Genomic DNA, 143,395 nt, shown 5'->3' with positions numbered 1-143,395 from the left:
GCCCAGGTGCACGCGTGCATTATTGATTTCGTGTGCACGGGGCTCTGCTTGGCCAGACCTGGCTCAGCTTCTTTGTTCAACTGCGAAGGGGTCCAAAGCGCGATCTGCGAGTCCGTTGGACGAATCGCCATGCATTCCTACAGTTCCGCGGGGTTTAGTTTCGCGCATCCTGACTGTCTCGACCTGTTCCATGTGCAACTAGGCTCGCTGGGGCCGGAGGTCACGGATGGCGCCACGGCCACGTCCACGGCGCCCCGCAGGCATAGCGGTACTGGAGACTTGTTCGCCTCATGTCCAAAGATGGGCATTGTTGCTATACAAGTTTAGGTTGATCTACCAGCCAGGGACATTGCTCACACTGATGCGTTGATGCCAGCTGATACAGTTACTGCACTGAGGCCACTTCAAGTCTTCATGCTTGAAGGGGTGTACCCACGCGTCTCTTAATAAGTCTTATCAGTTATTAGCTAAAGTCAGAGACTGCTGCAGAGACTGCCAAGGAACCCGTTCTTTCAAGAGTTGGTGAAGTGCTGTGCTGGGCCGCTCATGGTCTGGTGCTGGACTGCAGTGGAAGCCGTTTTATACAAGGTTAACGCAGATGAGTATCCAAGAGAACTGTGTCTTATGGGGATCTACGGTTGTAGTTCCTCCATCATTAAACCTGAAGTCCTTGGCTTATTGCATGAAGGTCATCCGGGAATTGTCAAAATGAAGGCTGTAACAAGAAGTTGTGTGGCTGAAACACGGCAAGTACTGGCTGAAGCTGGTGAGCTCCCGTTTGAGGTTCTCCGTGAACGTGAAACGGCTCGGCACTCCCTCCGTTTGCGTGCTCACTGCTGTGTTTGTGTGCTATGCCTGTCTGTTGTGTCGTCTTTTGACTTGTTCCCCGGCACGGGGGTTTTATCGCTTTTAAAGTAAAGCGTGCTCACATTCCCCGCCACCCGCTCCTCAGGAAAATTTGATACCGCCCTGAAAGCGACTTCTATCGAGTAGCGCAGAGGACACGCCAGACTCTCACTGGCTTCATAACTAAGGACACTTGCCCCCTGGTCTCTTCCGGTACCGCACACTTTTGTACGCCTTCCAAACCTTCTGGAAAGTGGAGATCAGGTCCCCCCTCAAGTCCTCCGAGCCCATTTTCATGCTCTGGTAGACGAGAAGTTTTCTACGTTTACGGCAGCATATACCGATGGCGCATCCCAAAACAACAAGTCCGCCTCATCATTCTTCATACCATCCGAAGGCGTAGTGCACGGAAGACGCCTTTCACATCCAACTTCCTCCACAGCTGTGTAACTCTATGCCATCCTTTTCTTTCTACAACCCATCGCTTATTTTACACCGCGGGAATGGGCAGTCCTCACAGACTCCAAATCTGCACTTCAAGCAATTGAAAATTCCGGCATACGAGGCCCATCAGCACCCGTCGTCACAGATGTGTGAATGGCTTACCACACTATCTACGCAGCAGGCCACAGGCTAGTTCTCCAGTTGGTTCCAGCCCATTATGGTGATGTGATCAGAGTGATCAGAGCAGCATCGGGGAGTGATCCTATATTCTTTGTCACATGACCATGAATTGGGAAATGATGAGGGCACCGTCGGGGGACGATCTTGTGTTCTGTTGCACTCTACCTCGGCCGTTCCCACTAGGCTGAGAACTCGTGGGGCACTATCGCCCTTTCAGAAGCCGAAGCCCCCTTTGCGTTCCTATTCTTTCCCCGACTGCCTCCACCTGCTAAGTGTTTCAACACCTGTGATATCTGTATGCATTACGAATTGCCACGTGTCGTTACACAAGTTGTTAACATGACTTACCCTCAACGCGTGTTTTCTCCACTCTCGCATTGTCTTGCTGTTCAGTAGTAAGTATTGACCGCCAGTTGTGCACAAAAGGGCCCCCGTGCAGACCACACATTTAAAGGAGCTCCGAAAGCACTTCAGTCACTACCATATTTTCAAGCCGATCTGTTCACCTGCCTATTAAAATGTGCTGTGCGAAGTGATACTTTCAACAGATGTATAAATATTGCAGAGTTTGATGTTAAAAATTGTTATTGTGCACAACAGTGGCAGTGCTTGGAATAAGCTGATTAGCCGCTCACATAATTTTGATGTCACTATGGTACAGTCCACTGGTTGGTTTGGAGAAATCTCATCTGCTATTTTTCACTCAGAACAGTGCCATAAGCCACAGCACTGCAGGAAGTGTTTCTTTCCAATTTGTCTTTGATTTATCAGATAGAGTAAATAAACATTGGTCTACAGACACCATTCAAGGTGAGGCTGTGAGGTTGTGGAGGCCACCCTCATTGAAACAACGTTAGTAAAAAATCGGTCATCCTGTCCCCGCTTGAGCTCATGAGCGTATCCCCGAGCATCCCTACTTGAGCTCCAAGGCGGTTGCAGAAAGTCACACCGGGTGGCCACCCTAGTTGTACAGCTTCACACCATGTGGGAGTATCCTCATCATCATAGCGGCTTTGATGGAAGGCAGAAAAAAGATAGTGGCGGGCATACACAAACAAGAATTGCAACGATACGACATAATGGACAATTTTCAAAAATACAGTTCTTGTCGCAACAAGGTAATCGTGAACATGTGCGGGCACGCATGGACTAGAATTACAACAAGGTTATCACAACAAGCTAAATTCACTTTTTATTATGAACATGCACTGCTCATCGTGGGCATGGTAAGAGTAACACACACAAAGACAATCACATACAAGACAACACGAACAGAGCAGAAAAAAGCCCAACTCTCTGATATTGAAGTATTACTGCACACATACTTCACCACCACCACCACCACCATCCAATCCGTGCCATCAGTCCACTCACCAACAGTCGGGAGGAGCAGCGCACTACACGTCCACACTCAGCGAGAGGCAAACAGGTAACTGAATCCTTGAGCACCCCTTGCTGTGTATACATAAGCGTTTGCAGCGCCACATGCGACGCCTGGAGGAAATGTTTCTGTTTCATTCTGGTGTCCTGGCGCTATCGTTACCTCACTCGTCGTGCGCATGTGCTTTGTAGCAGGCACGTTCGCAGCGACTGGCATGGCGCCAGGAGAAGACGTCTCAGCTTCGTTCTCTCGTCAGTTTCTTGGCATTTTATTCGGAAGTGCTCTATAAAGGTAGGCCACGTTAAATAAAAGCACACTTTCAGGAGTTTTAGCAGATCGGCAGCACTCTACGGAGATGACACAATAAAGGAAGCTGTGAAATCAAAGATCAAGAACATGATTTCAGCCACTTCAAAGGAATCAGGCGATTGACTTTTTTTTTCGAAGCATTATCGTCAAGACCTTCCGATCTGCTAAAACTCCCCCAAGAACACACTGTCATCCCAGGGCTATCCTAAGGTTGTCACATGCGGGCAGGTATGGCATCCCTAGGATGTCAAAATCTGATCCTCAGAATGTCATAATACTGCCACTTCGGCATATGAGATGACGTCCCCGAGGCTGTCCCTGCCCATCCTGAGGGATCAATTTAGGACAGTTTAAGTACACATGGAGGACAATGCTTTCCCTCAATTCCCTTTGGTTGTTTTATTTTGCTACTTCTGGCACGCACATCCGCCAAGTGCCTACAGAAGTTACATCAAATTGCAATGACACCAAAGTTATGGCAGCATTTTTATTGTACCAGTGAGAAACAGAATCTTGTCAAGGACACTAAGTCTGAGAAATCCTCGTATTGCCAACTGTAGGGCGGGACAAGCTTAAGCGTGCCCACTCCGAAAGGCACTAGAATTCTCTTCTGAAGTCAAAACAGATACCATTTGTTGCTTATAATGCGACCCTCCGTAAATTCGAGAGGCCTGCTCTCCTGCTACGCAAAACGAAGTGTGAGCCGTCCGTCTTTCTGTCGATTACTCACAGAAAAAATACTCAAAGCAAGGAATTGATTGAAGTATTAGCTCTGCTTCATTTCAAAGTCTATGTTTCTTAATCCTTTTGGTTTGAGACATTCAGGTAGGACCTTTGAAAGTCAAAAGCAGTGCGACAGAATCGTGCAATTCTGTTCTTTCCACAAGAAATCATTAATGTATCATAGACAGTCATTCCTTTTCGCGGCAGGGAATTTTACGCTGGGCCACCCTTTATTTAAGAAAAATGTCAGTCAGGTCCCAGGATCGGCCCAAAAACAAAACAAATGTGTGTAGGGAGTCTGAGCAGGTAAACTAAACCAAATAATATTTCTCGTCCACCTAGCTACCCACAGGGACGGGCACAGGACGTACCTGAATGAGGCTTCACGGACAGTCCGCGAGTGTTATCCTCAGGACGTTCTGGGGATACACCTCGAAAGACGAAGACACGATGACACTGTGGGGACATCCTGAGGACCATGTGTGTTCTTGGGGTCACTATTTATTCCTATGATCATGAACCTGAACATATGCGTGTCACTGAATACGATCATTCCGACGATTCCTCTTCGTCTACGTGGTCTTCAATGCTGGCCCTGCAGAGAATGGGTTTGTGAATGCTGTAATAGGAAATGTAGTCGATGCAGCACGTACTATAAAGCTCGGTTCACACTATCGCATTTTATTTCATGCGGACATATGCATGCGTATACATATGACATAAGCAATCCACTTGACTGTTCACATGCGTGCGGGCACCGGAAGTGTCAGCCAATGTGCGCCATTCACGAAGCATTGTGGCGGAACGTTTGAAGTCCATGTTTGACTTTGGCATAATGCAAACTGCAGCTAGCTTGTGTGTAGTTCAAATGTCCAAGCGTAATGGATCCTGCATCGTTATTTCTTGCCACCTCCATGCACTCTATGTTTGCTGCGGCTATGTTGAAATTCATATGATACAGAGAAAGAGAAGCGCTTGAACACGCAAGCATAGAAGGCGGCAATTGGTTCCCGCTTGTGGCTTGACGCATGCATTGGAGAAAGTTCAGCCAGGGTGAACTATTTGCATTCTGCTGGAGAATGCCTGGCACGCATCCATCGCCACGGTAACTAATGTTTGCCCATGTCCGCACGCAATGAAACGCAGTAGTGTGAACCTTGCTTAACACTTCTCATGGACAAACAGTCTACCATTGTCATTGGGAATGGTCGGCATATTCACATCACCCACAGTGTCCAAATTGAACCTCTCCTACTCTCCTGTGCCACTCAGCGCTCACACTAGGTTTTTGCGCACCAACGGTTACATTCGACTTGGACCAATGTGCATATGAAGGTGTTCGGCAGCACAAATAGGCGTTTAACGAATGGTTATATCGTACTATTTTAGTGTGGTTTAGTATTGGGGTGATTCCATTTCAACTCAGGCAAGGTGGTTGGAGCACCATCAGCGATTTTTTCTGAAAAAATATATGTGATAGCCTGACCCAGGCTGAGCATAGAACAGCAAGTATTTTTTCTCTAGCCTCCATGGTTCCAGAGGAAAAAATGCGGAGAGAAGTTGGTAGCTTCGACGAACTTTCTGACGTTGCGATTTTGACATCCAATATCTCCCCAGCGAACGCTGTCAAGGCTGCGATTTTTTGTCGCATTGTCAACCTTCCTGGCTTCTACCCTGTGTGTTAAGTTTTGACGGGTGTTCTGACATTTCGCAGGTAAAAATGTGCAAAGTTGGTGTAGACGGCGAAAATTACTCATATTCTCGCGCTTATTTCTGGGCTTCTATACAGGCTAGGAGAAAGGGAAAGGTATCGGCGTGTTGGACAGGCTTAGCTCTACAAGTCGGTACTAGATTTACCTGTCTAGACAAGTTTGCTGCGACGCATGGAGGCTTCTTCTACATGTAACATGTCAAAAAAGGCGTTTTTCGAGCACGCTTTTCTCAAAAACCCCACCCCGAATTTTCTTGAAATTCAGCAGGCAGATGCGCCCGTACGTGATGTCATAGTCCACAAAAAATTGAGGGTTCTTTCTTGCGAGAGTGAAAGTTACAGTGCGCCGAAGTTTCTGTGTCGGTGTATGCGGTGACCCCCATCGGAAATCCCGCGGTGACCCACAACTAAAGTGTTGAGCAAGAAGAAAGTGAAATAACAGAGTTTTTCCTTGGTTCGCTGGTTCAGTTACAACAAAGAATATGACAGTTTGATTCCAAGCAACAACGTGGTCAAGATTGGAAAATGACATCTGACATCTATGTTCACCTCCTCTGTAATGCAGCATGGACAATTTCCCCTCAAATAAACTCGATGCCTCCACGGTAGGTCTCGATAGTCTGCTTCAGCTTTCGGTTCCCAATAAAGTCGGCCTGATTTTCTAAATATCGGATACGAAAACCAAGATGAGGTTTCCTTTGAGGAAACAATCGAAACCAAGAGGTCCTTTCTTATCACCTCCGATCTGGAAAGAGATTTAGGGAAAGCCCTTTCGGAATTTAGCATTTCTTTCGCGTACAATAGATCACGATACGTCTTCGTTTTACCCAAAGATGTGAAAACCCGGGAGTTAGACCCTTGGTTCGCAGAGGTGCTCGGCAGTTTTCGCTTGCATTGCGCGAGGCAATGCGGTGAACAGAAAAAATAAGGGCCCTCCCAAAATCAGCAAACGCGAAGCCATCTCCGTTTTTTCAGAGCACACTATGCCCACTTCTTTCGGTGGCATTTCTTTGACTTCGGGAACCACATCCCTACGTAACACGCTCAACAAGTATTTCGAGTCACGTAAGCTTGAAGCCTCGCTGTTCCTTGTGGACCACGTCTACACTCTGAAAGCCAGGGTAAACAATACTGCAATAGCCACGGTCAACTGACAAAAAAGTAATTTCGGTAATATACTGTTTCTGTTTCCGTTACCATTACCGTTACCCTTCCCTGCTGAAAACACCGAAAGAGTTGCACATTCCAGTGCCCTCTTTATAGATGCTACTTTTACGGCCGTCGATGGACAGGAACGAAATCCCTCCTCTCGTTTCTTGTCAATTTTCTTGCGCGGTCAAGTCGAAAAATCCCTCGTTCTGCTCAAGTACGCGTACCTCCCGGCTATTGTGCTCCCCAATCACTGCTCGGTGTGATAAACGAGTGCGTGGGCCAACGCGTCCGCTTCAGCTTCAACCAAGCAGAGCACAAATGTAAAATTTGGCTCTCGGACACCACCAATTTAGGGTGGAATCACTCGCTCCATCAGCTCCTCCCGACGGATGGCGTTGCGAGCAAAGTGCCACGTGATATGAAATGAGAAGTTGCGTCACCCTTTCTTCTGTCTCTTTCATCTCTCTCTTTCCCCTTGCTTGGTGCACCAAGGCGCCGACTCAGAGAAGGCTAGTGGCACCTTCCTGAACTGTCATCCCTCCCCTTCCACTACTAAGTAGGTGACGCCCTCTTCCCTCCGCTGCCTGTGTTTTCCTCGCTTCGTCCTCTTGTCTTCCACAGATGAATACGTACGTAAATCGTAATACGCATGCTATTGGATGGAAAATGCGGGGCTGTCACATGTTGGCTGCCCTGTACGCTGTGGACAAAGGGTGCTGCACTAATCATGTAAGAAAATTGTAGTTTGTAAAGCAAAGTGTAATTCTGTGAATTTCTTATTTTGGATCGTAACAGCCAATAAAATATTCTCAAAACAATATTGTAATAAAAAAGCTGGATAAGAATTGGCGTGTGATGTGATCAACTGTGCTTTTCTCGGTATCTTTTTGTCCGCGAAGAACATACGCGGTCCCCAGGATATCCTCAAAGTGTCATCACGTCCTCGTCCGTGATGGGATGAACGGAGGAGGTCCACAGACTGTCATCATAGGAGCATCCAGTGATTGTCATTTGCGTACATCCTCCGGTCGTCAATCGAAGGACAAGCACAGGAGAAGAAAATTATTTTAATACCACGTTGTGAATTTTAATACCTGCTAACAATAATCAAGTTCCCGGATTATTTCTCATTCCCAAATGCAACCAAAGAAGGAGTGCTCATGCATAAATTGCAAAACAATTACAAACAAAAAATATAAAACGAATACAGATAAGGGGTGCAAATACAGACTGTCGGATTTTAAAGGAATCCGTCCATGTACTGGGTTTGAGGTGCAGTAAAATATGGTTTGCTAGACCTTTCACTGCGGTCTAGTTGCAGGAGCGTCCGCGAAGGACCCCTGGCGGGACGTTGCACGGAGCATGTTATTTCCGAAGACACAAAAAATGATAATGTTTCACTGCTCAAGCTTCAGTTACGATGCATGCCCCAAACCAAAGCAGTATTAAACACGGAGATGACCTTGATAGCGATTTAATACTCCACGGAATTTCTCACTTCGTTGTTGGTTATGTGCGAAATCAAGTTAAACTTAGTTACCTCACCCTTCATTTTGCCTGTGATGCAAAGAGGACTCCCGAGTTTGCGGAAGTTTGGAAGAGAAGCAATAAGTTGTATCTGTTCTGTCTTGGAAAGGAAATGCTGCTGCAGCATATGCCTTTCTAAGTGGACTCGCTGGTCTTAGTGGCCGAAGGGCCTTTTATATATAATCTATTTTTTTCCTTTTAAACTGTGGTACTGATTGTTCGTGATGAGAAATACGCTGAGCGAATAAAGATAAGAAACCACAAATAAGAAGCTGGTGACCGAGGTTGTAAATATATATATTAAAAAAACACACACACGCTGACTGGGTGCTGCAAATGTGCCCTCACTTCTCAAAATAAATGATTCTCTAAGGTATTCAGTTGTGCTCCTGAAACCATACTAGCAGTGTCCTTGGGGGATTTGCTGGGGAAGTTCTGAGAATGATACGTGGAGTGTCATTCTAACACTTTTCTGACAAATTGAGGACCAATTCGGGGACGTCCTAGGGATACCATTCTTATCCCTGAGTGACATCCCTGGGATAGCCTGGGGAGGTCAGTGTGTTCTTGGGAGCGCGTCATTTCAAACGATTTTCCGGAATAACGAATATAGCGCTACCTGTAAAGCCAATTAATGTTATAAAATGTCAAAATGCAGTTCAGTCATTCTAAGACTTTCAGGGCCCCGATTCCCTGTGAACTTCCCTCGTTTTATGAATGATTTTCCTAGGAACGCATGCCGTTCATAAATCGAAGGTTGGCCGATGACTGCATGCAGAAAATAGGTGAAGGAGGGTCTGTTTGATGTAAAACCAGGAGCTCTCTCCCTTCGTGTCCGTCTCTGCGCCCGGTGTCCAGTTACGCCTAGTCACCTACATGGTAGCTCTCTTCGGGGCAGGTATACCAAACTACGGACTGAAGACCGTTTTGTGGAGCAGTTACTCTAAGCAAAGAAGTTCTGTGCGAAATGACACCACGAAATTTGCTGTGTCACAACTGCGCGGTCACTGAAGCCTCTTCCGAAGGTCGCTCCCGCGCCCAAATTCGACTGCACGTCTGCACAACATTTTCCAGTAAACAAGATGACAACTTTAAAGTGACGGTAGACATATTTCAAGGAACTTTCGAAATGAGTATCCGTTTTGCATTGGTGAAATCAAGGTAATCGAAAGTAAGTTCTGGACCTAATAATAATAATTCTTTTTTGATGCGGTGTCCATAAACAACGCGAAGGTCTGGGAGAAGTGAACTGATGCACATTATTTATTTATTCAAAATGCCCCAGAGGTCAAAGACAGAGGCGTAACCCAAACACCTCTTTCAAAGAAGAAAAGGAAGAGAAAGGCGTCAAATGTCTGTGTTTGTGAACCTGGAGCGTGAAGCTAAGATCACGGTACCCTAATATTACTGTTCCACAAGAAACTGCCAACGAGCCCTTCTTGTCACAATTTAGTGCAAGTCCCCAAATAGTTTACCATGGCAAAACAGTTAACAAGGCCCTGAGTTGAATGGACAGGATGGGCATAGATATGGCGCAGCAAATTCGACTAGGAACAAACAGGGGAGGGCAGAACACAGCGACTGCAAACTCACAACCGAAGATTTATTGACAGAAAATGGCGCCGGAGGCAGGACGAACGAGGTGAAAGTACACCACTGCCTCGCATGCGCGCTTCCTCTCCCACACCCCTCGAAGAAACGGAAACTGGTCGCGGTGGTAGCACCGTGCAGTACCTGCTGGTAGCCGACAAATTGAATCATTATGTCAAGATTATCACAATAGCCCGACTGGGTACACTAAAATAATTGCTTGAATTAGGATCCTAACAAGGCACCCCACGACTTTGCAGCATTTTCAAGCTGGGCATTCGCCACGGAAGTGCTTTGGTGGGCCTTTTTGCGTTCTCACAATAGGACTCCATGTATTACTGCCCAGAGAAACAAATATTTCTATAAATTCAACCAAACGGCGCAGGGAATTAAAAATGGTGTCATTTCGTGTGTGATATCTCATTGTATTACCTGGCTGCAGTTTAGCTCCATGCATGGAGCCGCTTGAGGTATAACTTCGAAAAACCGAGCCCCATAGGGGATGCATTGCTTTTGGGCTTCGAATCGCGCGCCGTGTTTATGGAGGATGCCACAAGCTCCGTCGAGGTGGGTCTGGAACGCCCTTCACACAACATAATCGTCTACACGGATATCGTGGAACTCACCTACGTGGGGAGTGAAAAAAAAAAAAAAAAAACGACATTAAAGATCTACCCTTGTAGTACGACAAAAAAACCACGTCGCCTCTTACACCGTTAGATAACATTCAGTATTTTAACCTCTGACAGGTTAGACGTGGATCACCAGATGCAATACCAGAGTTTTGAAGGGACCATGACCCCGTGTAGGGTCGTAGAATCGTTGAATTACGAGGGCACGTCGTAGAGAACCACCCATCCGTAACGGAGAGACGGTTACTCCTTTTTTTTGTGACAGATGAGGCATTCGAGGGGATGGCTACTAGGTACACGCTTCAGTGTTCCCCGCGCGACGACAACGTCGACGATTTGGTACTCTTTGGATCTTTCGAGCATATAGCTCCAGTATTCACGCGCGTTCTTGAAGCTTACCCCATGCCTTTCAAATTGTGTCTATGCTCGAAGGCGCTCATGGTTAAGGACGGGTTGTCTTCTCATCTCCTTCACGTGAACCTGCACATGAGAGTGGCCCATAACCACCACGAAATCGAAGACGCGATAAATGGTGCCATCGCAGAGTCGTCGCAACGCATAGAAAGTTATATCAGAGAAGGGTCCGGTTTCACCTCAAGCGACGTTCAACGTGTCAACTTAAAACTAACGCGATTGAAACGGAAGGGGACTGGGTGCACGATCGAGCTTCCCGAACGGTTAAGAAGAAAAACAAAGACTCTCAGAAACATCAACCTACCGCCGAATCACGAAAACGGGTGTTTCAAGTATTGCGTGCTGGCACTCTGGCATCCGTTGAGGAACAAACCAAATGATTATGTCAGATACCGCAAATACATGAATCCTTCGAATCCGGATATGCGCATAACATACTGGCCACCCTGCTTTCCAGTCACTTACGAAGACATTACCCTGTGGGAGAGAAAAAACAATCTCCGTGTACACTCTAAATCTTTTCACACCTTTAAAGGTGTAATAGCGTGCATGGCGCACGCCTTTTTAGATGTAATTTTGGTAACATCATAATGGAGCACGGTTTCGCACAAATTTTCTTTACTCGAGTGTTGTCTGTCCTCCAAAAATTCAGTCTTGCAACATCTCAACATTGTTCAACAGTATTGTAGACACTTGCGCGTGCTCGATTATCGATAGCGATGCATATATGAATTAGCTCGTACCTACGATATCCAAGACATAATGAAAGCAAGATTTGCACTGACACTTGATCTTTAGTAATGCTTTCCAAATTTTGTAAAATATCATCCTGGAGATGCAATGTTAGGCAACCAGGTTGAAGGTGCATAGCGCACACCTTTAAAGGTGTGAAAAAGTGTACAGTGTACATCTACGTGTTTGACGAGCAGACGAGTTCGACATCTACCCGACGGGTTCCCCGCACGCTCTATCCGGATAAAGTCCATCTGCTCGAGGTTAGGGGTAATTTCTATGGGATCAGAAAATTTAGCACTTTCATGAGACATAGCGACTATTTTTATTGCGAGAAATGCACGATCGGCTATGGGATGAGAGGTGCTTTGGAGGGACACAAACGCCTGCGTCGAGACATGAAGGAAGTGATTCTCGAAATGACAAAAGCGGGGGAAGGCGCATCCTTCACCAAGATACAGTACATGCATCCCTACCCCTTTTTGCAGTATTGGACATGGAGAGCGTTTTGGAAAGGGGTGCGCTCGTTAAGGATGCCGTGAGTGTATACCAGAGAGTCGAACCGAACCCGAACCTGAACCGAAAACCGTTATTAACCTTTATTTTTGGCCGAACCAGAACTGAATCGAATCGAAACAGTCGACGCCATCTTGGAGCTGAACCGGAACTGAACCGCTAAAAAATACCGGTAACCGGTTCAAATAACGGTTCATGCGGAACTAAGGGCGAAACTTTGTATTTTGTGCATGAACATAATTTTTTCTTCTTTTATTATCTTCGAAGTCTTCCTCTTGCTTGCTGAAAAAGTCATGCACTGCAGCAGTGCTCTGGATTTTCTCGGGTCGGGAAATAACAACAGCAACAACTTTTTATTACTATGATGAATGGGGAATTATGAAGGGGAATGAACGGGAAGCTATGACTAAAAACTGTTATGGCTACTAATGTTTAAGACATACACAAGAATATATATAAGAATTAGGGATCAACGACAGTTTTGGGTAGTATTCAGGTTGTGACATATATTATAATAATATACTAATCAACCTGAACTATACAGGGCGTCCACCCTAACTGCAGAAATGATCGCTGACACATACCGCTGTCCAAGAAAAAGTGACTGCTCTCCTATGACGTTTGTGTTTAAAACAGGTGCCGCATTGTAAGGTCAGCCCGTTTGTAACACAAATGTCATAGGAGAGCTGTCAGTTTTCTTTGACATCACTATGTGTTAGAGATAATTTCTACGGTTATCGTGGACATCCTGTTTTTAAATGCGAGTAGGCGGACCACACGATCGATACGTTGTCGGCTGTGGGACATTCGGTCTATCAAAGTTTCTCTTCTTCTCTTCTTTTTTGTGCAGTGCATTGCGAAAGCAGACTATCTGAAATCAAATACAGCATTCGTCCGTGTATACGACGCTGCCAGATAAACTGCCAACATGCGTGTGTGAACTTACAGACGAACGTACCAAGCTGGTTTTCTTTGTGCATTTGAAATCAAAAAGTAGGAACAACCATACTGACATCGTATATTAAAAATTGTGAATCGGTCGAAAATGAACCCGACTCTGTTTGAACTTGCCCTTGCGCGTGCTCTGTCTTTTTTTCACAGGCACTTCACTCTAACGGCGACATGGTAGCACGGCGGCGGTCAGTCATAAACGATAACACGCCTTTTACATAAAGGTCGCGGGCTCAGAATCGCACCATTCAAATCCAACTACCACGAAGCGTAGTTTGCTGATTAAGGTGTATTCGCGTCTCCTGACTGGTAATCAATATATCAATATCAATACGAATGACTTAGGCCAATGGTAGCAGACTTGATTGACTGTTATATTCCTACCGAGATTCTGTGAACCCGGTGGGTAAGTTAACCACCGCGACATGAGCGACGTGCTGGGGCAGTCAACCCAAAACCAGTAATTCGTGTTTATGGTGCTGTCGTAACCACTACTAATCTTGTCTTTCATATCGCACAAAATCTTTAAAAATCGTGAACGGCCGTTGACGTCTTCCTGTCCACTGTACCACACAAACGGAAGCGTGGTTTAACCTGCCCATTTTGCTTCATTCCCACCCGTGGCCCCTGAACCGGTTCGTGAACCGAACCGTTTGGAAAACACCGGTTCGAACCATTATAGTTGCCTTCCGGAGCTGAACCGGAACTGAACCCTTAACGTCGAACCTAAACCCGAACCGAACCGATAAACGTTTCGGTTCGACTCTCTGGTGTATACAGGATGAGCTCATACAGCATTGTTCTAGTGAGAAGATGCGACGGGAAAATAATGGGCGTAGAAGGCTATTTGGGACCCCACACAACAGAAAAATGCTTGCTCGTGCTCAAGGGTTTTACCAATCGAATTGACGTTAAGCCGTCCCTCACCGTTGGTCATGAGTGTGGAAGACCACATTCGTCACCAGTGCGCGACGCACTGCAAATTTTGCGGGGTCGAATTTAACGAGCGCACGCAGAAGGTGTCGCATCACGACCACACCCGAGCCCAGTTCCTCAAATATTGGCGCGACGCTGTGTGATACGTGTAATCATATGTGTCGTAACACCAAAGAACTAATCGTGTGCGTGCACAACCTGCAATACAATTTGAGCTCCCTTCTCCACCACATGCACATTCTAAATCTGGGTGAACCGTGGATCTTAGCTTCGAGTTCGGAAAAGTACGCCCAAGCTTACGACAAAGAAACCGGGCTCCGATAAGCTAGTTCGTCGACTGCCAGCATTTTCACATTCTCAGTGACATACTTGTACGAGATGCAAAACAAACAGGAGGGTAAGATGCACGCATCCCCTTTACGTGGGCTTTGCCATTTTAGAGATGACCAAAGTGTGCGTGTACAGCTTCTTTTACAAGTCGGTCTTCTTTCGCTTTGCCTGTCCAGTGCAGTTAATCTATAGCGACCGCTAGCGCATTTTCCTTTACTGTTTTTACTTTTTTGCCGCTTCACTTTTCTTTCCTTGCTCGCTGTTCCCGGCCGCTTTTTCTTCGTCATTTGCTGCATCGTTTTCGTAGGGCAGGTTTTCCTTCTTTGCGATGATGACGCCTAAGAAGATGAGTGGTGAGGACGAATCCCCCTCGCCAGTGGCAGAGGATTGACCTGCTGGGTGAATTACACTATCACCCGCCGCCTGGACCCGACCAAACTCTGGAGCCTAGTTCTGCTTGGGGCAAACCCAGACCGGCAGATACCTCGCAGCAAGCACTCAGTTGTACACCTTAAGTGAGTAGCGGATTACCTGCAGGCTCTCCTCTTCATGCCCTGCACCCTATAAACAAAGGAACCGGCCGAGACCCGCAGAGGAAACCTTCAGCGCACAACATGCCGGTTACGGGTGTCACGAAACGCCGGCAAACCGGCGCGACATTCAGCTGCAAGGAGGAACTTCGCAGAGGAACGATAGCAACAACGTCAACAGTCTTCCTCGTTGTTATGGTTCCTGATAACGCGGACATCTACGCCGAGACTGTCCGAACTGCAATCCTTCCAAACTATCCCCACAGGTAAACCCAGGATGTGCCATCATACTAGCGTAATGGACTGGAGTAATGATCCTAGGCCGCTACTTCATTATCCACACCGGAATGTTGCTGGATCTACGTCGCGGGGATAGCATCATGAACGCAGTGAGACCCTACATCCTTTCATAGAATGGATAATTCAGGAAATGGCCCCGAGCCCGACACCAGAACAAACCCCTTCCGTTCACTCAAGGCGACACAAGGAACCAGTTGGTATAACAACGATGACCCGACGTTGCAAACCGTCGAAATATCTTACGGTAGGGGAGAGGCGGGAGGTATGGGACGGTTGGAGGAGTGGGACGGTAAAAATATTTTTAAAAATTACGCTATGCAATTGAAGATACTCTCCACTGATGGCACCACGGCGGCCGCACTTGTGAATTTTAATGGCTGACTGGTTCGTCGTTTTTTACATCTTCTTAGTCTTTCCAGTCCCAAAAAGTGTACCGACCTCCTGTTTTACGAAATGTGCACTTGCGAATGTGCAAATCGCGAAATGTGCACTTAGAGAGTGCTTTGCCTCTACCGTACTTTTAGGGCTATCCGGGGCAGTTTGACGTGAAAAGAAGCTTTACTGTTTGCGGCGCGCTTTGGGAGGAATGGGACAGCGCCATGACGGTAGGTACGGAACACTGCCCCGTTCCCTGATTTTCATAGTTTGTGATAACGGATCTGCCTTACATTTAGAGAACAACAGCACAGTTCTATGTTGCAAATAAAAGAAGAAAAAATTCAAATGTGAAAACTGTCCCGTTCCACCCGCCTCTCCCCTACTGGACAAACCTGCCCGTTGAAGAGTATTGTGGAGCAGAACATCAGACAGTTATGGTTGCAACTGCTGCCGTGGACGAGGGCGTAAGCCGTTCGAGCTCGTCGTTCCCATATTGGTCTCGGTACCATCACTGTGCCTGCCTCGACCCGCTTCCGGTTTTTCGACGACGTTCTCAACCCGGTAAGAAGACCGCTGTACCACTCACGCCATATCACGAAGCACGACCCATCGGCACGCAGGCGACATTCACGGGCCACATCTACCCCGTAACATGGCGCTCCTCTCCTGCCGGCCGCGACATCAAAGTCTCGCGCTCACCTACCGGTTCCGGTACGTAGCGGCAGCCGACACCACGGCACAATTTCACCAGCAGGCGTCTCGGCACTCATCACGGCTGACGCAGCCTCGCTCTCCCTAGGACTCTCCGAGCTTTCGCCCCCCACTCCTCCCACTCGCTTCCGGGTCGCAGCACCCCCCACACGTCTTCGACAGCGCCTCCGCATTTTCGTTCGCATCACGTTCACGCACTGTTCTGCCACACCACTGATCCGCCGCTTTCCTGTGCCTCGATGTCGCCAACAACTGCTGTATCATTTACGCCTCCTGTAACTCATGTCGTCCTCCCCCAACCTCCGTAGTTGTCTTCGATCTCATCGCCGCTCCATGTCTGAGGGGTCGGGGGGTGGCCCTAGCGTAAGGCTTGTACCCGCATGCGGAGAATGTGCGCGGAAACGCGACCGCACGACTTCTAGCTGCATGCCGCGCATCCTCGACCAATCAGGAGGTGAACGGAAGTTGCGTCACGTTCTCGTTTCCCGCATGGAGAACACTGACAACGGCGTTGACAGGAAGGTATGTCGCAGCGAGGCTCACGTTTTTGAACCGGCGAACTTACGAAGGACGTAAAATGTAATCGCTGCCTACATTATAAAGCGTACGTTGTTGACATGCAAGGATACCGCATTGTTTGGTCGCAAAACTTGATGGCAAAGCTACATCGTAAACGCAAGGTGTTGAACGGTCCTACGATATCAATTCCATATCTGCCTCCATGGTCCAGCAGGAAAAAGAACTGGCTGAAGTGGGGGCTGAGTGGCCAGCACTCGACTTGTCTGTACTCTGACAGAGGAGACAGCCACACACGTGATCCTCAACCTGCTTGTCAAGTCTGGGCCACTAGCAGTGATTTCTCCAGACCCCCCCCCCCCCCAATTTTTGGAGACACCCCCATGTTTGCGATTCTCGATAAACTACTGGCCACCAGTACCTGAGCCAAGTACGGACTATTCCAGGATACGATTCGTGGGCATCTGCACTTGGGAAAGGTAGCTTTACTGCATAGCACGCTCGTGGCCAACCACGACTGATGAACATCGTTCTCTTTTCTAACGGGATCCGAATGCCCTTTCTGCAACATATTACGTATGGGAAGCCTTACAAAGGTGCTTAACGCCCATCGTCCTCGGCAATCAAGAGACAAGTTGAAATCATTCTGAATGCTGGATGACATTGGGCGTGTTTATAGCGCTACTTTCTGTTTTTATAACATTGTGCAGATCCGCGGTTATCGGATATCCACGCATTATGCGCATCAGCCCACCTGCAGTTCCACGTAATTTTGACAGTTCTTGAAGTAGAAATTCCCTATGGTCGACAAATCTCACAGCCCACCTGCAGTTCCACGTAATTTTGACTGTTCTTGAAGTGGAAATTCCCCATGATCGACAAATCTCACATCCCACCTGCAGTTCCACGTAATTTTGGCTGTTCTTGAAATGGAAATTCCCCATGATCGACAAATCTCACAGCCCACCTGCAGTTCCACGTAATTTTGACTGCTCTTGAAGTGGAAATTCCCCATGATCGACAAATCTCACAGCCCACGCCCAGTTCCACGTAATTTTGACTGTTCTTGATGTGGAAATTCCCCATGATCGACAAATCTCACAGCCCACCTGCAGTTCCACGTAATTTTGACTGTTCTTGAAATAGAAATTCCCCATGATAGACAAATCTCACAGCACACCTACAGTTCCACGTAATTTTGACTGCTCTTGAAGTGGAAATTCCCCATAATCGACGAATCTCACAGCCCACGCCCAGTTCCACGTAATTTTGACTGTTCTTGATGTGGAAATTCCCCATGATCGACAAATCTCACAGCCCACCTGCAGTTCCACGTAATTTTGACTGTTCTTGATATAGAAATTCCCCATGATAGACAAATCTCACATCCCACCTGCAGTTCCACGTAATTTTGACTGTTCTTGAAATGGAGCTTCCCCATGATCGACAAATCTCACAGCTTACTGCAGTTCCACGTAATTTTGACTGTTCTTGAAATAGAAATTCCCCATGATAGACAAATCTCACAGCCTACTGCAGTTCTACGTAATTTTGACTGTTCTTGATGTGGAAATTCCCCATGATCGACAAATCTCACATCCCACCTGCAGTTCCACGTAATTTTGACTGTTCTTGAAATGGAACTTCCCCATGATCGACAAATCTCACAGCTTACTGCAGTTCCACGTAATTTGGACTGTTCTTGAAATAGAAATTCCCCATGATAGACAAATCTCATAGCCCACCTGCAGTTCCACGTAATTTTGACTGCTCTTGAAATGGAAATTCCCCATGATCGACAAATCTCACAGCCCACGCCCAGTTCCACGTACTTTTGACTGTTCTTGATGTGGAAATTCCCCGTGATAGACAAATCTCACAGCCCACCTGCAGCTCCACGTAATTTTGACTGTTCTTGAAATGGAAATTTCCCATGATCGACAAATCTCATAGCCCATCTGCAGTTCCACGTAATTTTGACTGTTCTTGAGATGGAAATTCCCCATGATCGACAAATCTCACAGCCCACCTGCAGTTCCACGTAATTTTGACTGTTCTTGAATTGGAAATTCCCCATGATCGACAAATCTCACAGTCCACCTGCAGTTCCACGTAATTTTGACTGTTCTTGAAGTAGAAATTCCCTATGATCGACAAATCTCACAGCCCACCTGCAGTTCCACGTAATTTTGACTGTTCTTGAAGTGGAAATTCCCCATGATCGACAAATCTCACATCCCACCTGCAGTTCCACGTAATTTTGACTGTTCTTGAAATGGAAATTCCCCATGATAGACAAATCTCACAGCCCACCTGCAGTTCCACGTAATTTTGACTGCTCTTGAAGTGGAAATTCCCCATGATCGACAAATCTCACAGCCCACGCCCAGTTCCACGTACTTTTGACTGTTCTTGATGTGGAAATTCCCCGTGATAGACAAATCTCACAGCCCACCTGCAGCTCCACGTAATTTTGACTGTTCTTGAAATGGAAATTTCCCATGATCGACAAATCTCATAGCCCATCTGCAGTTCCACGTAATTTTGACTGTTCTTGAGATGGAAATTCCCCATGATCGACAAATCTCACAGCCCACCTGCAGTTCCACGTAATTTTGACTGTTCTTGAATTGGAAATTCCCCATGATCGACAAATCTCACAGTCCACCTGCAGTTCCACGTAATTTTGACTGTTCTTGAAGTAGAAATTCCCTATGATCGACAAATCTCACAGCCCACCTGCAGTTCCACGTAATTTTGACTGTTCTTGAAGTGGAAATTCCCCATGATCGACAAATCTCACATCCCACCTGCAGTTCCACGTAATTTTGACTGTTCTTGAAATGGAAATTCCCCATGATAGACAAATCTCACAGCCCACCTGCAGTTCCACGTAATTTTGACTGCTCTTGAAGTGGAAATTCCCCATGATCGACAAATCTCACAGCCCACGCCCAGTTCCACGTACTTTTGACTGTTCTTGATGTGGAAATTCCCCGTGATAGACAAATCTCACAGCCCACCTGCAGCTCCACGTAATTTTGACTGTTCTTGAAATGGAAATTTCCCATGATCGACAAATCTCATAGCCCATCTGCAGTTCCACGTAATTTTGACTGTTCTTGAGATGGAAATTCCCCATGATCGACAAATCTCACAGCCCACCTGCAGTTCCACGTAATTTTGACTGTTCTTGAATTGGAAATTCCCCATGATCGACAAATCTCACAGTCCACCTGCAGTTCCACGTAATTTTGACTGTTCTTGAAGTAGAAATTCCCTATGATCGACAAATCTCACAGCCCACCTGCAGTTCCACGTAATTTTGACTGTTCTTGAAGTGGAAATTCCCCATGATCGACAAATCTCACATCCCACCTGCAGTTCCACGTAATTTTGACTGTTCTTGAAATGGAAATTCCCCATGATAGACAAATCTCACAGCCCACCTGCAGTTCCACGTAATTTTGACTGCTCTTGAAGTGGAAATTCCCCATGATCGACAAATCTCACAGCCCACGCCCAGTTCCACGTAATTTTGACTGTTCTTGATGTGGATATTCCCCATGATCGACAAATCTCACAGCCCACCTGCAGTTCCACGTAATTTTGACTGTTCTTGAAATAGAAATTCCCCATGATAGACAAATCTCACATCCCACCTGCAGTTCCACGTAATTTTGACTGTTCTTGAAATGGAAATTCCCCATGATCGACAAATCTCACAGCCTACTGCAGTTCTACGTAATTTTGACTGTTCTTGATGTGGAAATTCCCCATGATCGACAAATCTCACATCCCACCTGCAGTTCCACGTAATTTTGACTGTTCTTGAAATAGGAATTCCCCATGATAGACAAATCACACATCCCACCTGCAGTTCCACGTAATTTCGACTGTTCTTGAAATGGAACTTCCCCATGATCGACAAATCTCACAGCTTACTGCAGTTCCACGTAATTTCGACTGTTCTTGAAATAGAAATTCCCCATGATAGACAAATCTCACAGCGCACCTGCAGTTCCACGTAATTTTGACTGCTCTTGAAATGGAAATTCCCCATGATCGACAAATCTCACAGCCCACGCCCAGTTCCACGTAATTTTGACTGTTCTTGATTTGGAAATTCCCCATGATCGACAAATCTCACAGCCCACCTGCAGTTCCACGTAATTTTGACTGTTCTTGAAATAGAAATTCCCTATGATAGACAAATCTCACATCCCACCTGCAGTTCCACGTAATTTTGACTGTTCTTGAAACTGAGCTTCCCCATGATCGACAAATCTCACAGCTTACTGCAGTTCCACGTAATTTTGACTGTTCTTGAGATGGAAATTCCCCATGATCGACAAATCTCACAGCCCACCTGCAGTTCCACGTAATTTTGACTGTTCTTGAAGTGGAAATTCCCCATGATCGACAAATCTCACATCCCACCTGCAGTTCCACGTAATTTTGACTGTTCTTGAAATGGAACTTCCCCATGATCGACAAATCTCACAGCTTACTGCAGTTCCACGTAATTTGGACTGTTCTTGAAATAGAAATTCCCCATGATAGACAAATCTCATAGCCCACCTGCAGTTCCACGTAATTTTGACTGCTCTTGAAATGGAAATTCCCCATGATCGACAAATCTCACAGCCCACGCCCAGTTCCACGTAATTTTGACTGTTCTTGATGTGGAAATTCCCCGTGATAGACAAATCTCACAGCCCACCTGCAGCTCCACGTAATTTTGACTGTTCTTGAAATGGAAATTTCCCATGATCGACAAATCTCATAGCCCATCTGCAGTTCCACGTAATTTTGACTGTTCTTGAGATGGAAATTCCCCATGATCGACAAATCTCACAGCCCACCTGCAGTTCCACGTAATTTTGACTGTTCTTGAATTGGAAATTCCCCATGATCGACAAATCTCACAGTCCACCTGCAGTTCCACGTAATTTTGACTGTTCTTGAAGTAGAAATTCCCTATGATCGACAAATCTCACAGCCCACCTGCAGTTCCACGTAATTTTGACTGTTCTTGAAGTGGAAATTCCCCATGATCGACAAATCTCACATCCCACCTGCAGTTCCACGTAATTTAGACTGTTCTTGAAATGGAAATTCCCCATGATAGACAAATCTCACAGCCCACCTGCAGTTCCACGTAATTTTGACTGCTCTTGAAGTGGAAATTCCCCATGATCGACAAATCTCACAGCCCACGCCCAGTTCCACGTAATTTTGACTGTTCTTGATGTGGATATTCCCCATGATCGACAAATCTCACAGCCCACCTGCAGTTCCACGTAATTTTGACTGTTCTTGAAATAGAAATTCCCCATGATAGACAAATCTCACATCCCACCTGCAGTTCCACGTAATTTTGACTGTTCTTGAAATGGAAATTCCCCATGATCGACAAATCTCACAGCCTACTGCAGTTCTACGTAATTTTGACTGTTCTTGATGTGGAAATTCCCCATGATCGACAAATCTCACATCCCACCTGCAGTTCCACGTAATTTTGACTGTTCTTGAAATAGGAATTCCCCATGATAGACAAATCACACATCCCACCTGCAGTTCCACGTAATTTCGACTGTTCTTGAAATGGAACTTCCCCATGATCGACAAATCTCACAGCTTACTGCAGTTCCACGTAATTTCGACTGTTCTTGAAATAGAAATTCCCCATGATAGACAAATCTCACAGCGCACCTGCAGTTCCACGTAATTTTGACTGCTCTTGAAATGGAAATTCCCTATGATAGACAAATCTCACATCCCACCTGCAGTTCCACGTAATTTTGACTGTTCTTGAAACTGAGCTTCCCCATGATCGACAAATCTCACAGCTTACTGCAGTTCCACGTAATTTTGACTGTTCTTGAGATGGAAATTCCCCATGATCGACAAATCTCACAGCCCACCTGCAGTTCCACGTAATTTTGACTGTTCTTGAAGTGGAAATTCCCCATGATCGACAAATCTCACAGTCCACCTGCAGTTCCACGTAATTTTGACTGTTCTTGAAGTGGAAATTCCCCATGATCGACAAATCTCACAGCCCACCTGCAGTTCCACGTAATTTTGATTGTTCTTGAGATGGAAATTCCCCATGATCGACAAATCTCACAGCCCACCTGCAGTTCCACGTAATTTTGACTGTTCTTGAAGTGGAAATTCCCCATGATCGACAAATCTCACAGCCTACTGCTGTTCCACTAATTTTGACTGTTCTTGAAATAGAAATTCCCCATGATAGACAAATCTCACAGCCCACCTGCAGTTCCACGTAATTTTGACTGCTCTTGAAGTGGAAATTCCCCATGATCGACAAATCTCACATCCAACGCCCAGTTCCACGTAATTTTGACTGTTCTTGATGTGAAAATTCCCTATGATCGACAAATCTCACAGCCCACCTGCAGTTCCACGTAATTTTGACTGCTCTGGAAGTGGAAATTCCCCATGATCGACAAATCTCACAGCCCACGCACGGTTCCACGTAATTTTGACTGTTCTTGATGTGAAAATTCCGCATTGAAATTCCTCATGATCATCAAGTAACCAATCGTTATGGACTCGTCATTGCTGTTGGTGGTACTCCCAAATGTCTTGCAATGAAAGAAAAAGCCAGAAGCCGGCAGATATGGGTTTCAGAAACTAATCCTCGCCTCCCGCCCTGATGAAACTCTTGGGTAAATACCTACAATTCTTTCATCGATAGCTGTCCATACCGCATGAAGCGAATTTCGCGGGTATCATTCTAACCCGACGTGTGTCTCGGAGGTGGAGCCACCAGCACAGCAGCGAGCCTGATCGTCTAACATGTTGCTCCACTTCCATACCGACGAACAGAGTTAAAAGAAAAACGTGGATTTCGATGCGGCGCCGGCCACGCGGTCGCCCAATACCAGGGGACGACCGACAGGGATGATGCTACTCCCGCTAACTCTGCTCTTCTTGTTCTTCTTCTCTCTGGTAATCAATGGGGAGCCCCCGTTACAAGGTGAGTAAGCTCAGTGCAAACAAACAAACAAATCTCTCCACCAACTGGCTTTTGAGTGAAAAAAGTGTCGCGACATTTTCAAAATGCCGAACATTTCATATTTGGATGTGAAACTCGGAACAAAAAGAACTTCCATAATGCTCCCAAAGCTCTCCCATCTCCCCCTTCTTAACTCTTTTGCAGGCTGCTGTTTGCGCCGCGACCCTCTCTTTCTGGCGTGCAGTCAATAGTTATTCGGTTTTGCTACTGGCAGAGTCACAACGTCGACCTTTGTTTTCATTGGCACGTTTAAGAAGAGAATGCGTCGAGAGACTTTATTTGATTGCGACGTAGTCCAATCTTGAAAGCAGAGGAGAACTGACTTTGTTTTCTTTCGTGTCAACATTGCGTAGAGATAAATCTGTATGTTTCAGTGCGACTGCCCTCCTTGTGCTTCAGGTGTACCGACGACTTTTGAACGTTCCTCCTGGATAACTTTTACTCGCGCCCAACTTCATTTCAATGCGAAATGCATGGAGACCGCACTAAGTCGGTGTGGTATAGTCTGGGTGCGGATGCCGATACCATTGCCTTGGGGTCGTCTATCGAGGTCGTTACGAGTACGAAGTAAAGATGAGAAAATCCGACAGATATTAATGTATTAACCGGTACAAAAATTGGATTTTAAAGCCGCTACAAAGCAAGGCAGGAGAACTTATTCGAGTCCATCAAGTTAAAATTCGCCTTTGGATGTTACATTACGTCATAGCAAGTATAGCTTTCCTACCGTTAAATGCAGAGCTATCGTCATCGTCATAATTACACGACGAAGCAACGTCGCGGAGGCTCAAGATATTGCCCGTCTGCCTTGCCTCTTGCCTTGCCTCTTTCTCCTTAGGGGTGTAGTTTCTTGAGCCGTCTGCCTTGCCTCTTTCTCCTTAGGGGTGTAGTTTCTTGAGCTTGCTTATAGATTTTACAAACTATAGTGGTGCGTTTAAAAGTGAAAGAATTCGTGGAAGTGGGAGGATATATTATACCGAGTCTAACAAAATCAGAATTATAAAATTGTGTGCTCTAGAACCCTTTTCTATATGCATTTGAATAACACCACACGATAAGCACTCCTAGCACAGCAGGAGACACACGGCCTTGTTAAGCTTATCAAATTTGGAGGGCGCCATCTTGTCAAAGGTAGAGAAGCGTTGGATTATATTGTACTTGGTATACAGTAGGTTGGGATAGTGTACCTGAGTGAAGTTAGTTCAGGATAGATTAGCACATATATTATGGGGGTCCGATACCCTCCCCTGCTTTGCGACGTTTCTTAGAGATTTAGAAACAGCCGGCGGCTGGAAGAAACATAATATTCTGATCATTTCTTTCTGCAGTACCACGAAAATAAAATAAGAACTTTACAATGCTGTCCTCATGTGTGTACAGTGAACAGCGAATCTATTCCACGACAGTTTTAAAGCAGTTAATGTTCGACACTTCAACCAAAACTAACGTGTTGGATGTTTCATCCTCGATTGGGGTACCCATGTTACACATGTTAGAAGTCGGCCCAGGACGCACATTCCCCCAGAGCGTCAGTCGTGACGTTGCCCACATCTGTCAGGCCGATAACGGCGAGCTTTTTCACATTCACCACAACCACCACCACCATGTTACGCATTTAATTAGCGTACATTACGGCGAGCATCGTCACCACCACCACCACCAGCGTACGTTATTCATTATTCATCATTTCTTCTGTTGATGACACTCGTTCAATTGGGACTGGGGAAAGGACACACAATACACGAGTGTGTATTCGTGTATTGTGTGTCCTTCCCTAGTCTTAGGGTTCGTTACGAAGATCAATTATCACCAGCTCGCCTGCTTTCTCGCCGCTCTTTAAGTTCACGTTGTTTCTTTTAGACCGTTGTACTTTGCTATGCAGCTACCATTGTTTTTGAGTAGCTATACCGTCCTTTGTCTGCTTACGCAAATATCTACAATGTCTGCAGTGTTCTTCGAATGATGTTCAATATACTTTGTACAATGCAGCCACACAAACGCGTACAAACGGAGCGGGTAGCATGAACTATCCGTTATACAGGTGCTCATCGGTTAGAACTTATATGCGTCCAGAAGTCATTGTACATGTCAGGATTCTTTATCGCCTGTCCGCCATTGGCGATGTTGTTTCATTCTGCCGAGTTTATCAGGTATGGTATATAGAAGTCACAGCGAAGTAAATGAAATCAAAAGCATTCCAGGCATTCCAAGCTCTCCATATTTTTCTTTCTTTTCCAATCCAATCCAATCAAAAGCATTCTTTTTTAACCCGCAGGTTTGTATTTCGCACATGTGACCTTGTATTCAAAGCTTCACAGCAAAGTTATACGTACACGTGTCGAAAATCGTCAGCGCGAAAACCGAAACTCGTCCGACGGAGACGTGACGGCGAGCAGCTCCGCCAATGAGGGGCCGCGGGTAAGAGGTCACGTGCTCACGAGAACCAATAGGTAGGTGGAGGCCCTTCCTGCTCTGACGTCAGAGCTCGCCGCGGGACTGTATTCAAAAGCTTGTACCCCGCGAACTGCGGTACAAAGAATTATTATTATTATTTTTTCCTGATAGCCTGCCGTAGTATATAATGAGTGCATGATGCACTGGACCATACCTGTCCTCGCAGCCCATTTAAGTGTAGCGTTTTGCTTGGACATGTCCGAATGTGTGTATTCCGTTACAGTGTCGAGTTTGTTTAACCGTATCTATGATGAACCTCACCGAAGGGTATGCACCTGCCTATTTCGCTCGTGATACCTTCTATCTGATGTGGAACTAATCTCAAGCAACATTGCTCCATTGAGACCTTGTTAGATTAGAGAACCTAACCTAAACCCTTCCCCCAAACTGATGGTGGGAGCACGGCTCCTACAGACGTGTATGTACAGTTGTTTAGGTATATTGTTGAAAATCTTATAATTTAAATCAATCAATCGTTCTTTTCCTTCGCATGCGGAAGAAAAAGCGAAAAGCGAGTAAGATTTGAAAAAGGCACTCCTCCCACTTTCACTGTGTAGCCGCAATCTGATACAGTTTACAAATAATCGGAAATCAAGTCATAAACATTTACATGTCAATGTTATGTTAAACATTATGTTTTATGTACATAATCAATGCTAGTGAACAGTAATAATACAACCTAACGAACTACTACAGCTATCTAATGAACTGTTATGACTGAATCATTAAAACGCACGCTCAAGAAAACATGATCGGGTTCGCTTCTTGTGATGTTTAGTTCGATGTACTGATCAAAAATTATTCATTTATTAGTACGAAGGTCTATAAAGTGAGTAGCATCTTCACATGTATGATATTGGTAATTCTAATCTCCCATATAAGGTAATCGAATCTCCTCTCTAATAAGTCCTCTCTAGACAGGTAATTCTAATCTCCCATGGTGGAAGGTAGAAATGAGTGATGGTAAAGTACTGTCCTGCATATATAAGACGTCCTATCTTGTACCGATGGTTAAATGCGTGAAGATGTGTATACAGCGGGTGGTAGGAGTGAGGAAGCTTAATCTGGGGGTTAGTGTGATATATTTTATGGAGGAGGCATAGGCGTGATATCTTACGACGAAGTGAGATGTCGGGCAAGGATAGGAAAGCCTTATGTTGCTCATGCTAGAGAAACGAGAGTATTGTAATGAAGCACGGTTGACTGCACGACTGCATGACTGCACGGTTCAGGAAGGATTCTAAAGCTCTAATGAGGGCGACTTAATGGGGATCCCATACGCTTGCTGTGTATTCTAAGGAAGGCCGCTGTAGTGTTGTGCATGGCGTCTTGTTATGGTTAGTGGGTGTTTGTCTGTAGTTCTTTCTGATGTAGCCAAGTTTACGGCTTGCGGAGCGGAGTACGCCGTTGATCTGGTCAGTCCAACTTCATATTGACGCTGTAGCAAATTTTAATGGCTGCTTTCCATAATTTATTCTGCGTAAAGGTAGGTACCGCCCCCCTTTCGGACGGGGTAACTGCAGACTCGCTTTTTTGTTTTGTTTTGTTTTGATAATTGTAGCGTTCCAGGCTGGAACGCTACGAGCCCCACCAAAAAGACGAAATGACTACTTCTAAAATGATTTCGAGAACAATTGTATTGTTATTTCGAAAACTAATCGAAAACGTTAAAGTTACCCTGTATTTGTACGACTTCGCTATGGGAAAGGCTTTATAATATTCGAACAGGTCTGCGCAATGTGAAAACGACCGAGACCAGCGACCACTCTTAACTCTCCACATTAAATTCATCTGCATTAAATTCTGCATTATCAATATACCCGGTGGTGTATTCTTCGCTAAACTAAGAAGCGATTATTATACATTAAAAAGAAAATAAAAATAAGGAGCTGTATTAATGCAGCCTCTTCCAGGCAAAAAATTGCGATACCTGCTCCAAATTTCTGGTTTCCCCTTTGAAAAAGCGTTTTAGCCTCCGCGTATAGAATCTTGGCTTCTTCTTCTGTGTCAGCACCTGTCAGCAGGTCATCTACGTAGATAGAATCTTTGATCTTCGCACATATCTTTGGATACTCTGCTGCCATAACTTTGAAGTGATGCTGTAACGTGGCAGCAGGTAAAAATGTGCTCGGTTTCGTGCCAAAGGTCACTCGTGTCATCCTCCAAGTTTCCATGCCTGTCTCGCAGTTGTCGCGTCTGGGTATATTCTTGAACCATAGAAACCTGAGTGCGTCGCGATCGTCCGGGGCTATTCGAATTTGCAGAAAGGCCTTTTCAATATCCGCGGTCATAGCGATTTCGTTACAACGAAACTGAAGCAGCAGGGTAAGTATGTCGGGGTCTAGATTCGGGCAAGCATGAAGGGCGTCGTTTAGACTTTTGCTTCCGCGTCCATGCGACGACGCGTCAAATACTATGCGACACTTGGTTGTAACTCTATCTTCGCGAATCACGGCATGATGCGGTAAAAACGACAGGTAAAATACTGTCGTTCGCTTGTCTCCCGTTGACACTTCAGGAACCTTCTCTGCTGAGCCATCACGCAAGTACTGCCTTATTGCATTGTCGTACATCTCAAGCTTGTGTTGATCTTGTTGGAGATGTTGCACAAGCCGCTTCAATCTACTCATTGCATTCCTCTTGTTATCATCCAGTTTCCGTGGCAGCCGAACTTAATAGTGACCGTCTATAAGCTTGATTCCTCTCTGAAATTCATCCAGAACCGACGTCTCGTCAGCTTGCTTGGCCTCGGTATGTTCCAATCCTGAATTCTCGATCTCCCAGAACTTTCGCATGAGTTATTCAGCTGCGCACTCCTGGACAGACGTTCGCAAAACTGACACATGGGAAGTGATAGCGTCCTCATGGGAAGCGACAGCGCCCTCAACATTGGATCCTGCGTGTCCACTCACCACCCAACCCAGCTTTGTGTTCACTGCGGCAAAGCGCGAGCTTAACCGATGTATTGTGCCGTCACTTAGCAAGCCTCCCCCAGGATGGCTAACATTCCCTACCCCTTAATCAAACAAACAAACAAACAAACAAACATAGCTCCCAGTAGTGATCGGCTCCTACCAAAACTCCCACTGTTTCGTCGCCGTCGTCAATATCGTCATCGGTGGCCGATACGAGGTCTTCGCACTATTTTCCGGAGCTCGCTCTTGGGCATTGCTGGGATGCGCTGCTGGCAAATCTGCTCTGTCTCTAACGCTTCGATAGCTTGGCGTTGGCCGTTGAGGAGACGAAGCCACACTGGAACCTTCTTGAACGACCTTGACGTTGGGTGACCACCGAAACCGGTCACTGTTAAGTCTTCATAGCCCAGGTGGTCCATTCCAACAGACCAGACAGCTTGACTGTGATGAAACTACGCTGGCTGCCGGTGTCGAATAAAACTCTCTCTCTTCGACACCGCTGTTTCCCTTCAACCGTGGCCATAATTGTCTGTAGCAATACCAGCTTCCTGTCATTCACGACGCTAGTTCCATTGGTGCCCATTGTCATGGTCGCTTCTGAATTGATATGAACGCTATCGGAAACGTCCATATTCATAGTCAATCCTGTAACCCCGTGTGATGCTGGCGCATGTTTGTCGTTGGTTGGAAGCCGATCTGGATCACATAGCGTGGTCGCGTGCCGTCGTGAACACGTCTTGCAGACTAATCTCGATCTGCAGCGACTTGAGATGTGGTTTCTCTTTGTACACCGAAGACATCGATGTGCGGACATTAACTTGCTCCGCTTCTCTTGCAATGTCATGCTCCCATCGCAGTCAATCGCGTCATGCTGCTCTGATTCACAGAACACACAGGGCTCCTTTATCGGCGGGCCATACTGGCGCGCATCCGGACGGTCGGTGCTCGTGGTCAATGCAGTGGCTGTTGATCCAGAAGCCGTATATGCTTTTCTTCCAGATGTGGACGATTCATCGACGGATTTTAGGGTACCTTGAGCAAGCTCTTGTGACTCCGCTCTAAGGCGGATTAAAGTCATCAAGTCCTCCAGTGCCTGTCTATAGTCGGTTACAGAAAGGGAAGGATCAGCCGTGGTGCCGGCGCCAGTGGAAGACTGCTGTGCAGTGGTCCCGCTGCTATTTCTTTTGCTCTTCAGCATTTTCTTGTGATAAGTAGTAACGAGTTCGGCAGGAAGCTTCCGGAGAATTATAGGACACAAAAATGCACAGTACGAATCGACGGTCAGTCCAATTGCGTTGAGGCTTCGGATGCTCGTCGGAATTTTGTTATGCATTCGCCTCAAGCTTCCATAGTCATGTTGCGTCTTCACCAACGGCATGTCGGTCAGCCTGTTAATATGGTGCGGTATCATCCTCTCTTTGGAGCCAAACTCACTGCGAAGTAACAATTTGCATCGGAGTAGCAGTCCTCTTGCAGGTTGAGGCCCTTAACGAGTGCTGCAGCATTCCCGGTCAGAAGTGAGGAAAGGTAGCAGAATTTCTCCTTCGTGGTCAGTGAGCTGTTATCGTGCACTGCTACCTCATACGCGGTCCAAAATGGAAGCCACTTGTCCAAGGAGCCGTCGAACTTTGGTAGCTCGAGCTTTGGCACCCTTGGTTGTCGATCGGACGCTGAGCGAGGTGCAGCTAACGTTGTCCTGTTGTCTGCTACGCCTGTATTACTAGCTTGGCCATCGTTGATTCTGTAGTCGAGTCGCGCAACAGCATCCGTAATTTCCGAGTCGTACTGTATCATCGTTTCGATTTCCCTGTCAAACTCTTCGTCGGCCAGCAATGGCTTTATCTGATTGTCGATTTCGCGTAGACGTACTTGTATATCTTGTAGCTGCCGATGAAGGCTGACAAGACGCTCGTGACTCGGCGGCGTTTGCTGCATCTCATGGTCAGCTTCATTCCGTGTTTTAGTGGCTGCTGTTCGATACTGCTTTCTCTCCTTCAGACGTTCCATATAGACGTTGTTGCTACGCTGCGTCCAATCTGCTCTTACCCGATGTCTTCAACTTCCGCAGGAAGTATGTTGGAGTCGTTGGGGGCAGCGTTCAGTGTATCCTGGTCACGGCACCATATAAACACTAGTACGCAGACTTGGACAAAGTATAGCCAGGTATTTACACCTGGCTATTTATTTATATATTTCTAGAGGTGTCGACATCTACATCGTCATCATCACTGTGATAGCGATGTAGATGTCGACACCTCTAGAAATATTCAACAGGGACATTTCCTTGAGCATGAGGAACGCACAAACAACACGCGCCACAAGGCTCCTGTGTCGTCCAGTTGTTTCCGTGTGTTGTCTGTGTGATCCTCAGGCTCAAGGAAGTGTTGGCCCTTTCTATCAAGTCACATATTCCGAAAATATTATTTTTATTGTTGGTCCTTCATCATGGCAAATTTGAACGTGGTTTGTTTCTAGGGCGATATAACACTTATTTTGTTTTTGAAACACTAAGATTTAGTGAGTTACACACAGTTAGTGAGTAGGCGCTTTGCAAATTTGCTTTCCGAGAAGCGCCATCTGGAGGAGTGCAACTGAAGCTTCTCAGAGCCGCCATTGTTGATGACTCTTATCTCCCCTGAGTCTTAGCTCCCACAGTGTTGCCGACCACATTTTGCAACTGGCCTATACGTTCAGAGGTTATAGTCGCCTAGAGCATTGTTCGCGACCGCTTCTATTTATTTTAAAGGGACACTAAACAGCTCGATGAACATTCTCCAATTATGTAAGAAAAAAATCAGCCGGAGCTCGTTGGATGCCCGCATAACGTATGTAAGTGCTCGAGCACCAGTACTGGCATGGCGCCCTTTGAGCACTTACAAACATTCTCCAATTATTGTGCTCCATGAAAGAACGTGGCTCACGATATCCAAATATGTAATTAACTTACTTCTAGTGAGCGTATTTGCCACGACACAGTGCCATTCAAAGAACCTAATCCGCGTGAGTCTCTCCTTCATCCTCGGAACGGAGTGACGTCACAACGTTCCAACGTATAGCAACGCCGCATTCCACGCGCTGGAGATGGGAGAGATTTCGCTGTCCTAGCCAATGACGGGCCCCCGTTGAGACAAGCTATGGGAACCGGTTGCGGGAACATCGCGGTGAACTCGCAGAGCAATACGGCAATGAAAACATAGTGCGCACATGAAATGGAACACTGCGCGCTTTTGGTACGGTTTGAACTGGCTATCTTGGGGTTGACAAGTGGAAAGCCGTTTAGGATTTGCGTCACTTCTCGATACTACAACAAAATCAGTGTATAAGCGTCCCGCATTTTGAATGGTTGATGGTGCGCCACGTCAAAATGACGCATGACTGTTGTCGTCAGAGCATCGCAGAGTGGGGCATGAGCGTGAAAGAGTGCAGTGAATATTCGGTCGGTTTGGAGCCATTATCTACTTTTCTTGCGATAACAATTGAGCCTCTGTATGCAATAAGGGGATAAGTCGAAAAATTCCAAACCGAGAAAACTGCAAGTGAACATTTGGTAAGGTAATTGCAGATGAGTTTCCTCGAATAACGCAAATACAAAATGTGTAACATATATGCATGTGTCTACTCTACATGCATGTCCATTAGCATCGTTTCTGGGTGTGTGACTTAACAGAAATTGAACAAAATCCAGGAGCATGACATATCCCCCTTTTCTATATAATACCTCACCCATAGGGTTTTCGTGCAGGGAAAACGGTTTTCACGAGTCGGACTTTCATGGTGACGGGAGGATGGCTGAAGTTACTTTTGTGCACTGCAGCAGCCTAGATCGTGATTATCGTGCTGCTAAACGAGCACAATCTTGAAAATAATGTTCTGTATGGCCAGCAAAATATGACTTATTAACATAGTGCACACGTTTTCCCGATTACAACGCTCAGTAGCACTGCTGACACGGTCATGGGAAGTAGGAAGAACATGTTTTTCGAGCGGAAGTCGAAGTTGATTTCTGCATCGTAGGAAAATTTAAGCTGCGCCATTTGTATGCATGTATAGAAAAGGGGCATGATCTGGCTGTCCATCCCCTTGACACGCATGCATTTTCCGTTTTTTACCCTCCTATATAGCTCGTCAATAAATTGCGATACTGTCCTAAATTTTATTTGGCAGGTACATACTGGTATGTAGATGTCATTGCAATAAAAATACTAAAAAGGGGATAATTCGACTTATCCCCTTATTGCATATAGAGGTAAAATTTTTGGAAAACGTTAACTGACGGCAACGTACCAAAATGCATTGAAACAGAATCCACCTTGTATATTTGTTTATTGCCCCTTTAATCACTATCCAGAGAAAAAGGGAGTGGTATCATCAACATCACTTGACGTCCTTTTTTCATGTTCCCGTGCCGTTCCGCGACGCCCCCCGGAATCTCTTACGACCCTACTAGGGGTCGCGACCCACAGTTCGGAAAACACTACCATATAGAGCTTCGAAAGCCAGATTTTCCTTCAAGATTAAGCAACCGGAGGTCCTGTTGCTTGCCTGATTTTGACACTTCATTGATTGTTTTGTAAGCGGAATCTTGGTGTCGTCCTTGGTCACAGTGATTTATCCAGGTTTTCGTCCTTTGGGGGGAGAGGGGGGGGGCTCCGCAAGGGGGGTGTATTTACATGCTTTTGACGAAATATTGCACAATCTCAAAATTCTAGGGGGTCTCCTCCAGATTTCGGGAGGGGGGGGGGTTAGGGTGGTTTAGGAGGAGTCTGGATAAATCACTGCTTGGTCCTTTGTGAAATAAACCGATGGGCGCTATACGTGACGAACGCGAACAAATCTAAGCCTCTTATTTGAGGACAGCCTAAAAGAGTCTCGTCGGTTTTTCAATAAAACAAGTGTCGCTTATTAAAAAGCAATGGATGGCATGTTTTGATGTAGAGACAAAGTGTCAATGAGACGCACGGATAAAACATTAGAGTCACTATAGTCAGAGGCAGTTTAGGCGTGTTGTCTCTGTTTTATCTCTGCCACGGAATCCCACCCTCGAAACTGTCCCCAAATCAGGAACCGAAATAAGTAATTACCCCTCTAATAATTACTCTAACTAATTACTCCCAACACCGGTCATGACGCGCACTCCTTACTCGGTAAGGAGTGGAACGTGTGATCAGAGTTCGAGGTATATAACTCGTTACAAGTAACTCGTTACTGTAACTAAGTTCCTTTTTTTGGTAACGTGTAACTTAACTGGGTACTTTTGCGCAGTGGTAACTTTCAGAGGAACTCGTTCCTCTTTCAGGCAACTTTGCCAAAGTAAGTAAAGTTAAGTTCCAAGTTACTTTTAACTCACTTTTTACTCACGTCCACATATTTTCTTGCTTCCTCTCCGGTTCCTTCATGGCATTTTCTGCCATAAAACCTGACATTCAATCAATGACAGTATTTTATTCAGGAAGTAAGAACCGCTGCCATTGAAATGAAGAACCATTGTGCGCCCACAGGGCGTAAGATGCAAAGCGTTCGAATAGACCTCTATACCAGAAAAGCGTCATCATGACATTGGTAGACAGAATGAAACCGAAACAAATCGGAAGGAGAGGGCTGGGTTCCACGAACGGGCACTTGTTCGCTGCCTCCCATTGAAAGAAAAGTAGGACCGATGGTCGCGTCCCTTTAAGGGACCATATCGTAATCCCCTCAAGACCGTGGCTTTCGGGCGCGACCTTGTTCACCTCTAGCTTCGAGCGCAGTTCAATTCTACCAAATTTTGGCGCTGTGGTACACTATGACGTCATTTGTTTACAAACAGGAAGAGGTCTATTATTGAACATAAATGAAAACGATCTAAGCGTGTTGCACCCGTCCGCAGGCAACTCAAGGCCTAACTCAACTGCTGCACCTGCGTAACGCTATTTTTTGTCCGAAGTAACTTGGAAGTAACTCGTTCTTTTTTTAAGTAGCTCAGTAACTGCGAGTTACATTTCAGGCTGAAGAACTTCGTGATTAACTTAGTTACATTTTACACGAGTTCTTTTTGACGGGCAACTTCTCAATCTATGCGTGTGATCGCTAATGCCGCAACTTTTCTCATGATAACACAGTCAAAAAATAGCCTGCTACACACAAGAGGCATCTATTAAAAAAAAAAAGCTCCTCTATTTGGCGACTGGGTCATTTCCCCGTTGTTCCTCATGCAGACTGAAATACGCATACAGACGACGAAGCCGCCACCAACAGGCTTTCATTTGAGGTGTTTTTCGCGTCTTGCAACTTCATTATCTTAATCTCCCGCCCCATCACCGCTGTCTTTCGAAGCATAACGGCTGTCATTAAAATACTGATATCAAGATGGAGAATGACATTATTATGCTGATTCCGGGTGGGTCGTATGGGACACAAGCTGGGAGAAGAGGAAGCAACATGACCGCTTTTTCTTTTCTTTTTTTTGCATTGACTGCGTAATGGATATATTAAGCAAGAAGGAATAGGACTATAAGAATAATGAACAGGGAACAATAAACGAAAGACAGCACGAGGCTTCAGTGCCTCTAAGTTTATATTCTTCTATGATGTCTCGCCTCGTTGGCTGAGTGCCATATCTTCAAGAAACGAAATACGAGAGTCCGATGAAGTCTGCCCAAGGCACACGATTTATCCCGAGCAGTATTCAAGTAGGCGATGACGTAATGTCGTTGATCAGCAAGATATGCAGTTCCACGATGCTCCTAAGAGCAATATCACATCACGCGGAGTGGTTTCTTTCAATTTCGCATTTCACCGTGAGGGGCCGAAGTAATTGAAGTGCGCTCTTTCCACCAATCGGACGTTTATTGAGAACTTGACGTCAAGACCAGCCTAGACGCATTTCTTCTCACATGGTCGGTTTCTCTAAATCGTACTCATGTGTTAACCGCATGAAGTATATTTGTCACTCGAGGGGAGTTTCTTCAACCGTACTGGGGCTAAGCGAGCGGAGCAAAAAAAAAAAAAAAAATCAGCTAGCATGGACGGTTCATTGCACTGCGGCTTCGATCCAGACGCATTTGTTTACAGCTTAACTAAATACGTTGTTTTGTGAACATAGTAGCGGAAACGCAAGACGAATTGCGTAAGCGTCAATAGGGGATCATTCAATTGAGAAGAAGGACGAAGAACAGACAACCGAGTCGGAAGCGGACGTGCTGAAGACTGGACTTTGGTTCTTCCGAATAAGTCACGTGGTGGCTTGACACAGTAAATCGGATGAATGACACTAAAAAATGCACCTTCTCCCATGAACACTTTGGGCACCATAGGATTTGGGAGTTACTCTAAAACAACGCGAGTCGATTGGTATTACTCGTGAATTCACCACACGACACCACATGATGTGCGGTGAATTCACCACACGCGTGAATGGAATAAGTCAACTCTTTGCGTCAAAAAACACTTGCGCAGAAGGTGAGCGATTCTTATCGCTTGTAATTTTTTTTTCTTAGACCGGCATACGCATACAAAGGGCCGTACACACGTACACCGATGTTTGTTTTGTAAGCGCGCGGGACGTCACGATATCGTGCGACCAATAGCCCGTGATGTGGTCACGGCGACCTGTAGTACTCTGTGCTGGCAAGGGCCGTCTCGAAACGCTTTCCCGGTGTGAGAACCAACAATTTGATCTTCTGGGGATTCAACTTGTTGTCAGTTTGTTGGAATTTGGCATCTTGAATAAGTACAACAACAACAACAGCAGCTACGAGGGGCGGAAGTATACACAAACGTCCGTAACTCCCAAACGAAAGAGAGATTCGAGTGAAACAAAAGAAGGATGAAAGTATATTTTGTTGTCTACGAGTCTACATTTAGGTTTCGACGTAGTCCACGTTCACAGCTATATATTCCTCCCAATCGTGAAGCGGTTTTCTTGTCCCGTCAGTGAAGAATTATTGCGGTTTTTCCTTCATCCACGACCGGACTTTATCATCCACGACCGGACTTTATCATTCACGTCATCGTCCTTGGAGAGAGGAATGCTAAAAAAGGGACGATTACCTCTCACCACATCGATTCAGAAACTACGATGCTATTTTATTCCTCGTTAATGACTGGTCATGGTGCCAAAAATCCCATGCGCACAGTTACGCAAGCGTATAACAAGCGCATAGCAGCAGTTTTTGATTTGATGAAATGCACTGCAAGAGCAGACGAAAGATGTTGAGAGTATGACGCCAATCCCCCTTTTTTTTAGTGGGGGGGGGGGTGCATTTCACTGCACATAAGTGGCGCCAACAAGAGCCGTGTCTGGCGCCAACACAAAGAACAAGACCAGATTGAAAAGTTACCCGTCAAAAAGAACTCGTTACTCGTTAAGTCACCGTGTGCAAAATGTAACTAAGTTAATAACGAAGTTCTTCAGCCTGAAACGTAACTCGCAGTTACTGAGTTACTTAAAAAAAGAACGAGTTACTTCCAAGTTACTTCAGACACAAAATAGCATTACGCAGGTGCAGCGCGCATGAGCAGTTGAGTTAGACCTTGAGTTGCCTGCGGAGGAGTGCAACACGCTTAGATCGTTGTCGTTTATGTCCAACAATAGACCTCTCCCTGTTTGTAAACAAATGACGTCATAGTGCTCGACAGCGTCACAAATTTGGTAGAATTGAACTACGCTCGAAGCTAGAAGTGAACAAGGTCGCGCCCGAAAGCCACGGTCTTGAGGGGATTACGATATGTTCCCTTAAAGGGACGCGACCCTTGGTCCTGCTCTTCCTTCAATGAGAGGCAGAGAACAAGTGCCCATTCGTGGAACCCAGCCCTCTCCTTCCGATTTGTTTCGGTTTCATTCTGTCTACCAATGTCATGATGACGTTTCTCTGGTAGAGGTCTATTCGAATGCTTTGCATCTTACTCCCTGTGGGTGCACAATGGTTCAGCTTCATTTCAATGGCAGCGGTTCTTACTTTCTGAATAAAATACTGTCATTGATTGAATATCACGTTTTATGGCAAAAAATGCCATGAAGGAACCGGAGAGAAAGCAATAAATTATGTGGATGTGATTGAAAAGCGAGTAAAAAGTTACTAGGAACTTAACTTAAGTTACTTAGACAAAGTTACCTGAAAAAGGAACGAGTTCCACTGAAAGTTACCACGGCGCAAAAGTACCGAGTTAAGTTACAAGTTACCAAAAACGGAACTTAGTTACAGTAACGAGTTACTTGTAACGAGTTACCTCGAACTCTGAACAAGACAGGACCAAGATGATTGGTGTATAACGTCAGAATGCGCATGTCACATCGTTGTAGGCAGCGCCGCCTGTGTGAAATGATGTGAATGTGAAGCAGACACACACACACACAAAAAAAAGGGGCAGTGTTTGTGTGGGATAGGCCATTGAGAATGCATGGGGCGAGATTTTGCTTTGTTTTAAAAAAAATCTAAGAAAACTTCAGACAAATGGCTATCATTCTGCAAAGTTTGGGGTGAGCCAAACCCCTTCTCTTTTTACAATGCGACCGAAATGTGTAACGCGTGCTAGAATAACCCTGTACATCACTTTTCGGGAGATCAAATTGATCAGATAGACTGTCGAACAATGTGAAACGTTGTGTTTCGTACACACGCTTCCGGGAGCGACTGTCAGTAAGGTCCCTATTTAGAAGTGAAAATCGCAGGACGCCAAATCCGGTGAGTATGGACGGTGTGGAATAGTTTTGAACCTCAACTTCACAAGAGCCTCAGACTCACTTTTTTGGTCGTTAACAATTCGATCACTGCGCGTTGTTTTAAAGGAGTGCAGAGGGCCATCCAAGATATCTTTATTTCATTGTCTCGCCGGAGATTTCCTGTGTGCAATGCTTCTTCAGAACCCTGAACATCTGCCTAGCAGACATTTCTCTTTGCTCCTTGTGACATTGGTTGTTTTATGGCGCTCCCTTAAGTCTTTGTTATCATTGAAGGGGAACCGCTTCACGGGCTTGCCCTGCGGTTCCGATTTCTATGTTTCACTATTTCTTAACTTTCAATAAAGAAAAGTTGAAGTTGAAGTTGAACCAATCAGCGAGCGCGCACGGTATGTCGTCAGCGCAAGGTCACAGGCTCGTACTGCTCTCCACCACCGTTGCTCACGGTCGCGTTCTGTGGCGTACTTTAAATTCAATTTCTGCGATAATTTGGCTGTGTGGGGTGAATTACTTTTCATGGTACATTTTACTGGCCTACTTAACAGTTGTGCAGAACGAAAAACAGGGTGTTAAAAATGACTTCTGTGCTACATTAAGCGCATTGACATAGAAGGGACGCTCGACTCCATGAGGATGCTGTTGACAAATACGAGTGAACGGAATTCAACAATTCTTAGCGTGTTTGTACTGGGCGGGGGTACAGGATGGGAGCAAGTGAGGTTTCTTTCTGTACGGCGTTTTGTTCTCACGTTACATGGAACTGTTCGTTATTTCTCAGCCTCTCCTCGTGCTCGGTTACTTTGTGGCAGGAGATCGCTTCGGGCCTACCGTCCATACCGTACGGTCACCGTAGGTCACGCCGTACCGTTCATAGCTGCTGCTTCAACACATTTTTTCTAAACTTGATTGCGCGGTGCCAAAACACCGTGCAGCGAAAATGTGGTGCATGGTGGCTTCCGATAGACTGTGTGATGAATGAAGTATGTGGTTTCGAGCACTGCGAAACGTCATTTGCATGCTGCTCTAATAGTTGCGAAATATTGTCTCTGTGTTCCGCGCACAACGAAGGGGTTCGGCATGGTCAGCATTTGCGCTGTTTTCGCACAGTTTTCTCCTCTTCACGATTAATTAATTTATTGATATACACTTAAAGGAGCTATGAACTCTACCAAGCTAGTCCTCCGACTGTGTCGGCTCCAAACGGCGATTTCATCTTGTTGGCTGTGACACCTTTTGTATAGATGAATCCGACAGGTTCGTATCTTCACCACATGTAGCACCCTTCTAGCCAACCATCAACCCGAATGACAACGTTCTCGCCCATGATTTGTTGATAACTAGAGGCGGAGACTATTATGTAACATTATGTACGGCTACAAAATGGGCTCCGCCTCCCGTTCTCAACAAATCAGGGACAAGAACGTTGTCATTCGGGATGGTGGTTGGCTAGGAGCGTCCTATGCGGTGAAGTTCATTTTTAAGAGTGTAGTGCAGAACGTTATGTCCCCCCCCCCCCCCGTTGGAGTCTGATTGGGTGCTACAATTGTTCAAATGACGTAACAATGGATAGAATGGATGATCCTTTGATGATCCAGTATTGTTCTGCGGGAGTGGTACCTGAACACTCACGAATTTACCAATGATACGCGACCTCCGCACGCTCTTTTCCTCTCCTCTCCTTCCATTGGAGCTATACTGCATGTCATTCCTCCTCTCTGAAGATACACTAACGCGGTCCGCCGCCGGGCGGGCCGTGTCTTGGAATGCGCGACCCGTAAAACGGTCGTCTGGGCAGCATCGCTTGCGGCAGAGGCGGAGAGTTTTAATTTTCCCGGGGGGGGGGGGGATATGTTTATTAAGAAAAAAAAGAAAGGAAAGGTAAGCCAGATGGACGCCGGCTTGTTATTAAAAAAAGAAGTGAAAGGGGGAAGACAAAAAAGGCAAAGAAAAGAAGAACGCAAAAGAAAACAAAAAGAAGGAAAGAAAAGGAAAAGAAAAATGAAGAACACAAACCTAAAGCTGAATAATCGCACACTCTGGCGGGATCCTATGATGTATGCAGAACTGGTACAGAAATAAGAGGAAGAAAGAACAGAAAAAAACATAAAAAACAGAGCGAACGTAAACAGTGAACATGTGCACAACTGAAGGCATTACGCCTTTGAAAACTGAGTGCAAAAGGAACAAAATGCATTGAAGCCTAGGTGTTTGACCCGAAATGCGCGCAATATAATGAATATGGTCAATGAAATGGAGATTTTTCCTAAAATCTTACACACACACACACACACCCTCTCGTGAACACATGACATTCACGTTATCCTAGGCAAGTACTAAAGACTTGTTCACGCATGCATTTCTTAATGCGGCGCCGCGTCGTCCCAGACGCAAAGCGACGGTTGGGCGGCGTTCCCAGCCACTCTTCGACAGCCGCTCCCTGCTGCCGCCATCGAGCACGGATCCGGAAGCCCTCTTCATCCAGCCAATAGTAGCAGTCGCGGAGAGGCGGAAGAGGCGTACTTCCTTTGGCGCCGGCGGACTTCCGAACACAACGGGCAATATCGCGCAGGAATCTTTTGTCATGCTTTTTAAGCGATCGTCTAAGTGAATTCATTTACTGTCACGTAAAGTTTTTTTCTTTTTTGTCATTGTCTCTGCTGTCAACGACGACCTTGGAGTCCATGTGAAGCACACACAGAATCAACGAAAATAAATACGACTTCAGTTTGGCTAAAGTGAACCGGAACTAGAACTAGTGAGCTTGAATATCCTAGTGGGTTCACCCACCAATGTTGCTCAAGGAGTGCCAGGAAGCTGATGACGTGAACTGCCACGGTGAGTGAGTGAGTGAAAAAGAAAAAGATGGAGAAAATTGGCAGCACCAACATGGAAGTCGGCTACGCCATACCGCGTAAACAACTCTGGACCCATGAACGTACAATAGACACTGGGAGAGCAAACTGTCAGATACGATGGGTCACACAAAGTCACAGCAGTCAAAAAGAAAAAAAAGAAAAGAAAAAAGAAACGGAAACAGAGGCACGAAAGTCAAAACTTATCGTCGGCACCAATTTCATACAGGAACGTGACCAAGGCACGCAGCGCAAAGAGACTTTCATGCGGGGATCGGGCACCCAAAACCGTAGATAACCCAGGTCGACTGTTTAGGGCCGCGAGTGAGCGCTCAAGTGCATAGCTGGGCGGCCTCACTCAAGAGGACGCTTCACCCTCACCTCACGACGATGAGGTGATGGTGAGTGAGGCCAGACCACGCTGAATGTTCCTCATGAGGACAGTCGTGAGGTATTGTCCCTCCTGAGGCCCACCGTGAGGACCCTCATGAGGCCAGTCGTCGTGAGGCCATCAATACGTGAGGGTACAACGTATTCCGGGAGGAACCTCACAGATGAGGCCGTGAGGCCCCTTGTGAGGAGCCTCACCGATGAGGGCGTGAGGCCCTTTGTGAGGAACCTCACGGTTGAGGCCGTGAGGCCCATTGTGAGGAACCTCACGGATGAGGCCGTGAGGGCTTTCGTGAGGAACCTCACGGATGAGGTCATGGGTCCATTCGTGAAGAGCCTTACGGATGAAGAGGGAGCCACCGTATCTTCTCGCTTGGGGAAGGTGTGCGGCAGATGACATCACTCTGCGCGAAGGGCCAATAGAAATTCGAAGATCTTCGAGGATCGCCATGTTCCGTTCTTAGGTTTCATTCCTCCATATACAGGGTGGTCCACCAATCATGATAGAAATTCATAGTAAAAAACGTAGGCCCCGGAGAGACATGTGGTCAAGGAATTTTTTCTTCTGCCAATAACTTTTGCTATTTGTAACATGTAATTTGCCATCGGTAACATTTTTACTGACCGAAAGTTAATTTCTTGAATTGAACTCCCAAATTTTCCAAGGCAACCCTAATTTCCTTTGCGGAAATGGGTTCTACGTGGTCATGTTACTCAGTATAGCACATAATCACACTCGTAATGCAATGGCAATTGCCGAAATATATTCGTCGAAAATCCGCGGAGATGAGCCCTTGGCTCCGCCTCCTTTTTGACGGCTCTAAGTTTGAGCGCAAAGCTGCGAAGAAAGGAGGTTACACTGACACGCGACACGAAGGGGAAAAGGGTTACAAGCCTTATCCATGGAACAAACACGCGCGGTGAGTGCGGGAATCAGAGCTATCTTATCAAAAATGAGGTCACCCGACGTGTTGACAGGTAGGGAAGGAAATACATTTTTGGAGCGTTTTGCACTCCGGTCACAGTGAGTTCAGTGAACAAGTAAACGGCAGCGATGGCAAGCACGATGTATTCCAACCAAGAAAAAACAAGGATGATCATTGCTCTAGGGGTTGCAGGTATGGACTATGACAGAGCAGTCCTCAAATACAGTGAAATGCTTCCAGGAACTAGGGTGGTGAGCTCTTGAAGCATAAGGCGTGTATTTTTGAGACTGTCCACAACAGGAAGTTTCCATTCCGCTACCCAGAGCCGGTCACACCCAATCACTGCCAGTGAGTCGAGACAAACAGACAAGGTCCTGAAAGAAGTAGGAGATGATCTCCACGTAAGGTCTGTGCACCCTGGCAAAGTGAGTAAAGACATCAAAGTCAAGTGTGCTGAGGATACTACACAAGCACAAACTCCACTCGTACCACGTGAGCCTTCATCAACATTTCCAACCGGGCGACAACGAGAAAAGGCTGGATTTCTGTAACTGGATCCTATGTCAGACCGAGGAAAGCAGAAACTTTGTGAACAGGGTCATTTGGGCTGATGAGGCCCACCTCTGCCATAGCGCTCAAGTGAGTCGCCACAACTTGCATTATTGGAGCCAAGCAAACCCACACTGGCTACGGGACTGCAAGCGTCAGCACAAATGGGGATTCAATGTATGGGCCGGGATTTATAACGGAGCCATTATTGGGCCAATCTTTTTCACGGGATCCTTAAATGCCAAACGCCACTGTAGCGAAATTTTAGATGTCGTGTTCAGCTTTTTTGATGACCTGCCTCTTGCCGAACGGACCCGCGTGTGGTTCCAGCACGATGGGGCTCCACTTCACAGCGCGCGGCGTGCAGTACAGCTGCTCCGTCACATATTCCGGTAGAAGTGGGCCTGCCGATTGGGTCCAGTGTCTAGGCCCGCCTGGTCTCCTGACTTAACGCCGATGGACTTTAACCTCTGGGGTCGCATTAAAGACGAAGTACACAAAAGCGAACCACGATCGCCGGCTGACCAGCAGGGGAAAATCACTGCTTTCTGCTCGCCGCTTTCCAGATCCGAAATAAAAAGGGCCGTGGAAGATACAATTCGGACAACCCACCTGTGCATTGCAGCAGATGGCGAACACTTCGAACACTTTTACCCATACCTGGTGCATGGTGATATTTTGCTTTCACGCCTTTCGTTTAGCTTTCAATTTTCGTTTTTTTTTCTTTTTTAAGTTGGTTTGTCTTCTGTTGTTCAGGGAAACGTATCCTGTTCTGCATTGAAGGTGTCACTAATGATAACCTAATAAAAGTACATAGGAAGTGCGTAGAATGTGAAGAAATCCGTAGCATGTTGAAACAAACGAATTGAAAAACGAAGAGAGCTGACAAGCGTTCGTGCATCATGGAGTTGTGAGAATTTTCAAAATCTTTCTTTGTCTCCTCAAAACGAAGCAAGGAAAACTGGAATCCCCGTGATTGTAGCGAGCCTTTGAAATGTAAAAGAAGGAGAAGAAAGAACAACAATAAAGAGGCACGACCTGATTGCAGGTGCGATTAGTACCATCGTTGTGCCCAAACACTTCAGCTGTGAGTGTATCCTCAGATTCAGGCAGCAGCGTCATACGGTTCTGAGAATCAAGTACAGGATCTCTTCAAGCACTATTCCCCGCCACCACCTGATCATTTCCGTAACGGTACATCTGCACTGTAGTATTTCGGGCTCTACTAACCAGACACTAACGTTAAACCTCACTGTGACAGTAACGACTGTCACCACATTTATGGAAGCACAGCACGAAACCCTATAAACAGTTTAATGCCGCGCTGTACCATTAGTAGTTCAACGGCGACGTCTCATGTGAACATGACGGAAAGTTCTTTTGAGGCTCACGTGCCTCCTAGTGACTTGAAGACACATGAGGCCATGAGGGCCCTCATGAGGTGAAGGCACGTGAAGATGCGGACACGTGAGGCCATGTGGGTCCTCATTAGACGAAAATACGTGAGGCGCCGTGAGGACATGAGGGTCCTCAAGAGGTGAGGGCACATGAGGACGAGGACTCCTGAGGCCATGAGAGCCCTCATGAGGTGAGGACAAGTGAGGATGAGGGACCCTCATGAGGTGAAGATACGTGAGGCCATGAGAGTCGTGAATAGCCTCATGAGGTGAAGGCATGTGAGGATGAGGATGGTGAGGCCTTTCGAGATCCCGATGCCCTGAAGTGAGGTTTGTGAGGGCAAAATTTGAAATGGAATGTGAGGGTGAGGGCGACTGAGGTTAAGTTACTGGTGAGGAAAATTTGGTGAGGGTGAGTGAGTCCCATAAAGTCCGTGCCCCGTGAGGTGAGGATGAGTGAGGCCGCAGGAAAATGCCCACCTATGCTCAAATGTAGATCGGGCATTAGAGTATCGCATGCACAACACAGGTATATGCTCTGAATCCTCGAGGACACCGCAGTCAGGGCAGTTGGGCGAGTCCGCCTTCCCTATCTTGTGAAGTAGCCGAGCAATATAGGGAACATTCAGCCGGAGACGGTGGATAAGACACTCCATGGAACGCGGAAGAGATTGAAGAGCGCGGAAACTTAACTCAGGGTCGATGGTGAACAGCAGACAGGACCGCGCACTGCCAGAAAACCACAGGCCCCTATTTAGCCGCTGTCGAACGGAACGTAGCATTCATTTCGCGTCCGATCGCAAAAAGAGCACCTTCCGCGTGGAAGCGTGCTGGTGTGCCCGACACGCTGCAGCGTCAGCTCTGTCCTTTCCTTTCTGCCACGGTGGCAGAGGTGGGAAAAAATTACTTATATTTTGTAATGCATCACCGTACTCATTACTTTACTTTTTCACAAGTAATGTTTTACGTTACTCGTTACCTTTCTTGAGGTTAGTAATGCATTACTAATCTCATTACCTTTATCAAGTAATATCATTACTCTCTCATTATGTTCTCCCAGAAGTCTCTAATAAGGCCTTGCACTATATGTATCAGTCACCTGAATATCCCTCAAATCGTTGCAAGTGAATTTGTGCATTCTATATGCATAAAGTATATGTATAAAATTTATTGCAGCGCATTGTTGGTGCTCGGTACAAGACAAAAACAGCCCATCGTTTGTCACTTGTTACAGGTGCAGATACTTTTTCTCGTTGATTCTCCTTTGACCGAAATGTGTTAGATTGGGTGGGGGGGGGATATGTTTATTAAGAAAAAGAAAGGAAAGGTCAGCCAGACGGAGGTCGGCTTGCTATTCAAAAAAAGAAAAAAAAAGAAAAGGAAAATGGGGTAGACTGGGTTGGGGTGGGTTCGAATCCTGCGGCCGACAATACTGTCTGAAGTTTTCCCTAGGTTTTCCGGCCAGACGCGTACTAAGCCCCTGTCTCCGCTTTCTTCATGTTGTCCTGTCTCCACATCTGTACGCTGCTCATACCAACAGTTGTTATTCATTTAGTTATGCTGCGAGGCGCTAACGCCGAATAAAAAAGATGCGTCGCCGCACGGGACACGTCATAACGCGGATAGGTGCGGTCCCAGTTATTTTGTTCTACTAGGGCAACCGCCAACAACTAAAGATACAACATACCAGAATTACACTTTAGTTCCAATATTGTACTTTATTTTTCGGATCACAGCCGGACAGCCCTGTGGTCCGCTCTTGGACACACGATACCGAAACAAAATTATGAGTCGTCCACATAAATATCGGGCACATGGCGCCGATGCTCTTCTCGATGGTAAGTCAAAATAGGATCTCACAGACCAGTATCTCTTCCGCATAAACGGACCGTTGTGTTGCTTCGCGCGACCGCATAAAATTGCCATGCACGCTGTTATGTGTTGTCAAAATTTACAAGAAAGGCCCGCATAAATCATTTCCGTATTAGTAATAAATGCAGTTCGCGCAGGCGTATTTCGTCCGTTTTCACTGTGCCCCTCTCTCAAGTACGCAAAGGGTAATGCAGTGGCTATTTTATTCTTTAAATTCTTTATGCGCGCTAGAATGGCGAAACAGATATAAATGAGACTAAGGCGCCATAGTTGTGACTGACCTCCGCACTTTATGAGTAGCGGGAGGAATTTCGAGAAGCTTCGTGTCCGCTGACATTTCGCATGCTGCGCAACAAGGATGACGTTTTATTTATGCGTACTTACAAACAAAAAGCCTGATCTGAGCGTACAGGCATTTGCGTTGTACCAGTGCGTAAAACAGCACAGCAACAGGATCACGTCTTCTTTAGGCTTCCGGGGATGTCCTAATTGATGTCATGCTGCATGCTGCATTTTTCTCCGAAATGAACGGGGATTGTATAACCGGCGACCCAGACGTGACCGGTGTTTTCCACGAAACGGGAGGCGTTTTGTAAGATAAAGACAAAAGAAGAAGAAAACAAAACAAAAGAAAACACCTCCCTGTGTTTTATCACCCATCAACCCTCAGCGCATTGTCCGGGTCTCCATACGCCCTCAGCGTCTCTGACTGACTGACCAGCAAATGCAGTTCGAAAAGATAGATGCACAACTCTCGAATCAACTCATTACTAGTGAGGTCACATGAACCAGGTGGTTCAGCCTTGTATTTCGTGAGGGCAGGAGAAGATCATGCCGTCATTCCCAGTAAACCATCTACATCCCAGCGACGTCCATGTAACATCCTAAGCGTGACATTCGGATATCCCAGGGAGGTTCGCACAGAGCCTATAGACGTCTTTTGTACGTCCACTAGATGGCCATTTGTCCCGCCTTTTCCACATCCACTGGATGTCCCACTAACTCAGCTAATGGATATTCGGACATTCAGAGGCTATTGGCGCCACCAATTGCGATCCGTGCGCACGAACACATATATTGAAAATTTTTGCGAGAGTTTTGGTGGTGGTGGTGGTGGTGGTGGGGTGTCGGCACCATTAACGGACCCGTAACTATAGGGAGTGGCCCCCACATAACTATTGCGTTCCCTGTTTACCCTCTGTGCCTGTTTCTGGTATTTCCCATAATGAGAAGAACAGAGATGATAATGGAGTTCAACATGTGGTTCAAAAGTTTTGACCAAGTGAGCGTAAAATGTCGGAATCGCTGACGACACACACATCACACATTAGCAAATCTGGTTGGTTGGTTTTAAGGAAAAAATAAAATGGAGATTTTGGCCTCACTAATGTGAGGCCCGCAACTCCACATCACTTGCACCAGTTACTTTGGTGGAAAACTCCTGGAATGATGATGCCAATGAAGGTGAGCAGGAGGATGGCGATGATGATGCTGATGATGATGATTAGTGGTGGTGGTGAGTCCGACAGAAAGAAAGTACACACACACACTGAGATGTCACAGAACGCGCACACACGCAAACAGTCGAACAGCAAAACCCACAAAACACACCTAGGCTCAAAACTTGTTGTCTGCATCAGTGTCCCGGAAAAATTTCACTATGGCGGAGAAGGCCCGGTGCCTGACACCGTGATTCCAGGGCCCAAGCACTTTTGAAACGTTGAGCGGACGGCCGTCCACTGCTGCCAGCTCCGACTGTAGAAGGCGACGAGCTTCAGTATACCGTACGCAGTAGATCAAAATGTGCTCTATATCTTCCACAACACCGCACCTGGAGCAGTTTGGGGAGGCTGCTTTTCCGATCATGTGTAGAAAGCTACGGCTGTATGGGACCTTCAGACGAAACTCGTGGATTAGGGTCTCCATGGACCGAGGAAGGAAGGCTGGGACCACGAACGAAAAGTCTGGGTCTATAAGCAAATCTAATAGCACCGTTCTCGTACATTCATGTGAAGCCGCCTGAAAGAAATCATAAAGCGAACGGCTTTTTTGGAATTGCACTGTGGACACAAGTTGCTTAACGCGGAATACTTCAGTGACGGCCAGGTGGACCGGTGGACTGCTCACGCTGTAGACCTGGTGGTGGTGGGTTCGAATCTTACGGCTGTACTGTATGTGATTTTCCCTGGGTTTTCCGGCACACTTTCTACGCAGTCGCCGCTGAAGTCGGCCCAGGATGCACACTAGCCCGTGTCCCCAACTCCTTCCTGCTGTCTGTCCATGTCTGTACACTGCTCCTAGCCACAGCTGCTTCGTGGCGCTAACATGCAATAAAAAAAATCGTGACGTTTGCAAAAACGTACACGCAAACTAACAACTAAGCATACAAGGTAATTTACTGTGACAACTTTGTCCGCTTTAACGGATGGCGTTCACACCTGCTGCCGAGTTTAGCTGGCGAAACGTGAATTGCTCAAGTTCTCCGTATTACAGAAGTCATACAAACGTTATGAAGGATGTAACACAAATTTCTGTTTCCACCAATCGCTAAGGCTTCCCCCTTTCATGTAGCCGCAAAATGAATCATTCGACTCGGCCCTGTGGGTGTTGAACAACACAACAACAATAAATGAAGAAGTGATGATGACATGGGATGTTTCCCCGTGGTAGCCACAGGACACTACCCCATTGAACAACACGGACTATGCGATACAATGCGTTCCCAGCAAAGCACAGTCGGTCAGTCCGTTCAAAGGCGTCCTCTAATCGGACCGAGTAAATTCAACAGGACATTTCTGGGAACCTGCGCGATGGATAAGGTCGGTCGGTCGGTTAGCTTCGTGATGGAACGGTAGGGGACCGGTCGGAGCCAGGCCAGAAAGCGCTTGCGGGAACCGGACAAAGAGACCGCTACGATACGTGTGGCGCTACCTGTTGTCAAAAACAGAATGAGAGAAAACAGTCAGTCTTCCGAAGCAACGTTAAAGATTAAGTATTCTTCCTCTCTCTTTTCAATTTTTTACGACGATGCGTCACATATAGCTACCGTAGGGTTTCTTTCTCCGGCTCCCGAAAGCGCTTTTTGGCATGGCTCCGACCGGTTCCTTGCCGCTTCACCAAGCAGCGACGGATCGATCGATCGACCGTCTGCAGCTCGCCGATTCCGGGAAACTCCCTATTGCGGTGTCCATGAAACCGGCTGAGCACTTTGACCTACGTTGCATAGCACTTTGAAGCCTCGGAAAAGCTTGATAAGCATCGTACAGTGAACAGAAGCTAATACCTTGCTAACCGCTATGCTATCAGATGGTAATACTACACCTGTCCAACATGTTTCTGTACGCTTAAAGAAGTTAATTTGAAATTCGGGAAGCATAAGTTCCTCCGTATAGAGGTTCGAATCTTGTTTTGCACTTCCGAACAATATAGAGAGAGTTCTCGCGATATCTTGAGGTCGTACGAGCACATGCCAGATTGGCCATCCGCTAGCAATGCATATGTTGAGTTTTTGAGAGCGTTCCGTGTGTGACACACGCAACGGTCACAAGGTGCATATAATTGTCCAAGCACAATATAGCTGACAAAAGGAGAAGAAAAAAAAATCCAAAACGGCAATATGAAAGTAACATGCAACACTTGCAAAACGCACACTGCGTAAAAGGGTTCTGAAGTCCGCAATCTCGGTTGCTTACCTAAATGGGTCGCCTGGCACTAGCACGTCTACGTTAGCGGCCTGCGCGCTGTAAGGCGCTGCTGGTATTTGGAAAGCCCTGGATCAGAGACAGAGTTCACCTCAAGTTGCTCTAGCTCAAGCGTCCTCTATCAAGGCCATTACTCCGTACTACCATCTGTTACCGATTTCTCTAGTGGAGGGGCCTGAAACTCGAATCGAGTTGCGGGCCGCATGACCTTAGACCACGTCATTGAGGGGCACATAGAAACTAAGGTAACATACTCTGATATACCATATATTATATGAGAATAGTATAAGTATATGAAAATATACTTATAAATATGCTTAAAAATACTTAGTTATACTTATAAAATATACTTATAGGTAACTAACAGGCGAAAAATGGGAGAAGACCAACACTCGCAAGTGAATAAGATAAGTATTTAAAGAGATTGAAACATTTATTTTACTGAAAAACAAACTTTCGGACGGAGTCCGTCCTTCATCAAGTAGTATAAGAAAAAAAAAAAAAAGAGAGAGAAAAACGACACACACACACACGCACAAAGAAAAGTGCAGGAACGGCGAAGGAATCGTGAAGCCGGACGGTGTGTGCAGAATTCATATCTGAAAACCTGCACTTGACACACCAAGAGAAAGAAATAAGCTGCTTTTCCAAATTGGGTACCGAAAATATGAAACACGATTAAAGAAAAAGGTAGTTCTTCACAAAGGAGGCAGTGTTATTAGGAGCGCGGAAATTATCTCTTATTTACACACTGTATGGCTGCCTTTGCACACAATTCAATTTGGAAAAAGAAATAGAAATATCAGAGAGAAACAGCTAGCTGACATTATTGACAATGTAGATGGCTCCGAATTTGCTGTACCTTAATATGACCCATAAAAAATTTAAATACAGTGGCCTTTGTACATAACTGTTTCGTCTCTATTATTTTAGTGCGTCACTATTTAACTTAGTGTGAGAAGTAAGATGATCCCATCTTAATCCTCGCATTAGGTACAATGATAGATCACCAATCTGCACGCGAATACCACGCATCGGTAGCTTGTAGAGACTCATCATGAGCTACAGGATGTCCTCACATGCATGTGATCCGGCTAACACAAAAAAGGGCAGCGCAACGTCGGGAAAGGGCAAAAACAATGTCTTCCTTCTGTTTGGTAAGCAAGGGTCCTCGGGCCACAGAACAGGTCATTGCGGACCCATTGCGTGTTGGAGACCCCTGGTATAATGCATAGCTGGTAAACGCGAGAACGTGAATACACTCGGATAGGAACGGAACGGAACGGAACAAGTCGCTCCGTTCCTGTCCGAGTGTGTCCTTGTTGTCGCGTTTACCATTTATGTACCAACCGGCTCCACATACAGGGTGTCCCAGAAAACGTGTCACTGAATTATAAAACTACATATAGAAAAACTACACCACCTAGAATCATGCGGTCAACGGCATTTGTTCTTACTAGTTTTTGCCACCTCCTGATGTGAATGTCATGTAACATAAGTTTAATTATGTACATTTTTGCGAACTGAACTCGGAAAGTTGCCAAGTAAAGGTCACTTTTTTACCCCACCAATGTGAAGAGCGTGCTGAATTTACTCAAATTCATGATACTTGACAGGGGTATTGAGGAGCTATCCTATCAGAAAAAATAGCCGAACATCATGCTTTACACGCTTAAAAATGAACTTCACCGCATAGCACGCTCCTAGCCAACCGTCATCTCGAATGATATCGTTATATGCCCTGATTTGTTGAAAGCGGGAGGCGTACGCCTTTTCTGTGACACTTATGCTGTTCATAATTGTCACAGAAAAGGCGTACGCCTCCCGTTTTCAACAAATCGGGGCAGATAACGATATCATTCGAGATTATGGTTGGCTAGGAGCGTGCTATGAGGTGAAGTTCATTTTTAAGAGCAGCCAGAAGAATAAGACGGGACGCTGGTGCGGTGAGGCTAACGTTCCTTGGGCCGAAACCTCCTAAGCGCGTCAGCTTTCACCTCCTGACCATGCAAGTTCGTGAGTACCTACCGCGTACGGTTCAGTGCAACAACTGCCTTCGCTACGGTCATGTAGCTGCATGCTGTAGCCGACGGAAAATATGCCCTAACTGCGGGTCCTCCCACGAGAGCCCGATGTGCCCTGAATCTGAACCCACCTGCATAAACTGCAAAGGACGTCATGTCGCCACATCAAGGGACTGCCCATCCCTAAAGTTGCAACGACACATCGCCAGGGAACGCTCTCGCTCCAATAGCAGCTACCGAGAGGCGAAGGCTAAACTCCGGCTCACAAAGCGTCGCCACCAACCTAAGGCAATGGGTACACGAAAGTCTCAGGAGAAGCTTTCACACAGGGGTGTACAACCCGCTCCCAAAAGCCTCCAGGCGTCGCAACAACAGATCGTTTGGGCGGAAACTGATTTCCCCCCTCTAGGCCCTGTCGACCATCCAGAGGATAAGGATGCCTCCCCGGCACAACCCCATGGAAAGAAAAGCGGCCCCCCGCTCCCACTCCATTCCCAGCCAGCCTACCGTAAGGTGTTAGACCGTCCAGAAGGCGCAGACCTGCCCATGGTCATCATCCAGCTTCTCTTTGCTGCACTGAAGGCTATCGTCTCGGCAGTCCCTGAATGTACTGCTCTAGCAGAAATCCAATCGGTCCTCCAACTCGAAGCTGTGATAGCACCCCTGCTCCTCCCCGGCAGCAGGCGTTAACAACACCAGCTTTCGCACATCGATCGGCGGACAATTTATGACCGAACATAGAAACAAGAAAGCGTTCCTTCCCCGCATCCTGCAATGGAAAGGCAGAAGCTTGATTCATAAACAGGCCGACCTCAAACTCCTTTTACGGAAGATGGACTTTGATGTGTTAGCGATACAAGAGAGCCTTACCCAACCATCATTCAAGATCCCGCCGTTTGTCTCCTACAGCGCCAAAGGCCACCATGCGGACGGCCTCCCGCGGGCATCGCTATTTGTGAAACGGTCCATTGCCCAGGCTGAAATTGACCTATCCCACCTTTGCTCTTCAACTGAAGAATATGTAGGGTGTCTACTGAGGGCCGGCTCCAAGTCAGTCACAGTCATATCTGTATACCAGTGGGGTCATGCTCCGCCCAACGTCGAGTCTCTCAAGGCTCTGCGGCTCGTTTGTCCAGGTCCCCTAATTGTGTGCGGAGATTTCAATGCGAGCCACAGTCTCTGGGGTGGTCGACGAAACTGCAGACGTGGTAATTCCATTGTCAATTACCTCTCCTCCAGCGACCTCGTGGTGCTCAACACCGGCTCTCCTACATTTATGCGTTCGCCGCGCTACCTAAATGCCATCGATTTGACTCTGGTCTCTCCTGACGTCACCCTAAAGTGTGAAGCCGAGCCTGACACATGGGGTTCAGATCATTTCCCCATCCTGCTTTCGCCTCCGAGTCGCAGCAACGGCCCCAGGAAAACGAAGACTATTACCAACTGGGTGAAGTTCAGGGAGGGACTGGTCGGCTCCACGGCAGATACCTTGCTCGACTCTGTAAAGGCGTCATTGGCTAATAGCTCAAAAACAGTATCCTACCTGGCCAGTATGCCTGCCCCTGACCTCCGATACCTCAACCTCCGTGCTGCGCGACGACGAGCACAGCGACGAGCTCTGAGAACCGGCCTTCAGGGCGACTGGGTCGCTTACAGGCGTGTCTGTGCTGCCCATAGAAGGTATACCTTGAAATTAAGGCGGACCCAATGGAGACAGTTCAGCGAGTCCCTCAATGCCCACACTCCAACAACGAAGGTTTGGCATACCCTGCGAGCGATCGAAAGCCTCCCCGAGCCTGTCGACCCGCTTGTCACTTTATCGGTAGCCTCAAACAGGGAGCCCAAGAACATAGCCGAAGACTATGCCAGTGAGCTAGCTCGCGTCGCAAGTTGCAGTGCCCAACGCCTTTTTCCTAGCCACACAGGAGCAAATGGTTCCCCGGCGGACGACGACCTCACGATGTCCGAGCTGAAGTCCGCCATCCAAGGCTTAAAGCGGCGCAGTGCAGCTGGCCCGGACGGGATCCCTAACCAGGCGCTCAAGAACCTAGGCGACGACCAACTCGACGCTCTGCTCCAACTATATAACAACGTCTGGACCTCTGGATGCATCCCATCTGATTGGAAACATGCTCGAGTAATACCCGTCCTAAAGCCTGGGAGGCCACCGAGCCAACTGTCCTCCTACCGTCCCATTGCCCTAACCTCGTGCGTTGGCAAATTATTGGAGCGTATAATTCACAAAAGGCTGGCTTGGGTCTTGGAGCGAGGCGATTGCTTCCCAGATCACATTACGGCATTCCGGAAGGGCTGGAGCGCGTCTGACGCAATCGCCGAAGTGGCTACTAGCCTGAAGCAAGCGAGAGAGTCCAATGAGTTTGCTCTCGCTTTCTTCATTGACGTGAAGAAGGCATACGACTCGGTAACGCACTCGGCATGTTTCGCTGCGCTCGAAGCAGCTCGAGTCACTGGCCGCCTTCTAGGATACCTATGCGACTTTCTGTCCAACAGAACGTTTGACGTCTCCGTCCGCGGGTGTATCAGCTCTGTGAAGAAGTTTGAGCGAGGAGTCCCACAAGGCAGTGTTCTATCACCTATACTATTCAACCTAATCATGGCAGGGATTCACCGAGGAATTCGCCCTACACCGTACGCCCTTCATCTCACCATCTACGCGGACGACATCTGCCTCCGCATTGTGGGAACGGACAAGGAGAAAGTTCGTGACACAGCTGATATTGCCTTGAACGGGCTCAATGCAGCGCTGCTTGCGAGAGGGCTGGAAGCATCACCAGAGAAGTCAAAATGCATGGTCTGCATTCCCCGTGGAAAGTACGTGGGCAAAGACTTCCCCAGCCTCAGCATTAACAACACTCCCATCCCAAGATGCGCGTCATTTAAATATCTTGGTGTCACCATCGATAGCACACTACGCTTGTCTAAGCAAGTAAACGAGACTATCTGCAAGGGGAAGAAAACGCTCAACCTGCTACGCAGAATCAGCGGTAAATCATGGGGCTGCAATGCGCGGTCATTGCTCACCCTTCACAAAGCCCTGATCTTGTCACGCATTCTCTACGTGGCGCCATACGTAGACCTCGCGCCTACACAATGGCAGGCCCTTGAGCGCCTTCATCGCGCTGGCATAAGAACTGCGCTTGGTCTCCCAACGTTCTCTAGCGTCACCCAAACGTACCTGGAAGCTAAGGAAAAGCCTGTTAGTGTCCACTCTGAGCTCAAAGGACTCCAGTTTCTGGATGATGCATCAACATCCATCAGCAAGCATTCCCTCTTCACCGACCTCGAACAGAGGACACACACATCCCTAGGACGCCTGGCTAGTGCCACCAGCTCTCTAGCCAACAGGGGCGCTCTTCCTCGGCTCCCAGCTAGTCCACCTACGCCGCCGTGGCGGGAGTTCGTGCCCGCAACAACGCTTCACATCCCGGGTCTACGGAAGAAGAGCGAGTCCAGCCCCCTAGTGGCCAGGATGGCGGCTGAGAACCTGATCAGCGACGTTTATCACACACATACTCTGGTGTTCACGGATGGCTCCATTGACCACCGTTCCCAAAGTGCTACCAGTGCGTACTACATCCCGTCAATAAACAAGGCCTGGCAAGGGAAATCAGTTCGCTACCCAATCTCATCTACGACGGCCGAACTCCTGGCCTTGCTACACGCAGCTGCTGCGGTTCAAGTCACCGGAATACCTAAGGCCGTCTTGCTTACGGACTCCAGAAGTGCCCTCAACAACGTGATAAACCCCATGTGTGGTAGCATTCTGGCCCGATGTATAAGGAGATCGTGTGCCCAGCATAGGCTAACCGGAGGTGAGCTTACGCTCCAATGGATCCCATCTCATGTCGGCATCAGAGGCAACGAACGAGCGGACCAGCTAGCTTCCTCAGCACACAACAGCTGCAGCCCATCCTTAGCAGTCCCGGCCGACACTGACAGGCTCATGGTCGTCAAACAGCTAGTTGAGGTGCGTCACCCTGGCATACAGGACATCATGCAGAATCACCGACCCTCTCTTCCCACGAAAGATCTCCCCCGTGGTATGCAGACAATGCTCCATCGATTACGCACAGGATCTGCGTTCACGAACTCGCAACTGTGCAAGATCGGCTCCAGGGAGGACTCCAGTTGCGGACACTGTAATCATCCGGAGACAATTGCGCATATGCTGACAGAATGCCGTGCATACCATGCCATGCGGGAAACCCATCTTCCCCACGCCAGGCCTGGTATACTGACGGACGTCCTCTTCCCCGAAGGTTCTTGTGCGGAACGACTTTCAAAAACTCGCGGCCTCGTGCGCTTTCTCCAAGCAACGGGCCTAGCGGAGAGACCACTCTAGTGCACCTCTCACCTACAGTGTGCTTCTGTACCATCAGTACCGGTCATCCTGCTTGTACATCACTTTGAAGTCCTCAACTCCCCTTTCTCCCACCTTCTTTTCCTTTTTTTTGGCTATAGTCGTGACGATGCCCATTTGAGTGCGGCCAACAACGGCAAGCTACCTCGACCCCCCCCCCCCCTCATTTTTAAGAGTGTACGGAGCACCAGGAGCGTAGCGCGTGACGAATTTTTCAGCGCAATCGTTGTCAGCCCGACGAAAGGAGGTTGGAAACCCGGCCCACACATAGTAGAAACGCCCGGGATAGTAGAAAAAGATAACACAGGAATGGCTTATCGTATCTGGCTTCCGCTGAGATTATGCCATCTCTATCCCAATTTCAGGGACTGTCACTTTTTCTATCTACTATCACTCTGTGGGCTGGGTTTCCAACCTCCTTTCGTCGGAGTGACAGCGACTGCGGTCAAAAAGTCTGTGCGCGCTATGCTCGGGGTGCTCAGAAGAGCATGATGTTCGGCTATTTTTTTCGATGGGATAACTTCCCAATATTCCTGTCAATCATCATTAACTTGAGTAAATTCGGCACGCTCTTCACATTAGTGAGGTAAAAAAGTGTCATTTACTTGGCAAATTTCCGAGTTCAGTTGGCAAAAATTTACGTAATTAAACTTATGTTAGATGACATTCACATCAGGAGGTGGCAAAAACCTAGTAAGAACAAATGCCGTTGACCGCATGACAGTAGTTGGCATAGTTTTTTTTTTTAATTTATTGTAATTCAATGACACGTTTTTTTGGGACACCCAGTATATTTCTTTCGTCTAGCGCAACAACTAAAACAACTTTATTTGATGATGATGATGATGATGATGATTAGGGAGTTTCATCGCCAGGGGCGATACCCTACCCCATTGCTGGTGGTGTAGTGCATGGTCAGAAAGGTCCCACCAGAACTGGCCACCAACGAAGCCGAGGAGACGTTCGTTGATGGAGCGGTCTAGCATGTCGAGAACAAAGGCGTGCCTGGACAAAAATACCTGCAAGGAGTAAAAAGAGCAGAAGCGTGAAAGTGGCTTCGTCGAGCACTGCAATGTTCGTGCATCGCATTATATGGTTCCAAGCACTCCGCGGGGTATTTTCCGTATATGTGAAACTGCATAAAACCAGTGCAGTTACGGAACGAGTTCTAACCTAAACGGGTTTCGTAGCCATGTTGTTTCATATTCTGTTCTCGAGTAAATGAATGGCGTTTTGCACGTTTATAGTGTCAACATGTGCCTTACGCGGAAGAAAACTGAAAAACAACGAACGACACTCCGTGTTGGTTAATATAGAAATACTATGGCGGGCAATCTATATAGATTACCATAGAAATACCTCCGAAGCTAATTTATATGCAGCTGCAACAAACAATTATATTTTTTGTCTTACAAACAAACAAACAATTATCTAGGAGACTCAGACACACACTCAGTTACTCTCAACTATATGTGAATAATTCATGTTACTTTGAAAGTAAGCAAAAATTGTTATGACAGCGATATTAAAAAATAGATCTGTCCTGTGCCGATGACAAAGCGTCTGTGTGACAACTTCCCCTGAGTGAAGCAGGAGCAATCTTATGCACAATGAACCTGTCCAGCGGAGCAAGGCTCCAGACATTTTTTTATTTATTTTTATTTTTTTTATTCCGTGTTAGCGCCGCGTAGCAAATGTGTGAAGCAATGAGCGGCGTACAGATGTGGACAGATGGAGAGAGGACAGCAGGAACGAGGAGGAGGCAGGTTGCTTAGTATGCGTCCTGGACCGACTTCAGGGGGAACTGTGCCGACATTCGTCTGGAAAGTCTTCGGAAAAACCAGGGAAAACCTCAGACAGCACAGTCGGTGGTAGGGGCTCGACACAGGACACACGTACGATCTCCGTTTCGTGACGTCTCGTGCTATTAGTGGAGCAATCCTGGCTCAACGTGTTGTTAACGTCAAATACGCGACGGACGACACAGTAGGGACAAGCTGGCTTCTCGGACAGCCCACAGTTTTCTGCGCGAACTCTCTGAGGAAGTGGTCGGCCTCGTTCTCCAGGAATCAAGGTTTGCTTGCACGAACGTTGCGGAAATTTCTCGGCGTCGGTTGGCAGTATAGCCTTGCCAACGCCCTACGAACGAGCATCGCTGAGGACAGCCGCAGGACAGAAGGGACCCTTCATGTAAATCGTTGCGTCGTTGTGCATCTTCCACATGTTGTGCTCTGTGTTCTCTGTGTTCTCTCTCACTGTGTTCTATGCAGCGAGCCATTAATCAATATCGGAAAAGATGTTGCCACAAAACAGAGGGGGATCCACCTGAAGCGGCGCCGGAACAGGACTCCGTTTCGACGTCGTCCCCCCCCCCCTCCCAACGCACACACACTCTTAAACCCAGATGTTTATTTATTTCATGGTGCCCCGATGGTCCTACCGCACACTACATGGGGATGGCAGTACAGTTAACACAATGTACTCATTAATTAAGGAAACTTGCAACACAGACATAGTTATTATACGGTATCCCTGTTGGACAGTATATGCAGTAATGTACAATACACAATACACTACAATGGAATGAAGAAACAATACAGTAACGAACAAATATTACATACGTTGATGTGAGTGGTGATCATTATATAAGAGTAAGTACTTGTTTCCGGAAGGCATCGTTGACGTCAATGAGTGCGAGGGTTCTGGGGAGGTCATTCCAATCGACGGCGGGGGTACAAAATAATGAGTTAGATAACGAGCTAATGTTGCAGTTGAAACATTTAATTTCGTTGGGATGGTCATGGCATAGGCAAATAACTTCGGAACGAGGAATCGGACATTGATATGATGAAAATGTGTACAAAAAAATCGATGAACGAGGGGCAGTTGGGCTGTGCTGCGCCGATGTTCAAGAAGAGTGAGACCCAAGTTGTGTTTCAGTGTTGTTTGCTGCAGGGTGTCGAACCGAAACGTTTTTCGTTCCGGTTATATCATAAACGATCCGGTACCGGTTCTCCTCCGGAGCAAAGAAATAATGATTCATACCGGTTTTAACCGGTTCCGCTTCTACTGGGAATATTCATCCTTATGCGCAAAGGGAGCCTAATACTCATCATCAGAAAAAAAAAAAAAAATCTATGTCACAAAATGTAAATCTGTTTATTCCGCATACATGGTATTTAATATTAATAGACAGCTGTGAAATTGGTAGCTGCTGGTTCCTGTAGGTTACTGTCTTGTCTATTGTGCTTTCTCCTTTCTTGAAGCGCATGCTGCACACGGACCTGTTTGTCGTGATGTCATCCATAAAGTACTTTCTTGCTGGGTTGGTGCGATCGTGTCCCATCCCAATGTCCTGTTGCTACTGTCTAGCCACAAGCACCACCGCACGAGTACGACGCAAATCGAGGAACACCTTCACTCACAAACACGCTCGACGGCTCCGTTTCATTTTCTTCGTATCCAGTCCACAAAAGAGTTGCCACTTCGCACGGGCTTGCCCTCACGTATACGTAAATGTATTCAACTTAGCTGCTCTCAAACAAGGGACGCGTTGCGCGACATTACCGATAGAGAAGCCGTTATACAGCCCCCTTGGGTCGCTGTTTGGTTGAGGAGAGTTTGGGGGGATCAAACTAAAACGAACACTACGGCACATTGCTAGAGAGTAACATGTACCTCTAATACCCCTGTCACACGGGCATTTTCGATCCTGCTCGACCGAACCTGCTTGAACCCAATGCAGATCGGATGGTGCTACACTGCCGCTTCCAAGCAGGATCGAACTTTGATCCTACTTGACTCAAGACAGTTCCCATCACAGGACTGAGAATTTCAAGACGGCTCGGCGGCCGCTATTTGCATCTTCGACCCCGGTGAACTGTCATAACTTAAGCATTCAATGCGCATTGAAAGTGGCCGTGTAGCAGCGTCAAAACTCGAGCGTGCTCGGGAAGTTCGATGCAGATCGGATTCAGTGTGCATGCGCGAACGATAAACCATTACAAAAGGAGCCTAAGGGTCATAGTATACCGACATACATTCCACCGTAACCGTGGCCTTCGTATAGTATCCATGACATGACTTCAGTGCACACGACGTCTGTTTCATTCGCCTATCCGTAGACCAAACAGGCGAAGTTTTTTCTTGGACCGAAAACCGTTAAATATATTTTTCGGTTTCACTCCTGAGTGAAAAAAAAAAAAAAAAAAAAAAAACGTATACGGTTTCGGTTCCGGTCCGCACCAAAATAGCGTTTTTTTTTTTTTAGGTTTTCGGTTCCGGTTTTTCGGTTCGCTCCGACACCCTGGTTTGCTGAGTTAAATGACGGGTAATCCTTAACGATTAAGCGAATTGCTCTGTTTTGAATATATTCAAGCGCTTCGGTTAAGGTATCCGATTGCAAAAGTTGTGTAGTGTGTTTGTTCAATCTGTGTAAATCAACCTCTGTTATTGACGTGGCGAATTATTAGTCGATTTTCGTCCAATTACATGTTTCGGTACAGAGCCTGCAGCCACTATGGGAGGAACTATCGGGTGAACTCAAGCCCTACCCGACTTTGATACACGTACGGAAATGTAATACCGTTCTCTCGCTTTACAGTTGTCCGCGCACAAGTGGACGAGGAGGCAAAGCTTCCGTGTGACACCAGCGTGTCCAGTGATGGCAGCCCTGCCACGCTCACTTGGACACAAAATGACTCTAACGCAAAATCTCCCTTCTATACGGTGAGCATAGCCTTTCCTATTCTGGATCGGTCATTACTCATACTAAAGTCATCACGTTTGATCTTAGGCTAGCTTCACTTAGGACACCATTGAACAACACGCTGAGGATCACGATTCTGATGCTAGTTCTTTTTATCTTTTTTGGAAACGGCGTCTTCACTCAGAGTGCATCAAGATTAAAGCAATGAACCTTTTTCACATACGCCTCGTATCCTAGCGGCTCTCCGGCGAACCACCCTCGTTGCGCGCCAAAACAAACCCACGTGGGTAGCGCAAAGGACCAAAACCGGTCCGGAGTGCGACAGACGAGCACACGCCGTCCGTGCGGCGGCACAGGTCCCTACTTCTGTTGTCAGTGTCTGTCGTCCCATCCGGAGCCATATACGGTATTGAACACGGAGATAACCTTCTCCGGCGCACCCAAGGTCATGCTCAAGCGCAAAAGTAGGTGTGAAAATAGGCCCATTCGATGCGGGGCGTTCAGTACTTCAAATATGCCTTCATCCTTTGGTTTTTCTGTGGGATCTTCAGTTTTTTCGTCGGCAGATCCACGGAATGAGACCGCACTGATAAGCGACCTTCCAGCTACCTCCGCGTAGTAAACTTTCCGTACACGGGGTTGCTTGTGTAGAAGGCCTCCGTGGTCTCTCTTGTGTTGGCTCTGCTTTCACAACACTTTCGTCTAATTATGTCGTTTTTTCGTTATTTCGTCTGTTTATGCGTCTGTCATTCCTAGATTGTGCGACACCGTATGAGCGTACTGAACTCTTAACAGATCTCTCCTTTGGTCTACCGTATTCCCAATTTGCTCTACTTGCTTGCATATGCTCAGAAGTGACTACAATAGTTCTACTACGAGCCACAGATACGCTACTTCTATAAATTTGCGAGCCTGTCTACAAACTATTTCTTCCTTGTTTTTGCGGGCATGACTTTCTGAATGTGGCTCAGATAAATGACCCGCCGACGCCTGCGTTTGTGTCTGTGACGCTGACTGAAAAAGCTGGCTTTGGGGGCTAATGTGTTTTTTAGCGCCACCAAATTCTTAAAGGAAGTATCGTATTGGGACACTTTCAATTTTGTCGTTAGCTTGCCCGAGTAATTTTGCTGCGCAAATGAGCCGAAACGGAAACAAATTGCGTCTCAGCTGCGAGAAAAACGTAGTTCGTTTCACGTCGGAGGGCCACGTGCTTTGGGGACAAGAAACAGTGACCTTCCGGGCCAGATGAGCTCCAAGCCTTCTGCCCTCTGCGGCCCACATAAGCTCCAAGTGGCGAAAGTCTGGCCTTTCCTGCGCTCGGTGATGGGCATGATTTCGGTCGCGCCTCATTGCATAGCAGAATTTGACGATGAATATCTCAATGTGCGTGTGCGTTCCAAGATTTCAAGGAAACACGGTGGCTTTAAATAATGACTGCCTCCAATAGACCTCTCCCTGTTTGTAAACAAATGACGTCATAATGTTAGACAGCGACACCAATTTGGTAGACTTGAACAGCGCTTGAAGCCAGGGCGCAAAGAAGGTCGTGCCCGGAAGCCACGGTCTTGAGGGGATTACGATGTTCTCTGAAAGGGACGCGACCTTCGGTCCTACTTTTCTTTCAATAGGAGGCAGTGAACAAGTGCCCATTCGTGGAACCCGGCCCCCCCCTCCCCCTTCCGATTTGTTTCGATGTCAGTCTGTCGACCAACGTCATGATAACGCTTCTGGGGCAGAGGGCTATTATACTCTCTCATATTTCCTTGAAAGCATCGCATTAAAAAGTTAATCAATATATATTTGTTCATTAGCCACCTCACTGCGCCGACCTCTTCGATCTACAAAAAAAAACAAAACAAAAAAGAAAAAAAAAAAACAAGCCAGTTGATACCCAATGGTGAAAACAGAACCTGTTTCCAATGTCTAAATTGCAGCCGTTTTCTAGTGAGACGGGGAGAAAAAAAATGCATTACTTCTCAGGCCCGATGCCAGTCGCGAATTTGAAGGCATCCACAGCTACAACCGCGCGCTCCACGAAGTCCAACCATTTTCTGCGCGTCGCCTTGCACGTGGACAAGAAGTAGACGACTTCATGTTGCTGCGCGTCACGTACAGTAATTTTTCTAAAAAAATCGCAAAGTTACGAGTAAACGCTAAAATGTCACTTTTCTTGACGCTTTTATCCTCCTCGGTGCGAACCACTCGTCGTAGAAGCATAAAAAGAACATTATTGTGTTCGTCCGTTAAAGCTCTTTCGTTTCGCATAAATTTCGTGCAATGCGTATGCAGGGCAGGACAGGACTTTGTGAATTTCCCGCTGTTCTCTGTGCAAACAACAGCCTCACCTTGTATAATGGCTGTGAGGTATCTTGCCGAAAATTGCGTACACGCACTGTTTAAGTTCCTCTCAGTGAATTATACTACTGTCGTATGATGCCGTTAGCTCAGAGCGCAGCGAAAGCGATATCTCTCTTACTCATGTCCCTTCCCATTGCGCCGCTATGCAGAGTGTATTTTCGTTTTCTTTTCTTTTTGTTGCGTTTACAGATTTTTTTACTATTAAAAGCTATGAGAGCAGCATAGATGTCTTTTTTGCGGTTGAGTTTTACGGCCAAGCGGACATCCTGTCAAAGAAAATGCTCAACTACAAGGTCCCTGATAACCTAAAATTCATTAGTTAGCTTTTTAATTAGGGGATTTCGGGCAAAAGCAAGATAGCGTTTTGAGCGACTATCCTAGTTGCAAGCCATTTCACGTTTAAAAAATCCTGTAACGCGCACGTGCGTTAAAACATCCACACATGAATTTTTATATGCAAGTGAGCCGAAACCGAGAGCGCGGTGACCGGGAACGCACAGAGTACAGCGCTCATCTCGCGTCAGAGGGCCACGTGATTTGGAGCGATGGAGATGATTGGAGCGGATGCCGCTCTGCTGGCCAGATCATCCGCTTGCCGGCCCAGATAAGTCTCCGTCAGGCGCTCGTTTTCGGTTTCGGCTTCATTTGCATACCGAAATTTCGCGATGGATATTTCGCGGCAAGCGCTCTTTTCTTGATTTTTTTTAAAAAATAGAACGGATTTCAACGAGGACTGCCTCCCGTTCTGTCATCTCGCTTTTGGCCGAAATTCCCTACTTAAAGAGTTAATTAATGAATTTCAGGTAATTAGTCATCGTGTAGTTACATACTCTCTTCCAGAGGATGTTCGCCTGACCGTAGAACTGAACTGCAAACGACAACCAACGCATCTGTGCAACGACATCTAATCTGCTCTCATAGATTTTTTTATAAAAAATTCTGTAAAGGCTAAAAGCAAAACACCCTGTAAAAATACAAGTCATACTAACCACTTGGAATACGGGCCGAGGGATAGCGCAAAGTGTTCGTCGGGAAAAACAACCAGTCCTGGAGACTCAGGCTGGAACAGCAACTCTATTCTGATGGTAATGATGGAGACTGGGGAATGCATCAAGTCCAAGAGTGTAGCATTTACAATTTGAGAAAAGGTATTTACCACATTTCTTATTGAGAGCGAAGAGGTATTATGATTAGGATGTCGTTATTAGGATGGGGTAGCACCGTATTCTCATTTCTTGAGATTATGGGTTAGCCATGATGAGCATGTCAACCAGTGAAGTTCTGTTTCGCGCACAGTACACAACTTGTCTGAAAGCGACAATAAGATGGACCCTCAAAAGTGCAGGTAACAGCAGCTGACTCGCGAGGCCTGTGGAACGGCGAGCATTGGGTGTCCTCAGCATGGTTGGGAAAGGCTTCGTTCTCCTCCACTACGTCTTCTCTTCATCTGCGGTCGGTGAAGCCCGCTGACTCCGGTGTTTATCTCTGTACAGTGACATTCCATAGCGGAAGGAGGACACACACAGCGCTGGAGCTTATCGTTGGCGGTTTGTTAATTTTACATGGGTCTTTACTGCACGTGAGTCGACGATCTCTCGGCAAGTGAGGCGCTTCGTGAGCAAACACTGAGCCTAGCAAATCAATGGCCAGCCCAGTAGCTCAGTAGGTGCGGTGACGAGATCCCGTTGTGATTCTAGTCAACGTGTTCAATATAGGGTAGACTTCAGCCTTTGCTATGTCAATTGGAGCCTCAGGTATAGTTTTTCTTTGGTCGCAAGATGTGCAAATAAAAGTTACGCGAAGCAAATGCTCAAAAAGAAAAAAAAAGCGGAAAGAAAACATGGTGCCCGTGTGCCCAAAATATGAGAGTAGTCAACGATATCTCCACTAAAGCCTTGCCCGATTGGATAATATTAGAAATCAGTCTCTGCGTGCGTGCTAGTTCCTTTTTTTTATGGATAATTCGGCATCAAGTGCCAGCCCTTCTGGCTATATGTGTCCATTCCATTGGCGTGCAAAGCTACTGGAAGTCTAGATGTGCCTCTTACTGCGGTTACAGTAGCCTGTATCTTAGCAGCAGTTTGATATATTGCGCGTCACATCTCCACGGTCCTGGAGTAACGAGGTCCCTGTATACAAGAGAATAATCCGTATTCGCGTTTCCCTTCGTTTCATTTTACTTAAATGAGAAAAGTACGTGAGGAGCTGTTGGACCTATTTCACTAATTGGACTTCCAAATTTTCGCGAGTCTTTCATTTCCTGCATCTGAACACTTGTATTTGCAATTGCATTGAAAGCAGGCGTGCTAAAGGAAGCTTCGGTGGCGGCAAACCCCAAGTAAGATTAATGACTGCATGACGAGACATTAAAACGAAGCGGTAATATGATGTGACACCTAACGGAAACAAACCTTGTTTACTGCTAGATACAGTAGGCTACCGTGCTCACAGACAGAATGGCGTAGATGCAGGCTAGCTAGTGGATAAACTCCATGTGCTCCCAACACACTGATGACAATTATTTGTGAGTCTGGCTTTAGGACCCAAAGCCATCATCCAGTGCTCTGCGGCTAATGGTGAACTAGGTTGAAGTTAAGGTGAATTGATGAGTCAAGTACACGCGAACTTAAAATCTGTGTAAGCTAAAAACCGTTTAACCGGGTGTACTGGTGGCGCATGACGAGACCAGCTTGCCGTTGTTAACTTCACTTACGTGGGCAGCGTCACGACTGTACCCAGGTTGAGATGATATGATATGATAACAGATGGTGAAATGAGGACGGTCGAAAGTTAAGATGTAGGCCGTTCACTGCCAGGATTTGTGCGAAGTCCGAGCAAAGAAACTGTCTCATAGTTGTTCGGCGAGTACATATTCCTAGGGAAAGCAGACTTGGCTGCGAGTATTGGGATGTCTTTGCGTGAAAGAGCCTCTGGGACGTAGAACATCATCCAGCGTACAATTCCTGCAGTGCCCAAAGTATTTTCCCCGCACCACAGCATATACAGGGTGGTCCACCGACCATGGTAGAAATTCATAGTAAGAAAACGTAGGCCCCGGAGAGACATGCAGTCAAGAGATCTTTTCTGCCAATAACTTTTGCTACATATTGGTACCATTTTTATTTCATTTCAATTGACGGAAAGTTAATTTCTTGAATTGAACTTCCAAAATTTCCCAAGGCAACCTAACGTTTTCTTTGCGGAAATGGGTTCCCCGTGGCCATTTTACTCAGTATAGCACATAATCGCACTCGTAATGCAATGACAATTGCCGAAATAAATTCGCCGAAAATCCGTGGAAATGAGCCCTTGGCTCCGCCTCTTTTTTGACGGCTGTAGTTTGAGCGCAAAGCTGCAAAGAAAGGAGGTTACATTGACACCCCACACGAGGGGTGAACTGGTTACAAGCCTTACCCACGGAACAAACACGCGCGGTGAATGCCGGAATCAGAGCTATCTTATCAAAAATGAGTTCACCCGACGTGTTTGTTCAGTGGATAAGGCTTGTAACCCTTTCCTTCCCTCGTGTGGCGTGTCAATGTAACCTCCTTTCTTCGCAGCTTTGCGCTCAAACTACAGCCGTCAAAAAAGAGGTTACGAATATGTGGCAAAGGTTATTGGCAGAAAAAAATCCTTTGACCGCATGTCTCTCCGGGGCCTACGTTTTTTACTATGAATTTCTATCATGGCTGGTGGGCCACCCTGTATGCACTGCAATGAAGCAGGATATGTTCGATAGTTTCGGTTTGCTCACAGTGTCTGCAATTTGCGTTGTTCATTTAGCCAATCTATACCGGGTATACTTCAAGTCATTGTTTCCGTCAGAGTAGCCAACGGTATGGGTAATGGGAGACCCGTACTCGTGAATGCATGTTCAGCAGTGCGTTTGGCTTGACGAATTAGAAATTACCTTTCGCCAACCTTCTCATCCAACAATCAAAAACGATGATTTGCTGATGTTGGCGTTGTAATATCGGCTGATGTATTTTCGTTCGAATGTTTCAGTGGCCCCCAGTGTTCCCATCATTCGAACCAGCAATACGGGTAGCCCAACAGCCAGGGGCACAGTGGGGCCATTCCTACAGGGAGACTCCGTGTTGCTCGAGTGCTTCGTTGAAGAAGGTAGGTTTTGCGACTTCGCAGTTGCCAAATGCCGTAACACATGTCTCTATATTATCCCTCCATGCTTGCGGTATGGTACCAATGTGACGAGAATACTAGCCCATGCAGCATAGTGTACTTAAAGTGTGAGCACATAGTTGTCGACAGGAGGTTGAGGGCTGCTTTGTTTTTCGTGTACAGCTCAGAGGCACAGGGGTGGTACAACGTTCATATTTTGTAACTACCTTCAAGCGGTCGCTTGTGGCATAATCGCCATCATATCCTGACCCCACGTCACGGGAAACATTATCTTGAGGTCATGTGACCTTGTTTACTGGACGGTTTCAGGAGATGGCCGTGTCTGTAAAACAAAATCCCCCTCGAATCCCCCTCGACTCTCCGCGCCAGAGAGGAGAGAAACAGAGTGACACGTACGCGCGAAGGTGGTAAAAGGGAAAGCGGCGCGAGAGGGCGGTAGCTGCGTCTGGGACACAGAGCTGTATACTAAAAGGGAGTCTGGCCATTAATGGGTCATGCCTATACCTGAAGCTCCACCCACATTTTCAGCTTTCTCATCAATGACGTCTTGAAATATGGGACACTATCAATCAACCTGTCCTCACTATTTATCCCCCTATCTAACATGGGCAGCGCCATTTTGGGTGGCAAGTGGATTGGATGGGATTGAAACGGATACCTCTCGCAATCTGCAAAACTAGCGGATTTTTGGTGCCAATTTGATGAACGCCACCTAGGCTGCGCAAGGCACGTCGGGAATTGTCGTCTGATTCCGTCGTTGCACCGCTGCAGGCACAACCACCTGCGTCGGTTCTTTTTTTTAAAGCACTTCCGATTCCCAACATAGTGCACCCGCATCTTTAAACTGCCGCCTATACGGTGACCATATTGCGAGAGCACCAGTCGGGTATGATGTACTTAGAGCACATTTGGATGTTTTTAAAACAAGAGCGTAAAATATTCGCGCTAATAAAACGTGTCGATCGCGACTTCCCCGGCCGCAGCCTTCATGAATGCCCCAGAGCCGTCTGGTCTGCCCCACTCTCAGTGTGCGGACTACATTCTCCGCTGGCGGAGATACACCTCTGTGCTCACAGCTCCTGAGTTGTCTCGGAGTAGAGAAAGTCAGATTCGCGTCCGTGCTTCTCGTTGTGGAATCACTTTTGTCGGCGCATTTTCGCTTTTGCCTTCACGTGGCCGTTTCGGAATTTGGAATTGCTGTTGCATCGCCATTATCCACGTTCTATGATTCCAACTTTTCACTGCCCATAAACTTTCGTGACATTCAACATTCCCATATTTTATCACGTTTGTTGCCGGCAGTGGGGGTGGGGGGGATATGTTTATTAAGAAAAAGAAAGGAAAGGTCAGCCAGACGAAGGTCGGCTTGCTATTCCAAACAAAAAAGGCAAAAGAAGGGGAAGGGAAAGGAAAGAAAAGGGGACGAAAATAAAAATAAGAAAAGAAAGGGGGAAGAAAGAATGAGAAAAGGGGAAGGAAAGAAAAATAAGAAAAGAAAAGGGAAGAAAAGAAGAAGAAAAGTAGAATAAGGAAAGGGAAGAAAATGAAAAGAAGAAAAGAAAGGAAAAGGAAAGGAGAAGAAAAGGAAAAGAAGAAGAGACAGGAAAAGGAAAGGAGAAGAAGGAATGAATGCCGGCAGTGGAAGTACTTACGTTCAGTGTGTGTACCAGCTCCGGTGGCGCAGCGGTAACGCGTGCGCTTGGAGACTGGGAGGTCCGCGGTTCGAATCCGCGGGGGGTTTTCTGGGGTTTTTCCTGGGTTTCCCTCAGATGTGTAATAGGCGTATGCCGGCACAGTTCCCCTGAAGTCATGGACGCAGGACCCATGGACGCAGCTATCCTCCCCCCGAGCGGATTCCGCTCGGTCTTCCACTTCACCCTTTCCTCTCCACCACCTTTCCCTTCCCGAGAAACATGCCGCCTAATCAGGCAGGCAGACCTCTCGGGTTCCTCCCAACGACACTCCTCCTCCTCCTCCTACGTTCAGTGTCTTACTCATGGTAACTGTTGCATACAAACAAGCGCTTAGTTTAACTGCAGAATGAAATGACGACAGCTTGCTTTCGACGTCACATCACGGTCTTTTCCCTCGATGAAGTGGATCACTTTTGACGGTGCCACGAAACGACGACGTCGCACGGAAAAGAGGACACAACTGCCTAGAGATTCTTTTGGGTGCAGCACATCTGGGTTGTCGTGAGAAAATGCGACCCCTGCCATACCTTGGCATACGTCAACGAAACTCACTCATGGCGACCAATGAGCAAAGCAGGCGTAAGCTGAAATTATGGTCAAGCTTGGTGAGCTGATTATGAGCGAATTTGAGTGACCTAACGCACCGTGAGCTCATTATGAGTGAACTTGAGTGGTACTAACGCACCGTGAGCTGAGCATGAGAGGATCGCGTTCATCCATGAGCAACGAGTGGACAATCACGTACTAGGTGAGAAACAACGTATGAGCGTGTTTGAGCAAATGAGCGTGAGTCAGCATGCGAGCATCAATGACCGTTACTCTGGAGTGGACTTCCTTCACAAACGAGCACAGTTTAGCGGTGCAGAGGGAGGACACCTCTCGGAGAAAGGACGCGCTGCCAACACTAAACACCAGGCATTTGTGATCTCACCGTCACACCGTCTCACCTTCACCTAATCGCTACTCGTCATCTCAACTCTCCTCACATCATGCCTACGGCAGCCTCGGAATCAGTGAGATGAGACGGCAAACTATACAGGATCGCCGTCACAGCACTCTCAGTAATGTTTCTCGTTGTCGGCTATTATAACTTTCAAGACCTCCTGAAACGCGGTAAAAAATGATCGCAAAATCAAATGACAGTAATCCCAGTGGCTTATAATTTTTTTTTGTCACCTATCCTCGCCCTAACCAGCGGCATGGCCGAGCGGGTTAAGCCGGCCCCCTCGTTGGGGGTAGCCCAGGTCCTGCTGAAGACTGGGAGGTGATAGGTTCGAATCCTACCACTGGCTGTGCTGTCTGAGGTTTTCTCTCGGTTTTCCGAAGACTTTCCAGACGAATGTCGGCAGTTCCCCCTGAAGTCTGCCTAGGACGCATACTAACTCCCCTGTCGCACGCTCCTTCCTGCCGTCCTCTCTCAATCTGTCCACGTCTGTACGCCGCTCATCGCCACAGTTGCTTCGCGGCGCTAACACGGAATAAAAATAAAAAAAATCTTCGCCCTCCTTCGTAATACCTCGGAAAGTCTAATAGCCGAGAACGAGAAGCCCTACACCGCATAAACACTTCATACGCTTATACAGGGTGTCCCAGAAAACGTGACATTGAAGTATAATAAAGAAACTACACCACCTAGAATCATGCGGTCAACAGCATTTGTTCGTATTAGGTTTTTGCCACCTGTTGATGTGAATGTCATGTAACGTAAGTTTAATTATGTAAATTTTTGCGAACTGAACTCGGAAATTTGCCAAGTAAAGGTCACTTTTTACCCTACCAGTGTGAAGAGCGTGCCGAATTTACTCAAATTAATGATAATTGACAATGAGGAGCTGTACCATCGGAAAAAATAGCCGGACGTCATGCTCTACGGAGCTCCCAGAGGGTAGCGCGCGTCGAATTTTTCAGCCCAATCGTTGTCAGTCCGACGAAAGGAGGTTGGAAACCCAGCCCACACCGGCATCATAAAGAGATAACCCAGGCATGACTTATCGCGTCCGGCTTCCGCTGGGATCATGCCTTCCCTCTCCCAATTTCAGGAACTGTCACTTTTTCTACTACCACTCTTTGAGCTGGGTTTGCTACCTCCTTTCGTCGGACTGACATCGATTGCCCTCAAAACGTCGTCAGGTTATACTGGGGTGCTCCGAAAAGCATGATATCCGACTATTTTGGGATAGCTCCGGTATATCACTGTCAGTTATCATGAATTTCAGTAAATACGGCACGCTCTTCATATTGGTGTGGTAAAAAAGTGACCTTTACTTGGCAAATTTCCGAGTTCAGTTCGCAAAAATTTACATAATTAAACTTACACTACATGACATTCACATCAGGAGGCGGCAAAACCCTAGTAAGAACGAGTGCCGTTGACCGCATGATCCTAGGTGGCGTAGTTTCTGTATTATAATTCAACGGCACGTTTTCTGGGACACCCTGTATACAGGGTGTCCCAGCTAAATGCGAACAGATTTAATATATATACCACTTTTTCCGCGATGAAATCAATTGCAATATAGCATATGCTGAAGGGCACCCTTAAACACCTCCAGGGCACTTCCTTAGGAGGCCACCAGCAAACTCCTAATTAACTTTTTCTAATTAACGTTTTCATTAAAGCTACGAGGTTATCCCAGTGAGAACATCTGGTCCCTTCGGTCCCCTGATACCGCTGCCGTTTTCAGAACCAAAATTCGTTCGATAGAACCTCCGCGAAAAATTCGTCAAGGAACACGACTTTTTACCTTATTTTGTTCATTGCGCATTTTCGGAGATGTATTTTTCCTTCACACCCAATGTGAGCGAGGATATATATATATATATATATATATCTTCGCAATGGAACAACCTCATTGCACGGATGGGATGACGGCACAGTCACCCACGATCATTCTCACCCTATATATAACTGTGATATAACTCAGCAGAGCCACTGGTCCGGTGCGAAATGAACTAGGAGGCATCCTGGATGCGCGAGGTTTTATTTGGTGGATCGATTGTGGACCGATGATCCTGCTCGCCGTGGTAGGCTTCACATTAGTAGGCAGTACAGTGACTTGATGGAGGTGATGATAATACTGAGGACGAGGAAGGTACAACGCGGGGAAGAGCTTTGGGGCTGGACACGATATCGTGACCATTGTAGTGCTGTCCGCTTCCTCGTGAGTCTGCTGGTATTTTGTCGTTGTTGTTGTTGCTGTTGGTTGTTGGTTGTTTTTCCTTGCTACCCTTCTGTCTACTATGAAGCATTCTGGGGGGATATGAAGATTTATCAAAGGAAAAAGGAAAGGTCAACGAGACAGAAGTCGGCTTGCTATCCAAACAAGACAAAAAATGAAGGGCGGAAGGAAAGAAAGAAGAAGAAGAAAAAAAACTGAAAGGCAGTCTAGGATTCTGACAGTGCGTGATTCTTTGCCTGTACACCCTGTCGGGAAGGCAGTTCCCTATGCAACATTTTTTTAGAAGCGTGGGTTTCCTACCTGTTCCGCGGGAACCACTGGCTTTCGCAATGCTTCTTTAATTGTTTATGTTAAAAAATGATCGAAGTGCATCATTAATCACCGTCAGTTTTGGCACACACCTGTAAAAGTTGCACAATATTGACATTAAGACGATACATAATTGCCAGTTCTATAATTAGAGGTTCGAGGCTCCGAAGAAGAAATGCGCGTGCCAGATATTTGTAGCAAAACCACCAGTACCTGTCGCTTTGCAGTTGAAATATAACCGCAGGTCACACCGACGTGACCAGGATTGGATTGGAATCCCAGTTGTGCTCCCTAGCTGTTTCCCACGAGGGGGGGGGGAGGATATATTTATTAGACGAAAAGGAAAAAAAACGGGGAAAGGTCAGCCAAACGGGACGTCGGCTTGCTATTCCAGAAATAAGAAATAATAATAAATAAATAAAAAGAAAAGGCTTTCCAACGACGCTTTTATATAGGCTAGTGGGCACATACAAGGTGTTTATTTTTGATATTTACAGAATGTTTATCAAAAACCTATGAGAGCAGCATATATGTTGTTTTTGCAGTTGAGTTCTACGGCGAAGCGGACATCCTCTGGAAGAGAGTAACTACCCGATGACTAATTACTTGAAACTCATTAATTAACTTTTTAATTAGAGACATTCGGACAGACGCGAGATAGCAGATTGAAAGAGTATCCTCGTTAAACGACGTTCCACGTTTAAAAAATCGTGAAACAGGCAGGTGCATTAAAATATCCATCCCCGAATTTTGATCGCAAAATGAGGTGAAATCGAAAATGCGCGCCTGAGGAGAGCATCAGCCTCGCCGACGGATGTATGTCTGGGCCGGAAAGCGGTTTGTCTGGCCAACTGAGCGGCACCTACTCCAATCATCTCCATCGCTGCAAACCACGTGGCCCTCTGACGTTAAATGAGCGCTGCGTTCCCGGTCAAAGCGCTTTTGGTTCAGGTTCATTTGCATATCAAAATTCAGAGATGAATATTTGAACGCACGTGCGTGTTTCATGATTTGTTAAACGGGAAATGGCTTGCAACTATAGGATAGTCTCTCAATCTGCCACCTCGCTTTTGTCCGAAATTCTGTAATTAAAAAGTTGATTAATGAATTTTAGGTAATTAGTCATTTTGTAGTTGCACACTTTCTTCGAGAGGATGTCCGCCTGGCCGCAGAACTCAACTGGAAAATCGACATCTATGTTGTTTTTATCATAGTTTTTTCACATATAAAAATTCTGTAAAGGCTAAATGTAAACACCCTGTATTATGGAATTGGTTGGAGTGTACAGTGAGAGTGCATTGTGCCCTCACGTGCTCGTCCGTGTGTGTGCGAGGCTCAGTCTAGTTCAGATTTGAGCCTTGCGGATGGGAAAGAGCAGCGGGGAAGGGGTGTTTGTCAAATAGGGTACCGTGTTGCAATCGTAGCATGGAAGCAGGTAGCGCAATATACCACCTTAGCGGAGTGCTGTATGACGATGAAAGCGACGATGACGGATTGGTAAGCGTAAATAGTAGGTAGAAAAATGAAAAAAAGGAAGCCCCCTGGAGCCACTCCAGCCCTCGTGCGGACGTTATTTTCGACACCCAGGATGACGGCCAACAGCTAGTCACGCACACTTATTTACTTTATTTGCGTTTGGTCCTTTTTCGCTTGCACCTGCCATTCCAAGGATGCCCGGAGACGTATCAAGCTATGTTTTGCGTGAAAACGGAGGTGTACTTCTTCAGGGATGTTTTTGAAGTCGAAAATGCAGGCCGACACGCGTTCACGCTGCGCATGTTCGAGATGGCAGCGTGGTGGACATTATACAGTGAACCCTCGTTAATATGACCCCCGATAATCTGACATACGCGCTTTACGACCATACTCCTGGGGAACAATGCAGTGAAACCTCTGCAAATGCCCCCCCGTTAATATGACAATTCCGCATTATGACCAAAATTTTCGGGAACGACTATGGTCATAGTAACGAGGGTTCACTGTAAATGTTTCGACGCGAAAAAGTCAAGGACGTCAGTCACAAGTTACAACCCTTTAATGAAAAAGAAAATCGCACTGAATGGTAACGAGGTCACGCTATGGCGATCTCATCTTCCGCAATAGCTCTACACGGGGCCCCTCTCGGAGTCCCTCTGGAGCACCTGTTGTTTTCGCGAGTAGAGCAGACACGGACATTCGTGATATTTGTGTGAAATTAATAGCGTGTTGTAATACATTACCGACAGGCGTCAGTGGCGCTCAATCCGAATATTTTGCAGGTTTCCCAACACCAACCTTGACCTGGAGGAGGAACGGACAAGTTATGTACAGTATCGTAGAAGATGTGCTCGTTGAGGGAGGCGTGAGCAGCAGCACCGTGCTACTGGAGTCCCTTTCTCGCACAGACCTCCTCTCGAATATCAGCTGCGAGGCGAGCAACCCACTAGGCGGACCAACAACGACATCCGTTCTCGTCGATTTAATACGTAAGCGAGCACACTTAATAATAACGTCTCCAGCTCCCGAGGCATATAGTGGCTAAGATGATCGCTTTCCACGCCGAGACTGGGAGATGACACGGGTTTGAATCCTGTCACCGACTGTGCTGTCTGAGGTTCTCCCTGGGTTTTCCGAAGACTTTCCAGAGGAATGTCCGCACAGTTCCCCTTGAAGTCGGTCCAGGACGCACACTAACCCCCATCCTCTCTCTATCTGTCCACGTCTGTACGCCGCTCATAGCCAAAGTTGCTTCGCGGCGCTTACACGGAATTAAAAAAAATATATAATTACGTCAGAATAGTGTCACGAGTTCGGGACGCACGAAGTTCGCACGTCTCACTCTGCGGCTACTCTACGCTTTACACGTATTAACGGCAACTCTATTTGTGTTGGTGCCAACACACGTGATTGCGATACTACTGGTCTCGCTGCGCGTGCCTTGCTTTTTCTCGTCTTGCTTTGCGAAACGCTCAAATTAGCTGCGGCTCAGCAGATCCGACGATTACCCCCGCCACTGAAATAGTGCACCGTTTTCGCAGGACTCAGCGACATGATTTGAGAGGTCTGCGGATTTTGCACAGCGGTACAACTTACGCGTCTTTACTTTTTGTCGTTTAAGGTGCACCGAGGCCTCGTTGAACTCTGGGCAATAAATCGCGTTGTCTCGACCCATGCTGGATTACACGCGCCAGTTTGTTCTGTTTTGGCCTCCTGAACTTCTCCTTTAGCCATTACAGCTGGAAAGTAACGGAGTGCATCATTACCTTCTTTGTTTTTGTTACCGTGCCCCCACGAGGCTAAGCACAATGAAGAGCTGGACAGAGCCGGCAACAGAATCGACTCAGCACAGTCTCGCATTCTCCGTAATAAATAAATAGATAAATAGAAACAACGAAGAAACAGAAAGGAAGAAAAAAAGAAAGAGAAGACGCTCCGCGATCTCGGACTCACACCCAACTGCACACTGGAATGACAATTATATATGTAAGAAAAATAGAAAAAAATTTTTTTAGGTCACTTAAGGTAGCGTTCCATAGCCAATGTTAAAAGCGCATTTCTGATACACGTCGGCGACGAAATATAAATATATTTCGTGTTTCTATCAACAGCTGGTGCAATATTACACCAGCTGGTGACAGAAACACGGAATTGCACGCACGTGTTAGCGCCTGAAAGGACAAAGCAGTACGAAGATACAGTCCTATACCCGATGGTTGTTGCATCGACTCTCTCTCTTTTTTTTTTTTTTCATCCATCGCAGCACTTGGAACGGGCGTCTTCGATTTCATTGGAGCTTCTCAGAGGGGATTTTGGAGAGCTTTCGGGCCGGATTCGTAAACATTGAAACGAACGGAAGAGAAGCGCAGTCGCTATTGTATGCAGAAAATGTCGACAGCGGACGAAGCATATCGCGATTTTAAGCATCGAGATATAAGTGACGTGAAGCGTGTTTCTCGAGACGGGCTACCAAGAGCGAGCTAGTAAGTGCGATCCGTTTAAACGGCCTAGGTAGTGTAGCGGGTAGCACGCTGGCTTGCTGAGCTTAAAGTAGCACATAAGTCATTTTTAATACCATGTTTTCTTTCTATAAAACTGTTAAGTAGGTAAAGTAAAATGTACCACAGTTATTCATCTCACAGAGTCATAATTATCGCAGAAATTGAATTTAAAGTACGCCGCAAAAAGCGAGCGTGCGCAACGGTGGTGGAGAGCAGTACCAGCCTGGGATCACCCTGTGACCTCGTGGTGACGCTCCACAATCCGCGCCCGCTGATTGGTTTAGAGAACTGTTGTCTGTTACTCATTGTCGTCTGCTGCTCGGCTGTTCGGGGCTCTGAAAAAGCATTGCTCCTGGTTGGGTCATGATTCGGCCGCTCCTTCTATCCCCAATTCTACGGGGGAACTGGCAAAACTGGTTTACGGCGGCAAAGAGACAGGACGCTGCCCCCATTGACCGGCGAACCAGAACGCGCTGACTGCGTAACGTCATCGGTGACGTGACATCATGCTTCTCTTCGTTACACCCTGAGTGGTGAGTTAAGGGTGAGCGCGCGGAGCTATGTTTATGTTAGTTTTTTTTTCTTTCTGGGAAACAAATTCCACACATCAAAACCTTTCGCGCTATCCGTTTAATTGACACACACACTTTCATCACAGGTCTTATTTTATAGGTCTGATTTTCCTTTTTGGAGGGGGGGGGGCGGTAAACGGCGGTTTGATAACGTGGGGACGGTAAAACGTTGCAACCTCGTGTTGGACGTTTTCGTCGTACGTAAAACAAGCTCATATGGTGGAAGTTTTACGCCGTCCTATACACCGCGGCACGTGCAGCATGCAGCCACACAAGTTTAGGCGAACTTACATTGCCTTTAAATGACTTAGAAAAAAAAAAGTTTAAGTATCGTTTTTTGAACTTTCTCTGCTGCCTTACGACAACGAGCGAAACACTAAGACAATGCGTACGACAGAAAGGGAGAAAAAAATGCGAAAGTGAAATAAATAAAAACAGGCGCAAACTTATATTGTACGAGAGAGTTATAAAACATGTGTCGAAGCCATTTCTCCTTCAATCCGAACATAGATACGAACCCAATTTTTTACACTAACCCACTCTATGCGGTATACATACACGAGACATGGCACAACAACAGGACGTTCAAGCACCCGTTCAGACCAACTAGCCCAACATGGAGCCCTTACGTATGCATACTTATGCTATATGAGTTAAGCTTTCCCCATGATTTGTCACGAGCTCCAGCGAGAAGGCTAGTCGCGAGAGTTTATTTATGGGGTGCTGTAGTCTCTTTCAAATCGCGTCCCGCTGAACCGGTTTTTCACGTGCTGTCAGGTGAAGTTTGAAGCGCGACAACTTCAAAATTAAGGCTGACGCTTCCTATATGTGACAGTTCAAGATGGGGTGGCGCTATTCCAGATGGCGGAGCGCCCTCGGATTCAGCAGGCGTGGCCATGAAGGTGCCTGCAGTTTTCCGGGAGGAATTATCGCAGCACGGCGCAGTGGCGACCGCTGAATATTACATTATAGGCATATCCCGTCTGTTAATGTGAATTACAACGTACGATATTTTGACTGAATAATATCAAGACCATTAATAAACGCACAGCACGTCTGCTCTTGCACTCACATTTTCTGGTGTATAACGCCGTATATTTATATGTAATACAATATATACTCATATATTCCGGGGTATAACGCCGTATGATAGCGAATTGGGTACAAGAAGCCTGGGACGAATTCGAGGTGTCAGTGATGCTCCATTCGTTTCTGGAGGCTATAGGAACGTTGATAACGAATGTGAGAGCGGCGAGAAGACTGGAGTCTACTACGCACCAAAATCTGCGGGATCGGACTTCGATGTCTTTGATAAATGTCCGATACGCGATAAATCTAATAAAAACTGCTTGCAGTCGACGCAGGGGGCTTTGATTACTGTGGAGGCTAACCGTTTCACTCAGTTTCCTAGTAAAAATTCCAGCTGCAAATGCAGTGGGAATTTCAGTTGGATTATTGGACTGGTGCCAGCCTGGAATATGACTGGATCTAGCCTGTAAACGTGCTTGTACCAGGCTAGAAACAGGCTGCATCCAGCCGGAGAAAGACTGGTCTAGAACTTGTTCCACAGTGGATGCAGGCTGGAACAAGGCTGGATATTCAGCATGTCTCCAGCCGGATTATCAGGTCCCGATGTAGGAGTGCTTCCACTTCAGCCTACCTTCTGCTGGAACCCATGTTCCAAGGCAGGAGGTTTCGCTCAAGTACAAGCAACTTATACGAGGTAAATTGCTGCACAAAGCAGAAACTGGAAGCACGCTAACAAATGAATAAAGTTACAATCAGAAATAAATTCAAATATTTATTTTAACAAGAATAACTAACACCCCATAACAGGTATGATAACAGATATACTACAAATAGTGTACATGCAGCAACAGTGGCAACACTACGAGACGATAATGTGATATCACACAATTTGATGCAAAGTTTGATACATGCATATACGAAACCACAAAGGTCACTTCTCAGTCGCTCGTTCTCATTTAACTGTCCGACAAAGTAAATCCGTCCCGTGCAAGCGGGACAATGACACATCATGAAGGCAGTTCAGATAACCATAGATAAGTATCGTGTCACTACTGCACCTCTTGGTTCAGATTTAGGACTCGAGGACCAACCGTACTACACATGCCGCTTACCATTTGTCGTAATAGAGCTCGTGCACGGGTTCAGGAACAAAATGCATAACAGACCACACGACTACACAAATGCAAAGACGCTCACACTTTTATACAGTCGGCGAAGGTGAAATGCAGGAGGAAACACCTAAATTACCAGGCTGCGCCTTGACGCCAACACGACAACCGTCGTTTCCCAGTTCAAAGCAGATTCTGAGTTGATGCCGATGGCGGTTGGTCGGATTTTACGATGAGAGCATTGTGGCCATTGTGGCTATTCGCCTCTCCAGCAGGCTGCTCGTCACCTAGCGGACCCCAGCAGAAGCACTCAATGAATGATAGTAACAGCAGACGACAGGTATATTTCGCGCTGACCCGAAACTGCCGCAACTTCCCTTCATGTGCGATGGAGTGTCCCGGCTTACAGAACTCAAACAGCAACAGAACTGCTCAATTTTTTCGCGGTGCAAAACTACTGCGGAGAAGAATATTCAATGTCGGCAAGAGGAAGAGGAAAAAGATACGATCAAAGGAGCGGCGTGAACGAAAACAACGAAGACAGCAGGAAACCACGCGCGAGCTATGTTATTTGGACAATTTTTGAAGCGTATCTCGTGGAAGAAGGCATGAAGCAGGGCGATTTGTTCATCGGCAATCATTCTTTTCTGCGCCATCTTGAGGACGACGCGAGCGCCTCTATAGGTAGTTGGAGAGGCGTTTCACAGGGGTTTGACAGACCGGGGAAGCTCACGTCTCGCAGCGTAAAGGCAATCAACATTTTTTTTTTGCAATCTACTCATGTACGTGGAGTTCTGTGCATAACCTTGCACACTTTGGGGTATTTATTAATTAATTAATTTATTTATTTATTTTATTTTATTTGGGCATAAATTATTTCCACACATGTGTGAAATTAATTTCGGCATTTTTTTGCCGTATATAAGGCAACATTATCTTCACAGTGTTCACAGCGAAGAATCTCGCACAATCCAGCGTATTCGCTGGAACATCCCATTTCCAGCTCGGCTCCAGCACGGAACCATCCTGGTTTCCGAATGCAAGTTGGATGGTTTCAGATTAAAAATTCGAACAGCACTAGACCCAGCATGGACACAGCCTTGGCCAGCCCAGCTCCAGCCTGGGATGGCTTTTCCAGGCTGGTTCCACAGTGGATCCAGGCTGTTTTTTTACTAGGGATTTCACCACCTTGGTGCGCGTTGTGCATCGAGGCGTGTTATACAACGCACATTTTCCAAATTGCCCTAATTTTAGGGAGTGCGCGTTATAAATCGGTGCGCGTTATACGTCGGAAAATATGGTATACTTTACAAGCAACACACAGTGTCGGCGTAACGGCAGTGGTTGAGTTTCATATCTCCGTCTTCTGCTCAGGGAAGATACACGTACGCAACACCGAGAATGCCTTCTTCTGTTTTCCCGTATTTCAGCTGAAAGAGTTTTATGGATTTTAAGCTAGAGAGGAGAAACTTCAAATTGGAAAACGGCTTCCACAGTCCGTGAGATGTCGTTTGCGGGAAACGTGAACGTTGCGCACAAAAACCGTTCCCTCTGAATCTCACCGCTGAGCAGGCCAGACCTCCAAGGTAGGGGGGGGGGGGAGGGGCTCGATACAAAAAACCTCCCCACTTCCGCCCCCCCCCCCCCGCCATTCCTGGGTGCGCCAACACACACATTCTATTGCCAGCTGGCTATTGTGCACACCGCAAGATAAGAGATGCAAATCTAGACTAATTCATAACTTAAAAACCCGAGACTAGGGGACAAAAATCGAAAACGCAGACAAGGTCTCAGACCTTGTCTGTGTTGTCGTTTCTTGTCCCCTAGTCTCGGGTTTTTAAGTTATGGATCTATACCACCAGCCCACTTGCTGCCTCTCTATCCTCTCTAGACTAATCTAGTTATCTAGACTAATTGATTTGAACGTTCACAATGCGATTACATCATGTAGGCTGTTATGACCAATAAGACCCTGTCACCAGATTGGAAGTATACTTTGATACGCTCATACTTCGAAAGCCATTCAAGAGTGTAGACAGACGCAAGAACTGCAAGAACTTTCACGGTCGTCACACTGGTCCCCCCCTCCCATGTATTATTTTCTCATCGGATTTGCACGATTTGCGTGGGTCGATCCGTGGCAGGTAGGGTGAATTGGGGGGGGGGGGCTCGAGTTCCCCCCCCCCCCCCCCCCTGTGGCTTCGCCATAGCCGCTGATATACGAGTACGCGAAAATAATAGCGCAACATTTTGCTGACTACAAAACACGAGGTATTTTTATATGATTTTGTGAAAGCATAGGAGTTTCTTGGCCTTCAGAACCAAACTTTATCAGACATATTGTTAGTATTGCTTTGAACAGTATCCCGAACAAAACATTACCGGATACCGATCCATGCTTGTGCTTATGCTTGCACTCTCATAGGAGAAAAGCCATTCAGGCTGTGCGCATGCCTAGAATCGAAACATTATATGCGCGCGCACACACACACACACATAAATGGGATAATGATATGGTGGGTCATTCACCGCCGTTATGGCGGTACACTGCCCCATTGCGCTTGTGGAAGGGATGAGAAAGTGATGATGATGGAAAGGTGTCGTTTTAGAGTTGTGATATGAGGGGTCGTCGCCTGACGTGAGGGGTCCGACCATGGCCCGAGAATTTTGCCCAAGTCGAACTGGCGTTGATCGACGCGTCAGAGAGCAGTTTCCATAAGGGCGCGCTCCCGATCGTATTGCCCGCAGACCAGGAGGATGTGATGGAGGTCACCGCGCACCCCACACATGGAACAGAGGCTGGATGCGCCGACACCTAGGAGGTGTTTCAAAGCCGGTGTAAAAGCCACATTAAGTCCCATGCGGTGGAAGACTGTGGTAGAGGAACGTGGCATTCGGCGGGGGAGAGCAAGGGACAATGTGGGGTCAACGGAGTAAAACAGAGAGTGGGATGTCATGTTGTCGCGTTGTAATGTGTGCATCTTGGGGCCAGTGAGGCTTGAGACGAGGTAACGGCGATCCCCCCCGAGACAAGATGATGGGGACACGCCGGGTGCACTGATGCAATGTGTAGTGACGACTCCTGATTTCGTTTGGACCCCAAAGGTCATCGGTGCCGCCCTATTCTACTGCCTCATACATTTAAGTTATTTTGTGCAAAACAACTTTTTAAGAATGATTTTCTCCGAGAACAATTTTGTCTTCGAAATATTCCGCAATTCCCAAACTCAAGCTCTCCTTCTGCTTATCTCTGCTATGCCAATGATTTACCATGGTTTACACCCCCCCCCCCCCCAACTCTGGGAGCATAAACATTACCATTTCTCTCGCATGGAATGTAGCAAACGCCGAGCATATAGAGAAGCGGATAAACACGACACCTATATAAAATCGTCAACTGAGGGCAAAGCTCGCTGTCAGTAGGCTTACGTGTCTCATGTGAAAAAAAAAAGAAAGAAAGGGGATCACATTCGACCACTAACGCCAGCAAAAAAATATGTAACCTCGAGAGAAGTGTGCTTCACGCACTTCTGTTTCATGTCATGCTAAAAATGAAACGAAAATCACTCAAAGTAATTTTTTTTCGTATGAAATGGCCATAGAGGCATTTTGTTGTGTTTCCAATATCTCTCTGAGTCCCTATTCACCACACTACGACATACTGCTTGCCTGCTGCTGAAAATACAATAAAACTGAATAACTGAAATATATATATTATACATATATATAAATACTGTAACTTTAGAGCAGGTTGTACTACTAAAAATCAGCCCTATTGTTCATGTCACTCGTTATCTCATAGTGCTATGTGTTTACAAAGTCTTCAAAAATGCACGAATGCACGCAAAAAAAAAAAAAGAGAAAAAGAAAGGGGTGGTGGCTTAACTTATGCGAGTTGAAATTGAGTGGCTGGACAGACGCCTGACAAGACAATGAAATAAATGGGAAGACGAAGAAGGAGAAGAAAAGGAGCTACTTGTCGGTGCTCCTTTTTCGACCTGCTATCCACGTTTTTCATTTTACGAGTAAGGCGTTACCTGAATTTCTAGCGGGAACACTTTTTCCGCAATTTAATCAACTGCGCAACTAACTTAGCAATCTTCGATCGTTATACTCCGCTGCTGAAGGAGGCAACGGATAAGCTGGCGACGCCACTATGGTAGCGCTGCTTGGTGCAACATCACCATTCAAGTATAGTCCCTCCCGTCCCTACATGCAGGATCCCTGTGGCAGATCCCTGTGGCTGATGCTCAGTCCCTGACCTGTAGCCACTTTTTCTTCGTGCCCCCTCTCATTTTACTGCGACCTACCGTTCTTTACATGTTACCATTACTGACTACCATTCTTTCTCACAATAAAGTTGTTGTTGTTACCATTCCTTACATGACCCTAATCCATAAGTTAAAAACCCGAGACTGGGGGACAAAAAAAGAAGAAAACAACACAGGCGAGGTCTTAAACAGTGCTGAAAAGTTTACTCAACTACACAGACATATAAGGGTTCAAGTGGGTGAAACAGAAGGGCGAAGAGGACCGACATAAGAACATCCCCGAAACCAGGGAAGGTCAAGGAAGGCTTGCTGACACAGTTCCCAGAACAGATAGTGGACAACGTTCCCTTCATAAGCCGTTGTTAAGGTCACTAGCACTGGACACTACAAAGACTTCATGCCATCTGGGCGCACAACCTTTACAAACTTGTAGGTGTTTTACGAATTCGGAAGAACAATCGTTATTTTTTACTTTGACAGCATGCTCCCGCAAACGATCATTTAGGCAACGTTTACTCTGGCCGATATAACAGAAACTACATTCCAGAGGTACCTGATAGACGATATTAGAACGACAGTTTACATACACCGTTTTGTAAAAAAAAAGAACATCCCCAAAAGTTCCAAAAAAGTCTCGGGTTTTTAAGTTATGGATCTATACTACCAGTTCGCTTACTACATCTCTATCCTCTCGTTATGACTCTAATGTTTGTCCGTCCGCAGTGCCACCGCTGTACGCCAAAATTGAGATCCCGGAAGCTCCACTTCTGGAAGGAAAGCCCGCAGTGCTGAGATGCTACGTCGCTGGATACCGACCCCAAGTTCGAGTGAGTCTGTTTTACGGTTACTCAACGATGACAAGGAAATGATATGCAGTCGTCGAGAAGGCGAGACAGCGGCGGGACATAAATTCACAATTGTTGATTTCCGGTCAAGTCCCGCTGCAGTCTGGCCTTGTCGACGACTGCTTCGTGCCATGTTCGTAGGCGTTGACGTCTTTTGCGCTATGTTGGTTTATTCGTGTGCGAGCCTTAGGTTGGTTACTTTCAATCGTGGTCGATGACAGCTACAATGTTTGCACCAAACTGTACATATGTTCGTGTGTGTTTGTACTTCGGTACGCATAATTAGGTAGGCTCAGGGGATATCTTTCAAGGCACCACATGATTTCTGTTCGCATTGCAAAGCGATTCCACCATTATGTGTACGTTGTACCGTGTTCAACTTTTTCTTTTCTTTTTAGAGTGACTCTCTGTGGTCCTGTCGGCGCTTTTTTCCTCATTTGATTCTCTTGTTATTCTGTATTCCACAGCCACCCAAGACCACACAGTTGTTTTGTGTGGCCACTCACTTTACTCCTATTCGCGTGCCACTGGTCTAATCTCTCACGTTGTATGATCGCTGAAGCGATAATGGTTTGGCACTGTGCATAGAACTCAACCAACCTCTCACGAGCCGTAGAGAACCCTCTTGTTGCTGGCTTCTTGCGCCATCTAGTTCGTTTCTGTTTCATTCTGTACCCCCGTATGAAAGTTGTAATCTTACCAAAACCTTACCAACGCGGTTCTGCCATTACAGCAGATTATAACCTGGATCTGGACTCTTTTTGTCACATCTAAATGTTTTATGTCTCACTTGAGCATTGACAGAAGTGATGTGGTCGGATGCTGTTGTCGAGAGTACTCAGCTTTGAATCGTAAATGCGGTTAGGGAGCGCCGTTGGGCGTAAAGGCGATTTTTTAAAAAAGCCTTTACGCTGGCCGTCTGACAGGATTTTCAAAGGTCATTTTTTCGGGAAGGCCAATTTCCCAAAGGCCTTTGTGCGATCGTCTGACAGGGGTATCTGTACCCACGAATCACTCTTCCGAGCAATTCCTCCCAGAAATGCGAAGATCTTTTCCACCTGAAGTTATGGGCTTCTTATGGGTTAGTTATGTTAAGTACCCGCTTACTGGAGTCCTTAGGCGTGGTTACACAACGTATTCCCCTGAATTTGCTGCATGTTGCGCCTCAATAACGCGGGCCAGACCAGCATGTTGAAAAGTCCGGCATTTTGTGACGTGCTTCATACATCTGCCTTCCTGGAAACTACCGTTACATACTTGAGAACAGCTTTTCCCCTGAATAATATGGTATGCCGAGAAATACTGGGGAATATTCAGCGTGTATTACCCCATTTACCCCAGGAGGTACATCACAGTGGTTGGCTTCCAGCAATTGCTATTGCGTTCTTTACAAATTGTGGAACTCGTAGAGGAGCGTGGCCAGCTATGTCAGCCTGCTTATGTCCGCTATACCAGCGGTAGGAGCTTCCCTGAACTTGTTGGGCCTCGAGCAACGGGAAGATCCGGTGTGCCAGCAAACATCAAGGTTCATCGATCAAGGGTGGCCATGCCGCCGTGATCTTCGACAAGACTTGAAGGAGTACTGGCCATTTCCAAACAGGGCGAACTTCTCATGCGTGGGCCAAGAATCATCGAACCCAAATCTTGCAGAATGTTCGTCCTTCACTCCCTTCACGAGGGACATCTTGGCACGAAAAAATGCAAGAGACGAGCGAAGCAGAGTGTGTGGTGGCCCACTGTTGACAGACACAGACATTGAGCATCTCGTGAAGAGCTGTCATCCGGGTCATCAGCACTTACCGAAAGATGCTACTACAGCCAAACGACTGGCCGGATCGTACTTTGCGAAATATAGCCCTGGACCTGTTCTTTGCGATGGGCCGTTGGTAGCTGATTGTGACGGACTGTTTTTCCCGGTAACCGGAAATAGCATGTCTCGAAAGCCTGTCTTCCGCGTGCATAGTTAACCACTGCAGGTCTGTAACATTGGCACCCAATATACCCGAGTCTGTTGTATCGGACAATGGTACCCAGTTTTCCATAACAGGAACCGCTGAATTGGCTTCGTTCACTAAGGAATACCAGTTACTCCACGTTACTTCAAGCCTCAGGTACCGCAGAGTACAAGTGTCTGCTATAGCTAATCTAAAAAAAATATGGAGAAATTGAATTCGGCACCTGATCAATTCTGCAACTAAAAAAATACAAAAAGAAAAAGAATTAGAAAAACTATAGCGTACCAGACGCTCCTGTTGAGGGATGGATATAGTCCTGCTCAACTACTGATGGAGAGACAACTACGGACGACTGTCCCGGCTCCTCCACAGCTGCTGGTTCCAAACCTACCAATCTACGACACGCTTCGTCACTTCGAACAGCAGTACTGACAACGGCAACGAAAGGACTACAACAGACAGCGCGGGGTTCGGAACGTTCCCGAACTCCAGGAAGGGGACAGACATATGGGTGATCGACTTGCGTCGTCAGGGGGTCGCCAGAATCGTCACGTTGACAAAATGCCTGCGCTGAAGAGGGTGCTGCTGGTAAATGACATTGACAGCCATGGCAGCGCTACCAGCGTTATTTCGGCAGTACAGTGCAGTGGTGTCGATCGGCTCAACGTAATTGCCTATACTATGAGCTGTGGCTTTCACTGCTCATGAAATGGAGTAGTGCATGCCACCTCATGAATGTTCTGCTTTTGGTTGGATATGTTTATTGTAAAGGAACAAGGGGGTTGTGCGACAACAATTACAGGACGATTACGACTCGTGTAACGCGAAATTCAGCGTCAGCTGTGCATGTGGTGAAATGAGGCAGGCTTATTCCTGCCTTGCACGGCGGGGTGTTTGAGTTTGATTATAGCAAAAAAACAAAAAAAGACAACGATATTGAATTCGTCACCTGACGAATTCTGCTACTCCCTCAGAAAGCTACCCCCCAGAAAGAAAACTGTAAAGATGAAAAGGTAAAAATAGAAAGACATCACCCCTCCAAGTCGCCGAACTGTACGTGCACATGACTGTGCGTGACAGGCAACATCCCCTAGAAGTGAACTGACCTGCAAGAAACTAACAGGAACAGGGAACTCGACGACACATGCCTAGAATGCTCAAATACAGATTCCCTATCACTGCTCACTATAAAGTTGACAAGCGCTGATAACGCCGCGTCTCTCTTCTTGGGTTCCCATACACCCAGCACCTTGACTATACGAAGGCTCTATTATCCAAGCGGGTTAGATCAGACTTCAACGTTGCTCTTTAGGATGCATATCTTGCGCTTTTTCCCGATAATGATGTCTCCGGGCGACCGAAGGCACCTCCTTTCGACACTCACCGGCCCCAAGATGCAGGCTCAATGGCAACACGACATAGCCCACTCCTTTTCTCGGGTGTAGACCCCACGCTCTTTCTTTCTTCTTTCCCTTACTTTTTCCTTTTCTTTCTTTCTTTTTCTTTGTTTATTTTCAGTTTCTCTTTTTTTTTGAATAGCAAGCCGACATTAGCCTGGCTGACATTTTCATTTTTTTTTCTTTTCATTCTATTAAGCATATTCTCCCCCACGCTCTCTCTAGAAATTCCTCCGCGACTACCGCGCCCCTTTACTGCACTCTTCCATCGCATGAGGCTCAACGTTGCATCTACACCTGCCTTTAAACACCATCTCGGCTCAACCTTGTCTTCCCTCTGCTCCACTTGTGGAGTGCACGGCACGGCAGTATCACCACGAGCGTGCACTGATGGAAGTTTCTCTGCAACGTATTGACAAACGGTCGTTCAACCTCGCGAAGATCCTCGGACCGTGGTCGAACGCTACCAACCAGATGCAAGGCTTTCGTCTTCTTGCGGAGTACTTGCGTTCCACCGGTCTGGTGACGGGTCTCTGATGGTGCTCCCTCATCATCATCCCCTCATTCGTTTCCGAATGTGCAGTAGGGCAGTGTACCGCCTCAGCGGCCGTGAATCGCCCACCCCGTCATCATCCAATGTATGTGTGTGCGCGTGTGTGTCGTATACCGACACTGCTCGAATGACGGTCAGGTGCGCTAACAATTACGACACGCTTCCACCACTTCCCAGGCACTTGCCAAGGTGTCTCTTTTTTAATCAACAGCGGACATGCCCTCACCGTCTTCACACTGCTACTTCCATTATTATTATTATTACACTCCTACATGATGTATGCTGGAATGTATGTATACCGGAATTCCTCAAGCATACGGACATGCATGCACGGAACGAGGCATCAGGTGAACACGATGAAAGACAACCGAGCTGAGACCAGCACGCAAATAGAAAAATAAGTATACAACAACTGTGTGTGGAGAGTGCTGGAACATGGCGTCTTCATTCGAAACAGGCGCCTTGGATAGTCGTTGGGAAGCGGCGTGCTTTGTTAATGGCAACTTTCCTTCAACTGCCATAATTCAATTAGCACTAGCCTCACTTTGGTTCCTTTCCAACTGCTCAAGAATGATGTAGAGCTTTTACAAATTTGTGGACCTCCTGTGATTTTTATAGCGTAGCTCCAATGACCTCCCCTTCTTTGTAATATCCTTAAATTGACGATTAAGACGTCCGAGTGAATGGGTGTGTTTGGCTTTCGTAGATATCATGGGAGCTAAGCGGTCGGCCGGTCCTCCTCCCCTCCTACAACAAGATAAAAGGAAACGGCACTGTAGCTACCTTGTTGCTTACACCTAAAGCAGAAGACAACGGCAAAGAACTGCGGTGCATAGCCGAAAATCCCGCTCTGCCGGACGATTGGGAAGAAGACCTGCTCGCTCTCAACGTACGACGTGAGTCTCCTGGTGCAACGGTTGTGTTTTAATCATCCTGCACCAACTTTGAAACTGAGTGGTGTGCATCCACAGGACACGCCTTGGAGCAGTTGTATTTGTTAGGTACGCAAAATTGAAAGCTCTACAAGAATGACGGTTAGGCTCCTTAACAATGAAACGTAAATTTCGCAACTGGTTTATGAGACACTGACGTGTCTCGAAGCATTGAAGGGATATAGTTTGACTTGACGTTTTCATTTAGGAGTCTCCCAAATGAAAATCGACAAATTCCTACTTTTCTCACCTGGGGGCACTGAATAGCATCGCCTATTCGTCTGTAATTTGCAGCTTTATATTTTGTCACACCGGTAAGCCGGCTGAGAATGATCTCGTGTGGGCCTCAGTTTTCATGTCATGTCGTAGATGAGAGGCTTGTCGTCTATAGAGGTACGAACAGCGAAGCGGACCTAACATACGAATCTCGCTGATTCATCCCGTGAATGACAAAACTTTCACGTCAACGCGACCCTAAAGGGCTGCAGTTCTTTTGCAGCTGTAAACGTAGCCGAGGAGCGATTTCGAATTATCTGTAATTCGGATTGCTGACAAAGTAAAAATGCAGTGCGCGCGTGCCATGCTTTCGGAAGTTAATGCATCAGTACGTGCTACATCTTAGATCGCCTTAATAATACGCACACGAAACAATTCGCGTAGGAGGTAACATCGGAAATATACGCTCCGCATTCTGTATGGTTGCTGTCGCTAGTTCCACTGCTCACCACATCGTGTTCTTAACAAACCTTTGGCTGCGAGACCAATTCTGCACGGGCAACGCGTGATGGCATAAAAACCTAAAATTTTTCCTGAGACCGCAATGAAAGTATGCGGAAGAGCATAAAAGCACTGGTAACTCCATCCGAACTATCGGTACAGCGAACGACTGCGACACGCACTCCTATTCTTCGGTGCAAATAGATATAGCCCCAGCGTTAACGGCGCGTGGTGGTATTTTTCGGAACAAGAGGCAACGACCACCCACAAGGAGTAGCGCACAGTTTACAGATGACGCATGTAACCTTGTAGCCACCTTAGATATTCCGGGCGTGAATATGGGTTACGGCAGGGTTGGAGACGTGCTGACCGGAGCTAGAATGTCCTCTATAATGGCCGTTCCGCAGTCTTGGGTGAATATTGATACCTGCTCTGGTTCACGCGAAAATAAATGTTATTGTTCAGCAGCAGATACATGCCCGCAACAAGCGAGTGAATGCATCAATGCATCCCAGACGTTCCCAGGGTGAGCGCGTCCTTTGCCGGAGGTGCGAAAGAAGGCGTCGTCGAGGAAGGCGGAGAAGTGTACCTGCGCTGCGACGTCAGTGCCAATCCACATGCGAGCCACATCACCTGGACAAAAGATGGCAGTCCAGTAGCTGATCAGCAACAACTGTTTCTCCGGAATGTCTCAAGGAATGATGCGGGGGAATACGTGTGCAGCGCTGCTAACGGCATCGGCGGTGGACACAGCGCCGCACTCGAGCTCCAAGTGCATCGTAAGATTTCCCTTCGTTCCCTGTTGTGTTGGGAGTTACAAAGGCTAATACGCTGAGTGTATATGAAATAGGGAAACTGAAGTTATGAACATTTCTGTTGCCATAGTGGGATTATGTAAAGAAGGAACGCTTTCCAAGGTAGAAGCCTTGCGAAGGTGAGGATGATGACGATGATGATGATGATTGTGCGGAACATACACTGTGCGTTCCATATAGCGATACTACAATATACTACAATATATACGATATATACTATACAATGCATACATACATATACAATATATACTACGATACTACAATATAGAGATACTGGGGACATTTTGTTTCCTACGGTAGCATTTACGTACAACTCTAAATGTGATACATACGCCTATTCGTAACAGCGGCGAACTAGATAGACAAAGCGACATGGTAATATATCGTCATGTGATCCTCGATGTGTTCGTTTTGTTGAAGTATGCCACTCAGTATTCTTGGAAACCAACACTAGACTGAGAACTTGGAGCTGTCAACAGCGGTGAGGCTGACCGTGATGGTAGTGATTATGCCTCACAATAGTAAATGGTGAAGTCACGAACAAACCGAGTTTCCGGTCAAGTGCGCAGTTGAACTTTTCCAAAGTCAGAATTTCTTCGTCGAAACTTTGATATCAATGCGCTTGCACAGCGTCAAGATTCGTACCTCTTACTGAATTACGCAAACTAAAATTCCAACATATCATAGCGTAGTCTGCGTCACACGTCAAGCGTCCAGGAACATCTGGTCGCACCAGTGCGACCTACGTTTCTATTTTTTTCTATTTCCAATCTAATCTAATCTAATCTTGCCAAAATAATGCTTCGACAATTGCATGTAGCCTCAAGCGACATAGGAAATTGTTCAATGTACCTCAATCAGCGTTTTGCCGCGGTGAAACACCCCGTCTCATCGTCAACATCTATTGTTGTTGTTCTGCCCTGAAGGTATCGAACACTGAGAATTTGCTCGAAGCTATGGGAAACGTCGATGGTTCGGCGAATCATTCGAATACTCGACCGCAATACTCGACCTTGAGCTGATCCACGCAAGTTTAGTACAGGTCACTTCAGGGAAAATGTTCCAGACTCGATCGTAGCACTGCATAAAATACGAACTGCGGTCCCGTTTTTGTTCCGGCACAGCTTTCAACCGCACAAGAACTCATGTGCTATACCATTACGGCAACGAAACATTGGCATACACAACTATGCAAAATCTAGGGTGTTCGGAACTTGACGCCTGTCTTGCCTGTCTTGTCCTTCACAATTGAATCACAGATTTAGACTTCGTGACCATTAGAGTCACTAGTGACCATGATATGAAGTTGATGTGCCGCTGATCTTTCTTTAATTGCATTTTCCAGATGCGCCTGTGTGTGCCCCAATGGAAAGCGCCATTGTGTACAGTCGTCGCCGACAGGAGCTGGAGATCCCGTGCTCTGTTCTAGCAGTGCCAGAAGTCGGCGCTTTTCGATGGCGGATCCGTGTGACGGAAGATACGGTAACACACTTCAGTGAAAACTTTGATCTCTCGCAAAGTACGGTTTCGAAAGGGGTTACCTACACAACGCGGCAGGCAGTGTGTTCTGGGCCGACTTCGTATTCTACTCTCCCCTGTCCTACATACTGTGTTTTAGTACCACACTCCGCGAAAAGCTGAAGATTACACTGTGCCTGAACATTCTATTGAAAATGCCTATTGAGATTACCCGTAAGCTCAGGGGACCTGAGGTGTTATAGGAGACTTGGGCTAATGCGTAATTTTTACTCAGTTTTTTCGACTGTTTCTGTTGCGATGCTGTGCGTACCTTTTGTTGGGTCTGCGGTTATCCGTGGAGGACTTCATATTTCTGTTAAAAAACAGTCAAAGTTCAATTGAACAAAATAAATTTCCCGCAATTAGAAATTGTTCAAAACCTTCCTCAATGGTGGCAAAAGTTTCCAGAAGGTAATTGCCGAAAGTCGCACAATCCGCCGGCGAGCACGTCGCCAGGTAGAATTTTCTATCACTTTTGGTAAAACACCTCGTATATCCACGAGGAATATACGAAAAATATTATCTTCGCGCCGTCGGTTGCGCCACGCTTCAGGTCACCCCAGTGCCGTGTATACAAAAGGGAGTCTGGCCATTATAGGAGGAGGTTTTACCTGTCAATCAAATCGAGCGTTTGTCATTGGCTGTTGTTTCCTATGGTGCCCGCATTGGCACCAAAATGTCCCCGAAAATAGCGGCGTAGCTTCGAACGGCGAAGCGTGAATTTCATGATTTTTTTTTCCAGAAATTACAACATTTTTATTCCGTAAGTGTGTATGCTGTTACAATTATCTTGCAAATCGCCTTTAAATTACGCTCCAGTGTCGATGCTCACGTGAATAGAATATGTTTCGTCGTCCTTGTTAGGCTTACTGTAAGGACAGCAATCGCAAGCAAATAGCAAGAAAAAGGCTACGCATGCCCCCAAATTTTCATTTTATGGCAGAGTTTTCTTCATACACACCTTTGCCCGCTCTTGATTCAATCTTGTTATGCTTCATGGTCAAAATACGTGTAATACCGGCACTCTGTTCCGACAAGCAGTTCTTCCGGCCAATCAGTTCTGCGCCTTCCCGGCATGCCCCTCTCCATCCAGATGGCGTTGATAACAGTGGCCGCAAAACCCATTATGTTGGTAGGTCTGTGGGAAATATCCTATTCAATCCAATCAAATCTCCCAGAAATCGCGGCACCCAGTGACTACAGGGGAAATATAGCTTGGATATAGCCTGGGATTAATAGCGAACCATATTTTGGATCATGATTGGCCAGATAGCTCAAAAAGTGAGTAGTGCTCCAGGTATAGGCAGGTCCCATTAACGACCAGAGTCCCTTTTGTATACACGGCACCGGTTCTCCTGCAAGTAGGGACGGGTCTTTACTCGTGTGGTGGCAGTTCAATGACAGCGCAGGGCGGCTACGTGTAGAGAACGATGCACGATCGGCGAGAACGATGACAACGGTGCTGCTCCTAGGTTGAAGACGCCTATAATGTTCATTTGTCGCCATTGTCACACGATTAAATGACGCATTGCAGGAAATGTTATTGAATCATAGATGATACATATTCTTCTGCTGCTACCACCATCATAATCCGCATTAACCTTTGTGCAGTGGAGGGAGCTGGTGACAAGTGTGACAGATGCCAACCGCAGCCTGCTTCGTTACACTCCCACGGAAGAGGAATCTGTGTCTATCACTTGCCTGGCAGCCAACAATCTCGGAGAGGTGTCCTGTGTATTCAGTGTTCACCCACAAGGTAACTGATGATGCAGCTGTACGTAATTGAGTATGTATGCAATAAGTATGTATGTACGTAATTGAGTAAGTATGCTTGGATTCGCAACCACCAGACACCGCAGGCGTGCCATTTTTAAAAGCCGAGCATTTAATAAATTGATTTTGCGAAAGGCTGAGCCGACAGAAATTTGTGCAGGACATTCGAGATGGAGGCGTCTTTGTGCATCGCAGGGTAGGCATCCACACCACGATTCACGCCATCCACGCGCCAAAACGCCATAACCGCAGAAGCACATCTGTGGGCTTGCGGAACTACGTCACTGCACTTCCATCCCGGTCCTTTTCACTCTATCACTCCGTTTCTGAGATGGAGTCAGCGTATCGGAAGTGCTATTGGCCGTCCTCTGGAGTCTCCACTTCAGGCGCCCAATGACGGCACATCTTGAACTCCATACTTGCACGAATGCTTCGCAGCATACCGCCTAAGCTGTACTCCGCGGTGCACGTATTGCTGAACCACGTAGACGACATCACGCGAGACACGCTATATCGCCACTGAGCGAGCGCGCCTGCCGTTTTCTTCTCGTCCGAGCTGACGCAGTGTGCTAGGGAAAGAGGTTTGAATCGCAAGACCGAGCGTTCTTGTTTTCTATATCCCTTTCCGTCAAGTGGACCGTAGTGGCACTTTAACGGTCCGCGGACGCAACGCCGAAAAAAAAAAATCCCTGTGCTCCCGTTATTTTGTAGCCCGTGCCGCTTCCATGTGCAGTGCAGTATGCAGGTGCTGAACGCGTCCTTATCAGCTACTACATCCTGCTCTGTCATTCTTAGTTCCGTCACGTACGGGTTAAAAGTGCAACAGATCCGACTGTACATTAAGTTTCACACTGAATGTGTAGCGGTAATGCTCTTCCTGTGTGCGCCGACTCCATTATTCACACGTTTAAAGCGAGGGTCGCATACGGAAATCCACATGTAAAAGTAATACTACTATGTTCGGCATCGGCCGGCAATCTACCTTGATTGTTTTATTTATTGCTGACTAATTTATTTCGTCTGAAATGTGCTCAGATATTGAATAAACGAATTTTAAAGATCAGCGCTACTTCGGCAGCCGGTGGCAACGACATCAGCATGACGTCATTTCGTAACAGGAGTAGTCAGAGGGCGGCGGTCAGAGAGGAGAAAGGCGCCGCCCAGACGACGACGCATCACTTTTCAAGGCTGTGCACTGATTGTTGGTGTAGCGAATGACGTTTTCGCCCTTTTACAGAGAGAGAATTCCGGCACACTCGGAACATCCGACGTCTGCTCTTGATATACAGGGTGTCCCAGCTAAGTGCGAACATATTCTTAAAAAAAGAAATATTATATATATATATATATATATATTTTTTTAAATATGTTCGCACTTAGCTGGGACACCCTGTATATATTCCATCGAATAACAGTCAAACTCCACCACTATTTCTCGTAGGATTTTCGAGACCGTGGTCAGTGTTCCACGAAATCGACCGGAAAGGATGTGACCGTCCCTTTAACGACAGTGATTGCTATCTGTGAGAGCGAGCGCGTAAGAGAGAACTGACGGAGAAGAAACACACAGGACGAGAACAAGCACTGATTCTGCTGTCCTTGTCCTGTGTGTTTCTTCTTCGTCAAGTCTCCCTTACACACTCGTTCTCACACGTATAGACACGCATAGTATGCACCCACGAGCCGAAAAAGTTGTTCTTCAAGTGATTGCTATGTTAGCCTGTACGCTGTTTGATTGTATCGTTTCTACGTTGCAGTGATTCCCGAAGCCCCAGAGCAGTGTTCGGCAGTTAGCAGCGGCAGCATCCACGGTGCCGATCGTGACCTGATTGTGCAGTGTTCAAAGCGCCCGCTTGACGAGGTTCCCGTACCATCTCATTTTGAGCTGGAATTATACCATGGCATCACTGGCGTACTCCTGGCCAACGCAACGTCAGACGGCGGAATTGCTGGCTTGACTCCACTTTTCCACGTCCTGAACCTGCAGGAGAAAGACCACCTGGAGGGCGTAGTGTTTGCAGTCACCGACCACGGGCGTTCGCCGCCAGCCGACATCGTTATTCCACGCGTCAGACCTATCACCCATCAAGTAGGAGAAGGTAATGATTCCTATGTCCTACCCCCTAGGAAGCAACACGTATTATCTTGCTAGCAATGAGTACGTGCCCTCGTTCGCAACCACTTACGTCAGTTCCACTCTACCTTTCAACAGCCACAAACACCTCCATGTTAAGGAATTTTGCAAGGATGTATGGTTAAGGGAAGCAACGAAGGGCATATAAGTGTCGTGAGTGCCGTGCACGACTGATGGGAAGTACTTGAAGTACCAAGTACTGAAGTATTAAGGGAAGTGACTAGGACGAGAGCCGGCGATGTTTACAGAGGCTGTGAAGAACAGTCCTTGTTTGAAATATCGGCGGCTGTCGTCCTGAGGCACTGGCATTAACATTTCCTTACTGGCTCACTGGATTCTCTATTTATCCAAGTACTCAAGTAGCATATTAAGTACATAGATGAGTATTTGTACTTTATTTAAGGACATTCAAATTGCGTGTTTTGTGCTCAACGTAAAATATTTTCTATAATACTCTGCCGTCTAGTGCTTTATGGCCATGCTTTGTCCGAGCTTCGGAATCCCAATTACCTCTTCAGCCTCTGCCCTGGCAGCCCCTGCTTCTGCTTGTTCTGTATCTGCTGTAGGAGAAAATGGGGCAACGCGGTTATAAAAACGTTCAACAATTTTGGGTATGTTAATGCGAATGGCATGCAAAATTCTACATTTAAAAGAAACTGTGATCTCTTTGGCACAACACCATTAGTGTGCCATAGTTAAGGCCCCTGGTTTTCTGCTGCGGCAAATTCAAAATTCTGCGGCACCGTCTTGTAAATTCCGCGATTTTCCGCGGCAAGCAGTCAATGGCTGCTTGAAACGGGAAGCACTTTATTTTCTTGGATAATGTGGGAACAAAAAATATGAATATTGAATATTTTGAATATAATGTAATATAATATTTTGAATATAAATATTGAATATTTTATAAAATGTCAGATTCAAAGCACTGTTGTGGCTCAGCATTGTATACATGATATTTTGTGTTCTCCTCTGACAAAGAATGCCCTCTGTCATCTATAATCTTTATACCTGCTGAAAGATCTTTCAGCATAAAAAAAAATCAAATAGAAAAACCCCATCGCCACTGCTAAGGTGCATAAGGGAGGAACGCCGCCCCTCAGGCGAAGTATGCACAATAAACTAGGGCTAACATTACCTTAAGGTAAACTACAATCTGCCTGTGTTGGTCCTGCAGCATGGGCAATTGCGTAAAGCAGGCTTCTTCTCATGCAAGGAAAGCGTCAAATGAAGCCCACTTTCCGGAGGCGTTGTTCATATTCGGCGAATGGATATCCGGATATCCGAATATATTCGATTCGCGAATGAAATACTTGGAGTGATTGATATTTGATTCGAATTTGAGAACTCGAATATCGCACACTCCTAAAATAAGAGATTCCGCGAAATTCCGTGCCAAACGAAGGAATCCGCGATGAATTCCGGATTCCGCGATATTTCGCGGAACCGCGGAAAACCCAGGGCCTTAGCCATAGTACAGATTATTTGATATACTATGTTTATCGTTTGCCACACTCAACGTTCGTGGTCCCTCAAGCAAAGAAAGATGTTTTTACCTGTCACCGTATGTGGGCGAGAGGCGTTCTGATGTAATTGATGTTCAGGAAACGCAGATTGCCTCTCCGGTGCGTATAGGTGAGGCTTTTGCAAACTACTTGACTGCCTCTTTCGTTCATTAGGGGAATCGCTCAGCGGGTTGTTTGCTTTTGTTTACAAAGGACGTACCAAATATTGAGCTTAGAACTGTTGCTGAGGGGTCTTCGGGTAAGTTCCTGATTGTCGATCTCTCTGTGGCTGGAACCAAGGCAAGGATAATTAATGCCTACGCTCTATGCGAGGTCCAGGGAGCCAATATCTTTTTCTAGACTTCGCCCCCTTAGCCCCCCGTGCCCTACGGTTGTCCTGGGAGACTTTAATTGTTGCCTCTACCCAGAAGACAGACTTGGTGTTTCCTCTCACATCGATTCTCACCTACGATGTCGACAACTATCTCAGCAACGATCTCACTTCACAACCATCTCGACAACGATTGAAGAAGACAACGAACGATCTCATCAGTCTCCCACGCACGCGCATCACACTTCATTCATTCTATTTTCCACGTATTAGCAATAAACCCAGCGTTTACCTATCTCTCTGTTGAGCCTTCCACAAATGTAGTACCTTATTTCTCAAGGCCGAGTTCGAGCGTAGTAGATAGACGGATGTTGCGAGCTATGCGCCGTGTTTCAGTATGTTCAAGGGTTGTCGCAGACGAGATTCGACGGGATTGATTTTAAATCTCCTTTGGCAGGGTCTCGTACTCTGTGTCGGCAGTCGCTTCTCAGATCATTGTTGTGTTTCTTTTGTGGTCCCTGGTACCTCTCCGAAGCCTCGGTGCGACGTTCGCTATTCACTCTGGAAGCTCAATAACTCGCTTCTTCGGGTTAAGCGTTTCATAGAGTCGGTTGAACATCGGATTCCCTGCTTTCGTGGGTCCTTTAACCTCGTCGTTTCGCAGGAAGAATTTAAATGCGCCATCACGTTAGAGGCGATACGAGTGTGTCTTGGTATTGGTCTTGTCTGAGTCTTGGTGGTGGTGGTTTGAGGCTTCGACCAGATTACTGCTGTCGAGTCTCAGCTGCGTGCCCTCACTTCGTTGAACGTGCGGTCACCGGGATCCCACGCTTCAGACCTTGAATCTCTATTAAAAGTCAAATTGAGTCTTGTATGTATACGTAGTTACGCTGGCGCCGCTGTCTGCTGGGCTAGGTCTCGCCGCTTCTTGGATTATGAACGTCCTGTAAAGTTTTTCCTTGACGCGGATATATCTGTCATGGCTTCAGCAAGCAAGTCCACAACAAGTGATGCAAGTGGATGGTCGCTTAATTCTCACACCTCAGGGCGTCGCTTCTGCGTTTTACCGGGGCATTCTTTTATTTTATTTTTGTATTTTTGTCGGATACCTTTGGCACCAGGGTACCAGTTGTGACAATAATTCGGCTGCTTTCGCGTGTTCCTTTTGACCGCAAGGAGTGGGTGGTCCTACTCTATGAACGTTGGAGTTAACGGTGAAATCACTGAGGCTGCCATGTCCTCTTTCGGCGGTGGCAAATCTGCCGAACCTGACAGTCTAACTACGTCCTTCGCTAGTGCCGGTTGCTAGGCTAGTGAGTTGGCAACCGGTGTGTTGCCTCGTACGAACGAACAGTTGTGATTCGTGATCCAGCCTCTCGGTTAAAGCCTGCCTATTACAGGCCTAGTACTTTGACCAACACGGATTATATAAGATTAAAGCGAAAGTGCCTGCCAATCGCCTGCAAGAGGTTGCGTCGTCCATCGTCGGGCAGCTCCAAACATATGGCCTCCGCCGCAGGTCCATCTTTACTAACGTGAACTGTGCTCGTTTCGTTGTTGATTGCCGTTCATTGTTTCAAGTTCTTACTACGATGGTACAGGCAAACCACGAGAAGGCCTTTGACAAGGTTAACAGCAACTTTTTGTTTCTGGGCTGGTTTGCATAAAAGCTGGGTACGAGTCTCAGACTCGATCTCAATAGCCTTGGCAATGCATTGAGCACGCGCTCGATTCTCGTGCGCGAAGGCTGCCGGAGCTGTCGAGATTGAGTCGGAAAGGCTCGAACTCAACGTTTATGCAAACCAGCCCTCTTGCAGCATGTCAATATAAACCTGTCTTCCTGCTAATGGTTCTTAAACATGTGTTCCTGCAAACTCTTCCATGTGATCGGGACAAATCAATAGTATACACCGTGTTTTTGCTACTTTCCTTTGGAACTCCCCCTACGAGCGCACTTGACGCACCAATCATTTTCACTGACCTTACCCATACGTTCGCGAGGCAGTTAGTGTGGCGGGTCGGTTTCCTCAAATATGTTGATAACCCGTCTCTCACGCGTTGCATCGCCACTGTTCTGCAGGATGCCATTCTATTTTCTCTGCAGTGCATAGGTGATTTTAGCCCAGGAGAATGGATAGTGTTCACGGACTCAAAATCTGAACTGCAGGCTATTGAGAACACAGGCATACGAGGCTTTTCTGCACCCCAAGTAACGGATGTATTAATGGCTTACCAGCATGTGTCCGAAGCAGGACACTAACAACGGAAAGCTCTGCGAGTTGATGAGGCATAATTTCATATCAAAAGGAGTGCAAACAGAACACACGAAGACGTCGTGTCGTGTGATCGTGGGTTTCGTGTTCCTTCTGACAATTTTAGTTGTAAGATATGCCCTGAGAAGCAAACCCTAGAACGTGCCTCGCGGTACTGTTGGGATGCGATCTTCTTCTGGGACGTCTTTCAGAGGACTTCCCCTAAAGACATCTACCCGTGTCTGAGCTCCATATGTTTCCTTCCTGTTAGGCCCAGGCAAGACATTCCATAGGATGCTCTAATCTCGGTTGTCCTGTATTCCCTGTGGATAGCGCGTCGAATACGAGATCGCAGCGATCCCCCGGTTGGGTCGTTGCATTTTTCGATGGTAACACGGCATCACTGAGTACGTTCCTCTTGTCACAAACCGGGTGTGGTCCGCAATCCCGTTGTCTACAGTTCTCAATCTGAGAGAGAAAAGTCCTTCCGACTACTACGTTGGGCAGGTACTGCTTCACTCGCGTGTGGTTTCTCTCTCTGCGTCTGTCCTTGATTGGCATCGTGCGCGTATATACACGCGTACCGCATATCCGGTGTGTGGATATTTTGTTGTTTCATTCTGCCCCTGGTAACAGACATATGTACAGATGCTATAGTCATGCTCAGCGTGTTTAGGTGTTGTAAAGGTGTAGGTGTGCACTTGAACATTACAGATCTTCTCATTCTTTCATGGCCCTCCTTTTTCGATGCGTCTCATTATGTACGTACGTGTCTTTCACACCCGGTCATTACTCTTCCATAGAGTATAGTGAAGTCTGCATGCTCCAATACTGTTTGTTGTTCAAAAAGTGCTTCAGCAAAGTATTAAAAAAAGTCCACCATGTTGGCCGAATGGATAACGGCGTTCTTTCGTTCGTGCTTACTCGAAGGTGGTCGTGACGTGGTCGTGACGTGGTCGAAGACTTGAAGTTGGTGGATTCGAATCCTACCACCAGATATGTGCTGTCTGATATTTTGCTGGGGTTTCCGGCAGACTTTCCAAACTGATGTCGTCGTCTCTGCGTAAGATTTAAGCTTTGCAAGTGTAAGCGAAAGGTACACGTTCCCTCTAGGCAGCAGTTTTGCGGAAATCGCACAGGTACGGCGACTCCCTCGCCAGGGGACGCCGAAAGTCCCTTCATTGGGTAGAGTGGCTCTGGTGAGCTTCTCGCCTGGAAACCGTCTCAAAAACCTTTTAAGACAGAAGAATACAGGCGACTCCATCGCCCGGGACGAGTCTCGAAGCCTCAGGAACCTCTGAAATAACAGCATAAGTCTGTAAACGGTGGCCGAAGGACATCATGGTATCGGTTGCTTTGGGATACCCCAAGTATCACTACGTGCTTCACTTTGAAAGTAAAGTATGTAACTCTCAAAGCTAACTTACCCTATAATGCAAAACAACAATCAAGCACACAAAGACATATACAGGTTGCTTGCTCTAACGTGTCCAGAAATTTTATTTAAAGCGAGCGATAAAAGAAAAACGAGCGCTGCTTTTCAGCTGCTTGACTAAGAAACAGGCGCTACTAGTGAAGCAGTACCTGTTTCTTACTCAAGTAGCAGAAAAGTACCACTTGCTTTCCTTTTATCGCTCGCTTCAAATATAATTTCTGGACACGTTAGAGCAAACATCCTGTATATATACAACGATACTATATGTGAACAACGAAAGTAACTGGACATGTGTGATGGCACTCTTTGGCCAATTGTTGCCCTTGTGCCACAAAGAACAAAAAAAAAAAAAAAACAAACCAAATCACGCGGGTGAATCAAGGCTAATAAAAGTGCCCCTTGCAATGCATACCGTGAACATCCATCTTTCTACCTTTCAGGTTCAGGATATGCTGCAGCCTTTGCCCCTTCCATCCACGTCGTCCTGGTCACCTTCTTGCCAGGCATCGCTGCATCGAGACGTATTGCACAGTGTCTGTTTTGTGGCGGCTGACGATACGCCACAAAGATAGATCGGTTATGGACGGTACCACAAGCTGAAAAGGATACATTCCGTTTGCTTACTATTTCGTTTTCCTCGCGAGCAGTGCAAGACGTGACGATGATACAGAAAAAGGCACGAGAAGAGCGTCACTCAGGGACGGGGACGAGGAATACCCAACGCTACAACGCATTATTCCGCCTGCGTGCAAGCCGGACCCCACATCTAGAACGCTCCAACGTTTGTCGAGTCGGGTCATGATCAATCGCGAAGCATGGCAACGCTGAACTACATGCGTTTTATGCACACGAGTGCGATCCACATGTGTGCGTAACTGTCAACAACGAGGATTCTATGCAATGTAAAGGGAGTTGTTGACGGTCTCCTCGTACGACTCGAGGGCGTATAATCGTAACCCGTACATGTTCAGGTGGCTAATGTATGTCGAGCACTTGAGTAATCTGCAACGGCAGGGTGAACATGGAGTGGTGCTCTCTTACGTCGAGGTTTTGAACGAGTACGACGCTAGAAGAAACGTGTTTTTCTTGCACTAATGTAATGCAATGGATGTAACAAACGATGAAGTGAATATGACGAAAGATCGAGACAGACTGAAAGACAAAGGATAGTTGTAGTTATGGTGTGGTTGTTAGATGCGTTGTCGTCGCCCCAACGATACACAATGCAACGCAAATAGCGAGCTGAAACAGAAGCTGTGAGCAGTAGTTTATTGCAAGTTTGCAACCCTGTGTTGCGGTGTCTTAAGTTTTGACCCATTACTTCAATGAGTGGATATGGACGAGTGGACAATGTGGAGCCATATCATCAGGGGAAAAGGAAGACAAACCCGCGTAGGCTCATTTATGTGCGCTAAGGGTTAATGTGTTGCAAAGTGTTAGAATATCCAGGCATAAGCGAAAGCTTGAAGTTGTGCGCAATCGAGCGCTTCAGCAGCGGGAAACACGTTGAATATTATTAATCGAATATCGATATTGTTATGTAGAAGTGGGGCGGTTTTATTTACAGCAGAAAGAAGGGAAATAAGCCTCTTCAGTGTGAAGGCGGAAGGGTAGAATGTCCCTAGATCCTTTCTTGCCTCACGCTTGCCCTCTGGAATGCTCTGGTTCCCCGTTGGCAACGGAAGGTCGATACCGTTTCATGGAAACGTTGCCAAACGCTGAAACATGAACATGAATGAAGATGCATAACCTCAGAATGATGCTGGATATGACATTTGACAAGGACAAGATGGTAATTTCGCCACAAGCGACAACTTGAGAGTAGTTACACAAATGACGCGCGTAGGACGCCCCCAGTGAAATTTCCCCAAGGTCCTATTCTTCGTGTACAATATGCACACACAGGAACATTTACAAACGTCAAAACACTGCAAAACTGTGAAATTCCTCATGTGGGGCTACCACATGGCGACGAGGCTTCCATGTGAACCCCCTATTATGTCAAGATCGAGTAGAGGACTTCTGTCGTCAATCATCTTTTATGCGTTCTTCAGCATCATGCATTCGCGCCACGAATGACTGGGTGTCTAGCGCTAGTACAACATAGACAGCCTTGCTGATCACATCTTGCAACGAGTGCTTATATTCCAAAGCGCAGAAAGCGCGAATGCGGCTGTACCTACGTTGCCCACCGACACCCCCACAGTTTTTCTATTTGCGAGTAGAAATGCAGTCTCACTATAGGTCGCGGAAGTGAGGCTTTACCTTGGACCGTCACGTGGGCACGCTTCGTCTTCGTGAAAAATATTTCCGCTGCTGCGAGCGGGGCTTCAACCAGGACCCTCTGGGTTTCAGTAGCAGTATCACAGAGCGATAGATCCACTATGTTTGTAAACAAGAGGGCGTATCATCCCATGCGCGTAGAGCAGACGTCTCTAGTGGGCAGAATGGAGTAGGACACCGCATGGTGTGTACGGCGTATTTGACTTTTCTGTACCATGTAGCACATCGAATAGCTACATCACTATGCGCCATGCATTTAATAACGGCAGAAAGCACCCAGTGACTCGATGATCGCGCGACTTTTGCCTACTAAACAGGATCGCAGCGCCACCGCATCGCCATGACGTCACGTAGTGAAGTGAGTCTATATAAATGGGCTGCTGTGCCTGTGATCTCAGACCACTGCAGCAAGGCAAGTTACGTTTCGATATCATCACCGCCAAAGCGCGAAGATGCGGGGCCGACAGCATGACCGAAGGTGAAGTGCTAGAAGAGCCGCAAAAAACTTGCAAGTTCCAACTAAAATTGGAATGATACAGAGAGGATTAGCGATGCCCCAGCGCAAAAATGACAGAAAAAAAATTGGCAATAAATGAGTACAGAAAGGGTGAAAGAGCCCAAGTGCATGGTACTCGATGATTATGCTGTAGACGTGTCGTCCTCTACATATGCCACACACAATACACGTTTAGTTAGTAAGACTCATACGTTGCTTCTTTGCACACGCATTGCCAAATTTAATTCCCGAATCCACTTAAAAACCTGTTCGACGTCTAACGATTCTTCCAGTGATGCAAAGGAGAGGTAAAACAGCCCTCATTGGACACTACGTTTTGTTCAGTTTCCAGATAGACAATATATTGCTATTGCGAACACTGTGGAGATTTGGTGTGGTGGAGAATCGAATCACGATAGACGGTGAAGGTGGAATGGGATAGTGTGCGCTGTCGAACGGCTCCGAGGCGTACGTACCTGCGTCTCTTGACCGTACCGGAAATCCCGACGAACACAACAGCCAACCTAGTCGTTGGCGGTATTCGGTTCATGGAAAGCATACAGTCTCGGATCCGCAAAGCTTTCCGTCTGTTTAGTGGTCTGAGTCACTGATGGCCATCAGCACAGTAGAAGGGATCTGAGTGCAGAAGACAAGCAGCAGAATGCTCGTTAAAGCGGTCACTTTCTGGCTGCTTTCATCTTTTTTCGCTGTGGATGGGTTAATTTGGGCCCCTATGGTTAGGGAGGCGCATGACTTTCTCACTTAAGTAATTAACCTTTCACAAAAATGAAAACCACGACTTTTACAACTGCTGCAGCCCAACCGCGTAACGACAATAATAAAGATATTATACGTACATGTACACTTGGAGCAAACAAAAAGGTACTGCCTTCCAAGCGGTTATTGTATTTATTGCGTGGCTTCCTGACATGCTACAACACTACTGCTTCTTTATCTCCTGCAGCATTGGTTGATGGTGAATGGTGATCGCAGAGGTATCTCTTTCGTGCACCTGAACAATTGAACCTTGCTGAGGTATATGTTGTGTAAAAGATATAGTAAAAACTGATGGGCCACTGATCATTGTAATGATATCGTGGTTGATTTCCGTATTCAACCCGCACAGCGTCCGTTTATAAGCAATGTTCATCCGTAATGAAATCAATAAAAATAACACTATATTACTCAATGATACAGTTAGTTGGTATCCAGAATGCAATCCATGCAACTGTAGCTTAGGTTATGGTCCACTCTTGCCTTGTGGACAAACCACAGATTTCTTGGTTCTTTCGTGTGCTTTTGAACGTGCGGAACTAACCGTCCATGTCGAAGTTCTATCCTCGAGGCACCCTAATAAAAAGTTACAATGATGACACAGAAATGCAGGGGCTGATATATGTATCAAACAACCCTGTCTATGCGAAATATGCATATCAGTATTATACCATTCTACCCAGCCGTTTATGAAACCTTCGTACCTTTTAACGGATTAAATAGGAAATAATACAAAGCCTTTCTCTTTGAGGCACTTTGAGGCACTCAAAGAGAAAACTGCTAAGCAGCTCACAATTTCCGAGGGATGTTAAGATGTGCAGCAGTTTTGGGCTTGAGAGAACATGTAAGACGAAGACCGCAGTCAGTCGACCATGAATTATAAGGAGCACACGACCGCTGATACACATACGGGGGTCCCCAGAAAAGGTACGTGCCATTAAATTGTATTAAAAAACTACGCCACCTAGAATCACGCGGTCAGTGGCATTTGCATTTGTTCTTACTAGGTTTTTGCCATCTCCTGATGTGAATGTCATGTGGTGTGTGTTTATTATGTGAGTTTTTACAAACTGAGCTCTGAATTTGCCTAATAACAGCCGCTTTTTTACCCCCACCCATGTGAAGCGCGTACCGATTTAATCAAATTCACGATAATTCCCCCGGATATTGAGGAGCTATCTCATCGAAAAAAGAAAAAAAAATAGCCGAACACTCACAACAAAGCGCTCGACCACTTTTTGCGTGCACTCGCTCGCAGTCCGACGAAAGGATATTGCTAAACCCAGCCCACACAGGAATAGAAGAAAAAGTGAGAGTTATTGAGATATGGAGAAGGAAGTTCACGATCCCTGCGGAAGCCGAATGCTATAAGCCATGACTGTCTTATCTCGTACCGAAGCTAGAAAATAATAATAATAAAAAAAACCGCTTTGCCCAGCGTCTCGACGTCTTGAAGGGCCCAATAATGTCTGGGTTTAGCCGTCGGACTGAAAGCGGGGGCGAGCAAAAAGTGGGCTAGCGCTAGGCTATGGGCACTCCGAAACGCATGACGTTCGGCTATTTTTGTTCGATGGGAATTATAGGGTTAGTTGGCTCCTCAATATTAATCCGCCTTTTCAGAAAGAGCTGGCGCCACCGCTCGGCTAACTGGCAAAGTAGTAACTGGTTGTCAATCATGGCGTCAACTAAAACCATGTGCGTGCCGTGCTGTCTACAATGGGCATAAAGAGTCGTATTCGACTGATTCGATGAGTCACCGAATTAAAAGGTTAGTTGGGTTAACCTGAGGTTCATGGAGCGTCCAGGATGCAACATTGTACCTGGGGGTACTCATCTGTCATCACAGGCTGGAGCAAGGTTATTACCGGTGTATGAAATAGTTACAGAAATTTACTGCCAACTATATCGTATAATTCAATCTTGGCAATGAGATTTCTTGCAGAAGGCTTACACACAGGAACAGGTTCAATCGCCGAGAGGATACAGAAAATATCTGACGCACTGACACCTTCATAACGTATCGAACAAAACACATTTCTTCCAGGAACGAAATATTTATGCGGAATTTAAAGCAAGGCTGCGTTATGTGCAAAATTGCTCTGGTAAAGGGTTTAAAGTCACGAGCATAGGTTTTGTAAGGGCGCGGAATCACGAGAGCGCAGTTTTGTCCTAAGGCAACGATGACCAGTACCGCATCAATTTCTAATACCAACGGGAACTAAAATTTTTCGTTCTTTTCTTTTCTTTTTTTTTTTGCTGCTGTGACATTGTGCGACTCTTTGTATCTGTGTTCAGAGTTCTTTACGTGGTATGGAGTAGCCGGCTTCCAGGTTGGTGGTGCCAATTTTCTCAATTTTTTTTTTCACGCACTAACTCATTCACTTACTTGCTCACCCACCCACCCACTCACTCACTTACTCACAGTCGTACAAGATATCTGCACGATCCTGCCTTGAATAGATTATGTCGATATACTGCCAATGGAATCCACCGAAACTTATAGCGATTGCCCTAGCACACTTTTTTTTTCTTTTTTTTCTGGAGCCAGATTCGCCCATGCACTTCATAGATGGCGCCCCTTGTCCCTCCGCGCTCCTTGTCGAGCTATCGTGTGAAATGGAAGACAACGAGAGCTAACACGTCGTTTTGTGTATTCGTCTCAACACAGACGGAGCAGGGTTTCTATGTCAATATGAGCAATATATTTTGTGTATGCACACAGCACAATTCGTCCGTTTAAAGGTAAAAGCTTTAGTGAAGCCCACTCTTTTCTGCCTTACTTACGCACAAGGCAAACTGAAGATGGATCACGATTCCTTATACAAGCATGACAGCTACTTGCGTGTAAAAGTGTCACTAAAAAAGGAACACACACACACGCACGCACGCGCGCGCACACACAGTGCACCAAGCCTGATTCCACGGCGAGACAATGTGTATCTGTTTTGGTCAGTCCTGAAGGACGTTGTAAAAGTTGTCGACGGTAACAAGAAGGAACTTGTATTCTGGAACATAATCCTGAGCTGACTCTTGAATGACAGTTTCCTGTACAAGAACAAATTGCAGGCGATTCCAGAAGGTGTTGCGATTTTCAGCGCCAGCTGCTAGTGACTTTCGCTGACGCTGGCGGAACGTTTGGGTGCTAAATGTCGCAACACTTTCCGTGACGGCCTGCGAATTTGTGTGTAAAATATTTGTGATATGTTTGCGGGAAAGGTTATTAATTGCTGGAAAGAAAGTCTGAGACAAGGAAGAGACGAACGCAGGACAACAACGTCTTTTTCGTACGACTTTTCCTTGTCTCGGAGTTCCTTTCTATCATGTACAGCCAGCTACCCTGCATCTTATCTCTCCTTGAAGGTCATCACAGCTGATCCCTTGGCCTCCCTGTGCAACGTAGTACGCAGGTCTTCTATTATCTAGGAGGCGTTGGTGAATACCACCATGAACTTTAAAGGGTCCGTTTCTCGCCCACGGACAAGAAAAACATTAGTGTGGAACCTAAAGCCTAAGGAACTTCATCGCACGCGCTGAATGCTATCTGCTGTGGCGAGCACGATGCACGCTATTCAACGTACCTCCTCAGGCACCACATGGTAGTCCAGTAGACGCCTAAACCTGCTCTAACCTTAGACCTTAGGGCTAAAGCTAAAGCTATTTCTTCATTCTATCGAGGTGCAAGCTTGAAACTTTGTCGTTCTAGCAGGGGTTAAAGGGGCTATGAACTCTACCAAGCTAGCCCGCCGATTTTAACATGTTAGCTGTGACACCTTTTGTATAGATGAATCTGATAGGTCCGTATCGTCACCACATATATCACGCTGCTAGCCAACCATCATCCTGCATGACAACGTTCTCGCTCCTGATTTGTTGATAACGCGAGGCGGAGCGTATTATGTATGTACGTATTATGTACGGCATTATGGCTACAAAATAGGGTCCGCCTCCCGTTTTCTACAAATCAGGGACGAGAACGTTGTCATGCGGGATGATGGTTGGCTAGGAGCGTGCTATGTTTTGAAGTTCATTTTTAAGAGTGTAGAGCAGAACGTTATGTGTACCTCCGCGTTGGCGTCTGATTGGGTGCTACAATTCTTCAAATGACGTAGCAATGGATGGAGGCATCTGAATTGCGGTACGTCTACTCGCCTGTATCCGAAAAAAAGTCAGTTTTTGTATTAACGCTGCACACGTTATGAAGGTGACGTATTGATCGACATATTGTAACTAGAATTACGGAGCACAGAAGAACAACATTACACCCGTAACTAAATACCTGCAGATAGGAGTTTTTACCTCCTTTTAAATGTTTTGCTCTGTATGCCTGAGGGGGAGTGTCATATACTATATCATTGTTTTGCGAATCTCATTGTATCGTGTTTCACTGTAGCAAATCTGACAGTTAATGCTTCATTGACATCCACCGTGCATGAAGGATTGATCGAGGCGCCGGATCTGCACTCACCACCACCACCACCAAGTCGAGCTCCGGCAACTCGGTTCGCACACATAACCTTTGTCTAGGTTGCGGCGAGAGCCGGAGCCTTGCCGGTCCTCAGTAAACGTAGATGCGCCGGGAAAACGTGAAATGTGGTCAGATCGGCGTAGGTTAGGAACTCTGTAAAGGGCGACCCGCATACGACGTTTTCTCGACGCAAGAACGCCGAGCGCTCGGCATTTTTACGTTCAGCTCCACAAACAATAGCCGTCTAGCGGGGATGCCGACATCTGAGGTGAACAGATCGGAGCTGCAAGCACAGGAAGCGACGTGTCGGTCTTGACCAATCGCATGCTTGGCCGGAAACGACCGTCTCCATAGCCGCTCAGCTGTGTGGGCATAGACACAGTGACATAGACACAGCATAGACACAGTGGTCGCGAAGTACGCGCAAGTGGAAGACAGAATGAAGTGGACCAGGCAGAATTGGCTGGAAATGAAAATGTATGCGGACACTGGAGCGACAAAACGCATGCCATCCCACTTGCTAGCCATTGTTCGATTGTCGTTTCCCTCTGACCTAGATATCGCTGCACCCAGTAGAGTGTTCCTCGACAGTCTTCTTCAATCCTTCAACAGCTGTCGCTTTTAGAGAAGAAGCAGTTTTTTTTTTTTTAACAGCACCAGCAATTTTCGCCTTTGGTCCATACTGGGAGACGCGGGAGAACAGCGGACGGAAGCGGAAGTACAAGCAAGAGATTTCCACGTTGATGGTCGGCGCGCCTTGGTTATTGCCTTTGGTTACCAGATATTGTAGTTATACAAAGTTATACTGCATGTTTTTCAAGTGGTATCTGTCGCGTATGTTATGCCAGCCTATAATAGCTCTTACTCATGACGAGAAATGCCGCCAGGGGCCTCGAGTACGAACTTTGCGCCGGCTCCTAAGCTGCGCCGAGAAAACGCCGTTTGCGGGTGGGCCCGACGTTTGTCCATCGGGATTGACGTCACGACCTCAAAGCTCGGCGTACCTGCGTCGAGAAAACGTCGTATGCGGTTCGCGCTTAATACCTAGTTCCTACTTGTTGACGCACGACGCGAAGTCTCCAGGCGCCGAACCTGCCATAGAAACCTATCGTAGAGGTAAATTCACGCGACCTCCGGCGCTGAACCAATATCACTGACGGCTAGTCACCCTTTTTTTTTCTCTGTTGGTTGGTCGGTTTTAAGAAAAAATAAAATGGAGATTTTGGCCTCACTAGTGTGAGGCCTGCAACTGCACATCAATTGCACCAGATACTTTCGTGGAAAACTCCTCCAATTATGATGCCAATGAAGAGGAAGAGGATGATGGTGGTGATGATGATGATGATGATTAGTGGTGGTGGTGATTACGATAGAAAACAATTGCACACACACTGAGATGTCACAGAACGCGCACACAGGCAAACAGTCGAACAGCAAAACCCACAAAACACACATAGGCTCAAAACTTGTTGTCTGCATCAATGTCCCGGAAAATTTTCACTACGGCGGAGAACGCTCGGTGTCTGACGCTGTGATTCCAGGACCCAAGTACTTTTGAAACGCTGACCGGACGGCCATCCACTGCTGGCACCTCAGACTGTAGAGGGCGACAAGCTTCAGTGTACCGTACGCAGGACATCAAAATCTTCCACAACACCGCACATGGATCAGTTTGGGGACGCTGCTTTTCCGATCATGTGTAGATAACTACGGCTGTATGGTACCTTCAGACGAAAGCGGTGGATTAGGGTGTCCATGGACCGAGGAAGCGAGGCTGGGACAACGAACGATAAGTCTGCGGGTCTATACTGATCAGTGGCGGCCTTCCAGAATCACTGCACCACAGGTCTCTGCTTAGTCTCTTCGTTAAAGTTGGCAACAATAAGCGTGTGTCAAAGGGGTATAAAATACACCTTACGAACCGACCCCGACTGATGTGCCCGGGAAGCCGCTGCATCCACCACATCATTTCCAGGTATGCAGGAATGGCCAGGGATCAACTGAAGGATGATGTCGTGTCCTTGTGCTACACACGCATTATAGGTCTTAATGGCGTCGTGTACGATTGAAGGAAGACCTGTTGCTCCGCCCGGCGATTGTAATACTCGCAATCCGGTCAGTGAATCAGTGAAACAACCCATGATTTGGGGTCTTCGTGTGACTATATAAATTGCATCGCCATGATCATCTCATGCAGCCCTGCGACCGTGGACGACGTACGGTGAGACAATAGTGAGCAGCCCTGAATGCAGAGCTCCGGGACGATATATGCACACGTGGACCCTGACTGATTTGTGGACGCATCCGTGAAAATGCACACTCTGTCCCTTTGACTGTGCAGTACCTGAAGAGTTTGCTGACGCACAACACTTGAGGGAACGAACTTTCTCCCCACGAGACCCGGTACTTGCGCGAACACCCGAGGCTGTAGCAAAGCCAATCCTCGCTCAGGAAATAAATTTATCATGGGAACCAATCAATAAAGACTGGCCACAGGATGTCGTTGCGACGTAAAATTTGTGACGTTTTCTGACGTCCGATGACGCGAAAAGCATGATGCGCCTCACATTATTGCGCAAAGGTGTCTGTGAAACAAAAAAATCCTTGCCTCTCTCAGCCAGAGAGGGGAAAACAGACTGACAGGTGCGCACGCACGTGGTGAAAGGGAAAGCGGCGTGAGAGGGCGGCAAGCACATCGGAAGCCTTTCAGGGAAACGAACCATAACCAAAAAGGAAGCTTTCAGTCCAAGATGAGCTACGTGAAGCCAGCCACTTCAAGGGAATCATCAGGTGCTTGGCGTACCATATTTTCGGAACAGTTATCGTATAGACCTTCCAATCTATTAAATCTTTTCTAATCTTTCCAATCCTTCTAAAACTTCCTACTGAACCGGTGCTGCGATAAGTGAATTCAAACGAGGGTGAGCACAGGTACACCGATGCCCCAAAAGTGCGTTTTTCGCATTAGCTTGATTCCCTAACTCTTGTACCATTACGAGAACTAAAAGTTGAACGTGGCGAGGTGCAGAACCGTGGAATTGAAGGGAGATACATTAGGGAACCACAGAACACACTAAAATGACAGCACACCGAGGGGAATATTATCTATACGAGTCTCCTGCATCGCGAAACATAGAGGCGAGCTCTCCGTAGTGAAAACACGAAAAACGTGCTCTCTGCCGACTTCCCTCGAAGTCACCATTCGCGCCGCCGCGACTTCGCGTCGGGCGGCAACAGATGTGAACAAGGTACTAACGTGTTCCTACCCGACGCCGACCTGACCACTTTACGCGTTTTCGACGTGTCTGCGTTTACTGCGCTCCGGCAAGGTCCCGGCTCTTGCAACGTGAGGCTATACAGGGTGTCCACCGTAACTATAGAAGTAATTTTTAAAAATAGAAAAATCACTTTTTCCCAGTTTTAACCAATGGCGATGTACTGTACGCCCAAGTGCCCACCTTAAGAGGGCACAGGCAAGCTTCTGTGTCGATGCATTAATTAACTTTCGTTAATGAACTTTTTAATTATCAACGACAGAAGATTGACCCAATCAGAACATCGAATCCCCTGGGGTCACTGGTAACATTGCAGTTTTCAGAGCAAAAATCGAGAGAGTTATAGCGCGAGGAAATGGCCTGGAAATAAGGCGAGCTGGTGGTCGTTTTTCGATGCTCAAGGAGAAGCGCTCCCGTTTTCCTTTCCTCTGTATACGGGGGAGGGAAAACACTGTCGCAGCGGGGACAGATTGGTTCGACAGTTATTTCCCACCCCCGCATACGCAGGAAATGAAAAAGGGAGTGCTTCTACTTGAGCGTCGAAAAATGACCACCAGAGCACCTTATTTCCAAGACCTTTCCCCGCGCTATAACTGCCTCAATTTTTGTTCTGAAAACGGTAACGTTACCAGTGACCCCAAGGGATCCAATGTTCTCATTGGGTCAATCTTCTATCGTTGATAATTAAAAAGTTAATTAACGGAAGTTAATCGTCGCAGAAGCTTGCCTGAGCCATCTTAAGGTGGGCCCTTAGGCGTAGAGTACATCGCCATTGGTTAAAACTGGGAAAAAGTGAATTTTCTATTTTTAAAAATCACTTCTATAGTTAGGGTGGACACCCTGTATGTCTATATCCGCCCATGCCGACCGCTTTCCGGGAGCTCGACCTGGTGAGTGAACGATTGATCTCTCCGCGGACGCCGTTTACGCAGATCTGGTGCCTCGATCATGCCCTCGTGCACGGTCGATGTCAGTACAGCGTTTAGGGATCAACTTTAATAACCTTGAAGGAGAGGTAAGATGCAGGTTAGCTGGTTGTACATTATGGAAAATAACTCTGAAACAAAGACAAGATATATAGGAAGAGCCGTTGTTGTGCCCTTTGTACGTCCTTTCGTTGCCTCGAAGTTCATTTCCAGCAATGAATAACACAAATGTTTTACAAATAAACTTGAAGATCGTCACGGAAAGTGTTGCGACATTTAGCGGGACTATCAAACGTTTCGTGAGCGTCAGCAAACGTCAGCAAAAGTCACGAACAGCTGCCGCTGAAAATCGCAACACCTTCCGTCACGTGAACAGATGTGAAGTCATATCGCAAGTTCCCTTCAGATGAGTACCGTTGACGGCATCTTTTTTGGACAAGTAATCTTTATAGGAACCTTAAACACGTTAGGTGAAACAACCCGCATTTGATTTTCAGTATCAACGAACATTGTTGTCATTCTTCCGCGCAGCAGGCCAACACGTTACCGACTGAGCTACCGAGCCCAGCATTGAAAATAACTCTTTAACATTCAAGTTATACGTTGCTCATCTTGCTCTCCGGAGATGTCGGTGCAGTAAGGAAAACTGAGACGACTCCCAACAACAAATGAATCCACATAACTTGCGAGCGGCAGCGAAGCGCAAATACCTATTACTGTTCAGGGCGCACACGTGTTCATAAGAGCGCAGTAAATTCGACGCTAGGACCGTCTCAAGCAGTGCACTCGAGATGTGACGTATAATGTGCTGTTTCCAGGACATCAATTTGTGGAAGCGCGGTAATTGAACACCCATTGAGTGCCAACCGAAATCGGCAGACCTCGAATAATCGAGCAGCTCAGATGCGAGAAATGGTCCAAGTAAAAAGAGAAAGATACTCCCGTCTTCGATCGTGGTGTGTTGCGTCTCCGGCGCTAACAATATTATGCTTCGGGGAAGGCGAGCGCTTCGCCGACAAACACTGTAGACAAAAAGTTTCACTGGACGGCAATTTGCATAGTTAATCTAATAGAACAAAGTTCGAGACCAGTGGTGTTGGGAATTTGAAATGTAAATAGGCCAAGGGTCGTTTATTTTACGTTGTGGCCCGCGGCCCCAGGGAGGTCGTTTAGATATGGCCATTGATGACAGAAGATGTCTAAGCATTAAAGTGTCCGCGGGCCAACGAAGTTGGATCATAATATTTTACTGAATGAGTGTACGATGTCCTTAGATCACGCCGTAATGGTCCGTTCGTTTCCAAGGGACTACTCGACGTATTCTTATCACAGCAAACGCTATGATGTAATGACAGTTACATACCCGTTCCTCTCGCCACGGTTTTACCGCACTACCCATTGGGCGATGTCTGAAAAAGGAAATGTGTAGGAGCGTGTCATGAGAAGTTGGCTGCGCGCTTCCAAGTACTCAACGCAGGTATCACATTAATATACGCAAATTACATTACGCTGTTATTGTCAGCAATAATAGCTTATATTAATGTGACGGGTTACTGGACAAAACGAAATCATTAGGGTCCCCTTAACGTTGAATGTTTCCGCCACACGGCTACTACTGCAACCCTTCCTTGGACGTCCTGCGTACTCGGACAGATCTCGTCGTCTCTCACCTAATAGCTAACACTAAAATGCAGGTTGAATATTTCTGTCACCGTCCTTGCGCGATCGAAAGACATCTCTTTAATGTGAAAGTGATAACTAACGAGGACTGATAGTCTGCTTGAGGAGCTGTGACCTGAATCCTTGTGACATGTTCTGAGAAGTCATCCGAGCCGGTGGGCGTACAACGTTCCTTCCCACAGAGCTCATAATCAATGTGACCGTTCTCCGTCCTCTACACTGTATGTGCGTTTTTAATTGCGCGGCGTAAATAATAACATAATCATCTTGCGCCAACAGACCGGCGAGCCATCACGACACCTGCACTGCCCGTGCTGACGCCCGAGGATGTTAACTTTTTGAAGGGAATACTCCTGGGGTCCGAGACACACAAACGGACGGAACAAATACGAGACGCCGATTCAGAAACACTTTGATGGCTTTTCCGTGGGGTATATTGTAAACAGCATTGGTGGCATATTTTGGCTTTTGTCATCCTTTAGGAACGTGGCATGCGAGATGTCACAGAAGCTGGGGTTTGCGCACTGTTGTGTTGAGGAACCGTCTTGCTAATATATCTGGCTTGAATGAGAGAAGCCCGACAGAATGGTATTAATAATGGCAATGGTACCCTGACGTTACACGTAAGGTTTGTCTGCGCAGTGTGGCGACATGTTGCACGTGCCGCAAGGTAGGAATGCGGATAATTTGAACCACTTGGGATTCTTTTGACGTGCGCCGGAAATCTCCGACACACGGTGCTGGAAGCAATGTTTACCTCCCCCACATTGCTACCGCCCTCGGCCGGGATCGAACCCGCGATCTTGAGCGAGCCAAGCCAGCACGCTACCGACTGAGCTACCGAGGACGGTGACAGAATGGTGTTATTCTACGACGACTAAACCGAAAAGCGAGCGTCAGCGCGAGTGCGCGTGAACACGAGGAAGTCCAAAAGCACAGCGTGTGACAAGGTACCCACCGGCACTTCGTCGTCAACAGCTACGATAGAACACGCACCACTTCCGCAAATCGGTAGGCTTGTCTCAGGCAGACCTCATGACGTTTCAGTGACAACTCTGAAGCCTCTCCTAAGCAAACGTAAGACACAAGCGAGTAACTGTTATAAAACATGATGTGCTGCCACAACTCCGACCTGAGGAACTTATCCTTTCGCACCTTTTAGCCTGTAGCACCCGCCTCCGATGACCCTTGATGGGGTGAACACATTCACACCTGCGATATGGAGACATACCGGAAGAGGGAGATCCGTATTCAGAGTAGATGTGGTGGTCCTTACAGTGCACGTCGTAATGGCGTACAAACGTATGATGAATGCTGATTGGTCAAATGGGGCAAGGCGGAAGGACCTGTGTACCAATATGAATCCATCAATGTAAGGGATGGGGATAGTTGGCATCCTTGTACGCTAAACTAACAGCACAAAACGAACACAAAGGAGTATCCCTGTGTTCCTTATCGCCCTGTTAATTTAGTGTTCAAGAATAATCTGGCAGTTGTTACGTAAGAGTGAGACACCCTGGCTGTCTGGTGGAAAACTTCCAGTAGCTGTAAGAGCGACTCTTGTCGCGTGAACGCCATATGTTGCTCAGACAGGGATGCCCCTAACATAACACCTAACGGGCACAAAGGTACTCTTGGGATCTCTACGAAGTTTGTGATGCAGGAGCAGAGGTGGGCAAAACTCCTCACGGTCTTTGCCCTCACCTCCAGTTTCCTGGACGGAGCTTTGTCCTCACCTCACCTCACCTCAACTACTTTTCGGAGAAGTTCCCTCACCTCACCTCACCTAAAAAAAATTCAGAAATTTTTCCTCGCCTGCCCTCACCTCAAATAATTTTTCAGAAAATTTTACTCGCCTCACCTCACCTCAAAACATTATCAAAAAAATTTCCTCACCTCACCTCACCTCAGCCTTTCCTGAAAAAATATTTCCTCACCTCACCTCACCTCAAAACCTTTTTAGAGAATTTCCCTCACCTCACCTCACCTCAGCCTTGCATAAAAAATTTCCCCTCACCTCACCTCAAATTCCGTGAGGTGAGGGGGTTCAAGGCGCCCTCACCTCACTTGCAGTTAGGAGGGTGCCCCTCCCTGCTCAAGGTCGACGCTTCTCACTTTTTTAAATGACGAAAGTACGCAGCGTAAAGCAAGTATCGAGACTAAAGCATCAGGTCCCGACTCTCTGCTTCAGCGGTAGGTAGTGACTGTAGGTGTTTGTGGCGCAAGCGCAACAAAGGCCAGAAAGTGCCACGACTGCGGTGAGTACCTGATGAATGGCGATGATAGCTAAAATTATTTACGGATCATGTCCTACGCATTATATCATGGCCGCTCGCCATCAGCTAGTGGGATGGCAGGTGCATTGCTAATTGTCTCGTTCACTGCCTTCGCATGGCATCCGATAGGTTGAGCGCTACAGTGGTGGTCGAATCGAAGCGCAGCTTTGTGAATCATAATCGTATGAGTGTCACGTCATCAGTGCACCCAATGTCGTGCCCCCTACTTTTTGTGAGATGTGCAGCCAGAGTCTCTAGACCCATCGTCAGGACTCAGGACCAGCCAATAAGCAGCGATTATTGATAGTGAAGTGCAACGGCTCGCGTCGTTTGGTTTACAACAGTCACTGAAAAAACAAATAAAGTAAAGAAGACAGCCCTCACAACTACCTTTTGCCAACTTGCCTCATATCACCTAAAAATTTTCGGACAAATTTTCCCTTTTCTTCTCTCGACACACGAAAAAAAAAGTCCTCACCTCACATGAAAAAGGAATCCTCACCTCACCTCACCTCAAAAATTTTTCAGAAAATGTATCTCATCGCACCTCACCTCAGGCTTTCTGGAGAAAAAATTTCCTCACCTCACCTCACCTCAAAAAGTTTTTCAGAAAATTTTCCTCACCTCACCTCACCTCAGTCTTTCCCAAGGAAAATGTCCCTCACCTCACCTCACCTCAGCGTCTTCTAGGAAGATTTTTCCTCACCTCACCTCAACCATTGCTCCAAAAGATGCTCCTCACCTCACCTCACCTCAAATTCCGTGAGGTGAGGGTGAGGTGAGGGTGAGGGAGCCCTCACCCTCACAAGCCCTCGCGAGGGTGCCCACCTCTGTGCAGGAGGGACAACAGGTAAGGCGCACTTACCCCGGCTCTAAAGCGAGCTATACCTCTTCAAACAAAGCTTCTGGATCGCGGACCGGCCTTTATTCCGGGACCCGGAATAAAGATCACGATATGTGAATGACAACGTAATCCGCCACGACGTGCTGTACGAAGAAAAGACCGTTGCAGATTTTAGGAATGATCTTCCTGGAAACAACACCGCCAGCGATGCTGCCCCGACGACCGTTTTAGGGGCACGCATTCCAAGACACGGCACACCCGGGGGTGTACAGCGTTATCAAGGGGCTCCTCTCCGGTATATGAGGGACCGGCTCCCATTTGCCTCCCTCCACCGCTTACGCGGATTTGAAGGGGGACCAATTCCAACAGGGGAGACTTGTTCCAAGAAGCCCCAGTCGAGATCAACACCACCATCGAGCAGCCGAGCGGCCACGGCTGTATGCTGTTCCTCGACGTCAGGATTACGGGTGTCGGCAGCGCACTGTGCTGGGAGTTTCGCCACCTGACTGTCAAGAACCTTCTCCCATTTGACAGCTCCGAATTGAGCCTCGTTAAGAGTGTTATAGTAGCCTCCGTGATCAGATCTTCAGTTCTGAAGTCCTCCATACACTGGATTTCCACGGCCCTTCAAGTCCAGTTCCAGAGGCTCGACCAGGGAGGCTACCCAGGGACACAATAAAACGAGGTCTAAGAGAGTCCCTCCCTCCATCCTTCGAAAGAAGGTCGTACTCATATCTTATCACCACAGTGTGTCACATAAAACCATAAAAGTAGCGGCGGAGCACTGGCGGGTGGAACTTGTTTCTAATGCGCCAACGAACTAACCAGACTCCCGAAGTTGAGTTATTAGAAGGAAAGCTGGGCTAGACGTATCAACAGGCAATGTACTCTTAATGCAGAGCCAAAAAGTTTATGACTTTTCCTTTGGCAATAGTAATGTTGGCTAAACCAGCAGATAGATCGGCGTGTCCTCACGTCAGAGAATACTGCAACGAAGCCGAGCCCAACGAGACACAGTGTGTCGTCTTCCAAAGGAAAAAGGCTACCGGAAAAGTCTGGAAGCCTGTCTCATCAGGCAGAGTGGGATGATATGTGCCAGGTCACTTTACGTTAAGCTGACCAAGAAATAATTCAAGTTTCTATGTCGCGTTCCCATTCAATGCGACGGGGACCCCACTTTCTCTTTGTCGAGCTCTGACAAAAATAAAGCCAGTTTGTCGGAGGCGGTTGTGTTGTGTGTGTCCCATTTGTTGTCCCTCCTGCGCCACGAATTTCGTAGAGCTCAACCAACTCGCTCGATTCAGCGTACTTCCCCCTTAGACCTGAGAAGACAATACGCTACCAAGAGCATAACGACCATTCCTAGCTCTGATAAAAGGTGTATGTGCATCCGCAGTCTTTCTGGTTTTCTCAACTGTGTAAGCATGATATGTTGTTTCCAAACAGCACTCTAAATCAGCACCCCGATATGTTCCGTATGAGAGAGGACTCGCACCGAGGCAAAGCGGTACACTTGAGGTACAGGCCTCAAGCAGCAGGTACAGTTCTTGACCAATTCAAGCGGCACAAGGGCTCTGACACCCATCCGTACCGGCTAAGTACCTTTTAAGCGCAGTCTACCAGTATATAGTACCTCATGCGTACTGCGTGTTTCTTGCGCATGAGCACGAACGCCTTCTCACGATCTCCATGCGCTCTAAAATATTTCGCATGACTCCGAACACCAGTCGATAAATAATCTTATGCAGCAGTACCGTAATGGCTCTACACGGTCATTCCATAAAAAAATGTGCAATAACTGTTACATATGCGTTACCGGGTTTAGAGTGTAGCGGAGCAAAGCGGTGCCTGGTCGTTCGTTTCGTCCTTTCGTCATGTCAGCTGCAGCTGCGGCAACATACCGATAGCGTTGAGTGCGTTTGTGAGTCAATGAACTGCGTAGGGAAGTTTGTAGTGATACTCTGTAGTGTTCTGTCGGTGGTGGCGGACTGCGAATGCTGCCGCAAGCAACTGCTTCTGCACGATCCCATGTTCACATAGTGGCGTATACGCCTTATGTTGCGTTTGCATAACCGTTAAGAGTTCCACGTAGGCGTACGCCTCTTATTTTCAACAAAACACGAGAGAGAACGATACTATTTCAAGTGATGTTTGACAAGTAACATGCTATGTAGTAAAGTTATGCTTTTCTAGTGTTGGTGCGTGCTCATGCCGCGAGAACCTATAGCTGCGTTCATACATGAACAACAACTTTATTTTAAAATGATACATCATGATCTGCATGGCTCGGTCATCTCTTGTACGTCTTCACAATGCTAAAGGGGTACTTCGCTCTCCAATGATCGATTCGTTGATTTCGGTTGCAGACGATAGTATATTTCGAACTTTATCAAGCCCGTGCATTAGTTTCCTGCAGCTCGAGCGGTATGAGTTATTGTAGGCATGTGAAAGCAACGAGATCCACGCAAGTAGGCTTTCCCGCGAACAAAAACGTATGCGCGACGTCGCTCTGAGAACAATGTGACGACGAGAGGGCGTTCCCGTTTTCCCAGGCAGAGATGCGGCTTCCAATCGCCCGCCCGTGCGCCAGCCCTGAAGCAAGGTCACGAAACGTCACGCTAGCCGATCGCAGCCTCTCGTAATATGCTCCTCCCCCGCCAGATGGGTCAAAGTCGCCATCTTGCCATGTATTTCAGCCTATTCGCCGCGTAAAACAACGGGGATCGGCATTTCTGGGATGTTTGTTGCCAACATCGCAAAATCAGCCACCTAGATATGCATCGAAGTAGAAATTACATACAAACATCGTGCACCAAGCGTGCTATTTCTCAGAACAGCCACTTCAATCCATATCCAATCCAGCTGGAGTTACGGCTGCCGTCTCTCCTAAACAGGTGGGTCAAGCTGCCGCTAAATCAGCGTCAAACAGCGGAGGTTGCCATCTTGTGGAACACAGTTGCGAGACCCGGAAACCCAAAGTTCGCTCTTTACGGCAGCTAAAACGTCGCCGTGGTATCTTTTGTCATACTGAGCTTAAACAAAAGAGTTCATTGAAAAATCATAGAGTAAACGGGTTTCGGGTAAGCGGGTAAAGCGCTTTCATGGCCTCATTGTATACGTAACGCATGCACAAGCTTGAAGGGCAGTTTCGGTTTTCTGATTGCGGATTTTCGCGTGCTACATATCTATCACTGGAGAACAGTACATTACGCCATTACACGCGAAACATTAGATGTGAGATATGAGAATCAGGTTAAAGTTATGTGCAAGTACAACAACTGAGCTCTCCTCCACTGGCTGCGCTGCGCTACGTCACAAAAAGGAAGGTGAAGAAAAGAAAAAAAAAACACATGAAAGAAGCACCAATGGTAATTGAGATACAGGGGAGGACCCTACAGAGTGTGGAGCAAGAGGAGCGAGCGGTAGACAAGAGGAACTCCAAGAACATCAGAAGACCTCGACGGTATTGGACATGGCCCATTTCTAAGCTACAGCAGTGGTGAACTCTCAAAGCACATTGGTGTAAAACAAACGCAGTAAAACAAATAGCCTGCATTGAGTACGAGTATATTGGCATGATGGCTGAGTACAGGGGGAGCAGCTCACTTCCTTTTATGGTATTCAGTTTCAGTATAGCTTATCCCTCTTTATTAGAGAAAATCTTCTTCATAGTGACGACCGTACAGCAAAAGTGCACATGTTGCTTCGCAACCATTTGTCCAGTGCACTTCAGATCTTTGTATAGGACAATGCCTTGTAAGTGCACAAGAGAGATATTTAACTGAAGGCACAGTGCACGTGATTTCAAAGTTCTTCTTCTTCTTCTTATTATTATTATTATTACAGTCGACCCGCGTTTATTCGGACGGCTTCGTTTTTCTGTGAAAATGTCCGGATAGCGGGGGAACCGGATAAGTGAAACACGAAAATCCAGACTGATCCTAAAAGGACATCCTTATTGACCATTACACAGATAACTATACATTGACATCTGTTTCATTCTAGTACATGCATCCAGTTCTTGCAAAACTTTGCCAATGGCATTGATTTGCGAAATATTGTTCTGTTGCTCGAAAAATAATAGCGCTGTTCTCAGTGCCGCCCACGCATTTTCTACCGTCACACCTTGTGCGTCCACACTTTCATCATCAGATTCTTCTCGAACACTATCAGAAGCGACGACAATGACGATGTCGTCATCTGTGAAAGCAGCACAGGGGTCGTCGTTGCGGACCTTCTCAGTCTGAAATGACCAGACTGCTCAGTGGATTACTTTTGTGTAACGTGCAAAGTCGGAAAGGGAGAAAAGTCTTTCTAGCAACACCGTCTTTGTGTCAGTAAAAAGGAGGCCACAACCAGGGTTCTCGACCTCGCTTGACTAGGTGTGGGCCAAGTGTCATTCCTGGACAATGACCGGATAACTGAAGCCGATTGTTGGGTATTAGTCACTTCTGTTCCGGGAATTCCGGGTCCTCGTCCGGGTCCGGAAGCTGAAGTCCGGATAAACGAGGGCGAAATACATGGGGAGGAATCCGTTCCCATACTTTTTTGTCCGGATAGCACAGGATCCGGATAAATGAAGACCGGACAAACGCGGGTCCACTGGATTATTATTATGAGTTAAGAGTTGTTAGCCGTAATCCAAGGCTTTCTACTCTTTGAAAAAAAAAAAAATCGAATGACTTGTAATGTGCCCAACACAAGGACCTTCGTTTTATTCTCCGCCCTTGTCTGAGTCGACCCGTCGGCACCCTACATGACTTACAAGTAAGACACAGGCAACGATCATGGTACATGGTGGAGTTCAGGTCACTTATGTTGTACATGTCCATATATATGGGGTATGTCCCCTAGCTATGGGGTAGCGTTCCACTCCTGGAGTGAAAAACCTCCCCCACTTCATCTTCAGAATATATATGTTGTTATTGTTGTTGTCCATATATATATATAGGTATATATATATATAAAATGTTGGAAAGCAATAAGCAGCTACGTCCAGTAAGGTGATGGCTCTACGTGTGCACACATTTTGTGTGTGGAACGGCCGCGTTCCACATTTTCAGAGATGCAGTAGGTAATTTTAGAAAGTAATTAGGTGGACTAATTAGTTACCCTAAACGTATTTAATTACAATAACTTCGTTTCCTATATACTGAATTACTGCACAGCTCTGCTTGTCTCTTTGCCTTGTGCCTCCCTGTTGAAATGTGCGTTGGTAATGTTATGCTCTCCTGGTCGTAGGCCAATAAAATGTAGTGTTCAGGAACCGCAGTCTCTCGCTTGCTAACGACATAACGGGTAGGTACAGCGTGACAAGGTCACGAGGAACGTGCTGTCCCCTTGTCAGGATGGGAACCTCACGAACTGAAAGCACAAATGCAAAGTCAGTGAATTTTTGAGAAAGTACTTCGAATTAGGAAATATTGTGAGTAATATTAGCACGACCGAAACAGCTGTCTAGTGCTGATATGTCGACGTCTGGGTTGTAAATTCATACATTACGTGCAGCCAAAGAGCTTGGACTTCTTTCTTCCTCAGAAGGTCATATATGACCCATATGTTCCTGTACACGCCCATATATATATATATACTGGACATCAAGGGCAGCCTGCATATCTCAAACGTTCTGTAGATTTTTATTTTTATTCCGTGTTAGTACCACGAAGCAGCTGTGGCGTGTGTGCCGTAAGCAGATGTAGAGGGGGCAGGGGGTCAAAGTGCTGTGAGTATCAGAACTGCGTTAAATCGGTAGAAACAGACAGGTAACACGAGTGTTGAGCAGAAGATATAAATATATGGTGGTGGACGCCCTCCAACAGGACGGCCTTAGGAGACAGTATTCCTTTGGAGTTACACACACACACGAGCACAACTGAGAAACGTAGCATCTCTTCAGATATCTCTTTAGACATGTTTGTTCTAGGTCTTCATTCAGCCTCTGTAATTTATGTCGTTGCAACGACATAAATTACAGAGGCTGAATGAAGACCTAGTACAAACATAACATTAAGACCGGTTTCACGCTACGGTATCTGTCGTCCGTTTGCTTCAAAAATAAAACCTGAAGGCAATCGAGCTCCGTATGTTCCAGTGGGCCCGTTTTGGCTCCGCTGAAAACACTGCCGAGAAAAGCGTTAAAGGTCAGATATGCCAATTTTGAAGTGCCGGAGAACTGAGCGATACTCGCGCTGTGTGTTCATTACCTAACACTGAATATGTGTGCGAAATATCTTGCTCCAACTGTTCGTAGTTTTTTAGAAAACAGTTTTTTTAGTTCCCACGCCCGGTCGTCAGACCGTCGGCAAACCCTGCGCACGGGCGCACCGACGTCACTGCTCTCGGTTTATCTGTCTTTGGCTTGGCATGTACTCTTGGCTTGGCCGCTTTGCTTCTTTCGTTTCGTCCTCTGTGCATCGTACATAAGCGAACAGCTGTTATGTTATTGCTAAGCCGGAAACAAGGCATGTGAATTTTTTTTTTTTTTTGGCACGGCGTCGTTTGGAAAGTGCACTTCCTTGTTCTGACCTTGCCTTTTATGGGCTGGAGCGATATGCCACGGCGAAGTTGTCGAAGATGCGACGGTGCTACGTGCTACGCTGTTAGAACAATTCATCGGAGCATTCAAGTGTTACCTTTTATAAGCTGCTAAAAGACCAAGCAGTGCGAAGCTCTTGGCTGACAGTGGTGCCTGCTAATTTCCACTGCAAGGATTTCGTCAACGAATGTTATCATAGGTTACGCGCGACTCCAGAGGCAATTTGGAATATCGGCACGAAATCGTCGGATGAAAATCTGAGGTGCCCGACGCACAACATTTTGAACGTGCCACGGAGGATCAAGGCAAAAAACGAGAGCAAAAAAGGTAAGTCGAGGTTCAGATACAAAAAATAGCAAGCCTAATGAATCGATTGTGCAGCTGTCCTACTGCGCTTACTCTGATATAACCACGATTAACAACACAATAGTATTGATAATCTAACTTCTGAATTGTCACAGGTGCACGCTGAAGGCGGAAATGAAGCATGATCTGGCTTGCATCTGGTGCATGAAGAAATTGCTGGCACGTTAGTAGCAGTCTACCTCCACCAACAGGTACGACAGTGTGATGTTATAATTTGAGTATTCACCTATGTTCAACTTTTCATGTGCACTCGCATGCAGACATCTTGACACCACTTTTAAATCTGCCCTCAAAGTTACAACCTGTGCTTTCAGGGTGGAAAACAAAGGTCGCTGTTCCGATTAGCTGCTATCTCCCAGTTCAAACACTTTTGCTGTCTGGACACTGGTTCCTGTGGATGGGCTGTTACAAGCTTCACTGTCTGATATAGAAGGTACGTTACATTAGTTCAGTTAATTTGTCTTTTGCACATTTTCGTTACTGTTAGTTGGATTACTGTTGGACATACAATCCTTTGACACACAGGAGCTGATGTCGCCTCTGATAACGTTTTAGAATTTTCAGTGTCATCAACGTCCATTGAGGAAGGTGCCTTTACTATCTGTGAACCTTTAATTGAAGAATAGCCCAGAATTCATGTTAACATTGTCTACTCTTATTAATTCACTGTCTGTGTTCTGAGAGCTTAGAAAAATCGAAACTATTTATTTGTCACAACTTCACACTGGATGTGGTACTGGCTTGACATGTAAGCTAAAATACCTGGATTCTACAATAACTGTGTTGAACTTGGTGCATTACCGTGGGCAATGCCACATTCACTACATTTTTAGTGGGTCTGGTGCACAAATACTGTGTGCATACTGCATACATACATACTGTTTGATAGGCAAAAATACCTGAGAAGTGCTGTGTAGTCTTTTTACCTAAAGTCCATACTCTTACTGCAAAGTCACAGTACGTAGAACAGCAATGTGCAGGTATGCTGCGATAGAGATTCACAACAGAAAGAAGACTGTTGAGAGCATCTAAATTTTAATGAGACGAGACGTTCGTGCACAAGGCTGCTCTTGTTAATGTCTAACATGAAGTTACAAAATCCCGGAATATATAAAACATGTTGTAATGTAGAGAGCGAGGGTTGCTACAGACATAAAAATAATTACACAATCATATATAATAAAATAAAAAGGGGGTACAACTCCCCCCTCAACTCAACTCGACAACTCAATAACTCTACTTATTCTCTACCTTACAACATGTCATATATTCTGGAATTTTGTAACTTGATGTTAGACCTCAAGAAGTACAGCCTTCTGTGCGAAAGTCTTCTTTCTGTTGTGCACAATCATTATACAGTAAATGCGACTATCCATTTCTTGTCATTAAATGCTTTTTCTTTCTTTTTTTCTGCAGTGATGAGCATCCATAAGGACACATGGCAGAAAGGGAGTCTCTTTGAGATGACAAACCCTCATCACCTCATGAGGATACAATGGTTGACGAATGGTTCTCAACTACATCGAAACTTCAACAAATAATTCATGAAAAAGCCAGTCAGTGCTAGCACCAGGAATTGAACGTGGACCGTCCTGCTACCAGTCAGAGATGTTACATTTCAGGCGCTCATTGACTTTTGGTGAATTACTTGTTGACTTTGTCCCAAGGTAGAGCTCGCCACAGCTCATTTGTCTATCTGTTAATGTTGTGGCGTGTGTTGCGTTTTTCTCTTTGTGTGTTCCAGACTCAGAACGGTTAATTTGGATCAGGTCAGGTACGTTTCATTTAGACATGGCAAACATAAAGTGGTGTTTCTTAACACAACTTAGCAGTGGCCTTCATGCATTACTGCCACGGCCATTAAGCGTGAATGGAAGGCTGCACATTATGCATGATGTAAAACCCCAAGACTAGGAACACGAAGGGACAAACACAAACACGGCCCTTTGTGTTCCCTAGTCACGGGGTTTTACATATGCATCATCTTCACCAGCTCACTTGCTTCCTAGCCATTTTGTCTGCACATTATGTTAACTCTACTTCTATCGTGTGCTATGTAATCTTGTTCAAGTTCTGTCGAACGATGTGTAATGCTATAAAAAAATTCAGTACACTGTTTATGTGGGTTGAATGGTAGCGCATAAATGCAGAAAGGGAACTGTCATGTTATGGAAAGTGTTTACGTATTGTACATTTAACTACTAATTTTATTGGTTAGCTTTCGACGGCATATGATGTCAAGCCATGTTATATTAATTTGGAACATGTTCTTCTTAGTAGCCAGAGCAGCTGACACACATTGAGAACATAGCCCGTGTGTGTTTGTCTTTTCCACCGCAGCCCTTGGGTTTCCTCCCTGATGGCTACACATGTCAAGGATAGGTTTCAGAACCGGTAGTTCCCACCAAGTGTGAATTACTTTTCAGGGGATCATCACGCTGGCAGATGAAACATATCGTTTAAATTATTTGCAGGACAGGAAATACTACTACTACGACGTAAGAGTGGTTTCAAATCTAGTTTTTTTGTGTTCCTGACATTATCGCACGAGATGTAGTATCCACTATGATCCTTTATATGAGGGGTATGTACAGTGCAATCAACAGATGCTGTTTACAAATCTGTGTTTTCTACTGTGTTGAAATGGGGTAGTTTGTATCTGAGAGATATAGTGAAACACAGGCAGCCAAGGACAGACTTTTGATGCCCTCGAGAAACATGGCAACACATTGCTGGGGTTCTGGATGCTGCATAAATTTCCACAACACACAGCTCAAGGCAGCGGTTAAATAACAAGTGGTTAGAGAAATACAAGACAGTTGCACGTGTAAGCAGTCTGCTGTTGGATTTGCTTCTGTCTGAGATACGTTATCTCAAAGGGAACGCACGGACACACCGAATGATACTAGGGCTGCCTGTGAAATAGAATCAGGAGAGGGGAAGATATATAACCCTTTTTTCTTGTCTGTTATTCTATTGGTTAACTTGTCATTTGCTTAGCAGCATATATGTGTATATTCCAGAGTCTGCTAATAAATATATCAGTTGAGAGCTAGCAGTCGCATTGCAGATGTCTCATCCTGTCCTTGGCTGCTTGTGTTTCACTATGGCCATGCTTGCTATTGCTAAAACAGAAAACAAAAAAAGACAATAGAAAAACACGAAAAGAGCGACCTAAAAAGCTGCCTGTGCTAGTGCTCACATGGAGGGAATGCAATGAGGTAGCATGTTCCATTCATGAACTGTGCATAGTAGTACATATCACAACGACAACCAATTATTCAGATTTTTTTTTGAAGTACTTTGTTTTTTTTTAGCTTTGTTTGCACATTCTATTATTGGAGCTTTATGTGACTCCCCTCTTGAGCTACTTTAAGATTGCTGATGCTGTGCAGTTTGTTAATTTTGAAACTGTACTGTGCTGAGGTACAAAAACAGAATGGTCATATCTGCATTTGAGCACATAGGAATAATTTGTACTTTTCTTGTTGACATTAATATTTGCACCAGGTCACAACATTGTTGATTGATGGAAAATGTAAATAAATATATTTATTTGCTTGCCAAACAATGCACAAATGTCTTCTTTTCTAGTGAGATATTCCCTGTTGACCAGAAATAAATGTGGAAAAGTTAAAGGGGCACAATGATGGTAGAGTCTAGCATTGCTTTTTGCCACTTCACATATATTCACTGTTGTTCGTGTGCACATGTAGGAATAGGAAGGTAGAGCATGCGCATAAAAAATTTCGTATGCAGCCACACATATGGTTCAGAAGATTAATTAGATGATGTCCAAGCATATATAATTGTGCTTCATGTGCAATGGGTATGCTAATGGATTGCTTCCATGAAGCCTTTTCATTTATTTTTTATAAATTCTTTTTACAAATGTTATTTTGATTTTATATAAATTTCATATTACATATTGTATACTTATATTTTTATAAATTAAAAACTCAAATTACACGGCCCCTGTAAGTGTGCCCTTTTTAAATGGTTTGGTAACGTGTCTGAAACTGTAAAGGTAAGAGGCCATCGAGAATGCTGCAGACAAGGTTGCAACTTACATATTGCTTATCATGTCCTACATACAAAGTGATTTGTACAATAATTCCTGAGCACGGAATTAATTCTGAGGATGGCCAGTGATGTCACCCGGGACGACAAGTCACATAATTGCCTCTAACACTTTTACACCCCATGGGCTGAGTTGTGAATTGAAAGAGCACTCTATAGAAGGATAAGGTGCACCTGATTTCTAGTATATATGCTATGCTCTAACTCTTCAGACACCACATTTCTAAAAACACAATTTCTAAGTGGCAATATGTGCTCTGGTACTTCTTTTGCGTCTGCATAGTGTGCAACCACATGGCTACTGGAGCTTTCGTGTGCATGTTTTTGTGCGACGGTGTTCATTACAAACAATATCCAGATGTTAGACATAAAATGCAGTAGTTTGTAGCGTGCCACACAACGCAGCGTGGGGGTGTGATTCAAAGATTGCTTCTGGAAAATGCACAGAATCCCACAAAAAGTTTAAAATGTGATTTGTATTTCGTTTTACGTCTCTCGTCGTTACATACCATCGTCGACGCTGTTGCACATTGATAAATCGTACGTAAAACTTGTCCCATAGTAGTATGCGGTTTCTCAAATACACAGCACAATTTTTTCCTGCAGGAATAAACCGCTGTCGGCATTTTCTTGCTAACACGGCTGTCGAAACGTCAGTCTCTACAATGGGCAAGTGCTGTAAAGGCGCTAACGCAGACGAGACTTGATACAAATTGTACATGCTCACAAAACACAAACGACGAATTCCAGTCACAACATCGCACAGAGGTTGGTTCGCGAATGAGTTCGCAGCTGCTGCACTGTTTACTTATCGCGGAACGGTGGAACCCGGCTGTCCGCCATCTTCAAGCACAGATACGTGAAGCCGCGAGAAGCCGTAGCTGAAATCCACTGGCAAGTACGAAGGCGCGTACACGTCACAATGCCCGTTCGGGTGCATCTACGTCATAAAAATGGCTGCGCCCATGTGTGTTTCGGAATGAATTATCTATTTTTTTGACATGGTACTGTACCGAACTGAGAGAATGAAGGCGCATTTTGGGGAGAGCTGGATGTGGGCTTTCAGAATATCACAACCGTTTCGACTATTTGGGATATCGGCATAGCTGACCTTTAAGGCTGATCCACATTACAGCGTTTACGGCTGCGTACGGCGTCTTACGTGTACCTTCGTTCCATCCTGAAGAATGTTCCGTTGCAATGATTCGCTGTCAGCGGACGTACCAACGAAAGCGCAACCGTAAACACAGCAGTGTGGATCAGCCTTTAGTGTGAAGCGGGCGCAAGCATCGCCAACGAAAAAATCAAGTATTTCATGGCCGGCAGTTGACGAAACGTACCGAGTGGGGGTTGGGTATGGCATGGGAGACAGCGTAGTGTAATAGTGTAATGTAAGAAACCTGATACGCATCAGACGCAAGCAATAGCAAGTCGACGTCCCGTTTGGCTGGCCATTCCTTCATTTTTTTCTTTGTTCTAATAAATATGTCCCCCCTCCCCCAGACGCAATCAGACAGGTTTAGGTTCAATTCCCGCTCACTTTCCGTCACACAGCAAACAGCGTAAACCACACATACTTGGAACACGCAAGTGCTGCGTTTGATGCGGTTTGTGCTTGTAACAATACGTGCGCGTCGAGTCTATACTGCGCCTGTCTTCGGTGCACGCAGTAGCGAAGGCACTATAGGCTCAACATGGCGATGTCGAGATTAACTCGACACATATGGAGCAGAAAGACGAAGGACCCAGGTACATGGTCACTTTGTTTTCGAAACGAATATGTTGAAGATTAAATTGCAAAAGAATGGCTCAGAAAAGCTTGGCTTGAGTAGGTCCACCAGCTCCCGTGGCTCAGTGGTTAGCGTGCTAGCCATGTCACGTCGAGACTGGGAGGTACCCGGGTTCGAATCCCGGTGCCGGCTGTGGTGTCTGGGGTTTTCCTCAGACGCTTTCAGACATTCGGCACAGTTCCCCTAGAAGTCGGCCCAGGACGCACATTTCCCCAGGGCGTCAGTCGTGGCGTTGCCCACATACGTGAGGCCGACAACGGCAGGCCCTTTTACCATCACCACCACCACCTTGAGTAGGTCCGAGAACTCTCAGACTGAACCCGAGCCCGCCGTTAAAACGTCTTTGAGGATCGATTTCGGCCCGCGGGCAGCAGTGGCGTATCTAGGGTGTGGCAGGTGTGGACAGGTGCCATGGGCGCCAGGTGAACAGGGGCGCCATTATGTTGTCAGGTGTGAATGTGCCAGGTCGGGCACTCAACCTGGCACATTCATAAATGATCTAAAGCACCCGCCATTAGAGAGGTTGTAGTGTGAAACGTAGTGCGGACCACACGAAAACGCATCCCCAAGGACATCATGTTAACCACGAGGTAGCTAAACTGGGCGCGTGACGTATTTGACGAGAACGGGGCACCGTGAGCAAACCGAACCAGCTCAGTGAGCGACTGTCACGGCGGAGACCAAAGCAGCCTAAACAAAAGGGATATCCCACTCGAGTATGGCGGTCACGCTCTCCCCGAGCTCCGCAATTCCAATGGCCCATGGCCAGGTTTTCCAGCCCCCTGTTCCTAATTCCCGTCCTATTATTCCCACTGACTCTGTGCAACCCTCTGACGACTACAAAATTATTCTCCCTCGGTTCTCCGCCTCTGTGGACTTCAGTCTCTGCTCCGTTCTCCATGCCGATGTCACCGGTAGGCCTTACACTGTGACGGACTTCAAGCTCGCTCTTCGGCCCCTTCTCCAATTCTCTGACGTAGAAGATCTGGGTCAGTACCACTACAACCACGTCTGGCTCTTGCAGTTTAGAACCCCTGCAGCGAAAACAAGCTTCTTGTCTCACCGTGCGCTCACAGTTAAAGGCAAGAAGTGTGTCGTATTAGAGGCCACGAATCCAGTTCTTCATTTGCGATTGAACTGGGTTCCTACTGCTGTAAAGGAGCACGATATACGAGCAGCGTTTGTAAACTACGGCAACGTCGAGGAGACAGCTAAGATCACCTGGTCCGATCCTGAGTTGGGGAACGTTGGTTCTCTTTCCCGAGCTGTAAAGCTCCGCCTGAAGAAAGATATCACGCCTGAGGACGTCCCCCATCTAATCAATATCCGTGGTAGTCAAGTGTTAGTCCTGTGCAAAGATCGGCCTCAACATTGTCTGCGATGCAAACGCCTGGGACATATTCGTCGGGACTGCAGCGTTCCCCAGTGCAGCAGTTGTCGACGGTTTGGACATGAAGCCACCTTTTGTCCTCGGTCTTATGCGGCTGCTGTAGCTGCTCACGATCAAGGGACGGAGCTAATGGACCACAGTGCGGATGAGGATGTGGAGGTGGTGAATGAACACCCCAGTGCCAGTGGACTATGTGCGCCGGCGGCTCACCCTGAGTGCAGCCCTCCGAATCTTCTCGCACCAGAAACCGGGAGAGCTGTGAATGCTGATGCTGGTGATCGGAACATTCCACGGGAACCAGTGACCCAAGTGGCATCTTTGGTTCCTGCTTCCTGCGCCGGCGAGGTTGAGTGCATGAGTTCATCCTCGTGGGCGGACACTATGGACCACCGTGACGGCTCTTCGAAGCGGAAGCCATCGACGTCACCGGCTGGGGTCGTCGTCAAAGCTTTAAGACCTGATCTTCCAAGCGACCCCTTGGAGCACTCGAGCGACACACTTATTAATGAAGAGATGACGTCTGCGGGCGACACAGATTCGTCCGACATTGCGGACGGAAATGCTGCTCGGTGGATGCTGGTGTCGCCTCGAAGAGGCCGCAGGCAACGGCATAGCTCGTCATAACACTACCTCCACACCGGCCATACTTTGTCCCCCCTTCTCTTCTGTCTTTTTCTCTTCTCTCTTCTGTCTTCTGTCTCTTCTCCCTACCTGCTACTGTTCCTTCCTTACTGATTGTGTGGGCACGGACTGTCTGAGAATGTTCAGCGAACAGTGCATGAGCTAGCTTAGCTGCAGTGGAGTACAAGTCAACTACCATCTTTCAGTGGAATTCGAGGAGTTTGCCGTCTAAGCTCCCAGATTTCCGCCAGTTCGTGTGGCGGCACAAGTTCCCCTTGATATGCATCTCCGAATGCAGGATATCCGAGTCTCTTCGCTTATCTGGCTATACTACGTACGTCTCCAAGCCTGGTGAAGGTCAAAGCTCTGCAGCCCTTTTCGTTCGCTCTGACATACCCGTCATACATAGACCCTTGCAAACGAATGGCAGAGGAGAGTGCGTCAGCTGCACAGTCCGTTTGGGCTCTATGGACGTCACTGTTCTGTCTCTTTACTTGCCGCCGGCGTCAGCCTTCAACACAGACAGTCTCGAAGAACTACTTCACTCTCTTCCTCCTCCCTACGTGCTCTGCGGGGACTTTAATGCCCACAACGTTATCTGGGGAAGTACGCGCTCTGATGCGAGGGGCCGGCAGTTAGCGTCTCTGTTTACGCGTTTGGATCTGTGCCTCCTCAATGATGGGTCACCAACATTCATTCAGGCAATGCGCCTGTCTTCGTGCTTGGACCTTACGGCAGTGTCTTCATCTATAGCGCGGCGCTTCTCGTGGCAAGTTGGTGCAGAACTCCTTGGCAGCGATCACCTCCCTGTGCTGATTAACATTCGTGGTGCGCAGCGCTCCCCACTTACACGCTGCATCAAGAGCTCCGACTGGAACGCCTTTCGGTCCACCCTTGAGTGGGCCTTCAGAGACCAGCAGCTAGAGCATCTGACTTCTTCCTCCTTTGCTGAAGTCGTAACCGACGCGGTGACTCGCACTACAACGGCGCGCCGTGTCCCCATCGCCTTCTCAGCTATTGATGCAGAGTATGAACGGTTGCGTGCTATTCGTCGTCGGGCTGAACGGAAGGCCCGTCGTTCCGGTCTCCCGTGTCACATCGCTGAAGCACGACGCATTCAGAAGGCCATACAGAGACACCTGGCCACCCTTGCAAGAAACCGCTGGCGGCGCTTTGCGAGCTCTTTATCTCCGCGGACGCCACTTTCCAGAATATGGAGCATACTCAGGGCACTCTCTACACCTGTTGCTCAACGGCGGGCGCCCCTTTCAAGCATTCGCGCTAGCAACCTCACGCTCGGAAATCGACGTTGCAAATGAATACTGTGCCCGTCTAACGTCAGCTTCGATGTCTCAGGGATCGTCAGCTCGTGCCATCCCGGTCGTCCTGGAATCCTCGCAGGAGCAATGTCTGGATGTCCCGTTCTCCTTCATGGAGTTGGAGGCTGCCCTAAGGAAATCACCCCCTCACACCTCTCCTGGGCCTGACTGTATTACGTACAAGGCCCTCCAAAATCTACCCCTCCATGGCCGACACGCACTCCTTAAGCTCTACAATAATTGTTGGCGGGATGGTGTTTTCCCAGCAGAATGGAAGAATGCAATGATAGTGCCGCTCCTGAAGCCAGGCAAGTCTCCACACGCCATTGATGCCTTCCGCCCAATTGCCCTCACCAGCTGTGTCGGGAAGGTTATGGAACGGATGGTATCCGCACGATTGAACTGGTATTTTGAGAGCACCCGATTCTTTCCTGAAGCTATGGCTGGTTTCCGGCAAGCGCGGTCCGCGATTGACAATGTCATCGATCTCGTCTCCTGCATCCAGCAAGCAAAGTCTGATGGGTTCCTAACGGCCGCTGTCTTCCTGGATGTAGCGAAAGCATACGACAGTGTTCTCCATAATGTTGTAGTCGCGTCGCGTCAAGAAGCTGGTGTGGGTGGCTGTACCCTTACCTGGTTGCAAGCCTTCCTCTCTGACAGGTCTCTGTTCGTACGCACAGCAGATGGTGACAGTGCCAACTACTTTGTGCATCGTGGAGTTCCACAAGGGAGTGTCCTCAGCCCGCTCCTGTTCAATGTCATCCTGGCACATCTCCCTTCTCTTCTGCCCAAGCATACCAATATCACGATCTATGCCGATGACATTTGCATATGGACCTCTGCAGCGCGCCGTGATGCCATTCAGCGTCGTCTGCAACGTGGCTTAGACCTTCTTGTGGCGCATCTTGCTGACCGTGGGTTGTCGGTCTCGCCGGCTAAGACAGTAGCTATGGCATTCACGCGGCGCTCCTTCACCAAGTACCCCCTACTGCTAGCTGGCTCTAGACTGAACTACGTCTCGCATTATCGGTATCTAGGCATCATCATTGATAGGGGACTGACATGGTCGCGGCAGATCAACTCCCTTTCTGCTAGCGCCCGCATCTACTGTAATGTGCTCCGGCACCTCTGTGGATCCACATGGGGCCCGTCCTGTGCTGACCTCCATCGTGTGCACTGCTCCCTGTTGCTTGGCGTTATGCGCTATAGCCTGCCTGTCCTTTATGGGCTCTCCAACACTCACGAGCGGGAGCTGCTCAATATTCAAGCCAGAAGTCTCCGTCTCTGTTTGGGAGTGCCAAAGACAACCGAAACCTTCTCTGTTTTGGCGGAGGCACGCGAGCCATCGGTGCTTATTATTCGCGATAGTGTCGCCTTACACGCGTACACACGTTATCTTGTCCGCCATCCAGCCCATTACCTCTGTGACATTGCGCAACGTTATCCCGCATCTGCATTCGGTCAAGCTATTTGCCGTTTACGAAGCAACATCCCCTCAACTTCCGCCCGGACTTCCTTTGCGCCACCCATGTGGACACTTCACTACCCCACTGTACAAACGTCAATTCCGGGCCTTAGGAAAAAGAAGGTTGTGCCAACAGTTGTGGCCTGCCAACTGACCTTGTTCCACATCTACAGTCACCACCGGCATCGCACCCAGATATACACCGATGCTTCAGTCTCTCTAGTTGGGTCGTCTGCTGCCTTCTGCATCCCAGAGGATGGAGCTGAGCACGGCTTCAAGCTCCCTCTTATGTCATCTGCTGAGGCCGAGGCATTCGCACTACTGGCCGCTTTGAGACATGTCTCCTCGTGTGCGCCCAGGGCCTGGTCGGTCCTCACTGACAGTAAAGTGGCTCTGGAGGCGCTGGCCTCTTACTCTGCCGCAGTCATCGGTGACACCTATACCACGATCATCGCCCTGCACTCTGAACTTGTATCACTGGGACACGAAGTGGTGTTCCAATGGATCCCGAGCCATGTCGGAATTTCAGGCAATGATCGTGCTGACGCTCTTGCTCGGCAAGCCCACGACGCTGAGCAACCAACTGTCTTTCCCCTTGCGCACTCTATGTGCCAGCTGAAAATCCGCCGCTTCACTGCCAACCGCACACAGCTCTTTCAGCAAGAAGCTATACGCACCAATGCCTTCCTCAAATCCATTGACCCTTTAATGACATATGCTGTGCCTGGCCGCATCCCGCGCATCGAGGAATCGCTGATTCATCGGCTGCGGCTGAATGTGGCCCGAACTCCTCTCCTCCTATTTAAGATGAATCAGCACCCATCACCTCTTTGCCCAACGTGCAACGTAGAAGCCGATGTGCCACACATTCTCATTGCCTGCCAGCGGTACGAAGTCCACCGATCGAGTCTCCGGCGCCGCCTTGCTCATCTAGGCTACCGAGAGCTTTCCCTCGCGGTGCTACTTGGCCCTACCCAGCACGCTGAAGTCACGTCTGCGCTGACACGATTCCTTCGGGAATCTAAACTCCTGGGCATTCTCTGATGCGCAACGATTAGTGAAGGAGCTGTTACTTCTGTATTTTTTGATAATTTTCTGTACCCCAGCTGTTTTCTTCTGTTTGCTTGAAAGCATTAGGGAATAGCAAGCCCACACCGTGGCTAACCTTTCCCTTTCCTTCTTACTTTGCATTAAACATATCCCCCCCCCCCCACTCGAGACGTGACAGCAGCATTTAAGGATGTTTAGGTAGCAAGCCGATCGCAGCAGTGGGATTTTGAGAGAGATATCTGAGCAAGAAAATCGACCCGACGAAAAGAGGAGTTCGTATCGAGCGGACCAACAAGAGGGTCGACCTGAACCCATGTGTCGGGCTGGGGCAGGTGTAAAGGTGTAGGGGCGATTTCGGCAAATTTTACACTTCGGATGTTGACGGCAACGAACTGTACGAAGAAATTTTGGACTGCAGAATGTTGCTCGCGAGGCGCACAGAAAACAAAATATCGAGACCCGAAGAGCTTCTTGAATTTATTGTTCACTATGGAGATGAGAATGTCTTCCCGAACCTTCGGGTTGCGGTCCAGATAATGCTTACGATCGCGGTTTCAATTGCCAGCTGTGAGCGGTCATTTAGCAAGCTTATACTTTACAAGCAAGCTTAGCAAGCTGATACTTTCGTATTTAAGAGCATCAGTGGGCCAGGACAGGCTTTCCGACCTTGCTGTCCTAAGTGTTGAAGGAGAAGAAACAGAAAAAAATTGATTTCAGTGACATTATCGACAAATTTGCAGCAGCAAAAGCCAGAAAGGCTATCATGTGACATTAGTGGGCCATTTGCATGTGTAGTAGTTATGTGGACTTTATTAAAGTATTTACAAAACATGACCAACTGTGTCCTCGATATGTGCCTGAACAGGGGCGCAGACTCATTGGTTGCCATGGGCGCAGGTAGCTCTAGCTACGCCACTGGCGGGCAGGGCTCTAGACGGAGTGCGCCCGGCAGAGTCGCTACTCCAAGCGACAGTCCGCACCTCCGGAGCGTATTCGGATTGTGACTGCATTCGATTGCGCTCCACACGTATATCGTCCACATAAAATACAAAGGGTCAAAGCTTCCCCGTTTCAGAGAAAATTAATTAAATCGTGCGGGTAAGCCATGTCCGGTTTCGGTTTTTCCATGACGTCAGCGTTGTGCAAGATGGCACGACAACAATCGGCGCGTCCAAAGCGAACGCCGGCAGATGAGCCGGTGCCGAAGATGAGGTACACCTGTTCACTTGCTGGACGAATGATACTTTGAAACCGACCCTTTGCCGGTCGGGATGCACAAGGCATTCCTCCTCGTTGTAGCGGCCTTTGGTCGAGACGCAAAGTAAGATTTTAAGGTCAGACTTCAACCAGTTGGGAGTGTTGATTTGGTCTAACAACTTGTGTTATTCCGAACTATACACCGTGTGACATTTGTCATGCAGGTGTTGCTGCTGTAACTCCGAAAGACGCGCCTGACAAATGTTTATGTTCCGTGTGCCACATCTCTGGCGAAAACGAGTGTCACCCAGCCTTCTGTCTTGCCTGTCTGCGTAGAGAACTCCTAACAGTACGCGCAAACCACATGAGGCATTAGATGACCACACACCTGGAACAATACGGACGAGAACAGGTACTCCATTTGCCTCATTGCTATCTATATACTTGGATGAACCTCTGTGTTAAAGTTTTCTGAACATCAAAGTGCAAGGTACGGTGCTGAAGTGATCAAACCAGTCTGACGTGTCATTTTGAGGACAAACGGTTTGACGGCAAATTTCTTACTTGCATCATGCACCTTGTTTGTGGGGTGCGGGGTCGTCTCAATATAGGCATGGGTGTACCGAGACGGTGGCAAGGGGGGTGGTGGACTTCCAAGGTCGCTTGTGAAAAAGTGCGCTCTTTAGTCATAGGTCGTCATTATTATTCTCAGATGTGATAATAGGAACCTCTAGACACCCGCAGAGTCCGCAACGACCGCCTCAAGAAAAAGAGGTGGGGGGGGGGGAGGCGTTGCTCGCTTGCGCCCCCCTGAAGCACTTTGCCCGCCCCCCCCCCCCCCTGGAAAAAAATTCTGGGAACGCCCATGAGTAGAGGCCAACCCAGGTAGCTACCTGGCTGCTGTGTGCCGTTAATTACAAGTATCTTTCTGTCGCCAGCGTACTCTCAGAAAAAATGGAAAAGGTTGTATGCGTTGTATGGTAAAAAGGTTGTATGCGTTTTATGACAGCATTTCGACAGGATCAGCATTTCGACGCTCAGCTATAGACGCCCCATGCGACTCTACTCGAAGGCAGATTCGGCGAGAGCTATCACTCTGGCTATTTTTCTTTCGCACAGTTACGACCTCGTTTCCGCTATTCTCGAATTTTCGTCAATTCAGTGTGCCTCGAGAGTATCTTTCCGGGTTGAATAAGAAAACGGCGTCAATAACGACGTGTTCTTCGAAGCTATAGCCCGATTCATTGTCCGCCGCGGAGTGAGTCCCGATGTGTTGCGTGAAAACCCGCTGGATGCCTGCTGGGATAGAGATCGACAATACGGGTCTTCTTTCAACTCGTATGACTTCACACAATAAAACCCATCGATACCAATTCTGTGCTCTTCTACGAGTAACGCTGTATCGAAGCTGAAAATGGTTCCGGTTCTTTGCGAGGCATTGGCAATAGGAAAGCACGTAGACGTAAATTTCTTGCAACACGTGTATTCAAAGCTATCGCTGCGAGACGCATTTGACTAAAAAAAAAAAAAAAAAAAAAAAAGAAAAGAGAGAGAGAGAGAGAGACGGCGTTTACTTGCGGAGTCAGATCATGCGAAGGAGGGCATAACAAGTGGTCTGACGTTGTATTTAACATTTTTTAGTAAGTAGCCTGTAAATGGGACCATGAGCAACTCCGCACCCGCGTGTTAAAACATCATGTTACATGCTATGTGAAAGGACTTGTAAACTTGGGCTCTAGTTCGTTTTATTGTTCGTTGTGTTTCGCTGGTATTTGGTGCTATCGTTGTATTTTGCTGGTACAATACAGCCAGGTGTTATCTATTATAATTATAGTTTGAGCACATCACAAAATATTTGACTGATATTTTAGTTGTATAACTAAGTCGAATACTACGTTTAAAAGACGGAATCGGTAACGAAATTTGGTAATGCCTTATCAAGCACATACTTTACAGGTATCTATTTTGAAGGTATGAAGGTACAGGTATGAAGGTGCGTTGACTGTCTCATCTCGACAGACAATACTGTACCGCATTGGTAGAGGTTGTCTGGCGAAAGGTATGATGTCGAAACTCATATTAAGAACTCTTACATTGTCCCGAGAGGTAGCGGTACTCTTAGGATAGTGCTTCGGTGACCTGAATTCAACCATGGGCCAAGCAACTTCATACATAATTTTATATAAAGCTATCGCATCCGCGATGCCAAAATTTGTTCTACAAGCTGCAGTGGCATAGCGGTTAGATTGACCGCCTTTCACGCCGGGAATGGGAGGTAACGTATGTTCGAAACCCCTCACCAGCTGTGCTGTCTGGGGTTTTCTCCTGGGTTTCCCGGCAGCCTTTTCGGACGAATGTCGGGCAGAGCTCCCCTTGAAGTCGGCCCAGGATGCGTACTAACCCCCTCCTTCCTGCTGTCCTCTCTCCATCAGTCCACATCTCTACACCGCTCACAGCCACAGTTGCATCGCGGCGCTAACACGGAAATAAAAAATAAATAACGAAAATATTTGTTCTAAAGAGAACGACACTTTAGATTTACACCACTTGTTGAGTATTTTGATCTACGCGCGCACGATGAAGATTATTACTGCATTTGTTACATCGCGACGGACGATAAAGTAGCGGGCGACATCAATTCATCTTACATCACGGTAGTCCGGCGCTGAATTATTCCTTTCTTTGTTTCCTTTTTTTAGAAATTCCGGGTAATTCAACTCCTTGCTTCGTACAAATGACGCGCTCCTCACCAGCAACAGTATAGCAGTATTAACTTCTCTCCCTTTGTTCTAACGTCGAGACGGAGAATTTCCCCGAGAAAAGGCTTTCGCGCGTTGCATGCCGCGTTCGCCCATTTTTATATGAGCGATAACATTACGCGGAGGGAAAGCATTTCACAAACATTAAACTTTGCCTCATTGGCTGATGCGCCCGCGTCGCACGCTGCAGCAATACAAAGCAGCGGAAGTCTCATTTTTTCTTTTTTTGCTGCGTAATTTGTGTCGCCAACAAAGAAAGGATTGCGAGCCGCCGCCGCCGCCTTGGACGGGTTCCAACGAGTGAGAACTCCGAAAAGACGGCGAAAAAAGCTGCGGGAGGAGAAGAACACATGCTCATGGAGATGCGTCCCCCGCGGCCCAAAAGAGCAAAACGTTTCAATGGCGTGGCGCCGCCATGGCCAAAGTCAAACGAGGGGGGTGAATGTATAGGCATCGGGCCAGAACTCTTGATGCGATAGCTAGGCAGCCTGAGGATGCAAACCAGAATTACTGTACTGCCACGCGTATAAGCTGCGTCGTAGATAAGGCTTCCCAATAGCAAGTGCGTCGAAAGGTGTTCAGGAAGCGCCGGAATAGCGCACAGGCTCTTGTTTTTTGAGGAAACGGGAGACTACGGGAGACTGCAGCGGTGCATTCGCAAAGCTGACAGATGATGGAATAAAGGATTGATGTTCGTGCAACACACTGAAAGGAGTCACACGTCTGTCGTACTTGGGGACACGAAGTGAATATGGATGGAGGGGTACCGCCTGCACTGTGCAGAGAATCTACGCTATTCATTAAACAGGAGACGGTAATACTTAAAGGGCGTCCTCAAAGGACTTCTCACGGGGAGTATACTCGTGTATATATATGTGACATCAGTGTGTGTATCTTTGCAAAAGGCTTACTGGAGTATGTAACCCGACGTACCAGGAGAGTGTAGAGTAACACTCTGCAAAAACAACAGCGCGAGAGAGAGAGAGACAGAAAAAAAGGACGCGTAAATCATTGAACGATCGCTTGCATAAGAGGTAGGACAAAAAGGACGGCTGGGATCTGCCACGCATGGAAGCCAGGTGAGAGCGCATTCCCTTTACCAGTTCCACTTTCTTGCTCCCATAGTCCCCTTTTGCGTTTCTCATAATAGCCTTTCAATTTCGTTTTTGCTACATTGCCCTTAGTGTTTCCGGCAATGATACGCTCGTCTTATAGAATACTGAAACGTGGTAGTCGTTGAAAAAGTCAGGTTGCGACAGGAATCCAAGCTGCACCTCCTTAGTACCTGATCTGGAGCTGTAGACGACAAGCCTAATTGGATAA

At 46.9% G+C, this 143,395-nt stretch overlaps 1 protein-coding gene and 1 pseudogene across 1 annotated transcript; both read left to right on the top strand.

Moving 5' to 3' along the window:
- The first annotated feature begins 23,681 nt into the window (after window positions 1–23,681).
- LOC135388803 (hemicentin-2-like) lies at window positions 23,682–106,541 on the top strand. Its single transcript, XM_064618614.1, has 12 exons — window positions 23,682–23,818; window positions 61,580–61,704; window positions 65,388–65,589; window positions 68,048–68,164; window positions 75,623–75,829; window positions 85,046–85,149; window positions 89,779–89,968; window positions 91,237–91,500; window positions 92,882–93,018; window positions 94,666–94,810; window positions 96,585–96,926; window positions 102,922–106,541. Exons 1-12 carry the CDS (start codon window positions 23,743–23,745, stop codon window positions 103,032–103,034), a joined length of 2,022 nt encoding a protein of 673 aa, XP_064474684.1. The 5' UTR covers window positions 23,682–23,742; the 3' UTR covers window positions 103,035–106,541.
- Window positions 105,269–105,362, top strand: LOC135390225 (U6 spliceosomal RNA; annotated as a pseudogene).
- Window positions 106,542–143,395: the final 36,854 nt, after the last annotated feature.

The sequence above is a fragment of the Ornithodoros turicata genome, chromosome 3, assembly GCF_037126465.1.
Source record: "Ornithodoros turicata isolate Travis chromosome 3, ASM3712646v1, whole genome shotgun sequence".
In the NCBI taxonomy this organism is placed as follows: Eukaryota; Metazoa; Arthropoda; class Arachnida; order Ixodida; family Argasidae; genus Ornithodoros; species Ornithodoros turicata.
This window is presented reverse-complemented; position numbering and strand designations above follow the sequence as displayed.

Bases quoted from the DNA above. Each gene is read 5' to 3' on its own strand.
- LOC135388803 (XM_064618614.1), top strand. From the start codon at position 23,743: ATGATGCTACTCCCGCTAACTCTGCTCTTCTTGTTCTTCTTCTCTCTG. The intron at 94,811-96,584 runs GTAACTGATGAT...TCTACGTTGCAG, and splicing joins ATTCAGTGTTCACCCACAAG to TGATTCCCGAAGCCCCAGAG. The intron at 96,927-102,921 runs GTAATGATTCCT...TCTACCTTTCAG, and splicing joins CACCCATCAAGTAGGAGAAG to GTTCAGGATATGCTGCAGCC.